Below are 144179 nucleotides of genomic sequence, written 5' to 3' on the forward strand. Positions count from 1 at the left end.
CAGGCTCTGAGAAGACTTTTCAAGGTACCATGGTACATTAGGACAAATGATATTCTTAGGGACCTCAAGGTTGGTCCGATCAAAAAATACATAAAGGATAGAGCCCTAAAATTATTTACGAAAACTGACAGACTTACCAACACCGCGTTATCGCATCTCAGAATGGTTAAAGGCTCCTCAGTTGAGGTCAGTTATTGCTTATTGCTTATTGCTGATGAAGTGATAAACAATAATGCAGTCAAGGCGTAAAGAGGGGTTTTGAAGATACCTCGCAGTTAATAGAGAGTAAAAGTGCTCAAGTGCAGTTCTTCAGTTAGAGAATGGATTGTAAGTGAGTCTTCGCCACTGTTATCTATTTATTAATTATTTTAGAAAGATAATGTACTATTAAATCGCATGGGACTAGGTAGAATTTATGCTTTTTGATCTAAAATTTTTAATAGTTTCTGACACAAAAATAATTTTAAACCAAAATAAATTTAAAAATGATTTAGATATTCGTGCCAGTCCCAATGTGCTTAGTTTGGTAACTAACTTTAGTTTGGATAAAATCTAATTAAAGACAAGTTAGGCAAACAAAATCGAATCCAAAATTTTCTAATTTCAAATGAGTGACAATGAGTTCGAAATTAGTTGAAAAAGAACAGAACTGAAGCAATTTCAAGTGAATTACTAGGACTGATTCTATGGTGATTTTGATTATGGTGACGTGCAAACTGCAACAATTTCACACTACGTGAAAGCCATTTAATAACGCGCCCGAATGATTGCTAACTTCCTACCTAGCACCTACCTCAAACGTTAAATCGATGAGCATAAGTGAATGGAAATTAATGGAAGTGCAAACATAGTAGCAAGTTGGGAGACAGATAGATGGCACTCAGACAGACAGCATGAGCAGACCTCACATACCGAAATTCCCGTGAATTTTCAACAGCCTAAAACTAATTAGCGCGCGTATCTGTCATCGCCACGTAAATGCAAAATGCATGTGGCGCTCGTTGGTGCACGTTCATCCATTCATTTTATGAGCCCGGCGATACAACGACTCAAGGCTCTCAGCACAAAATCAGTGCAGTGATTTCGATTGTGATTTAGACAATGCACGCGGCGTTTGAATGCGAGGATAAACAATCACAAAATGCCAAAATCACGCCAGAAATGAGTTTGAATGGTGCAAGCGCAGGTTCAATTTTAGATTTGCTTACTAAAAAGAAGCTTAAAGGGGTGTCACGTATGAGTTGAATTGATAATGAAGCGCTACGAGTACGCTTCAGATATGCCAAAACCGACTGCTAAAGAGGAAGAAGTTCCTGGTAAGAAATTTTTGGCGAAAAGAAAATGTATTATTTACACTTACATTTTGTGAAGTGTAAAACTTCAAATGAAATTATTATTATTATATTCATTATTTATTATACAGCTTGAAAATTAAACGCTAGACATAAAAATAATTTCAATAAAATTGTTTCAATTTAATTTATTTAAGTGCAACTTAATGTGATGTAATGCTTAAGCCAATAATTGATCACTGGCTGTACTTGATGCATTCAAATGGGTTAGAAATGCCCAAATCCCTGTTGCAGAAATCGCAAACTTTTCGGAAAGCCAAGCTGCCATTACATTCCTGGTATACACTATAGCCACATCTTTAATAATTCAAGAATGCTAGGTTTAAAGGGTTAAATGCGACATTTGGTCTAGCTAACCCTTAATGAATTAGCAAAGCGTGTCCGTGTCCAACTCACATAGATTTCTGACCCCAGAGATATCTCGAAAATACTCTACGATGGATGAGCTTGCCAACAGATTTCCTTCTTCCTGACATTCACTACTCAATTTTTGGCGTCCCGCTTACCAACAGTTAGACGAATCCTGCTGTGAGATCTTCAGATTAACCAGGTCTAAACTTAAACTAATACGTAAGCTGCACAGCACTACGGAATTGGCACTGAGGTTCACTGCTTAATAGGAGGACATGCTATGAAACTGGTTCTACATTATAACAACTTTTCTCCTCCGACTTTTTTGTGAGCTTGCAAACAGATACTCCACTCCCTGATGTTTACTACTCAGATACTGGCGTCACGCTTACCAACAATTAGACGAATTCTGCTGTAAGATCTTTAGATTAACCTGGTCTAAACTAGACAAAAAACGTACCAATCAGCTGCTTCAACTAAGACGTAAGCTGCACAACATTACAGTACTGGCACTGATGGGTCACTGCTTAATAGGAGGAGATGCTATGAAACTGGTTCTACAATATAACGACTTTTCTCCTGGTTGGGGCTCTGTGAATGAGGTGAATATTGTATGTCACCTCATGTTTCTGTATCCACAGATTTGTTATAATTTCATACTCTATAAATTATTGACAGAATAGTTGATATACATCATCACAATTTGGGATTAAGTTTATTTATAAACAACTTTATTTTTATTTTTATTTAATATTAATTTTTTTAATAAATTCCGCAATCACCAGCAAATTCACTCTCGAGCAATAAGTTCCATTTTAATGACCCACAGTGGATTTTAATAAGCTGTGACAATTTATTGAGCGACCGGTAAACCAAATAAAAAGTGTATTTACTTCCATGAATGCACAGATACTCGTACTCGTACCCGTACTCGAATATGAATAGTACATTATGTATGTAAATGTATATAATTGTAGTAATGCCAGAGTAGAGCAGAGGAATAATAAAAAATTAAACGCACCAAATACGGCGTTTCACAATTAGTGCGCAATCACCTGAGGCTCAACAAACAAGATTTCAATAAGCCACACCAGAGATTGAATGACCGGCCACAAAGTATCTGGAATGGAACAGAACGCTTTGGCCATATTTACGTTGCACAGATAGTGGCATAGACGGTCAGTAGTACATATAGTATGAATGTGTGCGTTTGTGTGTGTGTGTAAGTGAGTGCCCGCGGTGGATACAACATGCAGCCCCAAGAACACGCAGCTGATTTTAATCAAATTCACAGCATTGTTTACCTGTCAGGCAGAATAGCGATAATCGCAGGACATGAACACGCTTATTGCTGTCGACATTATTGCTATTGCTATTGCTCTTGCCTCTTGTTGGATTGTTGGAGTTGCTGGAGTTGCTGAAGTTGTTGGAGTTGTTGCAAATTCCAATCGCATTTCATAGCACTGCAACAACATATTTACTTGACTCGTAGAAATGTCTGTTGTGCCTTATGACCAAGCATGCCTTTTGAGCATGCATTTAAGAAATGCGTCTTTGCATAGCTGTATCCCATTTTACTGGAAGAAGTTAAAAAATTTCTCTTTTTGGGTTTTGTCGAAAAGGGGAGTATTGTGATTATATTGAAAAGTATCTCAGAAAAAAGGAAGAAAACCTAAAATTTGTCCAATGAAAATCAATTACTAATTATGAAATTAATTGGAGAAATCTATAATATCTACTTGGATAGACCATATGTCTATGTGATTCCCATCTTCAGTAGAGAAATTAAGTCTCTCGGTGTCCGAAAACAAAGCTATTTGGTGTGCCCATAAATATATTTTCTATATTTTTATCATACTCTAATATAAATAATATTAAAATAAATAATATAATACAAGTTTAGATAATATACAACCACATTCGACACCTACTATAACCGACTCAAAACCGTTTTAAGCTTCATATAATTTCAAGCAATTTACTGTTAAACCTCTGTTAGTTCCAATGTCTTATACAAGGTATCTACTGCATAAAAACGGCCTACTTTGAATTGTCGTCCAATTTTAGGAATATTCTGTAGAGAAATAATATATTCATATGCTTACAAACGGGTCTCACAGCAATGTTCTGCATTATTCTGGAAAATACCGCTCTATGAGTATCAAAAGTTTTGAACTTCCATTCAACCATATGAATTCGATAGCCGATCATATAAAAGGCTACTTTTAGACTATGATTGAATTGTATTTGGTGGATTTGTTTTTTTGTTCTGAGAATCAAAATATTTTGATTCTCATCTAATCGTAAGAGTTTAGTTACCGTTTATACAATGGGCTGCTTTTATTACATGGTTGCACTGCATTTAGTAGTCTTGACATTTTTCTTTTTCTTTGTCCTTTATTTGGCTTTCACTCACCGAGAATCCAAATCCTTCGATTTTCATCCAACCCTAAGAATTCGATGATCTGTTATATAATACTACACATTTTTTATTTTATATTATATTAATTAACTTTTCATTCCTTATATTTCTAACTTTTATTTTAATTTTAAGCATTTGAGAAGTTTGGATTAGTCCACTGAAACTCTAGAGTATAGTAGTTGAGTTAATTGGGTTCTCTTATATCTGCCGTCTTATTTTGCTTTTATTCTTATTTTTTATTTATATCTAAATTTATCTTTTTCTTCATTTTAATTTCATTTCTTCTTTTTTTGTTCTTTTTCTTTCAACACATTGCCCTACAATTTCTCTAACACTTCGTTCAATAATGTGTGTGACTGACACATAGATGGCGGCACTAATACTAAATAAATATTTTTTTTTCGAAAGTGGCAACCTTTTTAGGCTTACTGTCAAAATCTTATGTTAATCCGATCATTTGTTTACAAGTTACAGTGCTTTAGTTAAGTTTGACTTTAATTGGAATTGCTAAGTACCTTCTGATCTATGCCTGACATTTCACTAATCAATTGACGGTTTAATGAGTTACTGTCTTTAATTCCTAGTAGCACAATTTCTAGTGATTTTTGTTAAATATCAAATGTTTCTCTCACTATTCTCAACATCCGCAGCTTTAACTTGCCTCACAGTATGTACTCTGATCTATGCCTGATATTTTGCAAGTCAATGTCTTCATGTAAAATCATATTATTTCAATATTCCTTGTACATACTACTAACCTTTTTTTGATAAATATTAATTTCTTCGTTCAATATTTTCAGTATCCGCGTCTTCTTACTTCTGTGTTTATGGAAGCATTTTTTACCGAATTTAAAAGTCACTTAAAATAACTAATAACTTCCTTTCCGGTAGCCATTAAAACCTTAATGATTCTACGTATATTTCTTCATATTATAATATATAAATTTAATGATTCATTTTTTTCTGAATGCATTACATTGGGCAGAGCTATTTAAATGACTACGGCCTAGCATGGAAATTAATCATTATAATCCACTGCAACATTTAGTAGTTTCTGCAAGACGACTTTTTTATTCCAGCGAATTTAGGCAAAACAACTTTTACTTGTTGGAACACGCTACCGAGCCAATAGATAAGCCTTTATCCAGCAATTGATGATTTTATGTAAACCCATGCTCCTTCATTTTTTAACCAATTAATTTTCACATGCGTTCGTCAAAGTCCTATTAGCCACAACTGCCATAAAACTAACAAAAACAACAACAATTGCAACAATTACAACAACAGCAACAACTTCACTTACTGAATCACACATAAATATGCAAGCGATATGGAAAAGAACGTACCCATTCTAATGAAAACCCAGTTATAAAGTCAACGCCTCCAATACGTGCTGTGCATGCAGTACATTTGCAGTGAAGCCAGTGAAGGCAGTGAAGGCAAAGCCGAAAGGCAGCACAACTTAACTGCTGCTCCAGCTACTCCAGCTACAGAGCCTTAGAACACCGCGAATGGCCTGCACAGTGCGGAACGCGATTTAACGATTAAAACAATGGTGTGCTTGCATGACGCTCTATGCATTCAACCACTTCTTCTGTCCGTCGATCGCCCGTCCATCCTCATTTGCCGCGAATGTATCCCGCGAATGCATCTCATTGTGGGCTTGCAAACATATTGCAAGCATTTCAAAGGCAAAACTCCATTGCATGCAACCAACTATTCTGCAAGCAACTTTCTTGTTAACCTCGTTTAATCGACAACCCTTGCGACCGGTATTCACTGCGATAACTTCAACCACATTGCGCTGGTAGCGAACTACAACTTTTTGACAAGGACGTTGCACATTCGTCTTCATCGGGAAGTGCTCTGCTTTTTTGATGCGATGCGATGCGATGTTTTGCTGCATGTGTTGCTGTTGATGTGGCTTAATCGGGCTAATGTTAGTTATTAAAATATGAAACGTGATGCATTTGATGCTCGGCAATCAGAATAACAGGCAATGGCAATGGTGCATTATTCCCCAGCACTTTACAGCTTTAGGTTATGTGCAAACTCTCCGCTCCAATGGCAGTTGTAAGCATATGAATTCCTCTGAAACAAAATGTTTTGTTATTTTTAAATAATTTTTTTTTTTTGCTTCTTAATACAGCGATTTCTTGTGAAGAAAGGCGGGGAAAATTCTTGGCGATGTTAATCTTAATGCTCAAATAGCAGGTCACAAGTTTGCAGCTCGTTTGGCGGGAAATGCCCGCGTAAATTTGTTTTCGCTAATTTTTTTATAGAGATTTCGACGTTATCGTTTTTCACTTGCTTAAGCCTCAAGATGTGCCTACAGATTATACATAATAGGTATACAATATGCACACATGAAACTACATCGCCTTATTATGTTCACTTAACTCAAAATATTATTTACACAGCCTACTTTTATTCCTATATAAAAATAAAAATAATAATACTGAATCAGCTCTAAAAGACCTATCCTAAAATAAAACCTTTATAGTCAGAGATAATTTTATAAAAAATTGCTAGAAACCATTGTAGCAACTAAATCACTAAAGCGAAAATATAATAAATAAAGAAGAATTAAGCATGTGTAGTGTTATGCTATATCAAAAACGCTTTCTAGGTAATTTGAAGAGATATCCCCTTTCACTTTACATATTCTACAGATAATTTGGTGACTTTATTAACTTCTTGAGTGATAAGTTTAAATACCACACTGCTTCTGTCAAATATCATATCGTAACAGCGGACGAAACATGAAACCATCACAAGATACCAGAGATCAAAGAACACCCAAAGCAACAGACTTATCCAAATGAAAGTGCATCAAAGAATGTCAAAGTAGACCGGTCGTATAATAACTTCATGGCGATAGTTTTTCTCGATATCATTCAAACCGATTACCTTGAAAAGGGTAACATGTTCTACCGCAAATTTTATTCATAACTGTTGGAGAGATTCGGCATCATTTTGAAGAAAAAACGACCATATTTGGTGAGAAAGAAAATAACTCGATGGTAAAAGATTTGAATCAAGTCGAAAAGTCATCACTGACACAAATTCGTTTTTATTATTGTTAATGCTAAACGCTTCTTTGTATAAAAATATATTTTTAATTAGAAAAATCAGTGATGTATTAAAAAGCTCCCAAATAAGAACACCGGCTTCTCTTAAAGAAGACATCATGCTAACCGAATGGAAGACATTTACTTGATGTCAGATATTATGGCGTTTTTAAAGCAGCGAATTCAATACGTTAAATCTGAGTGAATTATTTCTAGAATAATTATTGTCATCTTCAATGAAACTCCAATGAAAAGTATTTATTATTCTTGCTAATATGATTCTATTAAGCAGTTACGTGTGATAATTGCTATAAAGATTAAATATATTAACTTATTGCATTGTAAGTAAAAGCATTGCAAGGATTTTTTACTCTAAGTCCAGCTAACCATAATTTTCTTTAATATTATCTTTGAGATATAAATGCCCATATCACCAATGAACCCATTGATAACAGCACAACAATTTTTATCTATAATATTTACAGATTGATGATGATATATCAAGAACCATTGAAAACTTAGTAAATGTTTAATAACTAAAAATAAATGCAAAATAATTCCGATTAGAGATGTTTAAGAATCATATATCTTACTCTTTATCAATAACTCTTTATCAATTGTACTAATCTACGCTTCCAATAATGTTACAGAAAGTTACGGACGCCAATACCAACCATGGACACATCACTTATGTGAAGAGCTTGCTCTTCAATAACTCTGATAATACAGATAAAACGTTCGTTAATATAAAAGTAAACTCAGTTAAAGCTTCAAAAGGACATATATAAAACTTGTTGTCATTATGTTAAATGATCTTTTATGGTACTTATCTTGAAATATTTGGAAGTCACAATCGTGTATCATAGTTAGTAACATCCAACCCGATTAGCTAGCCCTTTCAGTGTCTAACTGATAATTTTTAGTAGTACCGACGACATATATTCAAATTGTTTGTCACTCCGTCCTTCTAGCGAAGATGTGTATGTATTTTACTGCGTTTTCTAATAGGATTTATCAAATAAAACACCTCTCCACCTGAGAAATTTTCATACATACAGACGACATAAGCAAACCAACGAAGTTACTAAATTTTAATACTCTTAAATACTTCTAGTAAAAATATTCTGCTTTAATAACTTTATTGCACTTTAGTAATACTACAAAGAACTGTTTGTAAGACATTATATAGGTTATTACAGACAAGACATTAGAAGCTGACTATTATAGACTGAAATCCACTCACCTGATTCATTATCTAATACCAGACCTGTGTTAGTATAACAGTCGTCATACAGTTTAAAAGAAAGACGAAACAGATATTATATGAAAAATAAATATAAGAGATATTAAAGTATATTAACTAAGATGCAGATAGTATTATCTAAAACTATATTTTCTAGAGTTCAATTTAGCAATAAAACCACTTTTAAAATGAAAGCACAGACCTTAATATATGTATTTTCCGATTGTTTTCTAATATACCTTTAACTTCATTAGCATTAATCCAATAAATTTATATTTTAAAAAGAATAACAATTAAAAGTTTAATGGGTGTATGTACAGAAGGCTCACAGATATTTCCGGCTAGTCGATGTTCTGTTGCTATTTTTACGGCACTTAATAATATTAATATTATTAATATTAATATTTCATTTTGTTACTGTCGGAATTTGAAATAATCAATTCCTTTAATTAAAATAAATATCCTTACCCTTTTTTGAATAATATATACTGTATAAAATATTATGTACTTAAGACAAATACATAATGTAGCTCATATAATAGTTTCATTGAAGGCGGTTACTCTGCCACCTGTACATTTAAATTAAAATTTTTTCAAAAAGGTTTAACGCAGCATTGAAAAAAACCCTTTTATAATTTGGTGTGTGTATATGGTTAGCCAAATATATATTTATTTGTACATTACACACATTATTTGTACTGTACACATACTGTACAACATATTTTTCTGATATATTTATTTAAATTTCGTTTTTATCCCTCATTTTAAATATAATATGTAAATATAATATTAATTTCAAAAAAATTTAATTACGATATATTATAATATCACAATACTTAAAAAAGCTAAATCACTGAAATAATAATATAACATGATGGTTTAAAACGTTTATATCGCAAATACTGCTAAATAAGTAGTTTCGAAATTTTTCACATTTGCAATTAAATACATGCATATGCATGAAATTAGGTGTTCCAAAGATTTTTATTAAGCACAATATTTAAAACTTATGGTAAATCTTATTAATATTGTAATATGTACATAATATGTATATAACATTATTAATATGTACGAAGTTGAAATTGGCGTTATTTATATGGATAATAACTATAGGTGGTTTCGACAGTTTTTAAGGGTGGCAAAAAACAACAAGTTACTCGCTTAAAGTTGCTAAAATATACACAAAACAACAACTTTACTTTAGTTGTGAAGTGGCCAAACATTTCAGCAACTACAAAAAAAAAATGTTCCCAACTCAATAAGCGAACTATTGCGAAGCATAATTGGAAATTTCAACGAATATTCCAATAAAAGATTGTAAACAAAAACTTAAGTAAAATTAAAAAGTTTCACAAATTTAAATATATTGAAAAAAAAAAAATATTTTAAAAAAATGCGAATTGTGAATAATAAATATTTTAAATGTATATAAAAATTTTTAGGAGTACTTGAAAAAAGTATAATTATAAAGCGGTTTAAAATTTTTAACTTATTAGTTGCTAACAAATTTATACTTATCAAGGCATAAATATTCTAAACTATTATTAAAATTGTTGTAAAAAAAAATTTCAAAGTTTCCTACATTCTGAACATTGCTTTTAGTTCATTATTCATTTTAATTTTTAATTTTATCTTTATTTATTTTTATACAAAGTGTAACATGCTTGTATTAAGGCGCATTCACACCAAAGCTAACGCTTGCGAACGAACGAACTTTTGCACATACGATTACCTACGAATGTTTGTTCGTTCGCAAGCGTTCGCTTTGGTGTGGATGCACCTTTATTGTTAACAAAACTAGTAACATAAGTAACATCTAACTTCAGTTAAATTTATTTTGCTACCTCAATTTAATATGTTTAGTAATATTCATTTATATATATAATTTTATCATATCCTCTTCCATTTCTCTTTAGTGTATATGAATTCAATAATATTTACTTTAACATTTGAAAGTCATTGTATAGAAAGCGAAGTGTGTTTTGTTGTGGATATTCAACACAAATTAATTGTCAATTATATCAGCTGCTGCTTTGACAGTTTGTAATATAAAGATTTTTATTCAATGGTGCAATAGTAAAGAATTTTCGTCTATAAATGTATTTAAATTTTTTGTCTAAAATGGTAATATAAACAACTTTTGGCTGCGAAAAAAAGATAAAATGTAACAGATATTCAGACGAACAAAATTGATTCTTTAGTAAATAAGGCTTTAAAGCACCGAAAACAATTTTTTAGGCTGCTTAAAACAAAGTAAGTGATTGTTGAAGAGGGGGAGGCTGAAAATTGCGAATTTTTTTTATACATTTTTTTTTTTTGAAACGAAAATTCTCATAATAAGTTAATAATTGTGCTCAAAATACTTAAATAAGAAAATATTTTTCTACTAACAGTAATTTAGCATAAAATTGAAGCTTTTTTTCTTAATTTTTTTACAGTTGCTTAATTTTTTATTTTGGTTAACGTAAAAAAAGTGAAAGTATTTTCAACCCTAAGAAAACCCCTACCACTGTTGCCGTCGATCAACTAAACGACCGCACCCCACCACAACGTAGGGTTATAGATTAACACAATGAGTTCACTGCTCCAGCAGTTAAACATATTCGAGCTTCGTCCGCTGGTAACAAACTTTAACTGTAAATTATCAACAATCACCGATTACGATGCACGTAAACAAATGCTCTGCTTGGTGTCGGAGGAGAACGATGTTGTCTTGCGTTATACCAGCGAAGGAGGACAGGAGGTGCTGAAATTAATTTCTTGGTTCCGTCGCACAAATCGTGTTATACATGATGTTTGCTTTGATCCTTCCGGAACATGGCTACTGGTACTATGTAAGTAAATAATTGTTTTTTTTTCAGTACTTTTTTTTTGGTTTGTTTGTGCGTGCGGTGCACGTAGTGAGTGTAGTAAAATCGTAAATGGGGTGTTTGTTGTGATTAAGAGGGCGTGCGGCCTAAGGGCTACTTGCACTTAACGTACGTGTGAAAGTGCTTCTTCTTTTCATTTACTTGTTAATTTATTGATTTTGTTTCTTTTACTTTTACGTTTTTTGTTTGTACTTTTTTATTATCAGTTTATTTTGATCAATTGGTTTAAGGAAGTTAATAGTTGATGGGTTGAGGAAGTAGGGGTTGTGTGACATATGGTATGTGATACGTGCAAATCATAAATTTATTTTTTTCTACCTTTAATGAAGCAAAGTCTCTGAAGTGTTAGGTATCAATAAAAACGGCTTTGAGGCGGTGTGCGAATATTTTTGAAGTCAGATTTATATATATTTATATATGTGAATTCAAAAAAAATATCATTAGGATGGTTACAGTTAAAAACATATAGTGTAAAAAATAACTTCTCACAGTATCAATTATATCAATTGTCTAATCAATGCAAACTGCCTCAAAATAGAGACCTTAAGTAAAAGTTAATTTAGATTCAAGAAAAATTTATTTTTTTCTAAATCTCGCATATATGAATATGTAACTTTATAAAAAATCTCCAGAGTTCAGACAAGCTAATTTGACTCTATTGAAAATTATGAAAAACGCTATAGTAACCGGCAGCTGCCTTAGTGGTTCCGTGAACAGTTGGTTTCAAAATCTCTCCACTATAGGGACTGAAAAGAGGGTTCTAAGGTAAAACAACAACACTTGCCTTATATACCTAGAATCTTCACATCATTATATTCAAATCAGTATAATTTTTTTTTTTAGCTTATTTTTTAACAAAAGTATTTTCTTCCGATTGGAAAATTTGATTTAATAACTCAATTTGTGGTTTAATAAAACCATGTATATTGAATATTCCTCTTCATATAGTAGAACAAAATGAAATATAAGAAGTATTCAAACAACTAGAAAGCATGATGAAATATAAAAAATTATAAGGATTAAATGAAATATAAGAAGTATTCAAATAACTAGAAAACATATACTATACAACTATAAATCACAACCAATCTTCTTTGGACTGAAGTGGCCAAGTTTCTCCGTCCTGATTCTGGTTAACTTTAATTTAAATTCCATCATTCTCCTAACTTATTCTCACTCCTAAATTCTCACAATGCCAATAATTGCCTATTCACATCCTAACCCATGTATTCATCTCTCTAATACCTTTCATGTTATTTGATTTATAGATACTTACCGGTTGCAATGAAAACCAAATCTTTATTTAGTGATCCAGAATCTATTTTTTTTTGTGCTCCATTGCATGTATCCTACAGAATATAGAAAACTTTCTGGGTATAGATTTGAGCAGATATCATTATCAGATAGCTGAGATAGAATTACAACAGATCTTAGAAGCACATTTATATATGTAGTAAAGAGCAGGCGATTGTAGATGTTGGGTAGTGTATCCAAGCACAGAACTAATCACTCTTTGGAACAACTTACTACTCATTTGTCTATCGTTCATTACAGTACTTTTCTCTGTGAAAATCTTTGTAAGTTTCTTTCGAAACTTTTTTTTTGAGTTATTCTGTTATGTTGTATAGTCCTTGCTATAACCATAATCCAAATGAAAGAGGTGAGTGATACTTATCAGTCTGAAAAGACGATTGGTAATAAAATATTCATCGGTCGCTCCTGGAACGTTGTATGCAAGTAAATGTGTTTAACTTTGATTATAAATTGATATGTCATACTTTGAAACGAATTTTGATTGAACTGAATTAATTGAATTACTTTGCTTCAACTAATAATCCTACATATAATTTTAAAAAATCTATCCCTTCTTAAGGTTTTGACAATACATTACATATTGTGCCCGCCTTGGCAGTAGTTGATAAGACATATTTGGATGCTTCAAACTCTTACCAGCCGCAACCATATAGCCATACTCAGGTTACATCATATATAATACCATTTGTAGGGCCACACGAATGTCCAAATTCGAAGAAATGTCCAAATCGTACTAATATCATCAATACTGAAAATGTGAATAAACAACAAATTGTAGCTACAACATCACCTACAGAAGTCTTAAGTAATAAATCTCCAACACCTGATCAAGAAAATAAAGACACTTCGGAAGAAACAAAAGAATCAACGACGGCGGAGAATGAATATGAGATTGCATTAAAATCACTTGATGATTTTAATATAGTGACACTTCCAGCACCAGAAGAGCATAAATTAGAAGCTTTTAGTCATGATATGCCCACACATATGCTAGCATCGAATGCAACACCTTATCAAAATGAGGATACCACAGGCAATAGTCATGTAATGGCTACATCTTTCATGGCTTCGAAAACTTGCCCTTATCCTTTATCTGTAGTGTGGTGGCAAACAATTGATGGCATGAATCGTGCTATAATTGGTTACTCGGACGGTTCAATTTGTTTTGTTGGTCTTAGCCCTAATTGTCCATTTGTGGCAAGTACCACAATACAAACTGGTTCTGTGGTAAAATTACTGATATGTAAAGACATCACATTTGAAAGTGTCATGTTGTTGGTATGTTGGGTTGATAATATATTTTTTACAGTTAAGTTTTTAATTGGCATTAAATTATTTATAGATCACTTCATCACTAAAGCAACAGTTCAAGCTTTTATTGGAACAGAAAACTATTAAATACATATATCCCGGTGATTCCTCTCCATCAGCTAATCAATCTCGTGAGAATGATTGGCAAATTGTTATGCCTTTGAAAACTAACAGCAATTGTTCAGATCCAGCCTCAGATAGTAGTCAACTTGACGAAGATGTTTTTATAAAAAATGATGATCTACCAAATATGGCTACAGGTACTAGTGTAGTTTCAACAACGGTGCCGGCAAATACTACAGCTTTAAATTTGAGTAAAAATAATAATGCAGGTAGTAACATACATACCTATACAAGCAGCTCTCAGCTACCACCACCCCCACCATACTCAGTTGCTATTAATCGTCATGTTGAAAGTGCACCACTGGCAACAGGTGCAAGCATGTCATATTCCACGTCAACTACATCAAGTGGAGTACGCTTTCAGCAACAAATACAGCAGCTACCTGACTTGGATGACATAAACGGTCGTGCTGGCATTTTGCCAGCCGCCCGGGCGCGTTTGGCGTCACTCAAAAGTTTGGGATCCAAAAAATTAAATGCAATAAAAATGCGTCTATCTGATAATCGACAAAAGCTTGAAGAATGTAAGTTAGCTATGGCAATCATATATATCATATATGCTTATATATTGAATGGTGGTGTATGAGTTTTGGCAATCACATAAAGAGAAAAGGGGGATTGAATATCTCACGCTCTATGTAGAAAATTTACACACCGCTGTTCTTGTATTTAAAAATATTTATTTATGCAATTAATATTTGTAGCACATATATTCTATTTTTCTAAAATCTATTTATATATTTTTTTGCTTAAAAACCTTTTCCTTTTTTAATTTCTCAGTTATAAAAATTATTGTAATTTTATTATATAGATTGCGTGAGAAACGTGGTGAGTTTAGTTTTTAATTACTATTGCAGTTCTGCTTAAATTCACATTAGCAAATATAGTAAACAAAACATACTGCAGTTATTCTCACCATGATCTTCACATACCTATTTAGTTACTTTAGACTATTTAGACTTGTTTTATATTGGATTTACATTTTATTATTATCTTTTTTCAGATATACCTGAAAATACTATTGGTTCCTTTGCCATTATGGACTCGCCGTCTCTAAAGCCCGAAATATTAGGCAACTCTATTGGTTCCTTTTATACTATACAAAACTTGCGTAGTACTTACTTGCTTAGTGCTTTACATTGTCAATCGAATAGGCTATCAGTCCATAGCATTGATATAAATCTTAAACCTTTGTTTTTATATAAAATACCTAAGAATTGCTTTGATATATTGATAAGCTCAAACATATTATATTCGATACAGTATGTGGATATAAAAGGCGATGAACTACTAATGGCAAAGGATGATAATACGGAGAAAGAAAATCGGGATACTGAAATTGAGAAAGAGGAGAAATATGCAGATGAAAAACTTCAACATAATAATGAATCAAGTGATATCTGTGAGAAAGTTGCAGAAGAAAGTAGTAGTAAAGAAAGTGTAGATACAAGTGCAACTACTAGTGTGCCGTCCACATATGATTGTATGTCACCAAGCAATTCCATTAATTCTGTAGGTGTTATAAGTAGTGCAATGGCTTCGCTGCGTACTGGTGATGAAGACGTGAGTATTTAAATAATAATCTGTTTAAATTTACTTGATGTAATTTACTTGATGATGTGATGATATGATGATGTATTTGTTTTTATTCTCATTTCTATAGAAATATAACACAGCAGCTACATTGGCTATGTTTCGTTTCGAGCATGAAACTGTCTTAAACCTCTATCAAATGGCTACTTATCGTACTAACGAGTTGAATGAAATAATTTCCAAAGAAGAAAAAGCGAAAGCTTTCGATTATAAGGACATACGATCACCTATGGATTATGTAAATTTTTATGAAACGGCGGATATTATAGAGGAATACTCGTTGCGACAAATGGAGATCATGCAAACTGAATTTCCGAAAATCAATTACGATCCTTGTTACGTAGTGACAAACAAAAATGTTTATTATATACAATTAAAGTAAGATAAAGACTAAATACTAAATACTAAGATTAATACAAATACCGTAATACTTATTTATTTGTTTTTATAATATAGAAAAGAACCTTTTGCCATATTTTTGGACGCTGCCTTGGCTAACGAATGGATGCAATGTCGTGAATTTTGTAATACCTTTGATCTTACGTACGAAACATGCATAGAGTTCGCTGGTGATTATTTGCTACGTCGTAAACGCGTCACACAGGCATTAGTTACTTACAATAATGCACGCATCAAACCAATACGTACCGCACTAAAATTAGCTATGTTTGGACAAACTAACGCACTAATGCATTTATGCGCAATGGCACTTAAAGCAACATATTTGCTTAAGGGCACACATTTTTGTACTGCAGTTATTAAAGGCATATTGTCAGATATTACATATCGCCACTCTGAGGATGTGCGCAAAGTTTTGCCAACAGACGTTTCTAATAAAGCGGGAAGCAAAACAATTGTTAATGAGGGTGCACTATGCAGTAATTATGTTTATGGAGTTGACGAATCGATTAGTAATTTGCAGATGTCGCCTTCATCACAATTTCATTTAGCGAATTTACTATTGATTACCTTAGCGGAAAAAGCTGTGAATGACAAGAATTATTTACCACTTTGGTAAGTCAATAAATTGATTCTTTGTTGTATAAAATAAATAAGTGTAATGATAAATTATTTTTTAATTCGCAGGAACTTTATTGTCACGAATAATAAATATCACGCTAACATGACGAGCATTGTGCTGTGTCAAAGTGGGCTTTACTCTTCAGCTTTGCTATTGGCGAAAACCCGTGGTGTTTGTATAGATACATTTTTAGCTCTAACAAGTGTTGTTGGACAAGAGTTTGGTAATTACGTGCAATAAATTTTTAACATTTGAAACTATCTGTATATTTAACTTAGGTTGGTACACAGAGTTAAATGTGTGTCTCTACAATTTGAGTGAAGATATTTTTACTGAAACTATTACTTATATGCCGCAAATATCTGTTGACTACTTTCTATTTTTACAAGAGAAGTTAAAAAACATACGAACGAGTGTTTTAAAGGTAAGCTAAATTTATAAAAAAAAAACCTAATGTAAATGACTAAATAAATAAATAAATTTAATGTATTCTATATTTTTTAGCGTTTGCAACAGCAATTGAATCCTTTCTCGGCCATCTTGCGCCCAGTTGTGTCACATACCTCTACACACATGGGTCACATACTTAATGACAATAATACATATTTATTTGAATTTTGTAAAAATTTAATTGAAACATATATAGCTGTTCTTATACATATTGAATCTCAACGTTCTAAAACTGATCATATTACCAATGCGTTGTCAACGTTTCGCTTGAATTATGAAGACAATCAGGTAAGTTAAAGATGATTTTTAAAATAAAATGCATTTATATGACATTTTCGTATTAAATAGTTTGCCATCGAAAGCTCAAGATTTAAACCGATATCCGCCGGCTGTGCACATTGTGCATGCATTGTGGACGGTATTGCCTATTTCTGGGGTTCAAATGGTGTGCCTTGTAATTATAATGTTAACAAGTCTTCCGGTAATAAATTACTATAATTTCTCCTTTAATAATAGTAAAATGTCTTTTTTTATCATATATTATTCTAACAGACCCACCGGATCCACCACATGCAGTTAAGAGTTTAGATTTACTTTCGCAGTTGAACTTAGAAGTTCACGCCGTCAAATGTGGTAGACAACACACTTTAGTTTTAACAAATAATGGGGTAAATGATTGAGTAATTTTAATCATAATACATTATAAGCATTAATTTTTCATAGCTATATACATTTGGCAATAATAATTATTCACAATTGGGAATTGGCAATGGAATGCAAATGTCTTTGCAACCTATGTTAGTGAAAAAGTTCGATGGAAAGAATATAACTATATTAGAGGCTGGACAATATCATAATGCTGCTGTAGCCGATGGTCTTCTATATACATGGGGGTAAGTTTGTCAATAATAAAAAATAAATATTGCAAACACAAATGCTTAGTTATATTATTTTTAAAATACAAATGTTTAATTTTATATTTTATCGTAATAAGCAATAATAACAGTATTTTTAATATTATTTTTAAGGTGGGGTATTTATGGACAGCTTGGTCATGGGGACACCGAAAATATTGCCGTTCCAAAAATTGTTTCTTTTTTCAAATATAAGGTAAGACGAATTTACATTGTGTATTTTTTTTATAAAAACAATTAACAAATAATGTATTTTCTTGATAAATTTAACAGAAAGTTGTACAAGTTTCATTGGGACATGCACATACTTTGGTTTTATGTCAAGCTCAGCAACGAGAAATCGAAAATCAATGCAATGAACTGTACGTGTTCGGCTCAAACCATTTCGGTCAACTAGGGCTAGGCGCACAAATAGGTGATAATGCTAATCCAGCTGCCGATGATGATTTAAATTGTGCAACTCAAGTTAAAAGCTTAATTCCTATTAAGTTGGACATAAGCGATGCAAAAATAAGACTGATACACACCAAATTTTTTACAAATGTAATTTATCTGATATCTATATCTAATATTTTTAAAATGAAATAAGATAAATTAATAATATAATGTATTTACAGTTAGCTGTTGATGAAAATAACCGTATGTTTACATGGGGCTCATCTCCGCAAGCTTTACGTTTAGCAAATCAGATAAAGCGTCGTGCTAACGCTAAGCAAAAACTTGAAGAGAATCAAAGACGTGAGATTAGCAAACGTTTTGAAGCGACACTTAGTACTAACAGCGGTTGTATACTATTAACCAAACCTACGGAAACTGTTGTGCCTGTAACGGTACCAACGACAACAAATATTGATACAATAACAACAGTTTCAAAGAATACAGCTACAATAGACGCTGAAGACATAAGCAATAAAGAAGTTTGTATTAGTGATAAAGCAGAGAATACTGCTAGTAATACTACTACTACATCAACGATCCTTTCAACTGCTGTCAAGGCATTGGAAGAGGAATTCAGTGAAATTGTTCCAACAAGGGTTCATGATAATAATACGTTGAAAGAACATTGTGTTGCAGAATCTACACCGCATATTTCAGATGCTCCAGAAAGTGATGCAACCATTAGTATAGAAATTATAAGTGAAGATGTTGAGGAGTTTGAGCAAGCAACTACGTCACCACTTAAAGAACCATTCAATGTTACAGTTAAGGAGCAGGAAGAAGTGCCCGAGGATAGTAGAATAAATACGCCTCCACAAAAACAACAATCTACGGAAAATGATCCTTGTGAGCATATGTCACCACATCTTGTCGATACCTCAGAAGTTGCTGGCGAAATTTTACAGGTTGGGTCATCCAATTTATTTATATGTATGGTTTTTTGTGCTAATGTAATTTATTGTTTAGATTTCAAGTGGTCTATTTCACTTTGCATTGATCTCGTCTACATGTACATTATATACTTGGGGCAAAAACCTTGAACATCAGTTAGGTACAGAAGATAAGGAACGTCGCACTGTAATTAAACCGTTGCCGGTAGATAGCATAGAAAGTCCTATGTATGTCGATTGTGGTGCGGATTTTACTGTTGTTATGACCACAGAACATATAGTAAAAGCCTTTGGAGGCAACTCAAATGGACAGGTATTCAATAGTATTTGTTTAATTATGATTTCAAATTTAACGAATATATTTTGTATTTAGTGTGGCAGAGATCTAGGTACGGCTATTGATAGAGTGAAACAGCGTGTTGTTTGTTTACCTACTACAAAGCGTTTGATGCGTTTCGAAAGTCAGTGTGTAGAAGTACCAGTAGAAATAAACTTGCCACGACCGCGTATACGGCTTGATACAGAGCCCGTACGTTATTTAAAAAGTATACCAGATTTCCAACCGCATTTTGTTCAAGAAGCTGACATTAATATTGACGATGCCACTTTCGAACAACCATCACCTTCCGATCAATATAAATCCACCACGCAAGCAGACAGCAGCGAAAAAGTCGCTTCAGGGCAAGATTCAGAAGATTTGATCTCAAGTCTAGAAAACATAAGCAATAACGATGTTTCCTCAGCAAATTTTTCAAACAATGCTTCACCAGTAGCTGTAGTAGAGAACGAGCAAAGTGGTTCATATGACTTTACACCAGAAGAACAAAGTTATGCCCGTTTGGCTACAACAGAATATGCAGATCAGAGTATGGCTGCTGTGCAACAGTTAGAAAACGAAGTTGCAGCCAATGCAGCAACTGGTGTTCGTACAGCACAAGATTCTGTTGCAACGGAAACAGATGGCAGTGAATTACAATTGTTGAGGAATTATATACATTATTGTTTGTATGTTTTCCACGGTCTCTACAATCCAGATAAAGTACGAGACTTTGCAAAAGAGAGACGTGAATATCGTGTGCGGACTTGTATGCTTAACTTCAAATTTGTGGATGCTTTCGTTTTATGTCTACAAGATTGTGACACAGCAAATAAATCACTTAAAATCTTTGAGTACTTCACCAAGGATACCAGTTTTGTACCCATGCACCGCCAAGATCTAAAATATCTTGTGTATTATTTAATGTTGCACTTCTTGGAACGCAAATTTGATATGTTACAATGCGAACGTTTCTTCTTAGCTGATTTGGATTTTTATCTACTTGAGCTTGCTTATGTTCTATACTTCAATAATAACAATACTGTACTTGAACAAACGCTTAACCAAAAACTGAAATACTTAATAGCACAGGAGCAAAGCGATGCTAATAAAATGAAGAATCAAAACAATGAGCAAACCCACAAGCTGGAATACACCGATGCATTGTTCGATAGTTTATCAGTAAAGTTCAAAACAATAATTTGCCAGAGGCTCGTAAAGTACTGCGAAAGTAATATCTGTTAAATATTTCATGTTTTATGTTACTTAAAATACGTTAACTTATTTATAATTATTTAAGCATAAACATACAATAAACATACAATTTTAGTTCAAAATTATAGAATTTAAAAAATAAAATCCATTATCAAACATTTTAGTTTAATTCTTGTAAAATCTGCAATCGTTTTACATATATTTACAATTATTTATTTATTTTATGTTTTTCAATAATTTATAATTCATGTTCTTTCGTTTCTTAGTTATTTATATGTAATTTTTATTTAATATATTTTATTTAGTTTTTTACGTAAAAATATTATTAATTTTACATTAAGTTTAATTTATACGTTTTTTCACACTGTATCTGTATTTTCAAAATATTTAAACCAAAAAATTTTAAATTTTATAATATTTGCAGCAAATACTAAGTAAAAGGCAACAGGCAACAGAATATAAAGTGGCCTGAATAGTAGTGTGAAAAATGAAAATTATTTATGTATAGACTTGAAGAAAGCTCTTAAAATGTTCTTGACTTATTTATTAGTTAATGTAATTTAATTACTCAAATAAATTTTAAAATATGCTTAAATAGTATTTATGGGCGAAACAAATTTTTAAAAAATAATGTCTGTCGAGCCTCAAAGTTCAATTGATTTTATACTCATATTTTAATATATTTATATAAATTCACGATATAAACACTTGCATATACACACAAACATCAGAAAGCTTTATTTGAATAGCAATTTTTATAGATATAATTAAGTATGTTTTATTTAATTGTTATTGAAGTTTAAAATATATTTTAGAAACAACACGCTTTATTCTTTTTTAAATTGAAATCATTAGGAAATTTACATGCAATTATCGATATATGCTATAAAAAATAAATAACACATTTTATTTGCTAATCAAAGTTATATAAAAAGGGATATGACAAAATGCTTTAATTTTTAATTATATATACGGTTCGTTTAAAAAAAAGTCATATTCTTAGTTGTTTTTGTACATTTATAGCTTGTGATCTTATATTGGTTATTGAGACTACAAAAAATCTATACTTATATCAATAAATAATAAAAGAATGTATACAAAAAAAAGTTTTTCTATAAAGCAATTATATTAAATAAAGAATTGTTTCCAATTTGAAAATGTTAAAAAACTATTTGAAATTAGTTTTAAGTTTACTTAATATTTTACAATACCCTCTCTAGCTAACAGATCGTCTACCGATAATATTCCAACACTTGTTAAATAGTTAGATACGACACTATAGGTCAAATTTTAAGCAGAAAGGATATTTTTGATTTTATACAAGACTATTATTTTTTGATTCCTCTCAATATGAAAACAGACAGAACTTCCTTTTCGGGGTCCTCTCTTTGAGACGTCATTTTTAGTTCACAATTTTAGAACTAAATCGTAGGAAATTAAATCTCTAAGCCAGCAATATATATGATTGAACATTATCGATTGTTTGAATAAAAGTAGTAGTACTTTGTGAGTTTAGTGGACGGGCATTTGGTTGGACTCGGGGTGCAAGGGATCAGCATACATATATCGTAAATAAAAATGTTGGTAGCACATTAAAATAATTTCAATCTCTTTTCTAAAAACTATTTATAAAAGTTTTGTGACAAAAGTACTGTATAACCCAAAAAACTAATACTGTAATTATTGCATACTCTTTGGAAAAGTGCTCTGTAATAAAGCGTAATATAGCATTTATTATATATTTTCTGGCATTATATATATTTATGAGTCATCTTAACTCGATCAGTGCCTATCTGTCGCTAGTTACTAGTACCGGAAGCTTTCACATAAGTTTACCAACTGGTCGTTTCACCAAAGATTCGGACGTCCTTTACCGCGTTTTGCACTAGCGGGTACCAAATTAAACATTTCTCTATCCGAAGCATTATCTTTCATACCTACGACATGACCAAGCCAGCGTACCCGCTGAATTTTTATTTCCTTAACTATGTCAATGTCGCCGTATATTTTATATAGCTCATTGTTGCATTTCATTCCATAATCGTTAATAGCGCGTAAGGAAGCATAGATCGTTCGATGAATATATTTTTATGTGTATTTGTTGTGGTTGTTATTAAATCTTACATAATTATTATAAGTACAGTACAGTAAGTACAGTAAGAAACTTATATCGGAATATTTTTAAAAAAAGTTCATTCGACCTGGTTACTAGACATTTATTAATATTAAAAATGATCAATTATTTGCCTAGAATTTCACTTCAAAATTTTTTTTCTTTCATATTGAAATGCACAATGCACGAATTTAAAAACTAAAAATTTTTTTCCAATTCCATAATTATGTACATCAGACGCCTCGGATAGCTTTCTCATCTAATTTTTCTTACGGACAATTGGTGACTGCTGGCTTTTAAACTTAAATCTAGGATTGTCAGGGATAGGGCACAACCTATTCTGATTATCATAAAATTGGCCATTCAACGAAAATCTACGAGGTAGGGGATTTCTGCTCCTAAAAATAGTAATTATAATAAGTACACATGTTAACAAATTTTAATACTAACTTATTTAGGATCTCTCTGTACAGCTGAAAACGTGCAGTTGGTGGTGGTTTTGTACACAGGTATGCATTCCAATGTTCTGAGAGAAGTGCATTACGTCTTAAGGACAAACGCATATTTACAATATCATCGTTGAATGACATCAATGGAGTGATAGTATAAGGCGGTATAACATAGTTAGGATAGTCCCTCACATCCTTTTTTTTAGGCTGCGATTTTTCGTCAGAGACATCTGCAGTAGAAGGCAGAACAATTTCTTGTGCTGTTTCCATAACGGGCTCAATGTATCGTTTATACATTTTAAAAAGATTTAATTTTTTCTTTAGTTATAAATGTGAAACGAAATATAAAGTTTTATTTAACGTATGTTATTTGTTAAAGATTGATATATTTTTTGTTTTCAATTTAGAAAATCTGAAAACAAATCAATTTGCTTTGCTGTGTTTCAAAATATAAAACAAGTAAAGTTTAATGTAATGAGAAATTTTTGTATTTTTTGTTCTTATGCTACGCACATACTAAAAATATTTAAATACTTATACACTATTGTAATATTTACAAAAACTTCTTGATATATTTACTATATGAATTGACAGCCACTTATTAAAAAGATTAAAGTTTCAGTTTAATATTGTCAGTTGACCAGCGTTTAGTTTGTAAGCTTTTTATTGCCCTATCACAGTAAAATTGTTCCTCGCTACGTTCAGGTAATGAATCTTTTAATTGTGTAAGTTGGTTTATATCCTTTAACCCAATCATGGCATCAATAGCAGCTTTAGTACACTTAACACGTTGTGCTAATTCCAGCTTTTCCGTTGAGCTACTTATTTTTGATAAAAATAAATATAAAACACTCGAAGGTGCCTTCAATTCAAATAGACGTACAATTGCTGCATCCAGGGGAAAGCTTATGTGGAATTGTTTTTGTTTTATAGGATTCCATGTGGGTAGGCGTTCAAAAACACTTTCTAAATCACCATAAGCTTGTGATATTGCACGTTCGTTTAAAGCAGTCCACTCGAATTGTGATGCGGAAATTTGTTGTTCTGCGCTAATGCGAAAAGGCGACAGGACAGAAATTAAATCTTGTTCTTTCCAATTGTTATATTTTTGGCAACATGCGTATAACACTTCAACTGGTGTGGAGTCCATATGCACTAAATTGTCTAGAGAATTACGCTCTTTTTCTATTAGTTCAAGTAACTTCAACGTAGCATGGAATATTTGTTGAAATAAACTGTTGGAACCAGCACTGTTGTTCCGTGCTAACTGCTGTAAATATTGTTTCCGTACTTGCAGCTCATTGGATGTGTAAACGCTTTTGAATTTTAGTAATGTAGCTTCTTGTTGTTTGCCGAAAGTTTCTAACAAAGTAACTGCTTCTTTTGGATTACTTTGCTTAAGGTAGCTGATATATTGCTGCAACACTTTCGGTCGATGTTGCAGGATTGCATGAAAATGTTTCGTATTCAGCGTTTTCTTTAAAAATAAAACTACACCAATTACTGCATCACCACCACCGTTGCTTAACACATTATCTAATAACTCTTCTTTTTCATGCATAGACTTAAATACCTCCAGCGGCACTGTTTTACCCAAGAGCAGTCTAGAAGCTGTTGTTTCCGGTGATGGATTAAAAAGCGTTGTTTGAATTTGTCTATATGAAAAGCGTTTTGAACATCGAAACAATATTAATTATACACATTATTACTAACCTTCTCAATAATTTCAGTTCTTCATCTGGGCTCACACCTTTTGTTATGAGGCGATCATCTAAAGTTTGCTCCTGCAAAATTAATTCCAATGCATCGTCAGAAATAACTGATTTAATAGATAAATTTAGGCTTGTAGCGGCGGTACTATTATCGAAGCTTGCTTCGGAGATATCATCGCTCAGAATGTTGCTAGGGTTCCATTTGTTAGAACTCGTTGAGGTACCGTAAAACCCATTACTGGCATCATCGTCATCAAAGCTAAATGCTTTTCTGGTTGATACATTCCAGTAATTTTCACTATCTAGTTGACTCTCCATAAAAAATCTTGTTTCGCTTACGATAAACAAATATTTAGTGCAATTATTTTTATATACTTTTCCAAATTATTTTATTTTACATGCAAAATAACTATGTACGCATGCCAATTTTTAATCAAATAAACAGTTTCTGACTGCTTATTATATAAAAATGAACTGTTCAACGTATAAATCACACTACCATATTTATGTTATTTTATTTAAATGAAACACAATATTTTACAAATTTATTTTGTATAATTATAGCTTATGAATGGCTTTTGTTATGACACTTCAAAACTTGTTGCTCAGCTGTCAAACACTGATTGCATACTTCGCTTGCTGTGGATGTATTATTTGACTAATGTGAAACATAACGAATATTCAAATATTTTGTGTAACTTTGTTTATAGAGGAAATAACTGTTTGGTAACATCAACAGACTTTGCAAGTTTCAGCCTTGTGTGGGTAATTTTTTATTCTTCAAAATAAATCTTTATGAATTAATGCTGCCGCTTTATATTCGGCCGATGTATTTTGATAATAAGAAATAAAGTTGATTAAGTGAAAGTAAAAACTCTTTGCAATAACAATAAAATACAGGATTGTAACGAAACAATTATGAAACAAAAAGGTGTTTTGACATCTTTTGCTTCTCATATGGATGCAATTTTAGTATAGCATTCTTGTATTTCGTGCGCATTGCAAGACAGAGTGAATACCTTTAATGTTTTAGTTTAATAATAATGAAGGAAAGAATACGGTCTCAGAAGATATAATCACCTGAGTAGTTTTAGAAATGCAATCTTAGGTTGCGACATTGAACAATTTATGAAGATTCGGTTCTGTTTCTGTTCAAATTGGTTAATGCTAAATTACGACCAAATATATATCTCTTTTATTTATTTTTCCACTACAATTTTTTTCTTTATCCATACGATCAGAGTATGGAAATCGTTTTCATGTGCAACCAGAAACACAAGTAGAGTAGGAGCTTTCGACAAACTGCTGATTAATGAATAATCTTGACATCATCCGTTCTACTATTATTATAGTTTTTGTGACTTTATATGAAATGAAAGAGTTAACTCTTAAGAATATTTGTTTTTTTACAATATTTTTAAAATGTTCTATAGAAAATTCCTTTTCGCAAACCAATTGTTCATAATTATTGTGTCCTATAATACAAGTCTATGTTTTATATCTGCTTTTCATATGTTTAAATAATTTTTTAACGCTGTCAGAATGATGTTCTTAATTAAAACACCGTGTTCCAGAAATCTGTGAGAATTATATCGTTTGTGTAAACAATTATAAAACGTTTTTCAAATTATCATTTATAAAACGAAACTGTGATAATATCATAAGACGAAATGTTTACAAAAACTGTTTTAATTCTTATTAATTTAACTATGATTGTAAAGGCTAAAATGTATTGATAAATTTTTATTAAAATAAATAATGAAAGCATTTATGAAAGTGTATATAAAAAATACAAACAAAATATATATTTTTATGTTTAGCACCTCGAATTATATTGCACATCTTTATTTTTTTTTTGGACTCATCCTCGGAAACTTTTCTGTAATTTTGGGCAAATACGGAACAGGGCATGGTCTATTCATAGAATCGTAAAACTGTCCGTTCAAGGAATACTTACGAGGATTTGGTTTATTATCACTAAATAACAAAAGTAATAAATACAATATGCAAATAGTTATAAAGTTTTTAAAATTGATACTTACTCCCGTATTGTTTCTCTATATAATTGAAATTTTGCATCACCGTGCCGTACGGAACTCAAGTACGTATTATAATGTTCTCTTAGAGGGGGATTACGCCTTAGAGAAACAAGGTTATTTTCGCGTTCCTCATTGTAGGACATCAAAGGAGTTATGAAATAAGGTGGTACAATATAATTCGGTGTCTTCTTATGCTCTCTATTAGTTAATATTGTTATACCGGTTTTTTCGCTGTTTATATTATCAGAGGCGTGAGGAACATCTATTTCTTGTGGTTCTTCTATATTTGCTTCGACAAATTGTTTATCCATACTTATTTAGATAAGTATATAAGACACTCTAAATAAAATCTTATAAGTGGATATTTCGATGTTTGTTATAAACGCATTCAAAACATATACTTGCCGGTTTTTATATATAATAATTTTAAAATAAATATTATTAAATAAAATTTAATTTATTACCGAGTAACTAAACTTAGCTTACTCTGTTTCAGTTTTAAGATTTTCGAATATGAAATTTATGTATGTATATATGTATACATATAAAACTAGCAGTATTCTGTGTGCGTTGCTACTATTTACAGAAACCAAATAATTTTATTTGAAAATTTATAAAGTGGCTTATTTATCGATTTAGTAAATCCATAACCCGGGTTATTTTGTTGTATGCAAAAAGTTAAGTTTTTTGTTGTGTTGCAAACTAGGAATAACAAAATCACGGATTGACCGTGTGATATATTTTTGGTCATTGGGAATTGAAGACGCACAGGATACTGCAGTCGCTTCACAAAATGGCATGTGTTTGGGAGGTATTGGAAGAGATGGTATCAGAACAATATCTTGTTTCGGTTTTTCATTTAGAATTGTAGCTTTAATCACATTTGCCATCAATTTCCTGACACTTGTTTAGTTTCGTTGCACACTTATCCTTTGGGTTGATGAATGTTGCGCAGAAATATAATTGGCAATCAAACTTCTAGTGATGATATGGGAGGTAGAATTCTATTAGATAGAGCTGCTGAATGTATTTTATTATGGACAGGCATTTTTATTATTTTTATTTCGCATGTGTGTAGAAATTTTGCTAAACCAAAATCTTTTAAATTGTAATAGAATGGGACTTCGGTTAAATGTTTACCCAATGGCAATTTAACTGCGGAGTACGGTAACCGTCAATAAATGACACAATGTTTTCAGAAAAGTTTTTAGTTTATCACCTGGCATTTTCCTATTTAAATATTACTGAAAGACTCAGTTAAAAGTCGCCCGCTATAGAATAAGAGGTCCACCGAATGGAAAAATAATTGAACTCAGTATAACACAAGTTAAGTCGAACTTTTAGGTATTAATAAAATAAGAGAGAGATACTGAGGATTTTAAAACGACTAAAAAAATACTTTTCTCATATTCTAGGATATTCAAAGCAGTACGATCCAATTAAATTGATCATAGAAGATAGAATAGAAGTGAAGCGCGGTTCCGGGAGGATAATATCGTTTGGTAGAATCACCTATTAGCTAACGTTTGAAACGAACAAGGCACTAAGAAGAAGTAGATTAAAATTCTGGGTATAATTAATTATACTCTCATAAGTTTGAAAAATAATTTAAAAATGTATGATAAAAATCAGAATCTCCAATATATTTTACTAATTCAAAATAAAAAGCATAAAATAACTTTTGAGGTTATTTATTTATTTTAATATTAAATTCAAAAATATGTTGTTTAATTATTTAAGCTGTACTATAATAAAATAAACTAAAATAATATTCTTTATAAATATATTCATATGAGAGATTATAATTATAAACAAATTTATTAAAATATCATCCGCTAATTAATTCAAACAATTTACTATAATTTTGCTTATATTAAAAATTATAAGGAATTAATGAATATTTTTGTTTATAATTAATAATATTTAATTAAGTGATTTTAATAATTAATAACTTATTTAGAGTTTTTATATAAAAAATATAATGGTTTTTAGTAAAAATAGTAAATTTTTATACACGAATTTTTCTATATACATAAGACCCATAAACCGATAATTAACGTTATAAATTATTTTAATAATACAAAAATTTTTAATTTAAAATTATTTTACATATTATTATAATATAATACAAATTTGTTATAATTTCACAAAACGTTATTTATTTATGTTTAATTAACATCAAAGCTAAAATGTATATATTACATTACGTTATTTCAAGTTTTAAAATATATTATTATAGTTATATGTGTGCTAATATTTTAAATGTGTGTATGCATATATGTATAATAAAAATGCATACATAAAAATATAATATATATACAGTACTTTTTCTTAAAATGAACCTATTTAAAGCAAACTTTTCGCCAAACCGAAACAAGTTAAACAGGATGTTTTAAAATTTTATTTATTATTTATTATTAGTCACTTAATACGAACCGATTATTATTAAAAAGGGATCGTGCATAGCGACCTAGACGATCTATTGTGCCCCATAAAAACCGATAGTTTGACTAAAAGTGAATTAAATAAATAAAAATAGTAGCATATAAAAGTACAAACAATAAATAAATGTTTTATATATGTTTTATTGAAAACGAATTGTTTTTCCGATCCCTTGAAGTTTGGTTTATGAGAGAAGTACTGTATATATATATATATTTAATTTACAAAGATTTACATATACATATATGTAAACGTATTACATATAATTGATACGTATTTTAAATATATATATTAATTCATTTGTATTTTTATATATTCAATATATTTATTTTAAAATATACATATTGTCTAAAGTATGCTTAATTTTATTAATATTTTATAAAAGCAAAAATTTAAATTATAAAACTGTTTTCGTGTTATACAGCTTACATGTGTAATGAGTGTAAACTACTAAAATTTAGTATTTAGAAAATAATTTTAACATACTAAAACTACGAGTATCTAAGCTAATATTGCTGGAGAGGCAATTCTCTATATAAATATTTAAAACTATTATTTTGTAATTTTTCAATTCTTAAAAGCATGAATATAATTATAAATACTTCCGTTACATAAAATCTACATCATTATTGCCAATTTATGCCCTAATCAAAGCAGAAAAGGGGACTCCATACAAACAAACTTAAATAAAATATTGTGACCTCTATTTAATATATATAAAAAATACATGTATATATGAGCATTTTTTTTATAAATCTACTAAAGCACCAAGTAATTATTGTTTTTCTCTTTAATGTGCGTAAAATATTAATTGCTGTTTTTAAAAAAATGTTTTTTTTTTATTTCTTTTAGTATATAAAATATATAGTTTATTATAAAAATAGTTTTTATTCGGGGTTCGATTAGGAAGAGTTATTGCATACACTTAAGTGTAATGAAAAATATTAAATAACTACTTAAGTTTGTGTTTCATTGTCGTCTGTTAATTTTGCTATAGATCCTGTTGCAGTAGTTAAGGTCGTATTAGTTGCTGCATCTGTTAAATCTGCAACGGTGGCAATGTTAGTTAGGGTAGGAACAGATACCAGTGTTGGTACCATGGCAGGCGCTACTCCTGCAGGCATTGTTGTGTTTGAAATAGCAGCCGCAGGTATTATAGTTGCTGCAACAACTGTTGTACCTTCCACTCCTGGCGCCGTACTTATAGTACGCGCCAATTTTAATTTTTGCCTTTCGAGACGTTCTTTTTCACGTGCAGCTTTCAATTTTTCAAAATCATCACCCTCATCTTGTTCGACAGCCGACACTATATCATTAACAGATTTAACATCCATATCTCCAACTAAAATATAAAGAGGACTCTGGTTAGTTTTCTAGTTTTAAATTTAAAATTATGTGAGGTTATAAAAACAAGCATGCAAAATTGGAATAACTAATTAGACAATTAAAAATCCATTCAAACTTTACTGAGAATACAAAAAAATTCGGTACAAAATACTTGGGGAAAATATATATATAAAGAAGTTATATAAAATTTATTTAATCATTTAAAATTATTACAATACTACTAATATTGTTTCTACTAAAATATGAATTTCGATAATATATTATATCATCTTCACATTTACATTGATTTATATTAAGTATAATATGTCATTTATATCCATCTATTTACTATTTAATAAATATTAAAAAATGCCATATATAATAAAATCTATAACATTGAGACTTTACTGATTATAATGTCAAACTATTGTAATTCTATTATAAACAGCAATGGTTCACAAAATAAAGAAATTGATACACCCTTATTTGTTATCTAGATATTACATCAAAAATTATATATTTAATTATCCTTCTTGTGAAGAGATGGGTGCGACGTAGTTGACCTATTATTATATACAAATCATTATATAGAACTAAGATTTATGTGTAATGATAAGCATATACGAATTCATAATAAAAGTTAAGATCGTAGTTAATCTGTTCAGGGTAATGAGAAGTTTTTCATCCTTTTCATTTCGCACAATCTATACACTTTATTATAAACTACCTCAAAATGTACAGGCACCTATAAAACCTCTTGAATCGTAGAGCACTAGGTTAATCCAAAACCCTGCCATGAACCCATATATATTGGGAACTTTATTTCAATTATAATGAAACATTGAGACTTTCTCCAGAAATAGCAAGCATATTAGATCTCATAAAGACAGACAACTTAATAGTTATTGTCTCAAATAATCTAATTAATCTATCTACCTATTTTATGTACTCTGTATGAGGATCATTGTGTTATAAAAGCATATCTGTAATAGTGATAAATTAATAAACTCTTACTCTTACTTATCAGATCTCATAAGTCGCAGTGTACTATTGACCTCACGGCTCAAAACCAGAAATTTACTTCAAAGAGGGCTTATAAGTCTTAAAACTGCCTCATATATTTTTTTCGATAAAAGTTTAATCGTATTATATGAATTAACTGCAATGTAGAAAAGCACTTATAACAAACACAATCAGTTTGTTGTGGCATTTACATTTCGATTTTTTCATATATTCTATAACAGAAAATGATCTGTAAACACTAGCTGTTTTCATTACTAGAATAGTCAACCTACAAGAAATTATCTCTCATCACTAAAAATAAGCTTCATTACTGCGTCAACATGACTGCTGTTTTTATTGCCAACAACAGCATTTTATAACCAATGTACTTATGTACATATGAATTATCAGTTACATTCAGAGAGATTCACCCCCACAAGTCATGTCTGTATAGTTTGTAAGGTCAATTCAGCGGGGGCTTCAGTTCTGCAGATTCTATATTGTTTTGAGTGTAATTATTAATATAATTCAACTATTAACTTAATGACACAATTGTAAGACTCATATAAAGAAAATTTTAAAGAAATAAATTTTAATTTTAATTAATTAGTTTTTTATATATATACCGGGCTTAGGTCGTTTATTTAACACATAGGTTTATAAAAATGTTTTTTTAAAACAATTAAAAAATTTTTACACTTTTTTTTTTTTTCCAACTGTGTTAAATGTTTAAATTTATTTAATTTTTATACAAAAATTATATTAATACAAATATTTTCGGTCTACATCGTAATTTTTTTAAATTAAAAAAAAAAAAAAAAAAAAAAAAAAAAAAAAAAAAAAAAAAAAAATAAAAATTAGCCGATGTGACCGAATATTTGTATTAATATAATTTTTGTATAAAAATTAAATAAATTTAAACATTTAACACAGTTGGAAAAAAAAAAAAAAGTGTAAAAATTTTTTAATTGTTTTAAAAAAACATTTTTATAAACCTATGTGTTAAATAAACGACCTAAGCCCGGTATATATATAAAAAACTAATTAAATATCGGTCGTAATACCAATTTATTAATTTTAATTAATAATACTCCCTTCCCTTAATAATAAATTAACTATAAAACTATAACTATAAAACTATATCAATTATAACTATAAAAATCCTACAGAAGTATATATATATGATTACTTTTAAAAATTACATTAATCTACGTAAAATACTTCTACTATATTTAACATACACTTTTCCATAAATTACTTTATAAAAAATTAGCTTAAAATAATTTAAAATATTAAATGTTATTATATGATTTATAATAACAGTTGTCAGTAGCCAGAGCACTTAGATAAACCAATAACTAAGTTTTTATTTGTAGAAAGTTCTAGCAGTTAACTAGCTAGTAAGGTTTAGTATTTAACCTTTACACATATAAATAGCTAAAAAGTATTATATATACAATACATAATAATCCAAACTAAATATATATATATTTTATATATATATGGGACTCAAACTTTATAAGAGCGATAGCGATTACATTAGGAACACAACTCATGCCAATTCTAAAGTTAAAAACTTTGCAATTATAGAAAGTACATTTCATGAACTTTACCCGTGGTTATATACCATTTAAAAGTCTGTGGACCGTCGGTACGCTCTAGAGTTTTAAAAAAATTCACACATTTTTTAATAAGTAAAAATTATATATCATTAAAATAATGTATATGCATAGCATTATTTTTTGCAAAGAAATAAAATTAAATGCAATTTAAAGACAATTGATTAGTATATTACCTGTTTCACGACTACCACGATCCTTACTGGAACGGTTAAATAGCGACTTGGTACTCTCGCCAGTAGGTGAGTTAGGTTCAGTTTGTACTAAATGAGGACTTTCTCCTACAGGCGCTGAAGTACTTAACAAAGCGTCCACACCACCTGGTGGAAATAAAGTTGGTTCATATTGTGATTGCGTTCGCATGTAAGACGTTGGTCTTGGCTGTGGTATATCCATAGGCTCAGAACGTTGCTGACTGTGTGCTGAAGTCGAAGCTTGACCAAAAATATCACGTACATTGGGACGTATGGTGTCAGCATTTCGTTGTGAAGTAATTGTTGCTTGCTCATCAACTTCCTCAATAACTTGATCTGTTATACGTATGCTACCAGGAGGTTTATTAGCTTGAACCAAACTAGCAGAGCTTGCACTACCAGGAAATCGATATTTCTGTGTGTCATCAGTTGTTGGTGTTACAGCACCTGTACGATTTTCATCACGACTTAAGAAACGTTTGAGTGCTGAAGCGACCGTGTTAACTCGTGATAATGTGCCAGTTATACTGACCAAACTGGGCGATGAACCTGGTCGTACTTTACCGTTACCGGCAGTGAAATGTATACCACTAGCATCATCCGCCTATTAATCAAATGTATGTGTATATTATTAACATATTGTAAATATTGTAAAATATGTATGTAAGTCATATGTTAGTAGTGTTTGAAGCATATTGTCGTGCAAATTTAGAATATAGTTTTTCATTTTAAAGCATAGTAAGAAAATGCCAAAAGTATTGGTGCTCTTTAGTGCAATTAGACAGGGAACGCTAATGCATGGGTGCAGTGTAATTGTGATGTTATATACAAGCTCTCATCATTTTTATGAAAGTAGTAAAGTAGTTAGGTAATGAATTGAAAAGACTAACTAACTTAACAGAGAAAGCTAGAATAGTGCTCTACATGTAAATAGTATTCAAAGCAATTTAATTGTGAAGATAGAAGAAAACAACTGTTGGATAGGGATCGAAGATAATTTTAGAATCAAAAGTAAGAATATCTGATTTGTGTCTAAACTTTAGAAAACTTTCATAATACTTTTATTCTATTATTATATCTATTTCCTATATTTTTGTGATTTTTTTAAGCTTCGATTTTGGTATTATAAAAATCACTTTACATAGAACTTACTAAAGTTTAAACTTAGAAATATATATCAATATATTAATTAAATTGATAAAAAAATTTAATAGTTTATAGATCTTTAAAAGATATTGACTAAAATTGTCTGACATTAAAAGCACTATATTCGATTGAAAACTGAAATTAAGAATAGTAAAGTTAGGATACAAGCAGAAATATAGATTTAACTGATATCTCTGATACAAGTCTATTACACATAATTATAAAAACATATAGCTTAATATTACCGGACACCAAACTTATTGAAATTTTTACATAAATATATAATACGAATAACAGCCAAACAATTGCTTGAATTTAGCAGAGGATTTCCATAATATAGTGTGCCAACCAATCACCGTCTATTTTGCCAATTTTAAAAGTAATCCATTAAACATAAAAGAAGTTAAAAAGTTATTAGGATTATTAGTGAGAAGCTTTAATTTAATTTCTGTTTCAATTAATACAACGCAAAATTTTGAAATCATGCAGGATATTGTGATTCTAACCTCCTCTTCTTGAACATTTTCAGGGAATTTGTAATTAACAGTCTGCATTTGCGTTTGTGTATCTGTGATACCATCTTTGGGTACCTCTTTACCAACCATTTCATCAACTCGCACACTGGATAATACAGTGGGTAGTGCGCCATTCTTGGTTACTTCAATTTTAGCTGTAGATGGCTCCGGATGTTCTTCCCTAAAGCGTTCTGAGGCCACTGTATATGGTAGCTCATTTGGAAATACTTCATCCCAATACTGATCTTTTATAAGTTCTGGATGTTCATGATGCATTTCGTCTACAATCAGATATGAAACTTGTAAATTTCTATCTACCATCCAATTAACCTGTAAAGTAATTTAAAACATATTAATTATCTTCTATATTAATGTATAAATAGTTTGCATTTGTTTACTTCAAAATCATCATCATCCTCTCCGAATGGATTTATTAGAGATTCTGCTACTTTTAGCCAACCCATATAGAAGAAAAATTGCAATGTTGTAAATACCGGGAAATACAAATCAATTTTATTGATGAATTTACTAGAATCTGCTACTTTGCCCTCAATCCATTGCTGACCCATGACACAACAAAGGAAATATGAATATACTGCCAATGTTACGACTTGCGTATATACAAGTGGTACACTTATAGTGTCATACGAAATTAGTAAACCACACTGACCACGAAATTTATTCAGTTCATCAATTATAGTCTTTACAGCGAAATCATCACGTATACGACCTTCTTTCCGTGCTCTTGTTATAATACTGGCAGCCCATACAATTGGCAACCAATGTTTGGAGTGACGTGGAAATGCTTTATTCATTGATTCAATAATTTCTTTTTCATTTTCTACTAGCAGACCCGAGTCTACTAGATTACTTAATTTTGGGAAACGTTTCTTTACCCGAGGTGATATATTTATTAACACCATTGTTAAACAGAGACAAACGTACCGCATTATTGTACGTCGCATAACACGACCTCGTTCATCCTGGCCATGTATATTTGAGCTTACGAACACAGCTATTGGATCTGGCCAAGGTATGCTAGTGTATTGATTCCACCATCTAGTCATAACGATCGAGACATAGAAACCAAGCACAAAAGAAAGTGGTATCAGATCTGTATAATTATAGCAATACTGCACAACGGATTCGAAGAAACTGAAGAAAAGAGAAAAGAGTGAGTGGTATACTATTTATTTTTATTGTTAATATTTCTAACAATACTTACACTTTTTGAGAGTCATTAAGAAAAAATCTATAAGAAACGTTGAGTAAATAGTAAAGGAAAAGAAACGCTAAGAGATCTAACCAAACTAATTTGTATATGCTTCCACGCCACCTACAAAAGAAAATATATATTAATATTAATAATAAGATAAATCATGAAATAATATACAGAAATTAAGTATATATTTTGTTAAGATTCAAAATTATATATATAATAAAAGGATAGTGTTGGTAAATGACAGCGCAATTCTTATCGTCTTAAATTCAAGTTTTCGCACAGCCTCTATATGGCGCCCCTATGTTGTAAGCTAATAGTGCGAACAACGAGTCCTTTCCCCAGAACTTGAAATTATCACATACCCAAAATTTTTCGCAGAACTCACCTTAAAAATTTTATAATTTAAATATGAAATCTTAAGAGAAAAATAAATTGAGGTAACTAATAACGTTGTTTATGGATCATGATGTTTGCTTGTCAGCTATTATATTTAATTTCAAAATTAATATATATTTATATTTACAATATATCTATATTGTAATTAGAATACTGGTAGCAACTACTGGCGAGAAGAAATTATTATATTCTAGGCTTGAATATTTAATTGAGGTAGAATAAAAACGTAGACAAAAGGAGTCGTAGGGTTTTTAGAAATTACCACTTAAATTGAAATACCACCTAGATAGAAATTAAACTTAAAATATTATCTATATCAAAGTTAACCCTATTCTTAACCTAAGCAGAAACGATATTAAAATCTACACTGAACTTCTTACAGAACACTGTAGACTCAATAACATGATGAAGAATATAGTTGCGGTAGAAAGTGATTCCTATGCAACTGCCCAGTGGCGGCAGTTGCATACTTGTAGGTAGTAAACCAACTTGAAAGCGGGTTCTTAGTCCAAATAAAAAAAATTAGTCCAAAAATAGGTAAAATTAATCCCACAGCAATTACGAGATTTATAAATAGTTTAGAAATCTTTTAGTTAGGCCTTTAGGCGCACAATAAGTCTTTTAGGTCGGGCTGCATTTATAACCTATTATAAAATAATAATAATAAACTATTATCTATGAACATAATTGTATAGATCATCCTATACAAAATACATTTCAAAAAGTTTTTTTTACAGGTACATAAACAATATCACGCGACATTACTTTTGTGTTATATGAAAGTGAAATATGAAAGTGAAATCATTGAGATATACTGAATTATTTATATTGCAAGCTTATCTAAAATTAATCGTAGCTGGACTTTCATATAATTTGCGAATATATTTTCTGGTAAAATCAGGGTGAACATATTATCAATTCATTTAAATATAGAGAGTACAGTTTTTTTAAATTAAAAAATTATCTAAAAAAAATAGGAAATAATAGTCATAAACTATTTTTATTTAAAGCAATAAGAAACCTATCTGTCGCGAAGTGAACAAATTATTTTCACGCTAATGTCGACTATTCCACGATTATTTTGAGGCAGGTAATCACAGTCACTGATATCTGATAATTGAGTAGTATTTAATTAATACTCCAATAGTCTCATATCAGCAACGTAACACATTAAAAGATAATCTATAATATATAAATTTAAAAGAGTTACGTCAAATTTAATTGTATCCATTTTAATCATACGACGTTCTTACCGAAAATACTGATAAAACAATAATTGTTGTCATTAGTCGAGTGAATGTTACTTTTTTGTTATGACAGGTTTCAATAATAAATTGTGGACGAAAGTAGGTTAATATTGTAGATTATGTTATAGATGATAATTAATATATATATACAGTCAAACCTATCTATAACGAAGTCGTTGGTGCCTACGACTATAACTTCGTTATAAAGAGGAATTCGCTATAGAGAGTTTTGTTATAGAGAGGTTCGCTATAGAGAGGTTTGACTGTATTTATATAAAGAAATTTTACAGTACTTAGTATAATGACAACAAATAATTACAAATATAACTATTATGAAACATAAATAGATTTGGCAGTAAATGCTATGGAAACTAACTACAGCAATATTAGCGATAAGTCATAAGCCGCATATTTTTAGAAAAACTTTCATAAATAAAAATATTGGGTTTCGTATTAGAAATAATAGTAATCTAAATATTACAGCATTAATGTTATAAATAGAATATCTGTCATTACTAATTATACTTGGATAAACTAAATCGCTTGAAATTTTTTTTTTGATGACGCCGAATATTTAATTATATTATTTTAAAGCTAAATCATAAAAATATTGAGAACTTGTTGAACCTTTATCTATATCAAACGTTTATCTTTATTTAATTACTTGAAGAACTAAAAACAAAGATGATTAATACAATATTAGTCGTAAGTAAACAATGCATCATTTGGTCTATTTTAATTAATTAAAACTTAATTGTGATAATAGAGCTTATTTTCACTTTAAATCGTTTATTTAAACAGTCAAAAAAGTCATGCTCTTTAGATTAAATCTAATATCTCAAAAAGTATATGACCTGGTATATAATTAAAGTCACAAGTGCAATACAATTAACACATTTATGTATGACAATACCGAATCAAGATTTATTGCTTAACCCGTTTGTGGCTACACTAAGTTAAAGAGTGCCAAAAATACCGTCATACATAATGGTTTAAACCTATGAATAAAAAATAATATTAAACTACAGATAATTTATACATATATAGATGTCCAACACGTTACAAACAAATATCCACTAAAATATAAACTATACTATAAATCAAATAATAAAAAAATTTAGTATAAAGATAATTACAATTTATTTTTAATCTTCTTGAAGATTCTTTAAGATCTTATATGAAAAAGCCTTCCACACAAAAATTAAATGCATATAAAATAAGTAAATGAATATTCAAAGATTAGAGCTCAAAGTGGAAATCAGAAAAATTATGATTCGATATGTTAGCTTAACTTTAACTGAGAAGTTTTAAGATTTTTTAAGATTCTGTCTATGTGCAAGTAATTTATATTCCATTTTATAAACCGGGTGCACGTATATTATTTTTAGGATTTATAGATTCAAAGAATGCTTTTACTTTGCAATATTTTAATTTATAAACAAAATTTCTAACTCTAAGTACGCTGTACAAGACAATATTAAGACCGTTAGCTACATATGGCTCAGAAACATGGACAATGACGAAGGCGGACAAAGAAGCTTTAAGAATTTTCGAAAAAAAATAGTTCGCCAAATCTACAGGTCAATCCAAATTGATTCAAAAACTTTTCAAAGCTAAACAAACAATGAAATTGAAGAGCTACTAAAAAACGAAAATATAATGAGATACATTAAGTCACAAAGGCTACAATGGGCTGCCCATGTTTCAAGAATGGGACCGGAGAGAAAGCCGTGTAGCATATACAACACAAAGCAACCAATCACAGAGGTGGCCAATATTTAACAAGATGCGATGAGAATGTGTATGGAATGCAAGAACGATTGGAGTGCTGAGCTGGAAGAGAGTAGTGAAGATCGGGATAGATGTAGGCAGATCGTGAGGAAGGCCAAAGTTCACACTGGATAAAAAGAAAAAATAGAAGTACTCTGTTTGAAGCAATTAATAAAGTAGTTATATTTTTTTTTTTTTTTGTAAGATTGTAAAAACTTATTTATCTCCATTTGACACTTCTCTAAAGGCACACCAGTTATAGTCTCTTAATTTAGTTTACTTTACACACTGATAATAATCAGCTGAGGAATAATCTCCAAAGGTTTATGATGTAGCACCATTTAAACAAAATAAACTTATAATCAATTGTTTTTATTACACACTTTTGGAAAGTTTAAAATTCAAATTTAGATCGAGTGTACCCGTATTGCATAGTATCAAATTAAAAGTAGGTAATAGCCATTTTTAGTATATTTAATAATGTTCAAAATGAAACTTTAAAATTTAAAGTTGCTTATAAGTGTAATCAAGGAAATAAGAATATTATTTATCTATCTATTTTCTAACAAAAAGTCATATATATATATATAAGACATGTTGAACCTATTCAGCTGAATGGCAGTGTATGTATAGAAGTTTTATAGAATCATTGTTAATTTAGGACTTAAGTCTTCATTGTAATACTTACTATTGTTACAGGTCGAACTGGTGAGAAATGCATTCATTGTTTATTATATGATATGATAATATATACACTGATTAAATTAACAATTACATTTTATACAATTTAAAATTGTGATTTTTATTGAATTTATATATTTTTCATTTTCTCAAACAAATAGAAAATAAATTATTTATTTCTTTAATACATATTTAGCAGATAAATATATGTTATGTGATTAATAAAGGGTTAATAGTTGCTTGTCTACCGACAAAGCCTGTTATCAGTTTCCAAATAATAAGGGTTTAATGATCTAAAATTATCATGTTCCATCAAATTAAGTCTATTCAAAATTTGGTTATACACATAATTGACATATGCTAATATACTTTTCTTGATGGTGTATTTTATTGTGAAAAAACATTAGTATCAGTGTGATGTTTACTGTTTGCTGTTCACTGTTTGCTGTTGTTAACAACAAAATTGAGGACTGAACTTGATAAATTTGTTAGCAAATTCCCTGAAGTATTCGTGTGTACGTGTGTACTTGTGTACTTTGAGTATGAACAAACTAAATTATGTAACAAACATATTTCTTATCAAGTGAAAATGTACTTGACTTTGTTGGTTATCGCAGTTAATAATTGTAATTTTACTTTCTATTTGCTCTGTCTTGTTTGCATAGACAAGTTGACGACACAATTGAGAATTTGTTATTTCTGCTCTAGAAAGAAATAATTAAAAATTCAATTCTTACTTTGTCTAAATAACAAATAAAAATACTAATTGAAACGATTACAAATTCAATCTTACACGTGTAAATAGTTTTTTATATATTATTTTATTGATACAGAGTACACTTATATACACTGTTTCTAACACTCATTTCAGAACCCATCTTTATACGAGTACTTGATCTTATTATTAAAAATATAATATAATTTTGAATTATCACATTTTAAAATAATAAAGATAAAATTATCTACACAACAGTTGCTTGTAATAGAGATTTTTAATATTTAATATTTAATTCACTTACCTTAACAACAACTTTAAGAAACAGCCGAAACCGCGGCATGTGGCTACTTCCGCTGTGTATGTGACTGTCATTTTTGCCTCTAAATTCTGCTTTGTTCTTCTAACACTGCTATATGTGCTCTTTTTTAATTATTTAGATTATAGGTCTTCTAGCTTTTTCTAGTTTTCACTATGCTATTAAATATTTGCTACGGTTCGGTTTTGGTATCCACATTATTTCATATTTTCCGTAACTTTCTGGTACAAGACCTTATACTAAAGGTAGTTCTATTTGTTTGTAGTGATAACTTTTGAGCGAATATCATCTTTTTGGTACCATCTACCAGAAAAAATTAGAAAAGAAAAATATCAATAGAAAAAATAAATCAAGCTTTTTTATATAATATTTCATATTATTTAATCTATGTTTAAATTGAAATAAAGATATATAAACTCAAACAATCACACACTGCTCATATTGTTTGAAAGAAGTTTTCCATTAGTTCAAAAAATGAAATGAACAGATTAGAGTATTTGAAAATATTACTCTGTAATTGCTTTTCTAAATAGACTTCACATTAGTTATGAAGAAAACTCCTTCACTTTACCACACATACTCAAGCAGGCAGTGCTCATGACACTTAAAGAAGTGATTCATTTACTCCAAAAAATAGGATACCTACATTAAGACCGAAAAGTTTTCGGAAATTCTCATTTAAAATTCGCGCGCTGTATATTTTTCGATATTTTAAGTTTATGTAGTTTGGCAGCAATTAAGGACAATTACTATGCCAAAATGAGCGCGATCTGTCAGTTCGTTTACGGCAGCTGTTGAAACCAGTTCACCTCAGTAGTGCGTTGCGAAAAAAACAATGGAAAAAAATATTGGACAAAGAGTTTGCATCAAATTTTGTGTTTCGAACGAAATTTCTTGTGCAGAATCGTTGCGAATGCTACAAAAGGCTTATGGGGAATCAGTTTTATCGAAAACTCAAGTTTATGAGTGGTACAAAGCCTTTCAGGACTGTCGTACGACCGTCGAAGACATTTCGCAACGCACTACTGAGGTGAACTGGTTTCAACAGCTGCCGTAAACGAACTGTCTGACAGATCGCGCTCATTTTTGGCATAGTAATTAAGGACAGTGCTGCCAAACTACATGAACTTAAAATATCGAAAAATATACAGCGCGCGAATTTTAAATGAGAATTTCCGAAAACTTTTCAGTCTTAATGTATATTAAAATTTTGTTTTAATATAGTTATTAAAAAAATATAGAGTTTTGGGATCCGCTAGATATTATGTAGACTGCCAAACACAGAATTTAATAAAGTCAATACAAAATCAACAGTTAAAAATGCGGATGAATATGTAATAGGTAAGGGCGATATATTAAGATCAATAGTAGGAAAGATTCATTTCATTAATGATGCAGTGGTTCACTTCTAAATTTTAAATATTTTAAAGCAAAATGTTGAAATTTTGCTTAGAGAATAACTCAAAGAACAAATTGTTCTTCATTTGAAAGTATCACAGTTCTGTCAGGTTAGTTAGGTTATGGACTCTAAAGAAAACGGTATGCCTAGACACTATAAAACAATAGATAATATATGCTTTAGTATATATATCTATTCAGAGAAATAAAGTTGTCATAATTTTAAGTTGGCTTGAAAGTTAGAACTAATATGCTATATAATTAAATATTTTAAAAACATTAAAATACATGTAGATCACTGTTATCCCATATATTGATGGGAGACTATTTTGTCTTAATATGAGATTTAGACACTACTCATAGTGTCAACAATAATAACAAACTATCAATCTTACATGACTGATTATAAATACAATGTATACAACAATAAGACAGGCAATTTAAAACAAAATATTGCTGTATTTAAAATATAAGTAAATAAATAATACCACATATATAGGTACAAAATAATTAAAAGTTCAGGTTGAATAATTTTTAAAAAATTGCATGTAATTTTAAATAGAAAAGTATAATTAATATAAATGCTTTAATGAACTTGACTAACCAATTTTTCATATGAAAATATATTACTTAAATAAAAAACTTAACTATGTGGATTGTATGGGTGTAGCGAAGAGAGGAGTAGTTGACGATAGCTCTCACTCCCGAAAAATGTACTTAAAGTAATATTTTAGAAAATTTCAAAATGAAAAAAGGACCCATGGAGTAATAGTTCTTTTAAAAATGAAAGATCCATGGCGTAAGTATAGTCATAGTATTTTAAAACGATCATATATAATTATTAAAACTAGTTTCACATGGAATTTGACCCTTTGTTGACCCTTTCATCATTAATAATATTGTAGATATTGAGCGGAACTACATTGATTTTTTTTTTCGTTGGTTTAGTTTTTTATGAAGGAAAATTTCTCTAAATTTGTCCCCTCAATATATTTTCTGGAACACCTCTGTATATGTAGTTAATATATGCAAGTATTTAGCACAAAGTCATTAAGAATGAATATTCGCATCACGTGTTGATTGTACTTTTGTTTAAAAGTAGTAAAAAATTGTTAAATTAAAAATAAAACAAATATTTAAAGTTTTAACACGCGAAAAATATTATGAATTATAGTAGATAAAAAAATTCATTACCTCAGCTGTGCATTAATTTTAAATGTTTACAATATGAGGGCATAAATACCATCAAAACCGAAATCAAATCGATAAGTTAAATTAAATGTATCTATCTATCTATCTATCTATCTATTGTATAAATTGAACTTTTATATAAACATTAAATAGATATTGTTACTATATTTGCTTAGAATAATATTGGATAAGAGAGGAACCTTATAGAATAATGCATTATAACTGGCGCTGGAGTGTTGAAGAATAGCTCTTTATGTTTTTTGTAAATATAATAATTAAAAAATGAACTAATAATTATTTGAAGCATTGAGAATGAAATCTATTAAATTTGGATTGACTTAAAATTATTATTATTTATTTAAAAAGAGTAAAAAGCCATCAAACAAAGATATACTAGAGAGAGTGCAGAACAACGTAATTAACGTTTAGGAATCGAGAAAATTCGCTAGTAATAACAGAGCAAATACGACACCAGAACAACGTAGCGTGAATATTGCAGGTAGTCATTCGTGAGGTTTTGAATATTATTTGTGATGCATTTGTTTTAGAATTGTTTTATAATTTAAGATTTACATGTACATATATCTGGTAACACTTAAACTATGTCACACAAACTTAAAATACCAAATTCATTAGCTGATTTTATTGCCTCGTGCTAATCACAACCTTATTCAGTAACTGACAATGGAATATATACCGCGCAGGCTACAACCACATTTAGTAACTGAAGGTGGTTATTATCTGAGCGGAGCATATACAGTGTCATTGAATATATCACAAATTAACACTGGAACGAATATCAAAGTATGGTAGTTTATAGTGACTGTTGTATCATTTTATGTTATTTACTTTGGTGTAAGAATTTTGTAAGGGTTTAATATACACACATCATTTTATATTTATTAATATATATGTATATTATCTCTTAGTATTATTAGTGTTATTTATTAGTATAATTTTGTTTTTATAAATACATACTTATAAATTTATTTCTAATATATCAAACTTATTTAAGACTTCATCCCAGGTTTATAGTCTCACATCGGTTGATATGTTTATACTATATCACTATATTTAGGATAATTATTTGTTTACGCGAAAAGTGCAAAAGTTTGACATTAAAAAATATTACTAAATAATGTATAACAAAATATTTCACTATTTAAACTTTATCAAATTCTGTAGAAGTATTTTAAAATTCATATAATTATTTGGCTGTCATTATATTTACATCGATGATATGAGAAACTAAATGGGGATTTAATGTGAAATGTTGCATGTGTTATTGGTAATAACTCACCTAATAACGCATATTAGATTTGGAATGAAATTAAATCGAGTCGCGATTAAAATTTTATTCTAGCCTTTTTAGAATAAAGTAAAAGTATGACGACAGCAACTATAACTTATTTAGCGTGTAACATTTTTTTCTAAATACAGGTGAAATAATATGGCATTGGATTCCAAGTACTAGTATGACAATTAAATTGCAAATTTTTAATCACATCATGTTATTTTTTATAAATTTGGTATTGCAACTAGTTCTCTCAAATTAGATTATTTAGAAATTTTATTATGTTAAATATGTTAACAATACTTTACATTGTAAACAATCATATAAAGTTTACATTGATTATATCAATCAGCTTACTACTAGTACAGATCACATAAGCACTTTTTATAGCATTCTTGATTGATGAAATCTTATAGCTTCTGTGAGACATTTCTACAGTTGATATGATATGTTTTGAACTAATAAAAAATAGTAAGAGAATTTTATGCATATTTAATTCATGGAATAAAAAGTTCTACATCGCGAACTACAAAAACAATTATGCTATAATTGAAAAATATTTCTTATTTACCTTTGAAGCCTCAAAACTTAATTAAATCATGCTTATATCATCACTTTTGCTGATCTAATTCATACTCAAGTCAGTTTTGATACTTAAGTCACGACAGTGTTTCGGTCCTAAGACCATAGGGTATACTATAGTATATAGTCTATATATAGTCTATAGTCTTAATATAGTCTATAGTAGTCTATAGATTATAGACTAGAATTATTTACTGTAAATTAATTAATACTTAAGTCAATTTCAAGACTTGAGTTCTGTTAGTAAACTTAATCATAAGAGTATAGATTAATCTAACCGTAACATTGGTTTCATATCTTCAGATATTATTTAGTTTCCACAAAAGTTAACAGAAAAGTTAATTTACAGAACTTAAAAAATATATTATATTAATTATAATATAATATAATATAATAATTATAATAATATTACTTATATTAATTTGAAACCGAATAAAGTTAATAAATTAAAAATCAATTGTATTATTTATATATAATAAATTATATAAGTAGAGTCTAACATACTCCTTAATAGGGAGCGAGGCGGGAAGTTTTCGAATGAGAAATTGATGGAACAAAAAAAGGAGATATTAAAGCATATATTGAACATATATCTAAACGATGAACCCCTATTTGTTAAGTTATATTAATTAATGGCAAAAATAAAAAACCATTAAAGTTAACTATGTATGTATATATTTATAGCTGAATAAAATGATTAACAAAAAATAGTCGATTTATATTATTTAATGAACATTAATAACATTTTTAAACTTAGGTATGTCATCTATTACTATATTAATATCTCTTAATACAAAGAAGAAAATTCTTGTAGATGACAGGTATAAAAACAGATAATAAAGTAAAAAATAAAGTAAAAATTAAAGTTTCTTGATTAACCGATTATTACAGAAATATTAAGCAAATGTTAAGTTTCAATATGTATTAAACATTATTATTTACTTATTTAATATTAATAATTTATATCTTTTAGTACAAAATCTTAAACAAGCAAGAATATTAAATACAATTTTTATTTTTAAATAGAATCTTTGTCAGTTGTTAGAGAGAATATTTTACTACATGTTTAGAGATAAGATCTGAAAACATTGATATTGTGAGTTCGTCAAATAAAAAAAAATATTCAATACTAATACTAACATTACAGTTCATTGACTTGTTTACGTATAAATGGATTTACATTCATAGTCCGTAATATTCTTACAAGTGTAAAAGATATTATCTACAAAAAAAAAAATACAATAATATACATATTAGAACACCATAAATTATGGTTTTAGTATAAATATTTATTTAGAAATAAGTGTAGTGTACGTAAGCAATTTTGTTTCTAGATTGATTGATTTTGATTTACATTATTTTATGAACATTAAAAACATTTTTAACCTAGGTATGTCATCTATTAATATCTTAGTACCTTCTTGTTAATAACAATATTACTATGTCTTAATACAAATAAAGAAAAGGTTTTAATTATGTCGGAAGTCGATTATTGCTTACCCAAACTTATTAAAAATTATTAAACAAAAAGTTTTTATATCAAAACTTATATTAGGAACTACAGGTTTTTGATTTAATTGTTATAAGAGATAAATATAGTTAAATACAATGCAGTAATTTTTTTTTTAAATATATGTGTGAAAAATATTATCGTACGACAAGATAGAATTATTGAAAAATATATACTGCAGTGTAGATTCATTCTTCTAGATAAGTTGGTCTTATGCACGTCATTGAGCATTTAAGACTTTATAAATGTAGTATCTTATTTATTATATTGTATATTCTTGATTGTTTACATAAATTGCACTGTCATATCCACTTTTTTCACATCTACTCACACTTAACAAGAATAACCCAAAAAAATGATTATTAGAAATAGTTATACTCTATATTATCGTTACCTATATCTGACATTTATCCTACTTTAAATGGTTATCTTCAAGAAATATTATGAAACAATAGTTTTTAATATGTGTATTTATTTACTTATATAAAACAATCTTTGAAATATTATATTATATAAAAATATAAATATTTAACAAATAATTTTCGAATAAAATTTCTAATAAAATCCATTTCAAATTGCTAATTTTACTACTTAAGTATTTTCATTAAATTAAAAAAATATAAAAACAAAATTATTTTCCCAGTTCGGGTAATTATCTTAAACAGCTTTGATGAAATAATAAAAATCAGTTTTTTACGTATTTATATTTAATCAAATGTATATGCTTTTTTAGTATTTTATATAGTAATTTTAATTAGTTCAATGGCAGTTAACCCCTTGAGATCAAACAGTGTGGAATATATAATATATATTAAAAATAAAGTAAAGTATATTCTTTTGATATTCGTCACAAATGAATAGAAGAGAACAGCTTAATGAGTATTTAGTAAAAAAGATGATATTTAAGTTCGCTGACAGACACGAAGAAATTCAAACAATTGTTTATTTAGTAATTTTAATTTACACCTCCACAGGTCACCCACATCCCACCCATGGTTTAATCTTGCCCCACCTATGTCACTACTTTACAGCAACATATTAAAAAATTGACGTAAAACGAACATTAAATTTTTGAATAGCGACGATTGATGTACCCTTACAGCCTTCTTACAGGACAGTCTTCTATTAACTATGTATCAGATTTTCAAAAACGAACACTGATACGATACAATACTGTAAACTGTAGAGTGTCCCTAACAGCTCGTTTTCTGGAATTAATAGGTTACGAGCCCATTATCTCCATTTAGTTTTCATTTAAATTAATGATGTCTTGAGTGTCGAAATGAAAGATACTTTCAGGTATACCAATAGCCTGAATATGTCTATAAGCTGTTGTCCGACCAATCACTTAGGAAACTTTTTCTAGGAATACCCCAATAGTATTCATAGATCCTTATTCATCTAAACTAGCTATTTAGGTAATAAACTTAAGAACATGAAAGCAGACATTGAAAAGGCTATTAAGCCAGTTATATATGAGTTATTGAATTTCGTGGTAATAATATAGTTAGTATGTATATTCTATGTAATTGAAAAATTGTAAAAGTGTTTTATTTTAACCACAGATCAGATTCAATTTTTTATATTGATATTAGATAAATATAAACATAATTGTCAATGAAAATATATGTCTTGAAAGTTCTAATAATATTGCCACTGTAATAAAATTGCTTGTAGAATTGAGTAGAATATTGTACTTCCCATACCTATGACAAAGAAAATCTGTTAAAGTGAAAATGTCAATGAGAGAGAAACTCTAGTAAATCTAACTACAAACGATTATTTCTAAGTTTATACTATTGGAATACTAATTAAAGCAATCAATGACTAAGCAGAAATTTATTAGAGTAATTAATTTAATTAACTTTTCATATAAAGTTTCATAAAGGTTAAACCTTTAATAGCGAATGTTCTTTTTTTTGCTATTATTAAAAAAAGGGAGAAAAACCATTTAAAAAAGCAGTTTATATATTATAAAACTATAGTTAATAGTCCGCTAAATGCACATACGAGTATTGCATAATTTAATAAATGCAATTGCCTTGTTTATTTGGTGCACGTTATTTTAATTCATGGAACTTTAATTGCAACAATTAAATCCATTTAAAATCGATCGTAACATTATACAAATGCTTAAAAGTAAAAAAGTATCTAATATATCAAATGATTGTTTAACATTATACAAATGCTTAAAAGTAAAAAAGTATCTAATATATCAAATGATTGTCAAAGCGATTGCATGATGACACATAAGATACTTCGTAGAATAACAATGAAAATATTGTCGGAAGTGTGGAAAGAATAAAGAAAGCCATTCTCATTCTACAATATTTAATAAATTTGCAACAATTCAAATAAAAATATTTGATGCTACTAGACGAGATATGTGATTCGTATCTTTCAATCTATTTATAAGATACGTTAGAAACATCAGGCCATAACTGCAGCCTCTTGCGATAGAAGATATATATATTTAATGTATATGAATTCTTACTGAAGCGAAATAAGTTTGTCTTAAGTGCTAATTATTTTGTTGAGTGAATATATAATTAAATGCAATATACAAAAATCTGTTTCAGTTATGGGATATATTTTCAAAGAATAATGATTGATGTGTTTTAATTTGCTTTATAATAAAATAAGTAATAAAAACCATTTAAACGCAATAAAATAGTAAAATAAAAAAATAATTGAAAATTTAATATTAGAAAGAACTCAGAATCTTTAATAAACACAATAACAAATTATAAAATAAAAAAAATATATGTACATATATAAATAATCTATAGTCAAGTATAGTCTTCTATGATTTTAAATGACAGCCATTACGGCTAGATTTATAGACTGAATTATAAAATCTTAGGCGTTAATTATAGCAAAATGCATGGAAGAAGAATATAGGAAATTTGTTGGACAAATCTTCAGTGAGTTCCAGAAGTCGTTTAAGAACAATCTCTTGATTTAATTTTGGTTAATGCTCATGTTTTTGCAGTTAGTACCTAAAAGGAAGAGGTAAGTGAAGTTATAATATGGGTGCTTCTGCTGAGGTGTTGCCGATTTACATACTAATAAATAAAGATTTGAGAGAGAATTCTAAACTATAGTTTGAAATAATTTGATCGTAGGGAAATAGTATGAAGGTATTATACTATGATCAAAAAATAAAGAGTAATTATTTATAACTTTTAAAATTTTTAATATAATCAAATTCAAATTTAATCAAATTCATAGCTTTCAATGCACTCTCTTCCCGATACAATGCAGTTACACCAATAATGCTAGAGAGAATTGTTATTATGGATTTTCGGAATGACATTCACAGCGCACAGTGATTTGCTTAACTTCTTATTCATGTCGAAACGTTGTTCTAGAATGAGTTTCTTAAGTTTAGAAATAAACGGTAAACCAAGCGAAAACGATGGCTATGGAATGATATGACTTGAATTTTAAGCATAGTCTTGAAGAACTAATGCAGTGTAAGATGGTGCATTACAATAAGGCAAAAACGAGGAATTGTCTAGCTATTATTCTGGCTTATTTTTGCGAATAACTTTAGATAAAAGTTCAGATAATATTACTTATTAACAGTTTGGGCCGAATTCATAAAACATCTCTCACAAAGAAAACTGTTAACATTTCACTCATTTTTTCTACAGAAATCGCTTGATTTATCGGTTGTTTCTGTATCGTATGCATAGAACAAAGTAATCTTCAATTATAATCTAATTAATCCTATCCTTATAGTCAGAAAGCATTGTAGGACATACTTCAACGCGAAGCTGCTATTTCAAAAAGTGAGTGTTTTTGGACCAAAACAAACTTTCATTAATTTTAGTCCCTAAATATCTTATGAAATGGCTTGGATTGATCTACATGAAATATTTGTAGTGTCAACGAGGTTTTTAATTGTTGATCAAGTATTTTTGATCACCAAAGTTTTGATTTCATTGAAGTATTGTCCATCAGTTGATAATGATGATCCTGCAGTGCCTTCTTTGAATTGTTTATATATAATTATAAACATTTTTTTGTGACCAGACTTTGGTCACCGAAGACCTTTTACAAAATTCTCAACGTTGCTTTAGATGAAATTAAATTATATAAACAAAATTTAATGCATTTTCTTTTCTTAACAAACTCAAATATTGTTGGCGAATCGCCTAAATTAACTTAAATTTGGTCGTCATTAAATATATGCGTAACTAGTTAATTAAGTATTAATTCCACATAACCTATTTGTGCCACCTATTTGTGAAGGTGGCTATATATTTGCATAGCCACCTTCTAATTATATAATCACCATGGCTTATATGACCATTGGTAATGAATTTATTTCCTGTTTTTATAAAATGAACTAGTTCACTGAGCCTGCTTTTTCTCTTCTCTCTCTTATATTTTTTTTTTTAAAGATGCTTATCTCATGAAAACTGTGTTCTGTTTTCATAGAGAAAGTTTTTAGTAAAATCTTTTCACAAAATATTTTATTTAATTTGTTTTTTTAGTGCTTTAAAGTTATATAAGTTTTATTACAGTGTACAGAACTTTTGCCTATTTTCAGTTCGAAAATGCTGAATTCGTAATAAACTTAAGATTTTATGTTCTCTTGAAATAAATAAGGTCTAAAGGGTCTTATCTGTACTATAAAAAAATAAAAAGTCAAGTCAAATTTATATTAATAAGGGTATAAAGTGGTATATATACTACAAATTATATAAAAAAGTAATTGTAACACCAATAAGAATTATTATTCATAAACCTACGTACCATAAACCCATGATATACATAGTTACCTACATCATCCTAAAATCATATGTAAATAGTAGTCATATGCTATACATCTAATAAAATGTTACATTATTAAAGCATTGGTTATATATAAATTATTTAATCTATAAATTATTTTATTTATACTATAGATTATATAAAAAAGAAATTGTAAAACTAATAAGAATTATTATCCATAAACCTACATACCATAAACCCATGATATACATACCTACATCATCCTAAAATCATATGTAAATAGTAGTCATATGCCATACATCTAATAAAATGTTACATTCATTGAATCATTATTAAAGCGTTGGTTATAGATAAATTATTTTATATATTCCTAACAATGAGTAAAAATTCTTAATAATTGACTAATTTTAATTCAGACTCATTTAACAAAAAATAGTGAACAGAAAACTTCAAAGATACAAGTCGGAGAGTACGTCAATTATCTTTTTCTTGACTTATAATAATAATTATTTCTTCAGAAATTAATTCGCATAATACATCAACACTTCAACATTGTTGAAAAAAATACAGACAGACACAGATACAGATAATTTAAAGAGAACTAACCAGAGCAAGTTAATGACTTGGAAAAGTAAAAAAAATATTTACGGAGGCAATATCGATGACCTCATTGGTAGTTCTGTGTAAAATTGTAAAGAAACGTTTTGGTTGAGCTTTGAATTTAAGTGTTTTACACTTTTTATATAAGTAGTTATATACATACCTATAAATAAATTGTATAGACATACAAAATTGTCAGTCGATAATTGGTAGAACCAAGTATAGAGATACGTTTAAATGACGATGCAAAGTGAATGATTAATTTTTACACATGAAATTGAGCTCAAAAACAAATTATTTTACAAAAACGAAAAATAGACAAAATTTTTATGTTTTTATTTGCCGGTAAAAAATTTTAAACAATTAACTGAACTTTAAAACCCGGCTTCGACCCTGCTCAGTCACCATTGAGTACCGAACGCATGACATCATCCGGCTGTTTTGGAAATTTTTGTGAGTCTTTATATTTGCAGAGATGTTGTTTGTTCTTATGTGACTTATTAACAAAACACGCAGTAAAAGTATTTGCAAAAAAAAACAGTTAAATATTCTCAATCTTATTTTTAAAACAAAGAAGATTGCAGAACTTGCTTGTGATTCTTAAAATCGGTTGCAGAAAATTAGCACAGTTCGGACATGGAAGATGCACGAATAACAAAGATATGGTTTAAGAAGGCAATAATTTAATTTAGGTAAAAAAAATAAATTTACGAATTTTTTATCATTCCTAGAATAATATGAAATAATTTCATACTAAACTTAAACTCCCTATTCAATTTCATTTCACTCCTTTAAAAACCTCCCATTATTTGAGCTCAAGTGAGCTTTGGGCGCAAATTCGCCACTTTAACTAAATTTAACCTAACCTAACACTACTAAAACCCAGTATAATTTTAGTAAGCAGTTTGGTTGTAGAATTATTAGCATGCTGCGATAGGATATAATAAAGAGGTTTTGAAGATACCTGAAAATAGTCCTGAAAATATTTACGAAAACTGACAGACTTACCAACACCGAGTTATCGCATCTCAGAATGGTTACAGGCTCCTCGGGTGGTATGCATATTTGAGGTCAATTATTGCTTAGTCTGATGAAGTGATAAACAATAATCCAGTCAAGGCGTAAAGAGGGGTTTTGAAGATACCTCGCAGTCAATAGAGAGTCAAAGTGCTCAAGTGCATTGGCTCAACTAGCTTCAACATAATATGACCTAGATTTACATTTATTTAAGTTTTAAAATCTAGCCCATATGATATGCAAATAACAATCTATAAATATCGGTCTTATAAATCGCATTAGACGATAAAGTGGTCATACATCACGTTAGTAGGTTCTTTAACTTACAGCTGAGATTTGTACTCGAGTTTCCAAGATCTAAGAAAGAAGTCCAAGATAATTATAGAAACACAGCAAATTGAGAGGAAAAGAAAACATTGCAGCTAAGTGAAATCATTGTACATTGTGACTATATGTATAATATATACCATCTGAAATCTCTCTAAATATTTTAATGTTAGGAACATTAACTTCATAATTTGATTGTCACTGATTTGTTTTAACTATTTAATATATCTATTTATTTTTAAAATATAGCTCAAATATTGTATAAGAAATATACCTTACGTATAAAATGAGATAAAAATCCATATATATACATAAAACATGAGTGTAGGAGTTAACAATAGTATATATACATATATATATTAAAATAAATAGTGTTAGAAAATATAATTTCTGTGTGTAGTTTATGCTATTCAACTCAATATTTTACTTCCTTAATTAATTCTTTTTAATACTAAGAAATGAATAAACGAGGCAACTATTGAGAAATTATTTAAAAATTAATTTTGTTACTTTCTAATTTATTTCAATAACAAAAAAAAATCACAAGTAGAAATTCAGTATTTTTAGAAAAATGAGTAATTAACTAAACTAAATTAACTAACTAATTAACTAAATAAAATCTTAAACAAATATAGTTTTAAATCCTCTAATTTAATACTAAGTAAATATCTTGAATTCCACACTCTCTCCCTCTTGAAAACTGAAATCGTTACATATAGAATATATAAGAATAATTAATTAAGGACAAAGAGATTTAATTTTATTTTAGAATATAAAGTTGAATAAATAAAAAATAAATGTGAAATTGTTTATTTATAAGAATATTTTTGAATTAAAAGCAAAACAAAAACAATTAATCAACAAATTTTATCAGTAGACTTAAAAATTATTACGAATACTTAAAAAGATAAAAAATTCCACACCATTAAATTATGGAATAATTTAAATAATTATAAACGAAATCCACTGGAATCAGTCTTTATATTTTGATAATTCTTAATAGAATTTTATATGAATTGACATTTATTTGAAAACATTTTCCTGACTGCAAGGTTATTGTCACAAAAATAGTTACGTTTTTGTTTGTGATTATCTTAGAGTGACGTCACTTTTAGGTCACCAACAATTAGACAGGAGCGGTTTATATGTAAAATAAATATTTACAATATTTATATAACATAAATATATCATCATAATTTTTATATTTATAGCTCATATACATTACTACTGGTTTTTTTGTTTCTGTCAAGTACCTTTTCCAGAAAACTTAACAAATCCACCTAACTAACTTTATATAAAAAATACACTACTGTATCTCAAATATAATCTGCGGATTTATAAGGCATTTTATGTGTTTAAATTGCAATTTTTTGTACTTGAAATATTTTAATCGTCATTTTTAAGACGATAAAATTGCATTTAACAAGTGTTAAGTAATATCCCAATTTTTTAAATGATTTGTTTATATTCAAAAGCGGAAATATAAAAAATTAATATTAATTAAAAAAAATATGTATACATCAAATATGAATAGGAATTTAATAGAAAAGTGATAAGAAAACATATGTAGATATGTTGCAAAACATCGATATAATAAAGAGTTTTTAATGAGAATTGTGTAGATAAAGATACGAGTATCTGCAAATGCAGTAAAATACTTAATTGTTTTGAATTGAATACAGTTCCATTATAGAGAAGTGTAGTTTTATGGTGGGTATTGTTACATTTTTATGGTCACAATAATAATAAGTGTTATTCATTTATGATGTTTACTAATTGAATAAAGGGTTTTGTGGGAAGTGTTTGTTTATTAATCTTCAGTATGCTACACTTCAGTATACCACTATAAAGTGGTTGTTCAAAAGTCTACGGTAACCTAAATAACATGTTTGACCTATTGAAACGTAATTCTTCAAAAGACAAGTAACACAGATCGCTGTCATTGATTAATCAAAATAATTTGTTACTATACAAGGATCGTTTTAATTTCCTCAATCCATTATATAGCAAACTTTAGATCTATGGCTGATGCAAATAATTATAAATTTTACATTTATTAGGATTTTTTCTTAAGTTTAATTTGACATCGAGCAGTTGACTTAATAATCTCTACTGGTAACGTTCTCTAGAACATAACAAAGCAACAGATTAAAATCCGTTTCGAATATTTAAAACTAAAAAGCGTATAATTTATATATAAGCTTATAATTTTATTTTGTACATTCTATATACAACTAATTAATTTCATGCACGAAATGCACAAACAAATTTTTATATTTAATAATTTTACTGAATTTATATAATGTTATGTATAAAATTTTAGTACCATCTAATTATTTTATATATAATACACCTAGTATTATAAGTTGTCTATAACACTAATTACATTAGGGGAATTCAGAATCTTCAGTAATATACTAACAACGCATTAAAACCATCCTTTAGGAATAAATGGAGAAAATTTCCACCGGAGGGCATTGCGAAAACTTTATTCCACTACTTAGGGGAGAGAGCTGAGATCAAGAGGATTAGTACCTACAAATTTAGGTTTATCTAAGACAGTAATTTTAGTGAAAAGCTGCAATAATAAAGAACATTTCGAGTAAATATATCGAGAGCGTGAAAAACCCTATTCATTTCGTCCTAAACTTCATTTATTCATTTTAAAAATAAATTTAAATTAAATGGAATTATTAAATAAATGTTATTGAATGTTTATTTATTATAAAATATGATATTTTCTATCAAGTTTTTAACTTTAGCTTGAACATCTTATAAGAGTGAAGGATAACATTTCAGAAATGCACTCGCAACTAGTTTTTTACTATTAAAATATATGTATCTACTTTGCTTTGACTAAAGTATATGACTTGATAGGCTTGCTTTGTTAAAAATAATTAATAAACATTCGCATTCGATAATTGTTTGAGGGAACATTAAAAAAAACCAGATATTATTTTGATTGAACCTAAACCAGAATGGAGGGATATAGCTGATACTAAAGATATTAGAATTAAGTATAAACACGAGTTTGCACAAACATTTGTTTGTTAGAAAGGTGTTTTAGAAATAGTTACCGCACTTGGTCTAATAAATAAATATAATAAATATTATTGTTTTTATGCAGTGTATCAGAAGGCATAAAATGTGAATCCATTAATATATTCCAGAAACAATTAGTTGAGCTAATAGTATAGTAAGTGGTTAAAACCAGCCAAACCAACAAAAATATGTGAATGTCAGCTAATAAGGTTTTGATCTCCAAAATGGTGGAATATCTATTGTATTGTATTAAAGGATAATCTAACGAAAATATGAAAAATGAACATTATATATATTGGTGTGTTTCAATGTGATTTATGCCTACAAAAAACTAGTTTTTCACACCAAATCCAATGGAAAAATTGCATAAATTGCATTATGAATGGTTTTCTACCAAGTATATATTCCTGTTCTGGATTCTACTAACTGTGGGCAGACATAAAATAAATGTCCAAGAAAAGAAATTTGGATTTTATAATTAAGTAATTGTTGAAACTGAAAATTATTTTGAAGTCAATGACAAGTCGTTCAATAGAAAAGAGATTGATCAATTAGACGAATGTTGGAAAGAAAGTATTAGTCTTGAAGAAGACTATATTGCGAAGGAATGTCAAATTTTTAGAAAACTGAAGAATATTTTGAAGCCAATTTAAATCGTTTTACAAAAAGGGTGCAAAAGTTAGAGATACATTGAATTGAATCTATCAATCTCAAAGAAAACTATATCCCATATATAATCCTTATTTAGGCTGAGTGAGAGTGAGAGAGAGAGAGAAAGAGAGCAAGCTATATGTTATAAAACTATAAAACACATTTAATTATGTATAAATTAATTATTTAAAATAAATCTATACATTTATATAGACATTTAGTTAATATTATATCAATTATATTTTTTTAAGTTTTTGCTATAGTCCCTCATAAGTGGTTGGAACGCTACTGGCAACATTAAAATTCGCAAGCAAACGTCATCAATGAGCGGAAAAACATTGTAAAATGCGCAAATCCAATAAGAACTTAATTGACCGCACATTTACTGATAAGTAGGGTGTATCTTTGCATTCAATTCTAAATTCCACGAATTAATTTAAATATATAATTTACAGAACTAAAAACTAAGTGGAAAAATACGCGGGAAAGTGAACTCAATTTTTATTGGGGACAATTTGCAGTTTGAGGAGGAGCTGTGGCGGTCGTCGACGTTTATTGACTTATGCAGCAATTTTAAAAATATATTTGCAACAGAGTGGCTGTCGCCACTAGAGAGGAGTCGAGTAACCAAAAAGTGACAAAAAAGTTCCAATTACGTGGTGGATAACACTTTTCAAAAGGTTTTGTATATATGCAAAAGGTTCTGGTAAATGAAATTGAATACTTAATATAATACTTATTCTACATTTGTTATATAAATTTAATTGATTTCAAAAAAAAATCACAATTTATAGCCAATTAAAATTAATGTTTATTTAAATCAAATAAAAAAATATATTGTGATTTAACAACTTTGGAATTAATTTTATTCTTCAAAATCGATTTAATTCCCTCACATGAACCAAAAAAAAAAAATAAAATAAACAACACGAATGGAGGAAGTTTTGAATCATATTCCAAACAATAACAACTCATAAAGCTCCCACCAATAACAAAAAAAAACGTGTTTTTTGTTTTTGTTTACAACTACAATAACAACAGCAATGTTTTGAAAGTAAGAAGCAGTGCAAACGTATTACGTATTTACCAACTTGATTAACCACTGTGTTTCTAATTACAATAAAAACAATAATTCTATGCATGCAAGCAAAAAAAAAAACAAAAACAAATACAAACAAAACACAAAACCAAAAACGAAAAAGAAAAAACTGAATCAGCAAATGCAGAATTTCTGCAGTTGCACAAAGTTGTAACTACCTTCAGCTGCTGCTCTTAAAAGAATAATAACAACAACAACACTTTTAATTTATTTTAATTATTCAAAAATACACTTTGTTTCACTTCCAATAAATAAATTTTTCCATACATAAACATAATATAAACACATTAAGCTCATGAACTTATTTTTTTTATATTTTTATTACCGGCATAATTTATATATTTTTTTTTTATTATTATTTTCAAGTAAATTTTAGTTCTTCACCATAATTTTTTCAAAACAAAGGCACACACACACACTCAATGCGTCTAACGAAATCAAACGCAAAACCGACAGCAACCACACTCAATCGGCAACAGAACCAAACTATTCAGGAGAATAGAAATTTGCAAATATAAAGAAGAGCAGCACAACACAATTTTGGTTGTGGTCTGAATCATAACACAGCAATTACACAAAATAATATTAAGTGTACTCACCATAGAGAGTTAAGGTTAATTCTACTGCTTGTAATTTAAACAAAATTAATGCGTTTGCTTTAATGTTTATATTATAAATATATCATAACTTAAAATGTAAACTTAATTTGAATATTGTTTTTGTATTTTTGTGATTTGTGTTGACTTGGTAACTCATTAGAAACAAACATTGATGAGAAGATTCAAACAAAGAGTTCCTGGCTTGTAAAATTTAACTGAGCGTGACCCAGTAGTAAATGAAAAAATCCATTTAATGCAAAAAAGTTGTAACCACCACAAGTAACTACATATTACCACTACAATAATATATGTGTAGTGCAATATGTAATCCTGTAATATGAGTAGGAGTATTTTAGCAAAAAAATTTATATTATGGGAGAGGGAAAATATCAAATTTAGCAAAAAAAAATAAGTCTGTTCCACGAGTTACTTGTAGTAAAGCGCAAGTAAAGTACAAACTGAGAGCGTAAGACAAATAAAGTGACAAATTTTACTCTTTACACAGATTTCCATGGAACAGCTTTGCGTAAATATGGTAAGAACACCAGTGCCGGGCAAATAAACAATACAAAAATTTTAATTCAAAGCAAAACCGCTGATTCATACATCAACACAAATTTTACTTAAAATAAAAGATATGCGTAAAGTTTGTGTAGCATTTTCAAATTTCGGCAGGGATGTTATGCTCTCTCAGATGCTCTCTCAGATGTTGAAAACTATTGGCATATATTCATTCCAACTTCAGTAATTTTTAAATTGATATAAAAATTTTAAAAACTTTTAGCGCTACGTTTGTAAGAACCTTATGAGCTAATACATCTACCGTATTTTTAGTACATTGTGGTACTTGTAAATACTAAGTAGAGACAAAACTCCAAGCAAATAGTGTAGCAAATACAACAACCAAATTTAATAATCGGTAAAACAGTAGTTTTGAACGTATAAAGTTGTATGATGAAACCGAATAAAATAAAAATTACTAATTTAATTTCTTAGTTAACTACTAATTTCCTCACTTAATTTATAAAGAAGACTTTATGCCGCATAAATAATTTTCTGAATACATTGGTTCTAATTGAAAATCAATATAAATTATTTCCTGTGTTAATCTATATTTTACTACATGAATTTAAAAACCGGTAAAATTGGTTTAAAATAAAAAATCTATTCGAGACACAAACCTCTAAAAACAATGAAGCAGTTTATATAAAAAGTATTGTTCTAAGTCGATTAAGCAGTAGAATAGCTACTTTGTTTTTCCATAAAATTTTGATTGCGAAGGAACAGTGGGCTATCTGTGGAACTCAGTGTGAGTTAATTTTATCTACAACAATTTTAGCAATTACAACAATTTAATTATAATCTCTACAACTTAGCACATTTTTAAGATCCGATTAGCCAAGAGTGATGAACATATTCAGTTATTTCAACTAAATCTCCTTTTATGTATTCAATATACTTAAAATAGGGCGTTTGGAACGTTCTACGTCAACTGTACGACCACAGTTGACGGATGATGGATTTCTCAATATATTTATTAACTTGTTTTTAATTTCTGTGATGGTTTTTGTACATAAAAAAAATTATTTTCATTAAAATTGAAAGATTCGAATTTCACTCACTTTAAAGGATGATGCTTTTCTTAAAACTTAACAATTTTCTACAGTCAGTTCGCAGTTAACACAATCGATATAGCATTCTGAGCAAGATTGGTAAGAAAGATCAAAAGTCACTGACTCCTTGACACACTTCAGTATTATTTTCTCAGAGGATGTTTTTAGATTGATAAATTTTAAAAAAAATTATGCATTTAAGCAGTGGTTGGAAGTTCATAAAAAAAGTAAAAAAAGTAAAAAAAAATATAATCGAATCTCACTAAGTTGATAACAGAGTTACTTTATCATCTTGTGCTTAATCTCGTCCTTATTTGCTGCATTCCACCCTATTTTATTTAGCACAATTCCTACTCAACTTTCCAAGATATGACTTAGTGAATATGAAATCGATAGCTTTCTGTGTATTGTATTCTCTTATTGGCATGAACAGACGAAGGGCTACAGCAGCTGTAACAACAACAATTCCATGGCACTTTGTCTTTACTATGTCGGGAAGTATCTGGTACCCGAATTTGAAGTATTAAAATTTCAATTATGAAATACAGCTTTATATATTATTAAAAGTTGATTGAGTTACGTTTCTACTTATTATATTTACTGTTATATAACAATTCTGATACATTAGCAATTAATCTTTGCAGATTTTATATGCTAAATTACACCACGATTGTAGTCCTTATGCGATTATCTTAATCCCTTAAATGTATATATCATAAAATGTATGTTCTTTAATGTATAAATCATGATTTGAAGTCGTTTAAAGTGATCAGTAAAATATCTAGTAATATTCTCTAAATGCCATCCCTGCGTCATAGCCTTACTTTAGAGTCCACCTCCTCATTCCCCTCCTACATTCCTTCGTTAATGTAAAACAATTTGCACATTAATTGAATTATTTAAAACGCTTTAATGTGCCTTTTTAAAAATTTCCTGTAATTATTCCATTTTACACTTATGCATTTATGGTCTCATTTCCTTTTGGGGAAACACAAAAAGAAAACAATCCTGTTTCTCTTTTGCATTTGATCCTTGAACTTGAGTCTTAAATATTTCATATCTTTTGTTCTGCCCTGTTTTTACAGTTTACAGTTTTCATTAAATACAAATTTTCAGCATTTTATTTGTTTATTTTTTTATTTTTTTCATTTCTTTCGTGTTTATTTTATTAAATTTTTCAGCTTTTTAATAGGCTTTCGGTTGTAATTACAGCGCCATGCACGGCAATTATTACTCCTTAAAATGCAGAAGAAAATAATAAGAGAAGAAAAACGTTTTCATTGAAAAAAGAAAGGTCGTCGTTTCCCTTCAATTATGCCTCGGCTCACAAAAAAGCGATGAAGTACAAAAAGGAGCATTAAAAATAGAAAGAAAATTTTCGTAGATTGTCATAAAAAATGTTATGATAAATGAAACAAAAACGGAAACGGAAACGAGAATTAAAGACACCTGCTGTGAATTACTTTTATTATAATTTCCTGCAGATATTTCCTTGCCTTTCTTGGCTTTCTTGCCCAACACTTCTTCATTTCTTTTATTACTTTTAATTTATGCCTTTAAGTACAATGGGTGAAAATTTTTGGACCTGTTGGGCTTATGTCTCCGAAAACCACTTCATTTAAAAAAATAATGAGAACCTTTAGGAAGGACACTCAGTTAATGGCCTAACTTGAATAATTGAAATAAATTGAGATAAAAAGGAGAATACGTTTGTGAGTTCATGAGTTATGAGTCAATAAAGAGATGTTCTGGAATATAAGGAAAACCACAACATTTATATTTAAAATATAAAAAATAATATTAAAAAAAAATTTCCATTTAAAATATGTTATTTACAAAAAAAAAAAAAGTTAAAAATATTTCATTAGAACTTTTAAGAGAGTGAGTTTAATCCTTTGTAATTATGAGTACACATCTAACGCTGTAGGGGAGTGTGTAATATCGTCGTCAGTTTTCCGAGAAAATTTACAAGAGTGTGCTTTAAGTCGTTGTCCATTTCATAAAAATGGCAGACATCAATTTCCGAGAGTCCACACTTTCTTAAGCGATACCTCAGTTCCTTATATGTAACCAGATTAAACCTTTTTGTGGACTTGTAAAAAAACCACTCAAATAAAGTCATCAAGAAAAGGAAAGCCTGGTAACATTCTACAATGTCAAGTAAAATGATTTCTCATCACAGTAAACGGAATATCAAGTAAGATACTTTCGCTTAACAGGGTAGACTTAAAGACTTTTCTAGTTGGATATACATAGAGTGTGTATGGAATTTAATGGGACCCTTTAATAAAAGTAAAAAATTCGAAGGTGTAGGAGAAGTTAATCACTACCTACCTATATTTACTTAGTTTGATACCGTCCAACTTTCACTTTTTGGAAAAAATGCATCTGGAAGAAGAAGAAATTTAGTTAATAGTGTATTACACGTCAAAGAAAACGATTTCTTATCGGAGAAAATGGAATCTCAGGTAAGTTAATTTTGGTAAGTGGGTAAGACTTAAAGAATCTAACTGGTTGGATATAGATAAAGTACGTTCGGAATTTATTGGTACTCTTAAAAAAATATTTAAAAATTCTTGTTCGCAGAAAATGGATTATCAATTAAGATACTTTTACTAAACAGGTTAGACTTTAAGAGTCTTTCTGGTTGAACATATATAGAGTGCGTTTGGAATTTATTGGGACTTTTAAAAAATATTTAAAAATTCTTATTCGCGGAAAATGGATTATCAATTAAGATTCTTTTACTAAACAGATCAGACTTTAAGAATCTATCTGGTAGATTACAGATTAGATGCGTTCAGAATTTATTGAGACTCGCTTAACTTTTAGCGTAGAAAGAAATAAGATTTTCACTTCAGACGCAATAATTTCATTTTCATTTATCTAGTCATAAAACTGTCAATAGATGGCCTCACTAAAAATATCTATTTTTAAAAAGTCTTTTTTTCTTTACTTTATTCTTCTTCTTTAAATAATAAATGTAGTCAATTAGTGTTTTTCAAAATTTTATTAACTTTTTCAACATTATTTTCACAGTTTTATTTAATCTTACTTTTATTTACTATCAAAGCAATAAAAACTTTTTCATTCATAAAATTCTAACCTAAATATGACGCATTTTAAATACTCTTAAAGGTTATACCACTTATACATATGAATGAATATTCTATAATTAGTGACTTCCCCAAACATATAATTATAGATTTAATCGTAGACATGAACTTACTTTCACACTAACAACGCCATTCAAACATTTATTGCGTTTAAGTTTCGCTCACAAGGAACCATAGAAGATTACTACTTAGTACTTCAACCCTTTGACTGCATATAAGGACACATACTGCAAGGCAAATATTAATGAACATGGAAACCGCCCATTGTGTCCCAAATATTAGCACCAACTTGTACTTGTCGTCACCATTCGTAAACAGTATCAGAGACAGGACTACTGCTCACTGCTGCCAATCAATCGTTCGCATTAGTGCACTACAGCACGGAGGAATACACACCTGTGCTGAAGTATCCATCACGTCTGTTATCCTTAAGCACACAGTTATCTTCGTAAATCATACATGTCGTCGTTAAAATTTCGCGCAACAGTAGTTGATATTAAATCAACATCCAACGCTGTCTGGTGGATTAAGAATCCCACAGAAACATGGATGCGAGGCATTCGGCACAAGCAACAGAGTCAACGTAAGCAATCTGAACATGCATCCTTGTGTCATGATTTGGCAGATTTATTTCGCAACATATCCTTGCACGGCTATGCAAATTTGATAATAACACAGCACAGCGTTTGGGAGAAGTAAGTTTGTGAATTGCATTTGTGCCCATCGGTGAATGTGCATTTTTATATCAAATAAGTGCGGAAAAAATAATGTGAATCCTTTCGTTTTTACACATTTTTTCATTTGGGTTTGTTTTTTTATGCAACTCCTGTGTGTGGAGTTGCACACATCAGCTGCAACATCAAGCAACATCTTGTCAATTTAATCTGAACTGCATTTATGCCATTTTTTCTGTTTTTCTGTTTTCTGTTTTTCTGTTTTTCCCCTGTTTGCTTATTTTAACCTTTTTTTTCATCATCTTTCCTTATTGTATTTGCAGATTAATTTGGCTGGCGGTGCATGCGACAACCTTGTTTGCTTTGCTGACAGTGCTTCTGCTTACCTGGGAGCAATTCGTAGCTCAATACTTCGCTATCAATTTACACGATCCACTTTATGCAGTCGAAAATGTGCCATTTCCGGCTGTCTCCATTTGCTCCAACAATAGAATTTCCCAACAAGAGGCTATGACATATGCAAATCAATTGTGAGTATGATTCGAGTATCCTTGTTTCTATCTATGCACTTATTTGCTGCTCCTTGTTTAAGTTGATGTTCATACCGTGTGCTTTGGAGCTGTTCTTCATTTAAAATTTATATTCACATTTGTGCGTTGAAGGATACAGTTTGATTGATGATATTTGTATATATATTGGCATACGATATATAAATATATATCATATATATTTATAGATAAGTACATAGGTATATATATTAAAATGGGTTTTTATATGAACATCTTGTGATGAGATTTTAAACATTCAGCGAATTTTTTCAATGCATGAGATTATTCTATTTATAAATATGGTACATAATGTCGTTCAGATAACTGATAGATTCAATTTTACTAAACAGTTTGGTTTGGTTTGGAATGCAACTGTTCATGTAGCTACAATGATATAAATAAATTATATACATTGTTTATAAAAAGTATACGGAATTTAGGTTAGGGCAGGTTATACCGGCGTTCCACTTAGACCTATTGGTCCATGGTGCTACTGTATAATGGCTCCGGAATTTGAAATCTGATTCAACCAATTTTTTTCTTTAGGTTCCTTGGGGTGGTACGTGCAGATTGGTACTGTGTTACCATACAAAAATTTGCGGGAGAATTGTTACCCAATATTCCTACATCAACTCTTTTGTCAATTATATTTGCGAGTGTATTCTGTGACACAAAAACATTGTTATTTTGACTCTGACTTTTTAGTAAAAAATTCAATAATGTGAATGACCTAGCATTCTATATAACTATAGCAGCCCATGTGACTTTTTTCTGCTCCAGAAGTTTATAGATTTTTGTAGCTAGTACCTTTTTTCTAGAATGTGAAATAGGCTGCAATTAGCTCAACGAAAGTCCGACAGTTTTTTATTTTATTTGGAACCCATTATCTATATAATAAGTCAGTAGCGAAACTTGATCCCTGCAGCTATAGGTTCATCTAAATCTTTGGAGTTTGTGAGGTTTCATTGAATTGAAACTTCGATTCAGTGAAGTATCAAATGCTAAAGTAATTTAATACATACTGCTAGGTAGCTGATCACAAAATCAGCAGATTGGTTGCGTTTAAGTAGATCAAATCCGCTAATCCTCTTTAATGACCCTCTTTAGCTCACTTTGTGTAAGTAGATGTAAACCCGCTGACGCTCATTGGCCCTCAGTTATGGTCCAAAGCGGCTAAGTATCGATAATTTCTCATGATGTCAGACAGAAATTTTGATTATGATGTCTTTGAGCGTAGGTCGGTGTTCTTGAGAATTTCTGCATAAATGCAATTAACAATAGCAGAGATACTTACCATACTTCATTTTAGACAACTTTTTTCTCATATCATGAAAAGCATAGAATACCTATAAATTGGGTTTTCAATTACTCTCATGTTTTCGAAGTCTTTTTCGAAGTTTTTAGGTCAGCTGAAGCGTTTGGCGTGGTTTGTTTCAAAAATGTTTATAGTGTACAGTAGAGTACAGATGTATGAATAGTTTGGTTACATTTGGTTGACTAGTAGCTCGCAGCTTTTCGAAAATACTCCAGATTTTAAGTCTGGAATAGTATTATCCATGTTATACATCGTTTCAGACCGTATTTTGTTTTCTACTTTAGTAAAGGGACTATCTTAACTTATACGTTGTTTGTAGGTTACCGGACACTTAATAAAATATTGAGACCACTTTAAAAAAATTAAAAAAAGTTGCTTATGGGTTTGTAGGTTGAATTTTAAGTTTTGGAGCACAAAACTTTTTTTAAACTGAAAGTAATTCTTTACATTTTTTTTAGACATAAAAGTGATCCATCGAATCGTTCTGTAGTTTATTTTTTGGAAAGTATTCAACTATTAAACAATCTCTACGTTAAACATGGAGAAACAATTAACACTGAAGCTTTAACCAACTTTCAAGCTTTCTTGGATACTCATGATGCATGGAATAATGATGCTTTTTATGATACCCGAAGATTTATGAGAATGGTAAGATTCTTAAAAATTACATAAAATAATATAGTCATTAATTTAGGTTTACCTTCATTTCAGTTAGCACCAGCCTGTAAAAATTTCATATTGGAATGCAAATTGGCGGAGAAAAATATTGAATGTTTCAGTAAAGTTGCCTTTGAAGAGAGTTTAACCATGTTCGGACCGTGTTGCACATTCAATCTAAATGACTCGTAAGTTTTTACTATAAACAATATACATATAGATATTGATATACATACAGCCATCTATATGTTTATAATTCAATTAAAACTGTATAGTTTTTTTTAAATCTCACAGTTATAAGCAACGAAATTATACAACTCGATTTGCTAGTCCTGATACTGGCTTGACTGTTGTTCTCAACAATACCGTCGATAGGGAAACGTTCGGTGCAATACTAGATATTGATGGCTATATTGTAATGCTGCATAGACCAAATGACTATGCGGATATATCGTCTGGAAGTACTCAATTAGTATTCCCAACACATAATAGTGAATCTTTTTTATCAATTAATGCACGACTTTTTGATGCCGATGACGCCTTACGTTCTTATAGTCCTAAAACTGTAAGTCTTAATATTTAAAGAAGTTATAGTTACTATAATGGATTAAGAAAGAATTTATTATTTTTTTAGAGGAAATGTGCATTCAACGATGAAGCAACCAATTCGGAAATAATCTTGAGAGATGCTTACAGTTTTGCAAATTGTATATCCCGTTGTCGTATAAATAGTATTATAGCTCTCTGCCGCTGTCTACCATTTTATATGCCTTTGGACTTAGTGGATCGTATAGATGGTGTGGTCTATTGCAATTTGATACATGTTTCCTGCTTGCGACGTTATAATTGTAAGTTTCTTAAATAGAGAAAGTGTGTTAGTGATGTATGAATTTACACTAGTAAAAATATATTCTAGTTTAATAGAATAAATATAGCAATATTAAGTTATCAAAGTTCTGTTAGGTTACGTTATATATCCGATTTATAGAATCCACTTATTTGTTACCATGCAAAACTCCAGGGGCTTAATCGTCTGAATTAATTGAAAATACTTTAAAATGCTCTTTAAGGAGAGGTTCTGTAGCTATTAAGGATCCTTTAAAAAATAGGTGCCTAGCATGTTCAATCTCAATATTTTAAATGACAAAAGAACAAAAAATATCTAGTAGACTACATTTTGCTGAAAACAAACACTGGAGTATCATAAAATATTTTTAATGGCAAAAATTTATAAAAAAAGTAGAATAAAGAGGGGGCTGATATAAGAAGAGGGTGGGAAAAACAGAAACCCATATTATACTTGCTTTTCAAAAATTCATTAAATATCAGTTTTGATATTTAAATAAAAAAATAAAACTATTTTATTTTTAGTTAAGTGGCGTAACGTATTGACAAAACGTGAAACAATACCAGGACTTGAACGTGAAGCAGAAGAAGCACTCTACTGTCCGCAATGTGAACCATCCTGTTATGATGTACAATACCAAGTTTCGTTGATGTCTCTACCAATTGAAAGATATCAAGTGGAACTAGAGTAAAATATTTTTTTGTCCAAGTTTTAATATTATATGACATACTTTATATTTTCAGGCAAGCTAATATAAGTAATTTAAATGATACTAAAAATATATCTGTATTAAATGTTTATTTTGAAAAACCCTATGCAAAATATTATAGACGAGTTATTGGTAATACTTGGTATGAGAATTTTAGTAAGTTTGTTTTAATAATAAAATTTGAATATATCTAACTTTGTTTCTTTATAGGCACAGTTGGAAATATTTTATCAATTTTTTTAGGTTTTTCAGTGATAGCTATTTTTGAAACATTCTTCTTTATTGGAAAATATTTAATTATGGGCTTAAAAAATTTTTTTCAAGATCAACGTGTACCTAAAAACGATGCGGACAATTTGGATCCAACAAAATTATATATATGTCCATAAATGTTTCATATATTTAAAAGTATATTCTTCCATTATCAACAGTTTTCTTAAATTTAATAAAAATTAATATAAATAGTATATATTTTGGTTTCAACTATTCAGTCGGAGCATCAATGAAGTATAAAAAAAGGTTTCTACAATAAATTAGTTTATTGATATATAATCAATAATTATTTAAAATTATTTGAGCATCTCTCAGATATTTAAAGGCAAGGTGTAAGTTAATTTTAATAGAATAAAGATATTTTCTTCAAACATCCAACTGCATTAATTAAAATAAATATAATTTGATATTTACAGTCAATTCTGATGAAAGAAACCATGTTTCTCAATAGGAAAAATTATTTTAATAGAAGAATATTTTAAAAAGTAATGAAATAAAACAACGAAATTTTGTTATTTATTAATAATAAATCATGCAACAAATAATGTCTCTACAAACAGAATAGTATTAAAATTTTACAATTAAAAATAAAAATATAATTAATTAATTCAATTATTCTACAGTTGGTTTATGATTTCGTTCTAATATAAAGCGTTGTCTCTAAGCTTCAAATTTGGCAGGGCACAGCTGTTTCGAGTATTGTCAAATACTTATCATACTCTTTTTGGTTATATTTTGCTTATTAAATTATTAATAAATAGTATTGAAGTATTGAAACTCTTTCAAATAAATAGATATCCATTCTAATACAACATTTTTCCTACTAAGAGTGCGACCAAATTAAACAGCTGTGGTACTTTGTACTATAACAAATGAATCAATTACTGACATAAACATTGTAGTCATATGTAATGTTAAATGTAGTGTTATGTAGTGTTAAATATAAAAATATGAGATATTACCAAGAACGTTCCACGTAGTCCCGATAACACCCTGTCTGCTTCGCTGCTTTCCTGTTTGTGGCCACTGTCTACACCGCATCATCACTTTTCTTTATTTCTTTTTTTTTTTTGTACGTGTATATATATATATATATATATATATATATTTTTAATAAAAATTACTTTATTTTTATTAATTGGTAGGTCCACCAATAAAATTGAGTTAAGAGCCTTTTTGTACCTAGACCAACTACATGTGTTTCAAAAAATGGTATAGTCAGAAAATTTTCTATCTTATAAAGCTGCAGACCTGTCATAAGTTTTCTCTTCTTCTAATAGCTATCGGATATATCTTATGAAACATCATATTCGGTACAAAACGACCAGTGAGTTCCCGATTCAATATATAGGTGACCCTATTGATAAATGTCTTAAAGTTAATTCTCTTAAATTAAATTTTTCAAATTTAAATTTGAAATTGATTTAAATTCTTTTAAATGGTATCATTATAAGTCCACTTTTTAGGTCCCATAAGGCCATGTCTATTGTGTTATTTTTTTTTTTTTTTTTGGTATACTGCTATATATCAGTTAAGGTTCTTGGATTCAGTTTATTTTGAGTGTTGATTAATGCGCTTAGTCACCGCATAACTGCGTTTCAAGCAATTTCATTTCAATTGTTAGTAATTAACTTGAATCGTCTGCGGATTTATTATTTTCAATTTGTCTAGAGAAATCGTATGGCAGCTTAAATGTGGCAATAAAAAGTACATGCACAGTAATTAGCCAAACACAATCACCAACAATTTAGCTGCAATAAAAATAAATTCAAGTTTAGTGTTGTTTCCCATATGCGGTGTACTTGCTTGTATCCTCATGTATCCTTATGTATCCTCATGTATCCTTAATAAAACCGCCCACATTTGATTGATTGAGTTTGGTATAAAAAGCCAAAAAACAGTTTTTGCTGCAACAGTTGAAATTTATTGCTCTGCTTCTTGCCTCTGGTTTGTTTGACAAATATGCCAGCATTTCCTGCAACGCACAAAGCGATGCAGCATGCAACAAATACTGGCACAGGAATGGCAGCTAGAACAGCGGATGTCGCACTGGCTGTGGGACGATCGTCATGGTGGCTTCCGGTGTCGTTGCAAAATAAAAGGCAAAAAATTAGTTTTGCCGAAGCTTTTAAAGATTTTTTGCAAAATCTTTCATTTCATTGTTATGGAAAATTAGTTGAACGAGGTCGGAGCAGTCAAGAAAAGTAAGTTACAGTTTTGTTGCTTAACTGCAAATAAATTTACTATTAATTGTTTTGAAAAAAAAATTTTTTTCGTTCTAAATAATATTTGCCTAAAGGCTTCTCTGGTTCGTTTTTCATTTTACTGCTCTAATATTTTTACTGATATTCTTGTGGAACGTACAATTTAATACCGAACGTTTACTGAGTACAACAGTGGAAAATGAACGCTACCCCATACGTAAGGTTGCCTTTCCAGCCTTAGCTATTTGTCCTTTAAATCGCATTTCGAATACTTCCGCCATGCGTTATGCTGTTGAATTGTAAGTAGAAATTATTTTAAATTCTTAAATTTAAACATTTTTAATCAAAAATTAAAGGCATAATACTATTGTACATAGGGGTATTCACGATCTCAATAGTCGAGTGATAGGGTAACATTATAAAGTGTACAGTACACTTAACATACATGTGCTTAAAATGGTCTTTGTTATTGTCATATTATAATTTTACTATGTTACCGAGCTCGTTACTCATAATAGTGAACACCCCTTATATGAAAATAAATGGATAATCAAAAAATTTAATATATTTTGTTTTTGTTTTTATTTGTTTTAATATTATTCCTAATTATTTTTTTAGAAATGAAAAGGATCCCGAAATGCGTGGTATCAAATTCTTTTATGATTTCATACAATTACTTATGTATAATTCCTTTTATGTGAATTATTTTTTCGAACGTGATTCGTTAATGACGTTCCAAAATTATTTGGATTTATTCGATACTGACGAGTATGAAATATTTTTCAACACAAAAAAACGTATGAGAATGGTAAGTATGTACAACTGAATATGAGAGTCCCCCTTGGAAAATACGTATTCATATCGATAACTATGAATCTTTTCCTAACTACGATTTCTTTAATCATTTTTATAAATCAAAAATATAAGTTTTATTAAATTTTATAAATTTTGTTGATATAATTTTTAATAATGTTTATATATCAGCTTGCTCCCTCATGTGAAAGTATTTTGCTGGAATGTCGCTTAGGTGGTAAAGTTATAAATTGTTCTAGTGAATTTGTAGAAACATTAACACCTCGAGGATTTTGCTGTGGATTCAATACCTATGGCAAGTGCGTGTTATTATTATTTATTTTTAAATACATATTTTTTAAATACATAAATTTATTTTATTATAACTTTTAAATTTAAAAAGATATTCTGTGGAGCGCGATTATTCGACTCGCCTATTTGGAGTGATGAATGGTTTAACAGTGGTCTTAAATGCATCCACTTCAGATTTTTATCAGATATCAAAACCAGGATTTTTGGTAAGTAATATTTTTGGGCACGATTTTAATTTCCTGAATTGGAAGTATTCATAACGGATTTTAGTAAATATATCTATTTTTTTCACTTCGCTATAGCTTAGTTTTTTAGAATATTGTTTTTCATAGTTCGAAATTTTTATAATACGTAGAGGCATACGTGATTCATATTATCAATGTAAAGCCTGCATACACAGGTTAGCTCCAGAAAGTGTCTATAGTTTTTGTCAGTGATGATACTGTAAAAATTTTACACAATCTCATTATCTCCGGAAGTAAGGTATATGGACCTATAGCTTAAAGGAAGATGTTGTCCAAAATACCTAACTCTGCTATAATCTATTGTCAATTTGGAATGCCTGTTAAATCGGAATCACACTAAATTTAAGTGTACAAATGCATATTAAATACGCACATAGAGTACATATAGGACACACCCATGTGTACTTTTTTTATTTCGAAATATATCTTCAAACACACTTTCAGGAGGAGAAGCACCATAGGTCCTTAAAAAAATGTAGTACTAATCAATAATCATTTTCAAAGATGATTTAAAGCGGGTTCTTTAAATTTTAATTGATTCTGATTACTTGATTTTGAGAAGCAAAACAGAATATTTTAGATTTCCTTCTAAATTATTTGATCTATTCGAAAATGGTCTTTCGAACATGACTAGATTTGTACACAAACATGTCGAACTGTTTTTGATCTATTGATTTAAATATTAACTTTAATTTTTATAATAGGTTTCAATATACTCTGCACGTAATTATCCTGATGCTTCATCTGGTGGTGTCAGAGAGCAGTTAATACTACCAGGTGTTAATTCATTTATACAAATATATCCACATGTTTTATCAACTGTGGATGAAGCTCGAATTTTAAGTCCAAGTGCAGTGAGTTTGTAAATAAAATTATTAAATATTAATTCTTAACATTTAAATAAAAAAAAAACATTCAAAATACTTAAGCGCAATTGCCTCTTTGCGGATGAGTTGCCACACATGTTCGGTAGAGGTTACACCTTCAACAAATGTATGACTAAGTGCCGTGTAAGGAGTATTTTGATTTTATGCAAGTGCTTACTCTATAGTATACCGGAAAGGTTTCTTGATGTAAGGGCCAGCACAGTTTATTGCACATTACAACATCAACCATGCTTGAAACGATACGATTGTAAGTTAAGAAAAAAAATATATATTGAAAATTCGTAAGATTATATATTATATTAATTAAGTTATTCATTGAAAATTTTATATTCTATATGAATTGCACTACTAAATTAAATTTATGTTAATTATAAAACAAACCGCTTCACTTCATCCACACAGAATATGATAAATAGTGAATGTGAACTAAAGTTAAAGCGCCAGCTAAAAGCACTAAAAAATCAAAGAAGTGAATTAAAAATATTAAAAAATAAAAAATATAGTAATAAATAATAATAATAGTAATAATAATAATTATGTGTATCCAAATAAAGTACAAGAACAGAAGAGCATAAAATAATAAAAGTCTAAATATTTTTAATTTCAAAAGTATTTAAAGTGAATTAATTAATAATTTATGGTTTAAGTTAAATGGCTCAATGCAATTACCATGCGGAAGATTGTGCCTGGTCTGGAACGGGAAATGGAAGATGGATTATATTGTTCTAATTGCTTGCCCTCATGTACTGAAACAACGTATAAAATACGTTTATCTGATTTACCCATAACGCATTACCAAACTACAATTTTAAAGTAAGTTCCATTGAATCCATTAAATTTATCTATTTTTTTTTTCAATTGATCAGTTGTAAGTACTTCACAACTTCAAACTATTTGTTTTGCTTCAATTGAAAATGTTTCTAGGTCAAATGTGAGTGTTAGTACAAAGGACTTGGCCACACTAAATGTCTACTTTGCTGTTTCACATATTCCATACTATAATCGGATACTTAAGGACTCTTGGTATGAAGTACTGAGTAAGTGAACAAAAAAGTAGTAAGTGGTACTTAGGTCGATATCTGCACATGTATGCAATTTATAAATTTTATATTTATTTTTAAGTACTTTTTTTTTGGAAGATTAAATAAAATAAAATTTTATACGCACAATTTTCTTATGTACGAGTACAAGATTCCCATATTATCAGCATTATTCTTAATATCACATTTTGTTATATAAATTTTGCAGGTGTAGTCGGTAACATCTGTGGCATTATGACGGGTTTCTCCATAATTGGCATGTGTGAAGTGCTCTTCTTTTTTGGCAAACAACTGTACATCGCCTTCAAAAACGAAATAATATTTGAACGAAAACGGAGAATCAAACCAAAGGAGCCACCATTGATTATTTTGCCATAAAAGTAAAACAAGGATGATTACATTGAAATACATTTATTAATTGAATTACGTATATTTGCAAATAATTGAAATTGTTTAATTTAAAAATTAATATTTCACGAAAATTGTTTATCTTAAGCACAAATATCAGCATTTTGCACAAATGATTTTATTTAATTATGCATTTAATAAAATGTTTATTAGATTTCAGCAAAAAACTAGAATATAAATTAATTGAAGAGTAATACAATGAACTACATACCAAGAAATTAATTATTTAATTATAGAATCGAAAATTTTCACAAACCAATTAATAAAATATTTTATTATTTCATTGAAAATATCATATTGCATATTAAATGCTCAAATAGATTGAATTCATATCAATAACGAAGTATATTTCTTTACTTCACATGCATACAGTTAACACATCCCAAATAGACAAACATCAATTTAAACACAAGACAAAGTTCTAGCTAACAGCACCAAATAAATGAAATACAGAAATAACTTGAAAGAGAAAAAAAAAATAGTGTTAATTTTAATTAAGTGAAGTGGTAGGTACTTTTTACTTAATTAACTTAAGCGTTTGTTAATAGTTGGTAAGAAGGTGGGCCCTTCTTTTTTGAGCATCTTTGCGAACTTCGAGACCTTTCTTTAAATAGCATCATAAGCTTTGTCAAAGGTTCTACATGGTTTTAGCCCTTGGGTTTTTAATAATACGGCAGCACAATGGGCCTATGGGCTTAAGTGGATCCCCTTGGTATCGCCGGTATAACCTTACCTAACATATTATATATATCATATATAAAATATATGATAAATATATCAAATATCAGAATGGTTACAGGCTCCTCGGGGAAGTATGCAGATCTGCGGTCAATTATTGCTTAGTCTGATGAAGTGATAAACAATAATCTAGTCAAGGCGTAAAGAGGGGTTTAGAAAATACCTCGAGTTAAAACAGAGTAAAAGTGCTGAAGTGCAAATAGCTTCAACATAATTATAGATTTTTTAAATCAAAGCAAAACTAATAACTTCATCAAGTTCAAGTTCGACTACTAGTAGAAAGGTGGTGTATTTTCGTAGTTGTCAAAAATTTCAACTAAATTGGCACCATCAAAAACAACAACAACGATGTTCTAGAAATCAGACATAGAATGATTGCTATCATGGGCTCATTAGGCAAAAGAGCTCTATCTCTCTATCGACTGATCAAATTTACGCTATATACCATATATCATTCATACTATTTGTACTTCTGTATGACAGAAGTCACATCTGTATGATGTGTTTGAGACAAAATATTCTTTGAAAGATCTTTCGTTCTCCATGAGTTCGTGACGACTGCAGGCGCCAAATAAATAATCATCTGTAGGAGTTTTGAACACACTTTACCATATTAGCACCCAGTGAGTGGTCGGCCTGTGAGGATGATAGACAATGCTCTAAGGAAAAATTTGTTTAAAGATATTTATTAAAGAAAGAAGACGTAGCAGAAAACTATGATCGGTGTTATGATCAAGTTGGGAAAATATTAAACGTAGTATTAAATTGAATTTGGTAAGTGTAAAAGGTGTAGTAATCTCGGAATCCCGATAACTCGTTATTAAAGCTAATCATTTAAAAATTTTTTTTATTTTTTATATAAGCAAACAAAGAAGATCTATGTTATCTAAAGAATTCATAATAAAACCATGGTAATTTATTAATAAGTAAATTAATTTTTTTTGGGGAATACTGAATTGTGACTTATCCATTAACAACTAACAAACTTCAAAGGATAACGAATTTTCTTTACTCTTAACTTAAGTTGAACCTTCAGCAGCAAATTATGAAGTTTATGGCATTTTTATGCGTAAAGCCCACTAGACAAAAGTAAAGCATTTTGTGATTGATGTATCTAGAAGATACAAAAGTATGAAATTTTATAAATAAGTCCAAGGTGGAGAAAATTGTTATGAAATATAGCAGAAAGGTGCTTTGACTCTGGAAAAGCATACTGTTTTTAAATTTATCTTTCCATTGTAGCCTCAGAGTGCAGAAAAGTAATGCATAATTAAATTTTGAAAATTGACCATTAAAAATTTTTAAATTTACTTTGCGTATCTTTAGTGCTTTTGTTGTATGCAAATTCCAAAAATATTAAATTAAATTTTAAATACAAAAGAGATGCATCAAAAATAGCACAATATTTATTTCTATACTAGGTAAAAGTATCTGTGTAAGATTGTTGCTTCGTTCGTTAAAGTTCTATATTTCATGTTCTTTGGGCTTAGGTTGGTAAAAAGTGAGGTAAGGAGAAACATTTATTTATTTACAAATTTCTATGATGAATTATTATGAACTTAATTATGCGCAAGCAACGTTATTAACTTGTAATGGGGCGCGTGGGTGAGCTGTATCTCAAAGATACTTTCAGCATATTTGCTCCAAAAGTCGTAAAAGTGTAAATGGGCTTAAGTGAGTTACAAGCAACTTTTAAATGATAAATTTCAAAGTTAACTGAATGTTAAATTGTGTAATTTATGTAGAACTCGGCTGCTTTTATGGTGCAATTTACAGTATTAAGTAAATAATCTTGCTTTGTACTTTAACAAAGTATTGTTATTTACTTTAACGTTTGACTGTATACCGGAATTAATAAAAGAATTGTGTAGAAAATATTTAAATGTTTAGTAATTAAATTTCATGTATTTATGTTGTTTTATAATTTATATATCATTTCTCGTACGAGATGTTGGCTCTAAATATAATTACTTATCTGCAGTAGAAATGTTTCCATAACTTCTGGCTTCAGATTTACTACCTAATAATAGTGTTGAACTTAATTTTGAATAGCCTGAATACTTAAAATTTATTAGATTTTTGGTATAAAATTCAAGTTAATTGATATAATAACACTTTGAATAGGTCAATGACTTGGATCGAAATTGTTTATTATAAAAATTTTATGAAAAACACTTTTTCAGCCCACCCAGTCTTGAACTGATTACGTAGAGTTACGTTGTTTCCACTTAACTTTTTTTTATTGAAATGTATCTCAATACTTAAGATACTCGGCAATTGCGTTTTTGGTGCAGAAATCCACCTTAAGCTGATAATTTTGTTGTTAAGTGTAATTATTTGTTTTTATCACTTTTAAATTGATACCATAATAATTACGAGTATTTGCAGTTGTTCGTTCATCTTCAAATTACTGTGGCTCTCAAGCAGAACGCAGAACGCAGACTTTTGCAGTTTACAAAGGCACATAGAACCTGTTGTTGTATCTGTTGGATACGCCGAGCTAAATAACATAATTTATTGCTGCAGTAGTCAAAATGTAACAGATAATAATTTTTGTGTTAAATTCAATATTGAATGATTTATAAGTCGCTACTCAACGGCATGAAATACGGTTATGCTCGCAGATAATGTATAGGAGGATGCCAAAATAAAAATACTATAAAAATGTATAAGAGATGAGTTCAATTTATAACGAACCGCAAAAGTCAACAACAAAATTGCTGCTATTAATATGTTGTTCGTCAATGAGTTGTAATTATGTTCTAAAATAATAATAAATTATTATTTTATAGAAATGGAAATACTAATAGAAGGATTTAATTTCATATGGAAGCAATCAAATTATCAAATCATCATATAACAGAAAAAGGTGGAATTTATAAATCTCTGAATAATTTCTATAATCATATAGATCGTATTATATAAAAACAATTATCAATTATCTAGCTTATTATAGCTTTTTTTCATACAGATCGCATTAAATAAAAATAGTTATCACAGTAGTTTTTTTTTCATATATACTCAAAATTTTGATATACATATCAGATTATATAGGACTGATACTATAGGTATATTTGATAAATATACATTCATCACCTATTCTGAAACCTTCAAAATTTACGAATAAAGGAATATGAAATAAAAAATGATAATTTGGAAATACTCTAAACATATTTAAGATTAAGTTTTAACGTTAGTGATAACACAGTTAAGGAAATTAAGCTGAAATAATTGAAAAGCGTTATCTGTTAAATGTACGTAACACTTCCCTAACAAAGTTTTGAAGCATTCTGACACACATAAAATTATATACTCGTATATATATAACTACATACGAGCCTTTTCTTATGTTGAGGGTTTACCGAGCACTTTTACTCTTTCCTAGCTGGGGGTTTCTACAGAGTTTCTCCCTTCTCTTTGACTAATTTGACTAATTCTCTTTGACCTAGATGATAATTCGATGACTGACCTAAGATCTGCATACCGCCCCTGAAAATTTATAGTGCTATGTGGGGGAGCCTAGTTACTCATAACAATTCTTTCTTAGACAATTAAAATATGTACACTGTTCTTCGTCAGAAATAAACTAAAAATCTTTTGAGAGATGTGTTCTCACAAACATACGAGTCCAATAATTAAAAACGGTAAAAGTGGTTTATGAAATAAGAACAAAATCTGGTATATAGTAAAGCTGATATCGCAACAGATAAAGTCAGAGCCAAGCTGTGACAGCTTAACACGACTGTGTTCTTAACACATTATTGGTATAATGCGCCAATAGATGTCCCATTGTAATTTTAAGGAATTCCGCCAGTACCAATTGAAACTTTTCGTTTGTATATAGTTTTCTCCTTGATCTAACACCTCTGCTGTTCTTTTGGTTACAGCACTTGGTCAAATAAACATCGAATAAATAATCGAATCGAATATTAAAAATAAGTGAATACAGTTATTTTTCCAGATTTACACCCTTGGGCATGTACTGGAAGTGGAACTTCGAGTTTGATATTCCAAAAAATATTTTTACAACAAGCATTTCTTATTTTAGGAATGTTCTAATCCTTATCTCGAAGGGGGGAATTTTAACAAATTGCTCTCAATGAAAGTGGACGCAATATAGGTATATGAAATATAAAATAAAAATATATTTAATGATTAATATATTTGAATGTCAATGCTGAGTAACTAGAATAATAGAATGAAGAGGAGATTCCTTGATATTGAATATAAAAAAAATATTGGGAACAAGATAATGTTTCAAAAACTAACGAATAAACCAATTTACAGGTCTTTACAATACAATCTTTACAATAATAAATTGTTAGGATCAATAAGATCTGATAATTCGCGGTTCACATGGTTAGATAACTTTTTTTAGTGGAATTTTGTAAATTCTTGGATTGAAACTCCAATTGATTTAATTGCAAGACTGCGGATATACATTTCTTAACTGTGTTCTGGAGTATTTAAATTTTTATAGTCTTGCTAGAACTGAAGAACTCTATAAATAAAGTCTATAAAGTAAATACTGAAATAATTTTTAATGCATCCTTTTCGTCATATTGAGTCTGTTTAAACTACTTTTTCCATTAATAATAAATAATGAAGTACTGAAACTGTAGCTAATGATAGAAAATCTATCTAATTAGATATTAGTAACACTAATACTATTGAATATCACTTAAAGTACTGCATCAGATAATAATGTGTTATTAAAAATAAAATTTATTTGCAAAATTTAATCATTATCATTGTCGGATAAATCACTCGTACTGACAATGATAGTCGTACTGGGTGGAATCAACTAACTTCGCTCAAAAAGTATACGGATTTTGTTGTTTGTTAACTATTGCTTAAGTAATAGATTTTTTTCAAAAAATCCTTTCTTGACATATGGTACAAATTTGAGCGCCATCTGTCAATTAGTTTGTTTACAGCAGCTTTCAATGTGAGACTAGCGCAAGTACATTTAGCGAATTTTACTATGGAAAATTCTTGTTGTACGCTATTTTTTTAACCAAACACGGCACCACCGTCATCGCTCAGGCACCATATTCGCCAGATCTGGCACCGTGCGTTTTTTTCCTGTTCCCAAAACTCAAATTGCCCCTTCGTGGTAAGCGTTTTGAGTCGATTGAATTGGTAAAAGAGAATTCGCTGAAGGAACTAAAAACCATACCTGCACGGGCTTACAAAAAGTGTATGGAAGATTGGGTTAAGCGTTGGCATATGTGTATCGCTTTAGAAGGAGCATATTTTGAAGGAGATAAAATAAATTTGGTATAAAATTTAAATTTGTGTGTTTTATTTACAAATTCCGGGTACTTTTTGAGCTGAAGGTATACTAAGAATAAGTGCTAGAAATTTTACATATTGTATCTTCAATTTACTACAATTATTGTAACTGCGTTTTTGGAAGAACAAGTGTCTGTTTCTTTCGTATTGAAATACTAATGTATTTCACATTTTAGTGTAAATCTAATATATTATCTTTACACTTGTATCTCGTTTACTTAACGCTATCTTGCCATTTATTGTCCTTGACCATATAGTTTCTAATAAATTTTTTGTTAATTAAAATTATCATTTTATATAAATAAATCCCTTAAAGATTAGTACTAATTAATATTCAAATGGATTTTAACATATTTACTATTCAATACTTTTTTAAGTAATTTAATTAGTCTATTATAAGTCCATTACAAATTTTATTTGATATACATTTTCCTTTTAATTTTCGGTTTTTATTGATTTCCTTTGCCAAACTTACAAGCAAATTTCTAATCAAATTTATTTAAATGTTTATTTAAATACCAAATTTCTGCTTGAAATATTATAAATCTCAGATAATTGTAATTGATGTACTCATACTCGTACTGTCTATTTGAAGTTGTATTTCATGTTCGGTTTCTGTGTTTCTATGGCTCAATGCAATGCCTGAATAGACAGCTTACTTTCCTAATAGAAAGTACATAATTCAATTGGCTTTAATATAGAATATTTAATAGAATTCAATAATTCAAATATCATTTAAAATTTATTTTATTACTAGTAATTTTCTTTATTGAATCAAATAAAGTTATGTCAAATTTTATACTCTTTATTAACTTTTAATTGCAACAGAAAAAATATTTATAATATAAATTTTTTTTTTAAATTTTTTATTTTGTTGTTTTACTACAATTAAAATATATTTTAATTGATTTAGGATATATCTTTTGAAAAAAAATATTTTTTAACAATATATATATGCTTTATCATTTGTTATATAAAAAAATATTAATATAGATATATTTTAATGGCCTTTGGATATATGTAACTGCATGCATACATAGGTCATATGTATCTGCGTGCATATATAGGTTCTATGTATCTGTATGCAAACATAGGTTATATGTAGCTGCATGCATACATAGGTTATATGTATCTACATGCATATATCCCTTTTTGTTAGTTAGTTTTGTTGACATATTTTACTTAAACAATTTCATTTTAAATTTATTCAAATATTGTGTTTAAAAATTATTTAACAATTTTAATAAAACACAAATTATTACTTTTGCAAATATTTTTCTTACTAAATATATGTAAATATTTAAGGACATGAATAGTACTTGTATTTTAAGTCACTTAAGTAACTAAAATGACTTCACTTTTTTAATATATAAATATGTTGAGTGACTCTTATTATTTCAATAAAGATAAAGATGTTCTACACTGAAATGAATTAATTAATATTATTACAAGATACTCCATTCTCCGTTATATTAGAATTAAAAAAAATACACATTTCCATTAAATTTTTGTTTTATCATTGAACTAAGGACATTACGATTTATCAGCTGTTTGGAATTTTGTATCCATAAATCTTCCACTGAATGGTGAATGGTGAATGGTATGGTGAAGTGTAAAATTCTTTGGTTGAGATTCGATTTGTTGACATTGCGGATGCGATGCTGCTATTAAAATGGAAAATTGCAATTTTTCATAGAATTACATGAAGTGAAAAAGAAAAAAAAAAAACCTACTTATATATGTGTATACTGCGACCGTGATGCTCTAGAGCGCCATGGCCTGAGGTGGTACAAACCCATTACAAATAATAGTGAGTGAAAAAAATATTGATTGGTTGACCAGAACCGCCTGCTATAGGACAGTTGAAAATAGTATTTACAGTGCAGTCCAATGCAGTACAAAGCTTTCTTTCGCTTTCATATCCACCAAAGAGCATGACATTCTGTTTTCATTATTCTTTCATTATTTTTTATATCTTTTGTTTTTAATTTTATTTTTTTATCATTTGTTATGTGTTTTCTGTGAAACGACTATTTGATGTTTATCTGCTATCTAATTTCTTGTACATTGCTGCCATTAGTATAATGCTTGAATGCTGTTCTGGCCACTTGACTAACCCATTTGGTGTACGAATGTCGCCTAAGGTACTACTTTTTTTCCTCATCTTCATTGCATTAGAAAAGCAATTTAGGAAGCAACAAAAATATGCACCTCATGTGGCAATTGTTAAACTTGTTGCATTTAAAACAAAAAACTGCCAAAGGCTATATCGGTTACAATGTTGTTATTGTTGTTACTGTTGTTGTTGTTGTCAGTTGTATTGTAATTATAGTCACAACTAAAATAAAGATCAGAGGAGTGCTTGTTATCTTGCAACAACATCCTCATCAACAAGCCGCTGATAGGCTTTGGAGTATAAATCAAGTAGCGCAATTGCTAACCGTTGTCGTGCTTAATTAAAACCAAATTCAATAAGTTGTTCTACTGTTTGTTTAGCGTAGCAATATTTAAAGGGAATGAATTGTGCCCTAAGGATAATAAAATTTACTAGTTTTTACTAAAGCAAAATATCTGGAATGTTCAAGGTAGCAACTTATTCTAGTGCGACTAGTGTTAAATTCAACTACCGTACCCATAGATACTCTCAAGTACAAGTATTTCATGCTTTAATTTCTATTGCATCCTACATACTGTTTTTTATATATATTTTTTAAATATATTTTTTATTATATACATTTTATATATATTTGTTATGTACATACCATATAAATTCACAAGTCAGAATATTTCAATTAACATTTTCAACAATTTTTAGGCTTCACTTTTTATGTTTAGCATCAAGTATCTACATAGCAAGTAGCAAATATCTGAATGACAACTCTTGATGAGCTTATCAAAAATAAGAAAACAAAAAGAGAAAAATAAAATAAAAGTATCTCAACCAGTGTGTGATACGAAATATTTGCCTTTTTTCATTGTTGCTGTACCAACGCAAATTCTGTGTTAATTAAATTTGATATGCCGCCGTAATGAGACACGTACATAAAACATGTTAATTGGAGCAAAAATATGCGAAATATTCGAATGATTATTAATGCGAGCGGAAAAAGTTCAAGTGGTGCCAGGACACATCATTTTTTTCAATTTGAACAACTCAAATACTATTTAAACTCATAGAAAGTTTAAATAAATAGATTTAATACTAGATATATGAGTATGTATACACATACGACTTTGAAAGTAAATGTATGGAAATAACACATACGGTTTGTTTAATATATTTAATTAATTAAAATATACGATAACATTACATTATTATAGAGACACGGAGAGGTCAAAATTGTTAATGTAAAAACTAGCAATGTAAGTATAGTGCAGTCACATATAACAAATTTTTGACAGCGTTTTAGGAATATGGAAATTATAAGTCATTTAGTAGAAAGGTGTATAGAAAAACTCATATGAGGGAGAATTTTTAAAAACTTATTTAAAGCTCATTAGAAAATATTTAATTAAAAAATAGATTAATATGTATATATACTATATTAAGAGTGAAATAGTCAGAAATACTTTAGGAGGTTAGGCACTTGAACCTTAAAATCCCATACCCTATTGTATACGATACTTTAACAATACATATACTCTATCTAGAGTAATATAGTCAGAAATATTTTACGAGGCTAGACACTTGAAGACCTTAAAGTCTCCCATCCCATTGTATACGATATTTTAGCAATACATATATACTATATCTAGAGTAAAATAGTCCGAAATATTTTTTAAGAGACTAGGTACTTGAACCTTAAAGTCCCTCAACACATTGTATACGATATTTTAGCAATACATATATACTATATCTAGAGAAATATTTTATAGAAATATTTTTAGGAGACTAGCTACTTGAATCTCAAAGTTCCTCATCACATTGTTTACGGTACTTTAACAATGTTATTTGTTAATTCTTTAATGAGTAATTAATTCATCTTTAATATACACATTTTTTTTCTTATTATTTCAAAAAATACGATAAAAATCAGTTAGAAGTTAAGTTAAAAATGTTGTTGAAAAAGTACTTCGAATTTAAAACTAATGATATTTACTCAAAATTATATTTAACAAACTTTTTTGAATTTAAAAGGGTAAATAGTATAAATGTAACCAGGGAAGAGAAGCTGAAAATTTCTAAATTTCTCCACAAAATTAATCGCAGTACCACAATCATAGATTTTTAAAATAATATTTATTTTTAATATACCATGACTGTAATAAATTTAATAATTCACATTAACAATTGAACTTAATTTCAATTTAGCGTTTAAAAATTTTTATTCAATCATTAGAACTAGCTGAGAGGTACTCCAAAGTAAATTTTTGGCAACAGATCTGGTGAGTAGCTCTTTTGTTTCAAATTTGGAAAGATACAAGCTAAAGTCTTGGTACATATAGTCTAAAAAAATTGAATCCAAAAAATATTTTTTAAATTTTTTTTCTTTTATAGTTAAGTATGCAAAAGAGACTAACTGCTTAATAGAAACCATTTTGAATAGTAATAAATTAAAAACAACAAAAATTTTTATGTTTAGTTAATTTATTTATTGGCCAACTATACAACTGTTTAGAGTATTGATATATATCTGTGACACTGTTCAACATTGGCTAGGAAAAGATTTAAAATCTTTGTGGCCCCTTTTCTTACCGACATGAGAGAGTTGTCATTCTGCAAGATTATGGACTTGGTCAATTTTATCGACTTGCCAGGTTAGTTCCCCTTTACTTAAATGAGGAGTCGTGCCTTACATAGTTATTTGACACTAATCACTGCGGTCCTTTCGGAAATCCTTCAAGTCTGCATATAAGCCAACGGCCTTGGCTACAAAGCCGCAACTCAAATTTATACAATCAAATGAAAGTAATTTTTTAGTGTAAAATTATGATCATTTTATGAATACTAAAAATAAAATAAAAGTTAAATTTTAATATAATCGAATCAATAATAAACATTTATTATATTTTCATTAATTAAATTTGTATAATAGAATTATATGATTAATTTTTTAATAATATAGTATTATTATTTTGTATTCATAGCAATTCAATTTTTTTGTGATTAAATTTCTTTGTGACATCATAACATGAAATAATCAAATTTGATTGAATTTTCCGCTTGCAAAAGTATCTTACACAAAAATGTTATTCAACACAAAAGAAATCAATTTAATTATACGTTGTATATGAAAATCTACAATAACAATCTATGAGATGAAATAGACAATTATTTCTTTCTTATTTGACAAAGCATTTTTGGTAATAAGAAGCCTGTGGTATAAAATATATTGTAGATATATTTATATAATAGAATAGAGAAACAATTGTTTAAATGCTATGAATAAATATGTTTCAGTATGAAATGTAATAGGGATTAAATTGATTTTGTAATAAGAACCTAGACAAATGAAAATATATCCATTATTAATTTATGCATAAAAAACACACAAATAAATAAATGTATTATTATTGGAGGGTATTTGTGGAAGCAGGCTTTTAATTAACCTGGTCGTAACTGAAGGCAATTAATAGTCGTAATAGTCAACCTCAAGTACATGGTTGGAAGGATTAGATCCTGGCGAAATACAGAACTATTCGGTTACCAGAGAACTGTAGGTAATGTATGTTGAAGTTTTTAATTTTAGAAACACATCCAGTATCTCATCCATCCAGTGATTCCGTACCACTGAAGTCCTGTGGAATTATGTCATATGTAATGTCATGTGTTTACGTTTTATGGAAATTTTGGTTACTATGGTATATACTCGTATTAATGTTTTGTGAGATCCTTTTTTTTTGCTATCGAACCTGGAGGAAAAATCTTCTAAAGATACAAATGGCCTGTACCATTTGCATGCATTCTGATCTCAAAATCCTGGAAATCCCTGCAGTACGACAAGTTAAGGTATTCCTTCACAAAGCAGGATAGTAGAGCACTTAGCGTGCTTTCACTCCGATTGTGTACTAAATATTTCGTCCGCTCTGACAATATTTATTGTTCTAGAGATTATGTACTTCTATAGGCTCCACACCTCAATGCTTGCCAACATCCGCATTACCATAGTAGAAGGGCTAGCTTCACCAATTAGTATCTCTAGATTTTTTCTAGTATCTACAAATCTTATACAGTCTCTAATAATATAGTCGGGACTCTCAATTTTATATGGACAAAACTGGCAGTACGGGTTACTTGCCAGTCTCGAACCGGTATAAGTATTCACGGAAGTAGCCATGCCCCGTAAGAAACTCAGTTAATTGAAATCCCCAGTCTCCAAATCCTCGATTAATCCAAACTTTTATATTTGAAATTAACGAATACGTCCATCTTGATTTTTGGGAATGGTCCCACTTATGTTGCCATTCATTAAGGTATTTGTCTCTTATTTCTAGATAAGAATCTGACAACGATTGCTCAGTTTCAGTCGTTCGTATACGAGAACGCAGAAAAAAACTGTCTCTGGCCAAGAGCGTTTCAAGGTCTATTGGCATACGTTCAACCATGTTAGGTCTGAAACTATTCAATTGTACGGAGACATTTAAATACAATATTTGTAAAAAGCCTAGGAATGTACTATATTCTTATCTTATATTTATCACTTTGTTTTTATTGTGATTATATTTATATTATTTTATAACAAAAACAATGAATCCAAAATAATGAAATAACCATTCTAATAACCAATTTCTTCATACCCATTTTCTATATATTTTACGTAAATTGAAAACATTCTTTCGCAATTTTTATCTAAGCTGGAAAAAAATTCCTTGAAAGCTTAAATCTGTTTATTTTAGCATATGTAAAACCTCAAGAAGTTGTTGTTTCCGATGCTTAGAACTGTCGACGCGTATTTGACAGATTTATTTCGTATCAACTCAATTGAAAAGTAAATTTCATTCTCAATTCAAATAAAGCGGATAACCTGACGACGTCTTTGCTGTTGTACATCATTTGAGATTGATTTGGTTTGCATTGTGCCCGCACAGAATGACTTGTGGGTGTAGGAGCATTGAGCAAGGTTTGGTTGCTTGTTTGGATGCGGATATGTGCAAGTGACAGATTTATTTGCTTTGCTGTCAGCACATTGCACGTTCCTTTGGCAATGATTTCGCCAGCTGTATTTGTCAGCTTTTCATATTGAACAATATTCGAGGATTGCGTAAAATGCACTGAATTGGAAAAGTATTAAGAAAGTTTTATAATTGTGGAATTGAAGTATATGTATATTTCTAAGATTTACTTTTGTTTTACAATGGAATTGAATAGAGTCGAATAAATGGTATCTTTATATAAGATAAGAATAATGAGAGGCAAAATTGTGATATAAAATTTGTGTTATACAATTCGTCATGGAAAATTTTCCAAATAATCATTTTTAGAATTCGAATTTAGAAATCTCAAAATTACAATACATTTCTAAAAAAATTTCATATTAATTAACAAACATATGTATGTTTTCTTTAAGTAAACTGACTACATCACAGAGAGAAGAAAGTTTTATTAGAAAAAAATAAATATAGTTTTTTTTTTTGAAATATTAAAGAAATATTAATTATTTTAAATGGTCAATGAGTGATTATCGTTAACAGCAATAACCAATTGGAATTTTTATAGTTTTATTTCAAGGTGACGATATTATGCATATATTATGTTTCTTAGTAGATAAGTCAGAGAGAATACTTATATGGTTTATTGATTCATAGCAGTGACAGGACAGCAGATAACCTTCCATTGGCCTCAATTAACAATTTTTCACTTTGTTACGACACTCCTCACAAGACTCTTAAGACGCAGATTAAATTCATTCTGTCAGATTTAGATTATTTCATGTCTTTCGTCTTTACGGTTGAACAGTCTGATAAGCTGTCAAAAAAGTACTTCCCTTAAAAGCTATTTCTTCTGGATGCCAAAGCCGGACATTCACAGAAAAATATTTAATGTTTTCTTTTTATTGCCGGTTTTCACATCTTCTGCAGTGAGAATTATAGGGAATGCGCAGTTTTTCTGAGGTTTCGAGTAATAATGAATTGCAACAACAAAAATTTTTATTTATTTTTAATTGATTAAATTTTTGGCTGACCATACAGCTGTTTCGAATGCTAGCAAATACACATTATCAGTGGTCTGCACTACTACTATAATCATATAATCGTTTTTCTCTATTAACAAAATTAAGTATTTGGAATATTTTTCATGCTGACAATTTTTTTATTTATTTATAAATTTCTTCTTTATTTAATTTCTAACAGAAACAGCTTAGTATATAAATATAATTACTATCATTATTATTTTCTCGTTAGTATTAAACAAAAACTAAACTTCTAGATGAATATTGAAAATAATCCTTTTTCGTTTGCATTTAACTAGGACGATATTCTTAAGTGACTTATAAAAATATTCCTTTTTCATGAGTATTTAACTTAAACCAAATTTCTAGGCGAATCATAAAAATAATCTTCTTTCATGCTCATAAAATTCGAAACTGCAGTACTTACTTACGAAGATAAGTGTTCTAACTTAAAATTTAAGTTTCTTCTTATCATTCTCTAAACCATATCTTGCAGTATCTTTATCAAAACTCAAATATCTGTTCTTTGTAAACACAATTTCACTAAATGATTTTGAAACATACTTATGTAATTATTCCCATTCTGTTTAATTAATGAATATTTCTTCTTCATTCTTCCTTTAAACGTCTTCAATTGAACAGAACCAAAACGTACAAATGAAGTTAGCAATATGCGGCATTCATTAGGGAAATCGATAGTCGAGCAATTAAAAAATACATTGTTGCAGAGCAGGAAACTGCAGATAATAAAGTGAGAAAAGGAAAGGAAACGAAAGTGTGAAAATGGCTAAGAATAAATGCAACATTGTTTTTGAAAACAGTTGTGCCTTGTGCAAGGATATGTTTACTTGACTGGAACATGAAACTGTGTTTAACTGGAACTGCAACATACAATAGTATGGCAATAAGGAAATACAAAATTCTTTTAAAATACTGCATATATGTAGTATCTTCTGTTAATTAAGGAAAACTCTTTAGTCAGAAGTATAATTTGCAAATTTGTACACGAATTGACACAGAAATTAAAAGGACACCATTTACAGATGTTAAGTCAATCTGTTGGCAATTATTACTATTTTTATAAATAGTGTAGCAGTTTGTAATGCAAGATTAATAAATAAAATTCAATGTATAAATAATATATTTTTAATCAAGTATATATAAATAACATTTTCTTCCACATTTTAAAGAAAAAACCATATCAGGTTAGTTTAGGTAAAATTGGCTTTGTACACAACTACCAGTGGAGTTCAATTAATAACCCGTTCTGATACCAGGGCTAAACATTATCTTCTAATTTCGCCCAGACTAAAGGCTAGCGTACCACAAAACCCAAAAAACGACCAATCCATTGGGTTCATTTTCATTTGAGTGTGAAGGTTGTGATTTTCGGTGTTACTCGTACGCTGATTTCTAGTCTACATACTAACTAGATTACAACGAGTCATTATTTTAGCTCAAGTGAGCTTGACAAGTTAATAAACCAACTACCTAATTTCACAGCATCATAGCTCTGTCAGCACGGTAAGAAAATGGAACCTACAGATTTTGAATATTCTCATACCCAATGTTCAACACTAACACTTGGGGTGAAGTACAGTTTCCTCCTTATCTGCATAGTCACAACTAAGACAAAAATCATCATACGGTAGAGCCAGTCTCATAGCATATCTTTCTAGTATGCAGATACATATCATAATGCTGCGCAGATTTTGCCTTAATTAATTCAGTTGATTGATACGTTGCTTTTCCAGGTTTGACCAGTACGACCTTGAGATCTGATAGAAGGGTTCATCTCCTTCATTTTGATTAGCTATACTGAGATATTTTTGTTTTAATGTCAGCTTGGCCGGTGTAAGTGGGTTTTTTAAATAACTTAGAAATTAATGTGCCTACCTAAGAAATGGAGCAGAGTGTCTGTCTTAGCAAATTCTTCTGTGCTGCAGTAAGCTGGAGACTGACATACCCGTGAAGAGAAGTCTAGCGAAGCCTTCTCGAATTGTTAAGGATGTGGTTTGATTTGAGATTTGATGGCAACTTGGGTGTCCAAGAGGATTACAATATTTACATCGGGGATCTTGTTGTCTAGAACCCATTTTGTTGTGTAGACAAATGCCGTTACTTGTGCCTCAAACACACTGCAATGGTGCAGTAGTCGAAAAAAGAAGAATTGAATATGCTTACAATATGGATAATAAATTAAATCAAATAACGAAGAGTAAATTCAAATGTAACTACCGCTGCCTTTATTGGATTAATGATCAGGGCATCTGTATACAAATCTGTGTATATATAATTATTGATATTTTGTTTTTAATTTATTTGGATTTCTTTTTCATTTAATATGTGTACATATTCCCTTACATGATTGAATGCGAGCTCTGTATGATGCATTAAACATGAACTTACTTGTTGAAAATAGGTTAACATGCCGCAAATTACAGAGAGTTTTTTTCGTTATTTTTGAGAACAAAGGCAAATGAAAGGAAAAAACATGGAGAATCATGTTTAACAAGAAGATATTTATAAAGCACAAAAAGCAAAAAAATCGAAAAAATAACTACCATAAAAGTTGTTGCAAATTACTCGGTGCGTATGAGTGTTAAATAATTAAAGAAAACTACATTTGCACTGATACACATGAACACGCACACAGTGGCATACACACTCAGTCCGTCCGACTGGATAGACTGTAAAACAATAAAAAGTTTTCATTTGGCTTGCAACGATGGCAGCACTGATAACTGAAGCAGCAGCAGCAGCAGTAATAGCAGCAGTAGTAGTAGTAGTAGTAGTAGTAGTAGTAGTAGTAGTCGTCGTAGTCGTCATCGTTGTCGTCGTCGTAGCATAGACAGTGCATACACACAGCTTCGGTATCAGCATTAACATCAACACAAGCGTCAATTTCAACTCCTTTGATTCCCTTTACTACTTTTGCTTCTATTGTGCCTTGTGGTAAGTCTGTATTTGCATATTGGCATGCGTCTATGTGCGTCTGTGTGCGTCTGTGTGCGTCAGTGTGCGTGTATGCAAAGTGCATTGTGGAATCGGCTTTCAATAAAGAAAAACCATTTTTGTATATTTACAACAAAAACAAAAACAAAAACAATCACAAAAGCAAAAGCAAAGAGGAGCAGAAGCAAAACTTTTAATGACTCCGATTTTGTTGGCACTTTTAGTAGCAAATTTATTTTAATATGCAACTCCGTAAATGCACTGGGAAAAAACGAAATGGACGAGCACAAAAGTACGCACGCACTGATTTCATACTGATTTATGCTCTTCGTCTGTTCTTTTCACAAAAAACCGAAAATTTTTTGAATGGTCATACGAGTAATCCCAGAAAAAAATCATTTTATTAATAAAATATTTATTTTTATGCAACCTTACTTTGTCAAACATTGTGAAAAAATACTTGAAAAGCAAAAATATTTTGAAGTTTCTTAATTGAAAATAAATAAAATATGCCAATTTAACAACAACAAAGAGAAACGGCCAAAAATGATGACGTCCGGAAAAATTAATTTATTTATTAAAAAAGAGTTTTGTTTGTCTTGTGTATTATGAACGTTTATTTCTTTTTTGCAAATAAAGTTAAAAATAGAGTTTAAAATACGAAAATTTTCTTCTTTCAATTCTCCTTAAAAACGGTAGTAGATGAGATCAACTCAATATATTTTAAAAGTTATAAGATAACTTCTTTAGATAGCTTGAAACTCACGTCACTGTTTAAGGCAATAATTTCAAAGTTGTAAAAAACTAGCCAGTAACCAGTAACCAGTAACAAGTAACCAGTACAAAGACCTAAAAAAAACATAACCCTAAAGATTTGATGAAATGAAATAGAAATGTTTCTACTAGCAAAACAGACTTTATTTCCCAATTGTTTACTTAGCACGAAGAAGCATATATTACTTAACCCGAAGTAGCATCTCTTACTTAGCCCTAAGTAGCGTTTAAAGAGAAAATAATACCCATCCATACAGCTGAATTTGGTATCGATGAAATACCTTAGAATTTCAATGGGAGCGTTTATTGTCACGTTATACTGACACGCTTGTTAAACCTTCACGGCTGATAATCACTTTAGACTCTATACATTTTGGCAGAGTATTAAATAAGATATAATGGTCAGCTGTGTTAGCTGTATAAGCTATAATCCGAAATTGACATAGACATCATATTGATCCTATCTGAAATCAGTGTAAAGTATCTAGATTTTTTTGTGAATCTTTGTCGGAAGGACAGTAAATTACTGATTTGTGGGACCACTGATCTTATCACATGGCGTCAAATATCTCCTTCGTTTTAGTCTTGTTAATAACAGTTTATGTCCACATTGTTTTGAGAACGATGATATTTTCCATGCTTTTTTCTCGCTATCTGAAATTTCATAATTAGATTTGTTAAATCATATTTTGTAAGCAGCTCAAGTATCAGCTCCTTATCTCTTCCAAACGTTCTACTCTTTCTCAAAATGAACTGGAAATTCGTGTGATATAATGTGATATAAAATTTACTCTACAATAGATAAATATAGTCTGAGTGTCATGTATCTTTCCAGATATCATTTTCGAAAGATTGTTTTAGTAGGTTAAAATCTACAAAAACTTATTAAATATTAAATTACAGGATATTAATTTGTCTTAAAATTGATATACGAATTAAAGTATCTGAATTAGTCGTTTTTGTAATTATTAGAATATATATATAAATATATATAATATATATAAATTGGGTGGACCCAACACCATTTTTTTTGTTCCCATTTGTGGACTTTGTTAGAAAACACTTTGTATGTAAAATATTAGGAACATTAAATTTAAACTTCCGTTTAAACTGCCTTCTCAGGAAAGAATCTACAAGAATTGTTTTAATTTCTCTCATCATTGCATCTTTCGCATTACGAAACACATAAGATATAATATATATTATATTAATTTACATATAAATAATGAGATCCCACGAAAACTGTTTTAACTTATCGTGAAATTATGTTTCATGGTTTCTTTTTCCGCATTTGTGGAACTTTGTTAAAATATGCATAGTAAAATATATAAAATATTAGAAATATTAATGTTTTTAAATAAGTAGGGTGTCCCTTACTACTGATCCCCTTAAATATTACTAGACAAGTAATTGACCTATTGTGATAGATTTCACTGAATTTAAGTATTATTGTAAGGTGGACACAACGGAGCAAGAAAGAAAGAAATATTAGAAGGCAATATACATACATCGGTAATATAATCAAAACTGTTCCAAGCAATATTAAAGGACTTAAGCACCGGTGGATGTGAAAGACCTATGAAGAATAGCCAAAGAAATTAAACCAGATTCAATAGTTAAAAAATAACAGATCAACTATTTAATTATACGTTTAATAAAACATAAGAAGCTCTTAAATGGAAGTCCCACAATTGACTTGGATGTGAATTAGTATATATTGTATGTCACTAACAGTTTTAATTTGTTGGACAATGACAATGAAAAGTAGAGGTGAAGGCCTTTTTTTACGAGTCATTGAAGTGAATATTTAATCTAATAAAACAATATTTAATCTGAACAAAAATTTTTGTCAATAAAAATTAATTCGTTAATCGCGAACGTATTTCTTTATCTGTCAAATTTAATAAATATCTTAGATATAAAAATAGTTTCGCTTTTAAGTCTGCAATATTGCAAAAATTCAGGCAAGAGCGAAAATTTGCATGAAAATGGAAGGAAATATTTTCATTTGGGTGGTGCAACTCAATTAGCTTCGGGTTAAATTTTACCCAGAACAAACAATAAATTTCAAAGCAGCGAGCGGCACAATACTAAGAATAACGCAAGTAAGGTAAGCTCCATAAATCCTACACTGGACTGGACTGGGCTAGAATATACTCGTATGATCAAAGCATTTTGAACTTAGATTGAAAAAAGAAGGAAGAACAAAAAAAAGGAATTAATAGTACAAATAAATGAAGTTGAGTAAATGTTCAGTAAGTCCAGTTGAGTTGATAAAAATCCAATGATAAAATTACTTGCATATGCTCCGCCGCTGCAGAAAGACATCTTCAATGCAATTTCAATGTTACCGGCGAGTGGCCATAAATGTGCTTCAAATATTTTTATTATTGGAATTTAGGTTAAATTAGGGAAAATAAATTTTTAAAATTGCTTTGAATTTGTCTGTTGAAGGTGTAAGACATGAAATTTGTGGCTCACTTTATGCATCGATTTCGCGGTCGATGGTGGGCCTTGCCATGACGCATGTGGCATGTAAATTGCATTCAGTTTTTTCTGCAAATTCGCTTGTGGCTAAATTGATGCCGATTCCACGATTCCAAGCAGACTTTGTCTACTTGCATGTTTGAAGATTATTTGCAAATATCGTTGAATTGAGGCGCATCGAGAGGCTTCGAGGCGCTTATCGACCACAAATGATCATCAACAAACAGAGAGTGCATCAAAAATAGTTTCGTAATAGTTTTATTGTTGGCGGACCAACGCGTGCCAATGTGAATCTTCGCATCGTAATTATAATTTCTTTTCATACTTTAAAACTAGTTTTTTTTCTATTATTTGTTTTTTTTTTAATTTTTAAACCTAATTTTTACTCGGTGTTTTCGTATTTTTTATATAAAATCTTTATTAAATAAATATTTTGAATCAAGAAATTTAATACACTTATCTATAATATCATTATCTAAAGATAAAACTTATTTATAAATCAGTATATGGTTGTTATTATGATTATTGAATCTATACTCCTACACTGAAGTTTAAAGTTGTGATGCATGCCATCAACCTAAGATGAACCATATCTTGGATTGAAAGAAGGCATGATGTTACAAACAGCAACACTCTTACTTGAAGGAATCATCACCAATAGTGGAGTTCTAAGCGTGGCGAGTTTTTAACCACTGTGTCTGATAAAACTCCATTTCTTATGTTTCTTAACACAAGAAGCTATAATTGTTCCCAATACAGTTTCTTATGTCACTGCTTTCAATACTGCTTTTTTCAATTACTGCTTTTTTCAGATAAACTGAGAAAGTCCATAAACTGAGAGCCCCATAATCGTTCATATAAGAAGCTTAATTCGTATATAGTTTTTTGTATACAGTTTTTAATTCATTTGGTTTTTTAGATAAACTAAAGAAGAGCTGTGAGGTTTAAATTAATTATCTCTACCTATCTCTACCAGCGACGAAACGGCACCCCAAACATTGGAGTCGAGTAGTCAAAAATCTTGGCCAAAGACATAGAAAGTAATCAATAGATTTCTCGTCGTCTATATCATTGCAACTTCCTCACAGTCGGCTAATCAGTACGCGCCACAACAGACAATAGCACAGTGCCCCATAAGTAATCCAATACACGAATTGTAAATGTACTGAAACGCAACAGATCTTCCGCTCTTCTCTTATCTAATGTATGTCCTAAGAACCTTGCTCTTACAATCAACTATGCGACCTTTTAGTCATCAATACAAACTCGTGAACTATTGTCTTTCTCGTTACGTCGCATAGTATCTTGAGAATTCCATATCAATACTGTAATACTGTCATATCAATACTTCTATGTTCTTTTAATAATTTCGCATTATAATTTAATTTAAATTATTTTATTTTAATTAATAATAAATAAATACCACAACAAAACAATTTAAATATATTACTCTTAAATACAATTGTACTGTTTGCAACATGTTGCTAGTCAATTTTTGTTTGCTACATGTTGCAAGTTGTACTCTCCATAGCACTGTGGATATTGTTTGAACACAATGTTCCCCTTTCTGTTCCTTGAGTTGTTCACAACATTTAGAACATATTCCTCAAACAAGTTCCACATGTTAATAACTATCTCAAATGATTTTTAATAAATGAACTTTTGGTTTTAAATAATTTACAAATTTAGGAACAAATATTTATGTTAAGCTTAAGATTTAAAAAAAAAAATATCAACAAAAAGACAACTACATGAATTTCATTTAAATTTTTTTATTGAAATTTTTATTATTTTACTCAGTAGATTCTATCAGTTCCGAGAAGACCGGCAAGCAAAGAGCACGCATAGAATACTGACATAAGTCAATGTGAAGTTAATAAGAATGAATGGTATGTATCTGGAGAGAATAAGAATAAGACAATAAGGATGTACTTAGTAGTCGAATGGAGATTAAATTTAATTAAAAAAGTAAGGCACGGAGAACTTTCCATTTCAATAAAAAATGGGCCTATAAATCAGTTGCGTTTGTATAAACAGTTTCAGAAATAATAGACGTTAGAAGTTAGAGTTAAAGAGTTGTAATGTGGGTACATATCAAAATTGATGACTTGTTATGTGAGAAATAAGTGCGTAGTCATATGCTGGCCGAAGTTAAATCAGAACAGTTCTTTTTGCTCTAAGTGATCGTTATTGCTTCCAACAGAAAATTGACGAATGCTTATTGATAATCTGACTACTATAAATTTAAGTATCGAATCGGATACTACATTACTGTGTAGAACCTAAAGCTATGATCAGTAATCATGCATCAGAAATAGTTATGTTGTTGAAATAGGTTTTAACTTATTGAAAGATCTATTGAGAAGGTTATGACTCTAAAGTTATTAAAGAGAATAATGCCTCAATATGTAGAACTAAAAGCCTTCGACTGTACAAACATGACGAAAATAGTTGGAATAAATGTTGTTTTATTGAAAGACCTATTACAGACCTAATGAGTCTAAAGTTATAGATAGAAACTGAAAATTGACGACAGAAATAGTTGTTCTACAGCAAGAAGTATCGATTTGTTAAAAGTCCTTTTGAGAACTTAAATTTATTAAGTTAAGTTATAGAAGAGAATACTGTATTAGTAGTAATCGACGTCAGAAAAAAGTCTTCTGTTAGAAAATGTGTCAATTTATTGAATGGCCTACTGAGAATCTGATATCTATAAAGTTAAATTATCGAATAGGATACTGCATCATAACATAGATTTGACCTCGTCAGCAAATGACATCATATCAAACCATAATTTTAAAATAGTTGTTAGTTTATTGATTATAAAGAGAAACAAATCGACATATGTATAAGACTTAATGAAGGATGGCGCTCAAATTCTGCTTATCTAAAGTATGGTAAAATGTTATAAACCACGTCACGATACCTGATCGAAATTTTTTTGATAATCTTGATAATCTTATTTATACAATTATATTTAGTATATTTTTATCTATACTGTTTCCTAATTATATCACTAATTGTTATTTAATATTCTGATTTGCTAATTAAAATAATAATTTGATTTTTTCTTTAAAACTTTCTATTCTTAAAATTACATTTTACATCTCCATCTTCTTCTGCATTCAAGTGCTAATTACTATAAATATATTTTCTAAGACACTTTGGTAAATTATATAGGAAGACTGAGATTTTATGATGTGCGCGTAAGTATAAATATTTTTAATGTCGTTTATATATATGCGACGCAGCATGAGAATCAGATTCTCTTTAATGGATGAATAAATGACTCTAATAGTTTTAATAGTTCCTCGTTAAATTCATTGACGTCATTTGAAGTTGATTGTCAGTACTCGTAGAAATTATGAAAATGTTAAGATAATTGCTGGAATGAAAAAATTTCAATGTAATGATGTAAACAATAAAAAATAATAAATAATGTAAAAATAATGTAAAAAATATTAAAATAGGTACGATGGTTTTATTTTCTTAATTAATTTTTCAAAATACATATATATATATATGTATAATAATTTTTCTGAAAAATGACAATTATTTCTATTTATTTTTATTTATTTATTTTATTTCTTTAATTTATTTATTTATGTTTCATAACAAATTAATTATTTAACTACTAAACTTTATGTTATTGTAATAATTTAAATATTTAATATTTTCTTAAGAACTTATCAGCTTAACAACTTAACAGCTGTTACGAATATCGCTAAATATCAGTAATTTTTAGCTTAAGCCCAATTGCTAAATAATCTGACAGATCATTGCGTTACAATACAATGCCATACACATATATAACTTCTTCTTATTTTCCATTAAGTGAAAACATCAAACGCCACAGTATGAGACTTGAATCTACTAAAACTTTCTCTTCGGAATGACGTGATAGTAGATCCATCGGTCCCAAAGAACCGAAACGTCCTTGCTGAAACGTTCTTGCAGTAATCAGAATATGAGGAAAATTGAGAGGCTTAAGGTTAACTCACCTATGTGAACATTTATCTACAACTAAAATAATGTATATAAGATATATGAAGAGGTATATATATACGGAAAAAGAAATGGAAGTTTTGCTTATAAGTAGTTTCTGCGGAGGTGATTCCTAAGTTCGTTATTGTACAGCGTAATGGTGAATGGATCTCGCGATATTTAGTTGTAATTCCAATTAATTTAGATTCAGTTCCATATACTACTGCGGCTTATGTCTAAGTCCTTGGAATAGTCCAACAAGTATTTCCTCAGTTTGAAGCATATAAGGGCATAGATAAGAGAATACGAGTGGATTACGTTTGAGCAAGTAAGAGAAGGATTTAATTCGGTGTCTATAGTTCGTATATAATAGTTATTAAAGACTCCCTATATGCATAAATATCTTAAATATTAATTCTTAAAGTAGTCGCGGTTTTTTGTCACTAGATGGTATTATTAGCCATGTAATTCACAACAGATATTCTTTGAAAAGCAAAAGATACAGATATTTGTATTTGAAAAGCGACATTTCAGGCTACACTTTGTTGTGAAGGCAGTTGTGTAATTTATCACTCGTGTAAAAAATTATATTGATTTAAAAATGTGTGAAACATCTGAAGAAATACGCTATATGGTACTTGATATTTTTTCATTTTACATATTATGTGAATAATATATATCATTTTATAGAATTATGATTACAATAAGAAAGAAACTGCCGTCTGAATGCACAACGGGTCACTCATGTGTCTATTATGATCAGTTTCCTGTAGGAGGAACATGAGAAAAGGAGACACATACCAGTAAAAATAAAAGAAGTATATAACCAATTCAGAAGAGTAAAGCTCAACTAATCCATTTCAGATGCTGTGATATACTTGAATGGAATGTGCCGTTCAATGCCTGCATGTGTTGCCACTTTTCAGGACTATTGAATGAAAGCATCTTGTGTCTGAGCCGCACATGCTGTGCACTTGACTTTTGCTTTAATTAAAACTAGTTACCGTTCCTTTCTATTTTTTTTGATACAATTTTGCAACATTCAAACTTAAAAAACTTAGAATAAAAAAAACAAATTAAAGAAAGATACAAAAAAAAAAATAATGAACAAAACGAAAACATTCTAAATGTTAGTGAAAAGCAGGGGAACCACTGCAGTGGCGTATTTAGCTGAGCAGTTGAACTCGAGTGTGTTTCCAAAGCGTATCACGTGCAATTTTAATTGTATTCGTTGAATGGATAATATGGGATTTATACACAGTTACTTCTTTTTGCAGCTCTTCAAAGATTTATTGAAAAGTTTGTCTGAAGAGCCCAACGGTACTCTTCTATTATGCCAGCCTGCCTGCCTTCCTGCCTTCTTGCCTGACTGCCTGCCTTCCTGGTTGCCTGCCTACACCGAAATGTTTTTATTTTCAGATATTCGGGTTTTAAGTTTTAGTGACTTTTTTGCATAATTTTTTTAGGATTTTTTTTAAATCTTAGTCAGACGCAAATCGAACGTGGGTTAACAAAATCAACGTACTTGTGATTAGGATTTTTCCCTAAATTAATTCCATTTTGAAGAACTTCTTCCTACAGAGGAGCTCCATTGTCCAGTTACTTTATTTTCAATTTTTTTTTGTTTTTGTTCTGCTTAAAGGCATTTCTTCTGTTTGTGCTTTTTGTATACAATAGGAAGAGTGGAAACGAGGGCCGTTTAGTAATACTTTTATTATTGTCTTTCTAAGTTATAGATGAAGGTATTATATTTTGTTAATAGTTTTCAGTTCATTAAATTCGTTACACTAAGCTTTATATTTCAGAGAATTAGATATTTTTACAGATAACTGATGATAGATATTTGACGGTTTCCAAACCGTATCTGTATATGTACCGTATATATAGTTAGCTTAACAATTCATTTGATTAAAATCAAATTTTCGGATTTGAATATTTCTTTACTATCATCCTCTTTTCTATTTAAAGTAGAAAATCACTGATCAGCCTAAGAATGCTTTTGATTAAAAATATATCAATACTTATTATACCACATTTTCTATACCAAATAGAATTCTTGTCACAGTATATAGAATTTTTAAATAAATTCTACAAATAAGTCGCTAATCTGCTTGTCATCGACGGTCGAGTACCGCTGACAATTTCGTTCGGAACAAATGTAAGTTTTTTCAGCAAAGAAACTATTCGCGCTACAAAAATATTATAAATAATATTTCTTATAATTTTCACAACAATTTCTCATTATTCAAAAAAGTTTCTCCATTCATTCATAGTCCTAGGCAAATTGTGGATTAAACACAACACCATGAAAAGAAATAAAGTTGGGCGTAAGAAGCATAATTAGTAATTGTTTTGCAAAAGAAGTTAAGACAATTTAATTGGGAATCCATGGATTCTGTTTAAATACAAATTACAAATTCGATTACTTTTTGAAGATGTATCTAACTACTGCAGTTGATAGGTTTGTTCAGTTTACTTGTAAACATTGTTATTGCGATGATAACTGTAAGTGGCCATTGATCCTCGTTGGTAAGTGGTACTACTAAAAGATCAAACAACTATATATAAACAAAAAATTCTTGAATAGATTCTTGAATGATTTCAAGCAAATGTGGTGTACACTATACGGAAAGTGTTACCAGAATTTTAAAACAAGCTAATTTAATAGATTTATCGTAATTACTGTAGGGATGGTATACTAATGAGAGAATACAATATAAAATCAAATAACGTTCCATTTAAAATTTCTGTACTTGCCACTAACTGTAGACACTTTAATTAACAACTGCATTTCCAGTTATTAATATATTTGGTTGTCAACGCACACCAAAATTGTTCTACAAGTAACCAACATTCAGTACAGATGTTGACGACTTTACTAAAAGTAGTTCATTAATTTATTAAAAAAATAATACACTCTAAACTCAAAATTTTAATGTATTTTTTAAAGGTATTTATTGTATATTTATTCTACCCTATGTTTAGTGCTGTTACCTGGCATTTTTTATTAAATTATTCCTTTGCTTTCTTAGTGCTATTTGCTATCACTTTTTATTATATATTGTTCTATAGTCTAGTTCTGCAGCTGCTCTTTATTACTTTATATATATTTAAGCTAAAACGACCATCGAATCTACATATAAGCGAGCGAAGTGAAGAAGTTTTTTCATAATTAATTTTTATAAAGTGTGTTTCTCAGAAAAAAACAAAAATTTTTATAAATAAATCTGTTTTGTAATGAGAACATTGTCCGTATCTGAATGAATCACTTAGTAATCCTCAAAGTATGCAGTGACGTGGTGACAAGTTCCGGACCCGTCTTAAAATAAAATCTAATCTAATCTAGTAAACGATATTTGAATGCAAAACAAGAAGCTATCTCTGCAATTCCCGAATGTTGTACACTATAGTTAAAAGTGAAGTTTCTTTATACTACCCTCGTATCAACAAAATGCATCGGTTGATAAACAAACTATTGAAAACACCTTAGTCGCACAAAGACAATGCACATATGTAAATTTTACTGCTGCAAAAAAAAAAGAAAAAAGTAGAAAAACACATGAAACTAAAGATAAAATTATTTGGTCTTAGCTTGTTAGCAGGGTTTTAAAGTACTTTTCTTCGTATGAATGTAATTTTTTTTAAAGCATTTTTCATTAAGTTCTCTTGCCAACCCACAGGAAAATTTAAAATTTTTTAATTTTTGTTTGCAATTTTACCACAACTCATAAAAGATTCAATAAAAAATTTAATTAGTTTTACCAGTAAAGAGTAAACATCAAATGCTGCACAAAAGCAACAATAGCACCTCTCGACGACAATGCCCAAACAATACCCAAAATATTCGACAAAATAGGTTATAAACTTGGCTCAAAGGCTGTGTAAATTATGCTTTTAACGGTACAAATATTGTCAACACTTGTCATACATCAAACATTAGCAACACTTTTGTTGTGCACCAAGAAAGGCACTTTACGAAGTCGTTAATCTTCTGATGGGTGTTAAAAAATTATGTACCACTCTCTTCCGCCAATCATAAAATTCTTCAGTTCTCATTCTTTCTTTAGAATGGAAGAAATTTGGAGGTGCCAAGAACATCAACATCAGCATCAGCATCAACATCAGGAAGCAAAAGCAGGGAAGACGATAAAATGCTATTTAAACCCTTTTTCGCTTGTGAAATTTATTGTCACTTCGTGAATTTCACTTTTTGATGGAATGTCATTAAGACGTACACAACAAATTTGTCATTAAATTTGTTAAAATGTATTTTCTCCCAAACACTGCAGCCAATCTCAAAAGAATTCAACGAAAGAACAACGCAGACAATTTGTTGCTCGCTTCTCGTTATTCGTCACTCGTCACTCGTCAACACAATGCTCGCTACTTTTTATTAATGGAGAAACTTAATAACAACCCAACAAATTGCAACTAATTAAACTGTAATGAGTTTGTCGAAGTTAACGTTTGGTGACATGTTGGCAAGATTTTGGTTTTAAACATAAATTTTATAGATACAAATATTAAAACGTGACTGCTACATTTCTGCAAATTTAAACAAAAAATATGTGAAATGGTAACTTTTACAGATTTCACTAATTGAAATGAGAATTGCAGGAGAAGGTAGAGTTCTTTATATTCGATTTATAATTAAATAGTTTATTTTGTTGTTGTAACAGGACAATTCTTGTCACTTTATTATAATTTTATCTGTAATGTTTTTAAGAGAAATTTGTGTTTTTGATCCATAATCGACAAAAATCGAGCATATCTCTTGCAACCGTAAAGTTTTGGTTTCCAGAATAAGAAGACTTTTATGGAAATTTTTTATTTACAGTTTATTAGACTTTTATTGGTGAGGACACTAAAGATCCGCAAACGAATGTATCAACAAATTTAACACGATAAATATAACATAAAACTCTTTGGGTTTCTAACAAGAAATGTGGTAAAAAACAGTGAATGATCAATAATTTTAAAAAGTGAATTTAACCATCATAGCTATCAATATCTTATTTTATTATTTAACGAAGACGAAGTATTGAGAGGTTTGAAGCGCATGACTTACACGAGTTCGGGAAGGGTGCTGAAAGTTAAGACGTCGGGGGAAGGTTATGCAGATGAGAAGTATACCGACGGCCGAATGTAAGAAAGTACTCGGTAAGCGAGCGATCTAAAATTTGTCGTAAAGAACGGTATCGAGGAAATTCATGCCTTCAAGTTAAGGTTGGTGCAATCGCGTATGGTTGTCAAATGGTTATGCCTTCGAAAGTCATTTTGCAGTTGTGTATGCCTAAATCAGGCGTTACGGATGGCATAGTCAATGTGTGGGATGAAGTTATGCCGAGGAGATAGCACAACTCCAAGATACTTTAGCTTGCTCACAAGCTGAAATTTGCTTGGCGTGGCCAGGAGAATAGGTATGTCTATCATAAACAAATTGAAGAGGAGTGAGCCTAATACCGAGTCCTAAAGAACGCTGAGCAAGACCGACTCGAACTTAAAAAGACGGATTGGAAAGGAATTTATGGACAATACTGCAGAATATTGAGGAAAAGTAAAACTGGCAAATGCTGCAAACCAAACACTCAAACAACAAAGTATCAAGGGTTTGATGCAGATCATGCACCGTGGAAGTTTGGCTTCTGAAGCCAAAGTGGCAAGGTGGGAGATTTTTGTTTTCCAAAGAGAAGGACTTCATTTTGTTGACTATAACTGTTTCATAGAACTTGTTGACAGAGTTGAAGAGAAAGATGTGACGATAGCTGAGGGCTTCAACTTTGGGCGTGCTACTTTTAGCAATGGGACAGAATATGGCCCTTTTCCATGGTTGGGAGAAGCAACCAGAATTGTACACATGATTAAGACGCATTTTGCACTTTTTGAAGAAGAGGAGTGAGAATCAGAGGTATTGAGCAATCAGTACCAGTTGATTTTTTGGGCGTTTTAAGCCAAATTATGCCGAAGATGTCAGCAGGGGGTGAGAAACCCATGGGTCTGCTCAACATTGAAATATTCAAGAGCCCATGTACTAAATGTTTGTGGTAGACATGAAGTTAAAGTCGCTAAAGCTAATGCAATGGTTTTTTGGAAAGATTTCGCTAAAGACGTTAGCTTTGTCTGAGTTGTCGTACACTATGCCATTACCATAGCCAGAGATAGACTAATTGGATCTGCAGATTTGCATGATCGTATTAAAGACATTAGAACGTTACCCTGTGCCGTTCCCTTAGTTTTGCATTAGGGGAATTGAACCTGGCCTGGTGGACCCATTGGGTAATAATGGACATCAGGTTTCTAAGGCTGGTGTCAATTTGTGAGCTTGTGTAGAGCCTGCCTGCCTAAGACGATAGGTTCTGCGGTAAAGGAATTTTATCAGTTTAATGAGATAAAGGCTGGGAGTATCAAGAGAAACTTAACAGGCTTTGTGAACACGCATCTTGTGAACATGCTCTTCAATGGTATAGGTAAAAATGGCTTTGAGAGCGAAAGCGACGGAATCGATCGCCAATGGAGTCATGTTTCCGTGTTCTGGGATATCTATCTGGAGGAAATATTAGTCAAAACTGAGATTGAACTCTGACCAGTTGTTTTTCAGCCGCGAGGTTGGTATTGGTATAACCACACTGGCATCACTGACTATTTGAGTAAAGCAAATTGTAAACTGAAACAAATCAAAATTGGCTGTTTAATTTCAAAAGATTAAAACTTTTTAGATCGTTTTATTTACATTGTGATAAATTGACATATGTATGTAAGAGTTTTATGTTATTACAATAATTATTTTTAAATATGTGTAAAAAATTAAATCTTTAATAAAAGTCCTTCTAACTTATCTAGAACATCAACAGAATCGACCAGGGTCTAATTGTCAGCGACATTCATATACATTGTGACTGAAAAGTTTTCGGAAATTCTCATTTAAAATTCGCGCGCTGTATATTTTTCGATATTTTAAGTTTATGTAGTTTGGCAGCACTGTCCTTAATTTCTATGCCAAAAATGAGCGCGATCTGTCAGACAGTTCGTTTACGGCAGCTGTTGAAACCAGTTCACCTCAGTAGTGCGTTGCGAAAAAACAATGGAAAAAAATATTGAACAAAGAGTTTGCATCAAATTTTGTTTTTCGAACGAAATTTCGTGTGCAGAATCGTTGCGAATGCTACAAAAGGCTTATGGGGAATCAGTTTTATCGAAAACTCAAGTTTATGAGTGGTACAAAGCCTTTCAGGACTGTCGTACGACCGTCGAAGACATGCCGCGTTCTGGACGACCTTCGACCTCTACCACCGACGAAAACATTGAAAAGGCAAAGGAAATCGTGTTCAAAAATCCTCATGTGAGTGTTAGAGAGATAGCACGAGAGCTAGGCATCGGTCGTGAGATGGCTCGTTTGATTTTGGTGGACAATTTGTGTATGCGACGTGTCAACGCCCGGCTTGTTCCGATTCACCTCAATTTGTTCAACATTATCAACGATTTTAAGGCCAAACATTCAATAAATACCATCGAACAGCCACCGTATTCACCTGATCTTGCACCGTGTGACTTTTTCCTGTTTCCCAACCTCAAATTACCACTCAGAGGAACGCGTTTTGAATCCATAGAAGACGTAAAACAGAATTCGCAGAGGGAACTCAAAGCCATACCGGAAAGCGCCTATAAAAAATGTTTTGATGATTGGAAGAAACGTTGGCATTTGTGTATCGCTTTTAATGGAGCATATTTTGAAGGAGATAAATAAATATTGATGAAGATTAAGAATTTTGCGTTTTATTTATTTATTTCCGGAAACTTTTCGGTCACAATGTATTATGACAAAGTGATGTTCACTGTTTCTATTGGAATTTCGCCGTTTATAAAGAAAGGGAACCCAGTTAATTGCTCTAGTGACAATTTGCGAAATGACACTGGTATTTAATTATGAAACTTAAAAAATTACTTACTTATTTTCAAAAAAAATATATTTGACGGAATTCTTACTCATAAAGCAGAAAAGCAGACTTATAAAAACAATTGTAAAATAAAATTTAACTAATTTGTAAAAATTTCTATACCACATTATATATAAATTAAATTGCAGTTAAAACAAAATTAATCGATTTTGTCAATTACGTTATTTTCTACTTGCCCAACTAAATTTAAGGTAATTAAACTTTACCTACTTCAAATGATTGGTCGTCAGATAAATATCTTCATTGGCAGATATTCAAAAGCCATCGATTTCCATTAGGAGCATTTTAATGAATCATCAGAGTCGTTTAGTGCAATAACTGCAAATTGGCAAAACTAGTAAATGGCAAGTCCCAAGCAATTCAATTTAATTTACCTCACTGAGGATTTTATAAATGTGCTGCATAATTAAAATTACACACATCGTTGGAGTAGACAATCTGGTTGAGATTGTCACAGCAAACTGCAAATTCGTAATCAGTTTGTGCAGTACACCTGGCTAGAGTTTCTTATATTTGTAATAAAAGAGTTAAAGTAAAATGAAGTCAATAACTTATTTGAAACATGAATTTTAACATTGGCATTAAAAAATATATAAAATGGTCCGAATCAAAATAAGGGACTCCATTGGAATGTAAAAATATTGGCAATTAAAGAGATACATTTTACAGCATTATTGTAGTTGAACCACTTTCTTTTAAAGGTTTCCATTAACTTTATAAAGCAAAAGTGATGAGATTTCCTCCAAGATAAACGTTATTTAATTTCCCTTTTTATATTAAACTATCACAGAAGAAGAAATAACTCTTCCCCATTTTGATTAAAGCTTGAAGAAGTAAGTATTTACTTACTTTCTGAGTGAAAGTTTTTTTTGTTCATTTCATAAACATTATTTGGGATTTACTTATAAAATGCAGACACCACAAAGTCTTTAGTGTCTTTTCCTTCAGCTCTATTATTAAATTTTCCTAGAACTCATCAATGTGCCTCATATGCTGGCAGCGCGCAATATTTTGTCTTAATATGTTATCCGTACGGTACTAGCTCAGTGTGGGTAAGAAGTAGCAATACGGCGAGAGTATGATAAACTATCTGCAGTCCTGTTAAGCAGCCTCATTAATCTTATTCAATGGTTATTGTACCATTCCAGTAAAACTAAGCAAGCAAGTAAGTTAGCAAGCATTACCAGTGCCGGTTGCTCATCGCTGCTTCGCCATTAAGCCTGTCAAGCCTCGTGTCATTTAGTTGTTTTATGACCCGTTGTTGATTTTGTAGCTTGGAGCAAGCAGCATGCCGGAGTGTAACACCTTGATGAAAAGTGTAGTCAGCATTAGTCAGCAGCATGGAGTCATTTATGTCACTTACGTGTTCTCTGTGGTTTACTGTGCAGTAATTTTAGTTACCTCTGCTTTAAAAATCAAAAACAAAAAAAAAAAAGAATAGAAGCTTGGCTTAGTATGAAAACACATATGTGCGGCGTTGATTAGTTCTTTTATATGCAGAGTACACAAGTTATTATTATTGCATATTTATGTTTCTACCCCTTTTAATAGAGTTTCTAGTTAACCTAGATTTTATATAATTATGAGAAAATTATTTTTAATTTACAATATTACAGTTACCACTTAAAATATATTACAATATTATGCATTATTAGTTATTTTGGTCTTCCAGTTGTAGCTTTCGTTGATGTTGCATAAATACAAAGCTGAGCAAAATTGAATTATTGCCTAGAGAGCTGGTGGTCGTCTGCTAAGTGACAAGATTTTAAGTCCAAACAGTCAGTTTCGCCAACTCGATGAGATTCACATTGAATTTTTGCAATATAGCACGGACCTAAGGTGGCAAAAAACTTGACTTGGACGACCAAATAGTGTGAATCATCTGAAAATATAATCTTTTGGTCCTGCGACTCTGTGTTTCGTTGATGTTGCAGTAGTGAAAGGATAAAACAAATTGCGATATAACATATATGGGAGAACGTCACATTATTATTTAAAACTAGTCTTTACGGGTCTTATATAGTTTGCAGATTCAGAGAAAATTTTAGTCTTAATAGGCAGACGTACTACAAGAAGAAGTATTACATTCAATGGCTACTATAAAATCTGTTCCGACAGGTGAAAGATAAAACCTTCATTTATCTTTTATTCTTTTGGCGCGGAAAGCGAAAGAAATGACTATACAGATAACATGATATTGATCTGGAAGATATCAGTTTATATGTAATATATCGTATGTGGTCAACGTTGCTTTAATAATGAAACTATAATTCGTGACGTCAATTGCTGCTATTGTTCTTGTTGTTGTTAAATATGTATGCGTGCATTACCAATAATTATTGTAAGTAAATATTAAGAAGTTATCTAATATTTTAATAAATATTTTTTTAATAAATATAAAAAATAAAATATTTCAAATAAAAAATGTTGATTTAAAACCATGGAAACGATTATTTTAAGTCAGCATTACACTCACACGTCAAATTCAGTGCCATTTAAATACATTTGTTTAAGGAGTATTTCCAGGAATTGGTAAGTAGTTACTTTGTTCATATATTTTACATCCTCAGCACTTAATTGACATACAAACAAATTGTGTTTCCCTACAAACAAACCACATTTTCGAGTACGTAACTAACTTTAATTTAAAAAAAAAAAACATAGAACACATATACTTCATGCCATTCTATAGACTATATGGTTTAATTTGTTTTGTTTGTGTGTATATATAGTATGTGTTGTGGGCGTTTGTTTCAAATGTACCTGGTGTTATAATGTATCTGACCGCAGACTTAATTCACAGACACGCCGGTTTAAAGCCCGACACTGATGTTAGTATTATAGAGGTTGGATAAGCGCCATAAGTTGCATATGGCAACATTAAAGAAACACCTAAACGTACTCTAATTTGTAACGTGTCAATCAACAATTTTTTCCGACCTTTTATACTTTTTTTTGTGTAACCGTAGTAACAGTAGGGAAAATGTTTTTTTGTATAAAAATTACTATAGAACTCCAAGGAACACAATACGAGTAGAACAACCGCCAGAAGCAGCATCGTCACCAACATTTACTTAACGATAAACTACAGAGTTGCAAACGACAACGACATTGTTACATATATGTTCGGAGTTATACGGTGTTAACCCCTTCTTGTACGACGGGACTATTATATGTCTCAAGAGTGCATTTGCGGTTGAAATTTGAGCATGCCTTTAACATTTTGAATTAAAGAAAAATGTTTTAAAGCTAGAAAATCAGTTTATATCTGCTAGACTTAATATTTTACTGTGACGACAGCAGTGCTGCGTTAAATGTAGTTTTAGTTATTAACTCTAATGTGCAACCAAAGTTGCATTCTTTTCCGCTTAAGTCAACTCAGTTATAGAGTTTTGTGTATTCTATACATTCTAGAACATTATGGCATAATTTTATTTTAATTTAAATCACATATAAAACAAATTTTTGTTTATATATTCTTTACATTTTTATATATAACGTTACACCAACGTTAAAGTTCATTTTGGGTTCATTTTTTGGAGTAGTGTGCTAGTAAGTCTTAACGAAATTTATTATGTGCAGACTACTGCCTGCATTTGTTGCAATCACATGATTGTCAACATCAACAACAACATAATGAGCTTCAACACCATCAATTGCAATAGCAGTTCCAAGTGGGTTTGTAGTTAGATATACAAAAACCAGTGCATAGACACTTATTTGTCATTAACCCCAGCATTAACAACATACGCAAGGTTTAATTTTATTTTTGCAGCTTTTCTGGGAAATTAAAATATATTAATTAATTTTTAAATTTTCTGAAAATAACTCTTTTATAAATAAAAATAGATTTTATAGTCCACTACGATTATATGGTTGAACGAACTTAATGAATTAGTATTGTTTAAAGAGTATGTATTGTTTTCGATCATTGTTTCATATTAGTGGTTGGTTCCTATAACAGGTACTTCAAATCTCAGTTAAGACTGAATTAGTTGTGCCGTAAGAAAACAGCTGAAATAAAAAAAAAGAAGAGTGTGAATCAATTAAATTTTTGTTTCTTGACGTATACATAGGATAAATTTGATATCAGCTGATGATAGAAACAATCAGCAATTGCATTGTATTTCTTGACGTGCTAAATGTATCGAACTTATGTTATTTGTGATTTTATGGTGTCTTGCTTTTTTAGAACTACATGACTATACACTTTTACTCAAAATTCAAAATTTCTAGCATTCTTAACATTGCTTTTTATTCATTCTTCATTTTCATGTTAATTTCCAATTCTATATTAATTATATATTTTTATGGAATTCTATCCTTTCCAAAAACATGAAATTTGACAGATTGTGCCAATATGCCAACAGTGCTGCCAATCTTTCACTTAGTGATTTTAGTGTGCAACTTGTAGCTCTTTTGTCACTTTTCGGTGTTGCCGAATGCACTTAATATAAATGCATAAAAAATTAAACGACGTCGCAGAAAATGTAAAAACGCTTCTTACAACCGAGACGAAGTTTAATACATAACAGCTCGATTAAAGTTATGATTAGTTATTATAAAAAATTAATTCTTTTTTTTTTACTTTTTATTCATATTTGAAGTTATTTTATTTTGAAATAACTAATTCACAAAACCTTAGAAGTTAAATAAATAATTAAAGTATGGAGTTTTACACCAACGCTACTCCTTCCATTTTTTGGCAAATTATTGCACACACTATCATTTAGTTACTATTAAATTGGATGCTAGAAATTTCCGTTTGATGTCATTAGCATGGAAGCAAAGAACAGATAAAATTAAATCAAATTTGGGTTCATTTAACATATATTAGGGAATAGTAAGGAATATATTTAACAAGTTCTAGAACAAACTGTAAAAATAATACATATTTGCTGGTAATAATCGAAACCTGCTAAAAGAAACTACCAACGTAGTATCAGTGCTGTATCCCTTTATTACTAACGGATCTATATACTATATTATATATATAAGCTGAATAAAGAACACAATCTCTTTAAAACACAAACAGCATTGACTATATTTTTTAAAATTTTATCAATATGGCAACTTTTAATTTTGGTGCGTTTATTTTCATTGTAGAATATTAATATCAATGTTATTTTGTTTGGAGAAATGTGAATATCTTTTATTATATTGGAAATAATGTAAGTGATTTTTGTTATAAAACTTTTAACTATTTAAATATATTTAGTTCTTAAAGCATATTTTTTTACACTATACAACAAAAAAGTTATTTCCTTACATAAACGAAAAACTTGGAAGACAATAAAACTGACCAAAAAATGATTTTATGTTAGAAATGTTATAAGATGATAATATAATAAGTAACGATTAAATATAATTAAATTTTCTGGTGTTAAAAAAATCATTAGATATGAAATACTAGATTTTATATCCGCTAAAGAACTGTAATGACTAGCCGCTTAAGGTCAACAAGGATTGTTGACTTTGGGCCTTAGTTGAGAAGTAATGGAATACTGTGATAAGCTTAAATAAGCAACTAATATATACGCTGATAGTGAAGATTTGTAGTAAGGACTATAGAAAGTATATCAACTTTACCAGCAACACTTCTAACGAAGATTTTTGAAGGATTTCTGTTGTAGGATAAAATATATCAAGGAATTTTTTTGATACTATGCATTATTATTCTTAGCGCTACAAATAGCAAGTCCAAATAGCAAGAGTGTTGTTTTTATATTATTTCTGCAGTTATAATTACATAAAATAAATCCTATATATTTAATTAATTTCTTTCATTTTGAAGGGATTTCTGTGATATCAACACCGTTTGTAAGTACCATCCAGATGATGGTGTTATGGAGGACTACAGCACAGGTGATGCAATATGTTTAACATGTGGCCTCATTGTTGGTGACTGTTTCGGTGAAGAAAACAATGCGAATGAAGTTAATGCTTTGGGTACAGGCTATATTAAAGATTTGACAAGTGCAGGAAACAATGAAGTGCCCAAAAAGAAATCAAAAAAAACTGTGAAGATAGAAAATACACTGAATAATTCATCTAATATGAAAAATGAGATTGATATTCTCACAGGTACGAAAATTATTGCACAGGTAGGTCTTCGTATGCACACATCTGGTAAAATTATAACATCGGCAAATGTGCTATTTAAAAAGGTAAAAATTGGCATTTTATGCAAATTTTATTGGAAAAAGATTTTTTAATCCCTTTCTTAGTTACTCAACAATTTTGAAATCAAAGAGTATTGCGTTAAGTATCAAGCTGTCTGTTGTTATTTTATAAGTTGTTGTCGAAGAAATATACCAGTGACATTTAAAGATATATGTTTCGTGAGCAAAATTCGAGCAAAAGAACTTAATAATTGTTATGAGGCTGTTGCAAAATTTTTGGACAAAACTATTAAATGGCCCAATTATTTAACACGTTTTTGTGCATTAGCCAGTAAGTAAGCTATTCATTAATTAAATATTAACTTAAAATTTTATTATTGGCTTTACTTAGATGTAAGCGATGAGGTAGAAAACAAAGCAGCTGAGATTATTTTAACCGCAACGAAAGTAAAGGATCGCTTGGGTTACGAGCTTGAGTCTGCAATTGCCGCTGGAGCGTTATTTGCTGCTGCTAAGGTTAGCATAATTGTTCGGAAGCAAATTTAGCTTCTTTAACTAGATGTACACTAGCGCCAATAAAAGCTTGGCGGCGCCACTTTGCTGATTGAACAGTTATGATATACTTTAATACATATTAGTGATGGAATGTATTTAATCTAATATTGATCTGTTCATTTTCACCGCTTAAGCAACATTGTGGTGACACTAAGCGTTTTTTTTTTGTCAATGTGCACTGGCAGATCTACAAATTTATAACCACTAAATTCTTTATTTGCAGATACTGAAAAGAAGAGTGGCACTTAAACCATTGTTAGCAGGTTTTCAGTTAAGATATGGTATAATAACTTATATATGCAATGAGTTCTGCAAATCTAAAGAATTACTGCAGTCGACTAGAAAACTTAGGAAATAATTTATATCAAAAATATTTTTGGTGTTTCTTTCAATTATTATTATTAAATTAATATTTTCAACAAAAAAGAGGAATAAAATAAAAACAAAACAACCTTTAAACATATAAAAAAATTTTTTTGAAAAATAAATAAGTTATAATTTATGAATAATTATAAAATAAATAAGCATGATATATACTTAAATGTAAATAAAATACTTTAGACTCTATAAATACCTTTCTTAAATCGTAAAATTTTAAAATACCGGATTAAAATGAATTATGTCTAATTGCTAACTACACTCATGAGCTATTAAAGTTTTATGATTCTTAAATAAACTGCAGATTTGTTGTTGGTTTATTGTATTTCATATGCTGTATAGGTCAGTAAGCATAAAAAGTTGTTGAAATCCTTTAGTTGAATGACCGCCTCCCACATGTGAACTCCCACATGTAATTATGAAAATATGATTTCTCATTTGCTCACCTGAGTCTACTTAACATTTTAGAAAATAAAATTTCAACCGCATAAAAAGTTCTGTCTACTAGCGTTTAATTACAATAAAAAGTTTAGAATTGTTTTAAAGTTGTAATAAAAATATTATGATACGAAAAAATTATACAAATCATAATATTACTTATATACATTACTTTTACTCTAAATGAATAGTACAGTAATCATAATAATATTTACAACTTTACATTTATGAGTTCGCTGTTCTTGATAAGGAAGAAGTAAGGATTAGAGGGGTAGACATTTGTATAGGAACTAACATTAACTATAAAAGAGACGTTGTATGAAATTTAAAATAAAATTTTAAAAAAAAATATTGAAAAAAATAAATACTGTATCCAAAATAAACGGAATTAACGCGTTCAAAAAAAAAAAGCAAAAAGTTATATATATACATATATAAAAAAAAAGTTACATATATATATATATTAATTATTATATATACATTATTATTTATTCAGGCTTTATAATTTGACAAATGCACATGAAAACTACTATATTTTACACGAATTATTCTCACAGAAGAAATCATAGGAATATGATCGAACATGTCCCCGTGTCACAGAAAAACTGTTCCCGAAGCGATAATTACTACTTCGGGAAAGACAATTTAGGTTAATAAAGTATATGAAAGAAGATGCGGTGAAGGTGTTGATAACCATATCTTAAAATGAAAAATTTATAGATGTTTGGATTAAGCACCCACAAGGTGTATTCTACTAAATTAGTGATTCTTCAAAACCAGCAAAATTATTGATTGATAATTTTTTGTTTTTATTTTAATAATAGTATATACTCTGTCCATTGCATGTATAAATAAATAATATGGTATATAAACATTTGAAATAAATTAAATTATATATAATAATTTGAGTATATCAGTAGAAAAGCTTACTAACTCACTTAATCTAATAGGTAGAACTTTATGTGAACTACATTTGAAATTGTGCAAGCAAATGATTAATTTCCGAGGTAAAGCGGAATACAGAGGCAACCCTTTAGTCCTATGGGTTTTGTATGACGCATAGTCACCAAAATAACACTAATATTCTTGTCTACAACATAATAGTTTACCTTTGGCTCCATGTGCCATACACTAAAACCGTGCTAACTTACACGTTACACTTGTTTTAAAGTAACTCCTTAGAACGCTTTAACATATAAGGGGTCTAGGGTTTGAAGTGCGTTCATGTTGGAAAGGTGTTGTAGGGATGACAGTAAGGGGTCAGTTTTAATGACCAAGGTTTAGATATAAAAAATTTATTTGCAACTAACTAACATTACATGGAGTACTGTGTTTTTTGTATCGTAGCTATATTGTAGCTATAATCATCGCAGTATTTGTCATATAAAAAACGCTTTTGATCCAAACGGGCACTCGTAATAGAGTTAATACCCCATTTAAGCACAGTTAATTTATAAGAATACCAAACGCATACTAAACAAAGAATAATACAATTACTTTATTAAAACAGTAAGTATTTTATATATTAATATAATATAATATAGAAATATAGTATTACTAAAGTAATAAATAAAGTTTAGTAACATAACTAGAAGCGCTATGTTCCTTAATGAGTCAAAGAAACAAATAAGCGATTAATTACTATATTGGTCGGCAATATAAATATATAAATGACTTCTCGCAACGAATATTAATAAAGAAATGAGGAACACTTTATAATGATATAATGTTCGATTTATTGACTAGTATAATCCGAGTGTCAAACTTGGATGTTAACCAGTACAATTTTTGTTTTGTATAAACATAATTACTACAACTATAAGACTTTTAATCATAATAAGATATATGGTTTTTTACTACATAATGTGACTAATTCTTTTCAGTTACACTCTTGCATAAATCTAAAACAATCAAAGTCTTATACTTTTTTTAGAGTTTTCAACAAATACTTATTACGTATTTATTAATAACTTTAAGATCCAGTACTACAATGTACACTTAGGTTGACTAGTCCTTAAGTGTTTACTGTAACCATAAGTAAATTTAGCGTCAAATCCATTTAAGTGTGCATTGCAAAATTGACCCTTATTTTAACTGCTTATACTTTCATATTTTTTATTAATATTTTACAAGCCTATTTAATGTCAAATAAAATTAATTTTAAAATAACTTTATTATTTAAAATTAAATTCCATTATTTATCATATGTAAGCAATTTATAAATTACAAAAAAGTTAATATATTAAAAAAAAAAATAAATATCGTTTATTTTTTTAATCCCATACGAATATTTAAACTTAATATATAATTATTCATAAAAAAATGATAAAATAAAATTATTTTTTGCATACATTTTTCACTCTTTTTATAAATTTTATTTATTACTTTTCAATCACTTAATCGTTTTTGCGCCCGTCACTGTAAATAATTATTATTTACAATGGAAAAAAGTGCAAAAAGTCTGCTGAACACGTCAATAAATATTATTAATTTTAATATAAATATAACCATAAATTCATAATATTTAAATAAGCCCATAAAAATTGTATGTACTCTTTTTTTTATGTGACTCTTATTTACAGTTGGAAATAATTTAATAAAATACTTTAAAATACTTTTTCGTGCATTCCTGAACTAAGATACTTTGGCAGTAATAAAGCGAAAATCTGAACTGATTGCCTTTTTGGCTCCAGAAATCTATATAAATGAAGAGTGTCCTTTTTCATGCATTATCTTTTTGCAATGTTATTACTTAGAATTTACTTTTGAAAATCCTTAAATCAAGTATGTACTAGCAAATATCAAAATATATCTGCTTCATTGTAGTTACTTTTTGGCTAATGCAAGAGTAGCTCAACAGTTCAACATTGATTAGTAGCAGAAACATCAACATTTCATCATCATAAATTAAATTTCAAATTAAAATCGCAGTGGCAGGGCTTGACGCGGTTGGGTTAATAATCGTAAAATATCGATTACAGTGCTTAGGGATTCACACGGGACGCTGTTATGGAAGGCTGCTTTTAACGGACATAAAAGCTGCACAACTTTAATGTTCCCTCTGGCATTTGAGTGATTGTAATGCATTTTAGCATGTGATTATGGCTGTATTTTGTGCGGAAAACTCGAAATATAGCAGACAGGAGCAAACCACTTCGACTCGTGTATTTCCCGGAGCGAACAATTTATTAAAATTTATGTTGAGGTTAAGAGGTTAATTTGTGTTAATTTACATTAAGTGGATTGATATTTCGAATTCAAAATTTTTTATATGTCCCTCAAATATTTAATATTTTAATCATTGACTACGACTTCAACTATAAACAATGTACTTGACTAATACAAAATTAATAAATATGTATGCTTACTTATACGAAAGATGAACAATTTCTTATAGTTTGATTGTGTAGGACAAAATTTAATTTAATTCTTCTATAAAATTCTACTAAAGCTCTTAAGATTTTATAAGCGGAGTACAGTACGCAGTACTAAAAGTCTACTAAGACTTTTAAAATTTAATAAGCAAGGCAGGATACAGAGTAAACGCCGCAATGTCTGCCGCATCTGAAAGTGAAATTTTCAGCCTTTATCCTTTGATTTTCGTTTATTACGCCTGAATGGAATTTAATAAAAACAAAGCCGAACTGTTAAAGGACAAGGCCAAGAATGACAAGCACACATATTAAACTCACTAAATATATGGTATATGAATAGTAACTACAAGATACAAACCAAGCCTACACAACATTTTTATCTTTAAGGAATACCAACTAAATTGAATCAAATGTTTTTCTATCAACCAACCAACATCAAACAGGAAAGTTTTTTTATGATTTTCATTCTTTCTCTGGAAAATATGCTACTTTTGCCTCCGACAAAAATGGAGACAATTTAGTTGAAATAACAGAAGATGAAGATGCAGTCACTTGGAAAATGATTCCAGCAGTTTTGGAGGAATTAAATTTAAATTAAATAAAAAAAGATTTCAAGGGCAACAAGGAGAATACTATTTGACAAATGTTATGAGATGACAAATATATACAGTAAAGTTATCTCAATAAGTAACCGCAATTATTATAAAATACAACCACATTATATACTTCTAATAAATTAATTATAACATTCACATTACCTTAAACTAATGAATTAAGGACATTACTAATATTGTCTTGTCATAGCCTAATATTGTCTTGTCATAGCCTTTAAATTAATAAATATAATAAATTAAAAATGTACTTAAAATTATTCTCTCTGCTGAAATATTTCTGATATTCTTCATAGTAAAGTTTATTGTTACTAAATTATAAACATTAATAATTATTAAATAATTAATCGAGTTCCCCTTGCAGGTCAACCAGACTCTCTTAAGTGCTGTACCCACAGTTTAGAGTAAAAAGCAACATCGTATTTTTATTGGACCGTCATTAAGCTTCGATATCGCATTTTTTCAACTCCGCCTTCAATGATCAATTTAAATAGACCGTATTTATGTGTGTGCCTAAAGTGTGACCAAACTATTTCGGTTTTTTCGTGTCACTGTTTCTGAAACTCGTCTTAAAATAACTACCGAATTGATATGATTTTTGACATATTTTGCTGACACTATATTTCCAAGACTTCAACTTTAATCATAGACGCAATAGTCGATGCAGTAATGAATTAAAACTGTAGCATTTCAGCATACGTATTCTAAATTATGAAGACATCTTTCAGGAACATAAAAATATTTTTATTTTTATCTTTATAAAAGTGGTCATTGCCTTTTTAAATCCTAATGGAGGTGGATTCAAATTATGTATTAATCAGTAAAATTTGCTTAACCCCGTCGCATCAATCCATTTATATCTTGTGACGTGAACGCATTAAAAATTATTTCAAAAAGATTATTATTTGTGTGTCAACACGCTTGGAGAGGTTTCAGTTTAAAAAACCTTTACTTTACACAATCTAGACTAACAGGAACTATACTAGTACAACTCATGACTAATTTATTGATACATGCCTTATAATGTAATCAATATATTAAATTGTTCCACATACTTGTAAATTTAATTTAATTATTTTGATTTAAACAATAATTAATTTTTGGTAAATTAATTAATTAATTTAGTAAAGCAGCTATATATCGATAATAAGTAAATTATCAGCCAGTAAAAACAGAAGTATCAATTCTCATATATATATATATATATATGTAGCTGTTCATATTCTAAATAATCACAGTAAACTGGATTATTATTTAAGTATATTGACAACATTAAAACTTGTAAAATAAAGGAAAGAAAATTTGATTCTAAGAAGAAGTTTCGGTTTTCTGATAAAGAAAATTAAGTAGACTCAATAAATAATTTTGAAATTTAAATATAGTCTCTGTATTTCAATTACGTTAACGTACAGAAACCCGCTATATATTGGTGACCCCGGCGTGATTTGAAAACGCAACACAAGCATGCCGGTGACACATTCGGATGAGGAATCTGGATCCAGGTCATCACAATAAATTTTTCTGTGACTTAAGCACCACAACTTACACCCACTTTGATACGGCGCGGCCGCCAACGAGGCATGAGGCCAGCCTACAGATCAAAGTTACTTTCTCAAGCTGACGACTTCATCAAATCTCATCAACGCTCTCCACTCTCAATCACTTTGACACGGCGCGGCCGCCAACGAGGCACACGGCCAGCCTGCACGTCAAAGTTTTTTAAATCCTGCCAGCAAACGACTGATGAAGAAGTTAAAAAGTTTCTCAACGTAGACTCCAGCTTGCAAATCAAGTCCTTTACCTTACCAAACTCTGATGATATATATATGCAGCAGTTCTTGATACGACGTTCCATATTAACCGAGAACAAAACATTATAGTAATATAGTTGTAATTAAATTTATAAATAAATATATAACTGAATGGTGTATGTTATGGCCCTATGCTCCACTAGTCCTCCTCAATTAGCTAAAAAAGCCGTTTTGAAACATACAGGACGAGAATACTGTGTGACCCATTTCCAGACGCCTCCCTCGTGGAGGGTTCACTAGAAGGATTTTTGTCGTCCTAATTTAATATAAGAACCATTCAAGCGAGTCAAAATTATTTATCTTCCGATGTACACGATGATTATGCTGCATATACGATTGTTATATCTTCAAATATCTATAAGAATAAAAATTAATTATTAGAGTGTGAATTTGTTAAAATGCAATAAATAAACAAAATTTTATATTTAATAACTTTTAAGTTAAAAACTTTAATATTTGCAGTGAAACTCCTTGCAGTTTCCTTTTATTTGTATAATATTTATGATTTCCTTATTTAAATAGTAAAAAATTAAACAGAATTCATAAAGTTACTCGTGCATAAGAAGTTAAGCGAAATACGAGTACTCCAAACTTAGCTCAGATGAAGTTTGGCTGCATAAGCAGAATATTTAAAACTTGTCAAATAAATTTGTTAAGTTGCGCTTGAGTGATTTACAAACGGAAGGAAAAAATCCATAAAGTATTGATGCTGGCACAAATGCAATGTGTGGATTGCGGAGTTGGGCCGGGTGGCTGCTGTCAACATAAACATGACTTACCGACGACAGTAACTTCAATGCTACAGAGTAGTTGCAGTTGTGGGCTCGGAAAGAAAGTTACGTGCTGCAACTTTATTTGCATGCTTAGAATGCATCAACACAAGACATTCCTTTGTCGTTAAAGGAATAACAGCACAACAATGAGCCATAAAGTGTCTGAATGAGTTGACAACTTGACTTTTAGCTATAAAGAAGCTGCGGAGCATAACATATTTCATCTGTTATCTGCTATGTGAAAAGCTTAACAAAAGCTTAGCACAATTTTGATGGGTATCAATAAAGATATTATTCTTTATGGGCGGATAAAAAAGTTATTTTCATATTCAAATTTTTTCCATAATCTATATTAACATTTATAGTATAATTAGAAACATTTTATCTGAAGGGTTTATGACTTTTTTTTATCGCTTCAGTCTTATAATGGTTGATATCGTTTCACAGCCAATTCTTTAGGATTCATTAATTATTATTGATTCAGAAATCATTTATATGCTATTTTCTATGGTCTCAAAACGCGTTCCTCGCAATGGCAATTTGAGTCGGGGGAAGAGGAAAAAGTCACACGGGACCATATCTGGAGATTACGGTGGTTGGGAGATGATATTGGTATAGTTTTTGGCCAAAAACTGCGGCTTTTTTTGAATGAAATTCAGTTTTTTTGCCACTAGCCGAGAAGCGACGCGTTTCAAACCCAAAACATCACTTAAAATGTGGTCGGGCGATCCATATGAGATGCCCAACAACACTGCAATTTCTCTAATCGGTTCACAACAATTTTCCAACACGATCTGCTTCGCCGATTCAATGTTTTCTTCAGTAACAGAAGTTGTTGGGCGGCCAGGGATCTCATCATGGTCCAAGCTTGTAGGACCGTCATATATATAAAAATCGCCACATAAAAATTTTTCGACTTTTTGTATAGACGCCAAACAAAAACCAATCGTACGATATGCGTTAAACTTTGACAGAATGTGTAAAATAGTGTTGCCAGCGTGAAAATAAAAAAATTTACCGATTGGATAAGCGCGGGAGTTCAAAAATAGGCCTGTCGTTCTGTTTTGATCAGAAGGTATGTGCACTCTTTTTCACATACAAAACATTTTTTTATGTAATGAAAAATAAATATCTAATAAATATTTAAGTAAGAAGTAATAACAAAGTAAGCCATGTAAAATTTAAAAAATTTATAAAACATATAACTACAAATTTTTTTCTGTGTGAATTTGATAATCAAAAAAAATTTGAAAATTATATTTCGTATTAAATTTTAAATTGTTTGTAAAATTATTGAACATATTTTTATGTAATGAAAAATAAATATCTAATAAATATTTAAGTAAGAAGTAATAACAAAGTAAGCCATGTAAAATTTAAAAAATTTATAAAACATATAACTACAAATTTTTTTCTGTGTGAATTTGATAATCAAAAAAAATTTGAAAATTATATTTCGTATTAAATTTTAAATTGTTTGTAAAATTATTGAACTATTTATTTTAATTTTTGTGTATTTATCTATTTTGTTAGTATGAGTATTATATAATTACAATAGGAGTCTCTAAACTTCAATAACAATGTTTCTAAATAATGGGCGCAAGGTTTTCAAACATTTAACTTGGAATGAAGCTAACATAGAAGCAACATCCAGTTTGTACAGATCACAACGACCCTCTCTTGATATATCTGGTGTTTCTGGTGAAGCTAATATAGAAGCAACATCCAGTTTGTACAGATCACAACGACCTTCCTTTGATATATCTGGTGTTTCACGTACATTAGAAGTGGCTGCACATCCATTGAACTCAACTTTCATTTCAAATGTAACTACCGAGCCAAGTACAATTGCAGCAGGGTCTACCACCCTTTACGATGTCGAAGGATTAGAGAATAGTAACCGTGTACCAGATATTGTAGCTCAAGATGATGCTGCTAAGGAAGCATTTTATATGAAACGTAAAAATCATGAAAAAGCTGAGTTTACTATTGCTAAACAACAAACGGTGTTCCAACAACTATTCTCGGTCTTGCCATTTGATGTATGTCCAGATAATGTACCTGTAGACGAAAAGGATTAAAACGGAAAACAACAATGGGATTAATAGGTCTTATAAGTCAGTCGTCACTACGTAAGTTTAAATATAATAAAAAACTTTATTTAAGTAATTAATTTTTTTTTATTAGGCCAAGCAAAGCCCTTGCATTCTACAAATTTTGAAATATTAAAAATTGTAAACCGTGCTAATAAATTTTAATATTAAAGTAAAACATGTTTTTTACTTATGTTTTTTTAATAGCTAAAACAGCATAAAACAATTAGAATATACTAACATATATACAATAATACAAGGTTAGGTGATTGAAGTGTTACCTATTCAAGCGACTATATCTTTTTTGTGTGAAATTATTTTTTATTGATTTAAATTACAAAAATTTTTTGGAAATAATCAAAATTTCACAGTCCATTCATTTTAGCTTTAAACGGTTAAAATAATGAGTTGTATACTTCACGAATGTGATCTTCCGGTATTTCGGTCCATTCCTGAATAATGACTTTCTTCAGCGCATCCATACTGGCATATTTTTTTTAGTCCTCATCTTGCTCTCCAAAATGGCCTAGATGGAATTTATCCATTGGATTTGCATCCAGAGAATTCGAAAGCCGGTGTATTAACAAAATTAAATGTGGAACATAATTTTTTATATATTCTTGATTCACACGAGCTGTATGAGATGGTGCCGAGTCTTGTTGGAACGTTCCATGGAATACAAACGAAATGCAACTTCCAAAACATTTTCGCTATAATAAGTTGCATTGACTTTGACACCAGTGGGCACAACTTTTCATACGATTATTTGAGATGAAAAATTACTTCGGATAGCCGTTTGTAGTCTCAAATTTTCGACATTGCATCAACTTAATAAAAACACGATCATTTTGAGAGTTTATAAGCTGCTCAATAGAGAAATTTTTCTCATCAGAGAAGAAAATATTTGGAAATTCGACACGTTTCGAGTCTAATTCTTTGTTGCTTTTTTGTAAGATCTGCTTTTTGGAATTTGTGTTTACCTTGAACTCATTATGGAATATACTTCGGATGCTTCCCTAGGATATTTTCAGGTTTTTGGTCATTTGATCAACACTACGACTTGGATTTCGTTTATATCGAGGCTTTACATTACGAACCATTTCAGGTTATGTTTTTTTCGTCCACGCTGCCTATACTATTATAACAATTTATGGTATGATATATTACAAATAATATATACTTTCTATATACTTAATATATACTACTATATTATTTTACTGGTCACAAAAAATAATCAAAAAGATCTAGTGACATTTTATTATGTTACATTTCTTTTTTTTTTTCAAATTATTTTAAATCAGAAAAATACTTGGTTTAATAATTTTGGGGAAAAATGTTTCACGTTTATTTGTTGCTGTAAGTTATTAAGAAACAAAACATTTTGCTTAATTTCATATATATATATATGTTATATATTTATATATAGATAAAATTTTAAAGATACGATAGATAGAATGTCCGACTCTACTTTAAATAAAACTGATGAAATTTTTGATGTCGAGATGACAACTTCTGAGAGCACAACTTCTAGTGAACCGTTTGATATTGCAGCAACCAATACCAAAATTTTGGTTATACAAGATAGTGCTATTCCGAAGAACAAGAACTTAGCGGAAATAGAGACCAAAAATCGTCACAATGAGCTTACAGACGTCCAAACTTTTGGTGAATCATATTCATTTTCTCTAACTAACGGTCCAGAGAATGGTAAGTCATTACCTTCTGTTATCGAAAATGACCGAGAGCTTAGTTTCTTTATGAAGAGAAAAATGTTTGATAAGGATGAATACACACTTGCAAAAGTTCTGCTTCAATATTCGCTTCGTGAAATAGATAACGAGTCTGATACGGATGCTATGGAGTATATAGGAGAGTAATAAGTAATAATGTTCGTCTTTTTTTTTTTTTAAAAATTAATAGTTTTAAAATTTTTATATGTATGCACTTTCTACGTTTTTAATTTTCAATTGCTAATTTGAATAAAAAAATTTAATAAATTTTAAGCCGTTTTAATTGAAATCGAAACTTTATTTAGCAGGATTTAAAATGTAAGCTTTCAATTTTTGTCAAATTAACGATAATCTCTTCACATATCACATATATCGAATATGTTGACAACAATACAAAAATCTGAAAATTTGATCAAAACATTGATGAAGGGTGCTTTCATACATATTTCAAATATTTCATTTTAAGTGCAGTTAAAACTAATCTGTACCCCAAACTATTGAGTTACTACCAAAAACTAAATACACAAAAGCCAAAAAGAAAATGTTTTATTAAATTTATTAGCAAAAATTTTGCTAGACAAATATGTACGCACAGTACTGGTAACATATTGTAACTCCCCCGGTATGCGAAACGAGTACTTATAGGATTTACAAATTCATTTGCTAAAGTGCATAGGAGTGCAGTTTTGCATTTAGCGTGAACATCAAACAATATGTGGACGCGGCATTATTAAGTTTTTGAGTCAATATTTGTACAGAAACGTATAATGTCCACTGAATTGGATGCGAATGTTTGTATATATATATATGTGTGTGAGTGTGAGTGTGTTCGAAAAGCCGTTTTAAAATATACAATTTAGTTGAGTTTTGAATTGGTCTCCAATCATTCTAACCATCTGTCCAGCTTTCTGTCTTTCTGTTGACTCTCTATTTTGCTGTATTTATTTGTTATTTTAGGTGTTCATAGTATCCTACGGTCAATGCCTCGTACTATTTGATTGGGTTTTAGTCGAAGCGAATATAGTTACAAACGGACTTACGGGCGGACGACGGACAGTGAGTCGTACACTTATTGGAAAATACAATATTTGTTTGACAGTTGATATGTTTCATAGTTTGTTGTTTAATATTGACATAATAATATTTTGAGTGGAAAATGGTTATGAATTTCAAAGGATTTGTGCAAATACATTTTAAGTGAGCGTAAATAGATATTTTTCGTGTATATTAAATTATGATACGCAGCCTTAATGTAGGCTTAACGCGGGATTTGTGCAATAAACAGAGTTTTAGAAGTTCATATTAACATAAATAAATTTTGTGTATGTTTTGTTATGCAAAAAAAAAAGAAGATGAGCAACAATTTTAATCTTTTAAATGAAAATTGATTTAAAATTAATTATTTACTTACAGCGAACAAAATTTATCACTTGAAAATGTTATTCGAAAGTTAAATGACCTGTACAATGAGCCAATAGGCCTAAGTGGATCCACTAGGGATCGCCGGTATAACCTAATCTAACCTTAATGAGCGATGATGTATTAATTACTGAGAATATATTTGACTGTTGTTATCAATATTTAAAAATCTGTTTTGCTTTTTAAAGGATAAAAATTATGGAAATAAAAGCTTGCAAAGGGTCTTCTATTACAACCAAAAATTTATATGCTTAATAGATAAAAAATATTCAAATAACGAATTATTCAATATATACTAAAACAAGTCCATGTATGTCATCATAAAGTTATAAAAAACTACTAATAACTTCAATAAAAGAGTCCCAGGAGCAGCTGGATTAAAATCGAAGACCACGTACTACACTTATTATTAACTTTTAAGCGGGTAATAAAAACAACAACTTAGAAATATTGGATATACATGTATTCTTCAACAATTTTTTCGGGTGTAAAATTTATATTTTAATTGAAATTTATATCCTTGGATTACTTCTACAAATAGAGTCAATCAATATGAAAAATATACTTTTAATGTTTGACTATAATAAGAGGGTTTCTCAACAGGGTAAGAATAAGTCTTATAAAACAACATATATTCAATACTAAAATATTCTTAATGACTATAAATATTTATATTAATTTTTTAATAATATTAGTTGTTATTTATTTAAATTTAATTTATAGATATAAAAAATGAGGCCTAAAATTTTTTAGCACTCATAATTTGATATAAAGTAGTATTGCTGAAAACTATTGTATTTTTTTTAAAAGGTATGATAATAATGATGGGATTACAAAAAATGAAGAACTGCATTCAATGAAGCACTGAGATTTTACTCGACTTCACTTAACGCAAAAACCTTTGGAAACTGCTCTTCAAAATTTTACTGATTATATAGTTGAATATGTCTTTGACCAAAATGATTTAAGTCGTTATAGTTACAATCAGTGATATTGAGAGAGCTTGCTGCCGAGTGTACAATTAAGCAATAACGATTCGATGTAGTCACCGAATATTAATTTATCGTGTGTTGGACGTTATTCATTGAGACCTTTCTACGAATCTTAGCTGCAAAGATTTCAAACGAATGCATTAAAATCACGGTGATAAAAAATATCTTTCAAATATTATCAAAACTTTAGCAATAATAATAATTACTGGTATTTTATTTATATGAAATTTTTTTATGGTTGTTATTAGTGTATTTCTCAGGTTGTCGACTGTTATCTTATACAAGATCGGTGCCAGAATCTTTTCCTAGCCTCGAAAGGGATAAGATATTTTATTACATTAGCATTTAATAAATAACTGGGATGTGCGTTTCTAAAAGTGTTCGATATTAGATATTCTAGCTTTCATTTAAAAGGATGGGATCTTCTGTTTAGCTAGAGCTCTCGTTATAGCACTACTCGCAATGGTCAAAGAGTCATAGAGAGAATCATATTCTCTATTAATATTGTATTTAATGTTCTCCTTATACTTAATTATTGTTTTTATTTATTCTGAACGTTATATATCGCCAACACTTTTTTTTTCACTTTCTGTTTTTTGAAAATAATACAAAATTAAATTTTTCTTAATATTTATAAATTTAATTCCCTTTTCTGAGTACATATTTTTAAGATTTCAGCAGCAGTACTCTACTATACATTATAAATTATTTGCAAACTTAATTTGCACATATGTATACAGTCAAAGGCATAATGCATATCATTAAAAATAATAAGAGAAAAATCTTTTCTTTCATAAATACATATACGAATGTATAGTATGTATAGGTATACTAAAGTATATACCAGACATGTGTGAACATATGGGCTTATTCATAATGTAACTAATTGCAAAGTACATTCAAATCTATGCATGAAGTGCTTCAAATCATATTGTGTAAGCTTAAATATAAATTTTCCATAAGCCACAAAATCATCATCATTAAGAATATTGCATGAAAACTGTAAACTTATTTCAGATTGCAACACTCTATTATAAGTTAGATACACGTTTCACTTGCCATTGCCACATATTGATGCACAACCAACCAACTATGATTAGAGGCAAGATACTCGCATGTGTGCTAAGCTAAACAAGGATATGCAAAATCGTTAAAAGTGCAGAGAGTAACAAAATTAAAAATAATGAAAATATTTTTCGGAACCGTAACTAATGACTTTAACACTGGCACAGAAATACTTACAGTGCAGTGCCTTACCTTGGCTGCTGCCAAGCATAGCAAAATCCACATAATAAACCATGAAATGGCACGGTCAATTCCTTCAACTCGTTCTAGAGATTCGGACTATATGCTGTTGCGAATTGTGGCATGCTCACCCAATTTGTGCATGTTAAGTTATATGAGTTTTTTGTGGCGATTTTTATAGCTCTAGTTAAGTTAAGTAAAGCTAACTTAATGAAGCACCACAGGCCACAACTGCCACAAACTACCATAACTGCTGCAGATACACCGAGCGTTACTTAAGACGCAAGGATTCCGCTGCATATTTTATGACCATAACCGACATTGTTTGATGAATTCTTTTTTCATGTTGATTTCCTAGTTTAGCTTTAGACTAGACTAAAGTTGCACGTTGTAGGCGTTTATTGGCATAGTGTAGTTAGAAATATTTTCTGTTGCTGCAACAAAATTTGTTGCCAAGAACGGATTGTGTCTTAGTTAATGGGTTGCAGTAAAAAACTTTATGACATTTTGCACATTTTATTGTGGCTTTTCAATATTTTTACTTCATTTTTTTCGTTGACTTTTAATTAGTTTTGTTTAATGTTTTAATTGTAAAGCTGTCAGAAGTTTCTTATTATCCACATTGGTTAAGGTTTTCGTCGTTAGGAACAAGCATTTCAGTAAGAAATTAATTTTAATTCGAGAAGTTTGTTTGGAAAACTATTAAATTTTGCCTTTCCATATATCGTACATAAACCGTGCAAGTAACTCGTAAATGAGTTCAGTTGTTTGGCGCCACATGATATAAGACCGGTGAATGACAAATATTTTAAATTATATTGCAAAAAGTATGAGCACAAATATATAATTTTGATATTTTAAAAATTTAAGAAAGATCTCAAAGTTATAGTACATTCTGTAACTCATATAATCTGTTGACAGTACTCATATATTAAACGAAAATGTATTTTGGCGATAATTATGCAGTTCTGTATACTAGGTGGATTGATAAGTACCCACCTAGTACTCTACATATAAGGCTTTTGTCCAATCACGGGTCTAGAAGAATCAAATGTCAAGATTTATAATAGTGAAACGACATAGGTTACAATAACATATACCAGTTGCTTTAAAAAATTTAAATTAATTATAAATCAATTTTAATTATACTTCTCAAATAAAATTAAATATAATAAACATAATTTTTATTAATTAATACGGTTATATCTTACATGTTTATGTTATAATGCAATAAAGAATAAATAATGTATATATCGTATTAAACCTCTTTAAATTATTTTTGTATAATCTAGCCAATAGTCTCTAGATGTCATTTTGACTAACTCTTGACAAACTTCGACAAACTATGATTATGTGCATCTCTTGGTGCAAAGATACTCCTAAATAAATTTGGTAAAATGCCTTTTCCTGTACGCATATTAATCAGTACTTTATACAGAATGCAGTACCAGGGTAACTGAAGTAAAATAAGAAAAATACGGGCATGATTATATAATCTATTTGGTTTTTTTTAAATTACTATCAATGTTATTATGTCTGAAGTAATTAGCGAAAAACAAGTTTTAACAGTCGGCATATACCGCAAATTCTTAGGATTTAAAATCCTAAAAAATATATCGAGCTACGTCCATAATACGTCGACCTGCAGCACATTATCGTTAAAATAAAGTCAATAGCTCACACTTATCAAACTCTTAACTAAGGCGTTAAGGTATTCCTAGAGACGATAGCTGCAGACTTTGTTGCGAAGAATCAAAGTCAGCAGAACACATTCTGTGTCACTGTGTTAGTCTTCGGTACTTATCTGCTGCCTATCTACTTATAACGGAATTAGGCAACATCTCAGATATGTATGTATATAATCTCTCCCACTCAATCTCTTTCTCTTAGTGTAGAATTAAGATAGACGTAAGAACACTATTCTGTATAAACGTAAATATAATAAATTGAGTCTGTTCAAACCAAAGAACAAGAACGGTCTTTTATGTTTATCAAATACAAAAAAATATATCACTCTCTTCAAAGGACTTAATTCGTTCTCAATTCATCTATAGAACTAACGTGGGTATGTCACAATAATCCTCAGAGGATGCAGTGACGTTGTGACAAGTTCCCAACCCGTTTTAAAATCTAATCTAAGCTAAGGCGTTAAGGTATTAAAGATGTGCTAAATATTGATTATTACATCAATATACTATATATATAGTATGGTCGCTATATCTCATATAACGGCAGTAATCAGTGCAACATTAAACAAAACATTTTACAAATAATTATTAATTAAGCTGGATAATGTTAGTTATATGTAGTATATATATTTATTTAATATTATAGTAATTATATTATAATTCATATAACAATGTATATCAAAATTTATATATGTATAAGCATATCTTTCATTTTGCAATTGTGTCGTGTGTAATAAATGTTATATTATTAAGCTCATTAAAAACTTATTTATTATGAAAACAAAATATACAGCACAAGGAAAACTTTAAAACTAATTTATTTTAATTTCCATATATATGCACTTCAAAAGCCCCGTACCCGAAAAACCGCCCACAACTCAAACATTTTACGATCAACTTGGGAAGCAACTACTATTATTGAAAAATGTGCAACATTGCGAAACACAACAACAATTTTAGTTTTTTCTTTTTTATATATTAAATGTGTATAAAAATTATGATAAAAATACGCCAAGAGCATCCGTAAGCAAGCTGGAGTATCATCCAATGGCCACAAGTAAAAATTGTCCTGTTTTGGCCAATTTAAAAACTTGGCCACAACTACTTTGGCAATTACCCAAAATAACTTTTTTGCATCATTTATTGTAATGTATACTATCTTAACATGTCCTTTGAGTCTAGTTTTATCCTTTGTATGCTCTGAGCTCCAGTTATTTGTGTTATTTTGGCATTGTACATATAACAGTTTCCACTTTGATTATTGGTCTCTAATGAAAAGTTTTGATTTTCTTTGGCATTACAGATAATTTAACTGTTTAAATGCTTGGTCCTAGTTAGGTTAAATGAAGCCATGTCTATGATTTAAAGACAGCTATATGTATGATAATAATTTAAGAAGAGAAAATAAATTAACTTAAATACATTTTGCATACATCATATATTAGCAAATATACAATTTTATAAAAATATTTTATAAATTTTTCGACTGTATTTGAAGTTGAAATACTTGACATTTTACAAAGTCTTTAAACTATTTAATAAAATTCATTTTAAACACTTATTCCTAATATAACCAATGCCACAATTTTACGAGTATTATTGTATTTGAATTCGTTTGTTGTGGCATGAAATCACTATCAAATTTCAATTTGGTTTTGAGGGTAAATTGTGAATCTGTCATCAGATTCTGTCTCAACAAAGCAAAATTGCAAATAAATGTGGTTTTGAGCATTTATATGGGTGTCAAGATATTTGTTACTATGACCAGAATTTTATAGTGGGCGTGCAGTCACCGACACACAGAAGTGCACAAATAAATCGTACCATTTTGACACTTTACTGCAGCTATAAAACTCCAACCGTAGAAGTCAAGTAAAGCACAATAATTTGTGAACAAAATAAATATTTACTTATTGAAATACTATGAATTTAAAAAAAGAATACTATAACAGAATTTATTAAATTCTTTCGCTAAACGGAGTAGATTTGAGGACTCTGTCTGTTACTTACAGGTCGCTCCCATCTGTGGTATCATTAAATAAGTTGGGACTCTCCCGCATTGTTGGCTCTGGATTGTTTATAATATACACATCGCATGCTGTAAGCATATTCTTTGTGAACGCCCAGTTCTCAACATGCAAAATCTTTACCAAGCGGTTCAAACAATCGTAATATTTACAGAAAGTCTATATATACACGGTTAAGGATCAAGGCTATGTACATTAGATCCATTCAGATCACAGTGCTTTTGGGTTTTTTATTATAATAACAATAATATACAATACCCATATGCACAACTGTAGAAATTGAGATTTGGAAATGATGACAATGAAGCTTGTCAAGATTCAACAATAATATACAATACCCATATACACAACTGTAGAAATTGAGATTTGAAAATGTTGACAAGCTTCATAAAGAAGATTCATACATTGTGAAAATACTTTTTAAATGGAATGATCAGAATGTCATAGAATTGGCCACACTCAAATACCTTGTTGAGGCTAGTTGAGTTGAGTCAGTGCACCTGAGCACTTTTACTCTCTAATAACTGCGAGGTTTCTACAAAACCCCTCCTTGCGCCTTGACTGGATTTTTGTTTATCACTTTATTAGACTAAGCAATAATTGACCTCAGATCTGCATATCTCCCCGAGGAGCCTGTAACCATTCAGAGATTTGATAACGCGGTGTTAGTAAGTCTGTCAGATTTCGCAAATAATTTCAGGGCTCTATCCTTGTGAGTATGATACTTGAAATGCCTAAGAATCTCTTCGCTTCCCTCTTGGATTGAGATCTATTCATATAGAACGTTTACAGTTTGGATTATGGTGTGAGGTTTGGTATAAGACAGTAGAGCGCACATAAAGGAGAAAGTTTGTTTCCGCCTTAAACTCTTATCAAGTGCGCTTTAACTAAATGATATATATAATAAAGCCTTTACAAATAAATTATTTTTATTAAAATTGATTAAATTGTAAAATTATTATATATGATAATAAATTGTTTAATACTACACAGTTTGCAATAGTTAAATGTTTGGTCAGTAAAAGAAATTTAAAAGTTCCAAAATAAAACTGATAAAGCAATGTCATAATTTGGTACAATACAATATGTTGGATAAATGAAAACTTTTATAAAATTACTTTTAAGTAAGAGGAGAACTTGTCAACAAAACTGTAAAATATGTATTTTTTTTTTATTTTCAACAATATCCTTTGTGTATATTAGCTTGACTAAACCAACTTAAAAATCACACAATATTGGCATTGAAATTAAAGGCTCCATTTTGGTGTCGAAGCTCATAAAATATTTATCAAAATATGACTTTATCAATGTGTAAAATTTTATAGCATTTTTTTTATCTGCGTATTTATTTTGATGTGACACAAAACCAAAATACATCTTAAAAATTTATAAGAATTTTTTTTTTCAAAATTTATGTGTAATTTTATGTATGTTCACATAAGTGCACGCATCCTAAGCCTTTATACGAAAGCATAAACTTGGAATTCAATTTGACTAAAATATAAACAAACATCTTAAAGAATCTAATCCTATACATAAATTTAAAATATTTTGCTCTTTTTATTGCACTAAAAGAAGGAATTCAAAGTATTAAGATATATGAGGGTACATGTGAGATAAGTAGCTATATATATATATATACAACATTGGCTCAAGGATTATTTTATTCTACCAAAATACATAAATAAACTTTCTGGAAGAGAACTTAGTATAGAATTTCTACATAAATTCCTACAAATATAAATGAAATATAATTTAAAATCATTATACTATATAATAAATAAAAATATTAAACTCAATTGTCTTAGTAACGTTCCTAAAAAAATTCAAATATATATTATCTACAATAAATCCTTTGATGGTATTTGAACTGCACTATCTTCGATTATCTACTTTCATTAAATAATAACTTTCATCAATGTTTTGCATTGTTTATGCTCTACTTTACAAAATTGTAATATATTTAAAGTACCTAATGATAGATTTTTATAGGTTAAAAGTACTGAAGTGTACTTGTGTTCACTTTTAATAGCTACATGATTTTTATTGAAGGTAGCAGATTTTCATATATGGCAGGAATTATGTGCGATTACTGATTTAATTGCATACTTAACGTTTTTATTGCAGCAAAACAATTAAAGGAACATCACAAAACAACAAATGCATCCATATAATTTAAAGGACTGAAAATGTTACTGTTCTTATAGTATAATCCTTTGACTCACTCATATATATAATTCATAATAACGTACACTAAATTACTAATTATCAAATAGATAAAAACTAATAAATTGTCCTTAATAAGTTTTAGATAGTTAAATTAGTTAATCCTACGTTATACGCTCATATGTATGATATATAATCTACCTCACGCAAGAATTTCCTTTAACTGCTAGTTGACGTCGGAGACTATAATCCAGTTTCTCCTGCAGAAAGTTGATAAAATTTGATAGAACTATATTTTATCCGACCTTTTGTATTTAGGTGGCAAGACTTTTATCATAGTATATTAGGAATAAGCATGTTCTACAAGTATTATAGTCATAAAATCATGTATCCTGTTTTTACTGAGGCTTCATTACTTCTATGTTGGTATGGTTAATATGGAGTACAATTTATTGTACAAGTCTCTAATTACTAATATTCTTAAGCAAAAACAGGGTGCAATACGAGAAGCATTATCATTAACATCAAAGTCGGGCACGCTATACATTTACACTCAGTTTCCATATTGAAAACATAAGCACAAGAACAAAAAGCATTATACTTAAAGCTACTAGTAAGGTTTTAAATCTAGGTACCATCATAAATTCATGAAGTTCTGCGTTCTATTACTTAAAAGAGTGTTTTAAAACAGGAGATAATATGTATGATTTATTCGAATTCCTTACATTCTTATAAGAGAGTATAAGCATCGACAAAAACAATTATATTTAAAACTATTAAATAGGATTCATATCTCAGTAGCACTACTACTTGAGGAAGCTCTGTGCATTTTTTTTTGTTGAGTCACATTACAACAAAATCATGTCATTATAGTCACAATTCTACCCGAACCGAACTACATTTTAACTTTTCTTCCATTAAATCAGCTGTAAAAGGCATCTGCTGAGGATGTCCTATTACTTTAACTTAAGACATAAGCCTTTTAAGTGTACGCTTCTTAGACGCTTCTTACAGACCAACAAACCATTGAACTTAAATAATGAATACCAATATGACATATATTGACATATACCGCAACATAAAGTATAATTATTTAGACCCTTCTTACAGACCATTAGACCATTGAACTTGAATGATGAATACAATTATGATAAAGTATAATTATTTCGACGCGTCTTACAGACCATTAGACCATTGAACTTGAATGATGAATAACTATGATACATATTGACATATAATGCGATATACAATGTAATTATTATGATATCTACCACTGTTTGTATAGTCTACTTGTCAAGCTTATCTACGGATTCTGGTAAAATTTAGTAATTCAAAAAAAGGAGATAAGTGATTTTAAGTCCCAAAAACTTAGTGAGTGTTCAAAGTCTTTCCTTGTCGCTAGGAAAATAATGTGGTGTAGCTCGTTATTCCTAAAGAAGTCAGATCTTGTAGCATTAATATAACTCGATATTTTTAATATCAAGGGCAGAACTTAACTCTAATTTTTCACTCTAGGGAGTGGCAAATGTTATGATATTTTGTTTAACACGAAATATTCCATGAAAACGTTTATTATCTCATCTCTATTGGATTGAACTTTGCACTCTAAAAGATAAAAGTTCAAAGATTTCATTTTGGCACGGAAACTTAAATAATTTCATGAAACAAAAGAAATTTGAATAAAATAAAAATTTAACCGCTTTTAACACATTAACAACGAGGAACAAACATTCGAAATCCGGAAAAAAATCAGCACAAAAAAAGCAAAAATACAATGAAAATGGTGAAAATCAAAACACAAAAGAGAAATTATAGTGAAAGCATAGGAAACATAAAATTTTAATCTAAAATAGCAAAAACAAATCCTATAACAGAAAATTTAACTAATTCGCAGCCCAACAATTTAGCACGGAATTTATGTACCCAAAAGTGGATTAACATAAAGAATGCGAACGAAAATCCAAACCAGAAACCTGGGAAAAGTTCAATGGTATGGAAAACACAAAAGTTTTATCCTTGAATAAAATTGAATCAAATGCAAATTGGATTCAAGTTCAACATTGAATATTCCCACAACAACAAACGTAAAATGAAATGTTTGAATGTTAATATACTTTATCAGTGGATGGCGGATATGGGTGTGGAATGGGAATGGGAATGGGTAGGGAATGGAGTGGAGTGGAGAGGAATAGAGTGGCGTGAACTGATAATGTTGCAAACAAGTCAAATGCCAAAATAACAAAATATGCTATAATTTTATTATTTTTTTATAAATTTTTCTAAGCGCTTTAAGTTAAGTGAAATACATTTAATAAACAAATTTTTTTAAATATTTTGCAAGTATCTTTTAATGAAGTTTATAAACGAAGAGATTTACTTGCATGCATACAAACCTACATACTACATACAAAAGTGGATAAAAACTTTAAAATATTGTTATGGCACATTTAATTGAATCAAAATTTAATATAACCCAAAAAAAAATAATTTAATAAAATACGCATATTTAACTTAAAGTTCTAAACAAAATTTACATCTTTACTTATTTACTTGAGCCCGTCTAACAAGAGGAAAACAGGAATAAATTTATTAGAAACTGTGACCAGAACCAGAAGAAGTCTTAAAATACATAAAATTCAAAGTAAAACTTTTGAAAAGAAAATACATTTAAAATAATATCTTTATTGGGTAAGTAATTGCTTGTAAGTTCATTTCAAATAAATTTTTATTGAGTTTTTTAAGACATTTATTATAATTGAATTAAGCCTCCGACAAGGTATTAAATTAAATCCGCTTAATTAAACATATTACAGTAACATTACATTATGGTATTCTCATGTAAATCTTTATGGGATTATAGTTAATAATCCCATTAAACATTTTAAATTCTAAGATATTAATTTAAAAGTAATTTACAGTTGTAATCCGATTAGTTGTTATGCATTTATAGGACATAAGTACTATGGAAAGGTAGAGTCTTGTGTGAATAAATTTTATTTCCTATATTTGAAAGCTACACCACAAAATAATTTAATAGCAATAATACAATTTTATATATACAATAATATATATAAACATTATATATTACATACATATAATAATATACTCAAATCCAGTTACCAAACACTGCTGATAACGTTAGCATTTTAAATGAGTTCTACTTAATAAAATTATCCATTAATGTATCTTATGAGTTCCAATTCTTGATATTAATAATCTCTTTCAGGATGAAGGAGCACAAAGCAGGGAAGAGAAATAATTTGCTATCATATATATAAAAGGAATGATGAATCTTTTTCGGTGATCACTTCCACAACTTACAAAAATCTCTTCCCTTTGTTTACTTTTTTAAATGTTACGTCGCATTTTTATAATGGAAGTTTATTCGCCCATTTAATACCTCTTAAACCTCAAAAAAAGATAAGAGCAATAATAATAAATATAAATATTGATAGTTACTCTATTATTTTTAAAATACTTCATGAATATCTTGTGCAACCCAGAACCCAAACAGAGTCCCAAAAGTTGATTGCTGTTTCTGTTCCTGTTGTTATACTCATGTCATTCCTTCGACAGTAGGAATGATATTTGGAGGACTTAGATAGGATTTAATTGGATTTCTGCAATTTTTATGTACTTAACTAAATTACAGTTAGTATACGAAATATAATGCTGAAATCAAGCGCAGAGCCGTGAGTGATCTTAAGGGGCTGAACAAGGTATACTCTAAATATCCATATGTATGCATATGAATATTCATTATTAGCTTTTTGAGTAGCTTGCTCAAAATTAAAAAATCGCCAACTGGTAGATTACAGCTGACGTCAGCACTATTGCATTTGGAGTAACTTCACGAGAAATTTAAAAAGTCACTGACTTATCAAACTGTCTCGTATTAAAATTTGTTGACAAATTAACCATTTAAATAAAATAAACATGAAAATAAAAATAATTCTTGATTTACGTACAAACTGGCTTACATGCCTTTTCATGCTCGATCATGCAATGCCCTTTGAATTTTGATACGCTTTTAGAAGTTTTTATTTTTATTTTTGTTTTTTTTTGTTTTTGTATCTCAACTTCATACATTTTTTTCTCAGATACTTGTATGTGAGAATGCAAACGCCTATTTTCTTTGATATCACAATTTCCAATTAAGGATACGCGTACATGCAAAACGAATGCAAATACCAACTTCTTTGCATGCAGAAAAATGTATAAAAATTAACGAAGCTGTTAACTGGGTTAACACGCTGAAGTCTATCTATCTAACGTATTCGGAGTTCTTTCACAAAATAGAACAACTAAGAAATGAGGGGAAAAAAACTATATATTCGTGTATGTGGAATATTCGTACTTCATGAAAACTTCCTACATTTTACCTATACAAAAATATTTTCCAGAGCTTCAAATACACAAGCTGAAGATTTAATTAAAACACTTCGCCTAACTTCAACTATTGCAGCAGTGAAAGTTTTGAATTTTAATTAAATGTGTCAGCAGAAAGAAATTGAATAAAAGTAGAGCAATTAATTGCACAAATGGAACAAAAGTAATGAATGCAGGTTTCAATCCAAAAGCCTAATAAGATTATAAAAAATTATGAAAATGATCTGCTGATGTAGGAGTAATTAAAGGAGAGAAAAAAAAATTAACTGCGAAAGTGTTTTCTGTTGTCAAATCAGAAATCATTGATTTCTTTGATATGACAGATTGCATCAGTCAATTGAAATTCAATTCAATTGATTACGTCAAAATTAAATTAAATTATATCTATTGAAACTATTACATCAATTGAACTGTCTTTCGAGACACAATTTCATATAAACATAACATTTCAACACTATTTAATTTGTATTGAAATTCGAGATACGAAAGCTACCAAGACACGACGAGACAAGCACTCATAAATTTCACTGAAAGCCAACAGGATTTCCTGCTTGCAATTCAATTAGCGCTGGCTTAACTATTAAACATAAAACATTCAATAAAGAAACACATACAAATTGAATGCAAAAAATTGTTTTTTGAAATAAATTGCACAGAGCTTTAAAGCAACAACTGCAATTGCAACTGCAACTGCAACTGCAATAAAAATCAGTTGCTCGCAATATCTGCATTTGCTGCATATTCAGCAATGCAAACACCTTTCAAGTGCCAATCTGTTGACACTTTTTGCTGCTGCCACATGCATACTTTTTGTATTTTTCGTTCATTTTTATTCAGATGAATTCTTCAATTGTTTATAAAAAACAGAGGAAAAAATAAAACATTTTAGATTCAACATTTTTGTTTTTATTTTGAACACAGATTTTAGTTTAACTGCTGCATTAAGCCTAGTTTGGTGATACAAAAGTGAGTGGAGGACAATAAAAAAAAACACGCTTCTACTTAAAGTGAAACAAAACAAAAACAATGAAATAAACCGAGACAATATTTCCTGCTCGAAACCAGTAAAATATCTGAACAAAGCCCCACTGGCATCAGGAAGAACAGAGGAACAGTGTACCACTCACGTAACCGTTACGTACTAGTTAAAGTAGTTAAGAGTTTTTTTTGTTTCGATTCTTTCTAAAAATGGCAACTGGATTGCGTTTTGGCCAACTCATGCAATCTTCGACTCTAATTCTACTTTTTCTTGGAATTTTCTGTTCCTTTCCAATTGCCTTTTATAGCTCAGCGCTTATGTGATATCTTTGAATTACTTTGAAAAGAACTACTGCAGAGTTTATTACACATTTTAAAATGTACGCATGAAATCCAAAAAATTCCTTTTAAAATTGTTGACAGTTTTACTGTTTTTTGCAGGTGCATTTGAAATAAAAATTTCTTTGAGAAACTTTATTGCCAATTAAAGACATTGGTCTTAAGAATACGTTTCAAATGTTCAAATTGAACGATGAAATAACTATATAGGTAATGTTTATATTGAAAAAGCTTCAACACTAGCAATAACCACCATTATATAATCTATCAATGTATGATAAGCCAAGCAATAACACCTATAAAATCCGTAAAAGAACAATAGGTTTTAAATAATATATTAGCATCACACAATATACGCATATGATAGAAAGAAATAAATAGCCTGAGTTTTTAATTTAAACCTTATCACTCACCCGATTATGATGTTCTAAATTTCGAAACCCATGAAAAGTGTAAAAACCTGTATGGCTGAACACTATCAGTGCTGATGATTGGTTGATATTAGCAGAGACTGGGTTTTTAATTTAAACCCTATCACTCATATTAGGGTTTGATGTTCTAAATTTCAAAACCCGTTAAAACTTCAGTGCGGTTTAAACAACACAACAACTTAGCGCGAAGAACAGAAAGCTGATCTATAGCCAGATAATTACACCAGCACTACTTTATGGGTGTGTCGCGTATAGCAAAGCTGCCGACTCTACTATCCAAAAACTACAAGTTGCTCAAAGTCAGTCTCTCTGAAAGCTCTTCAAAGTGCCATGGTACATCTGCACGAATGACATGCTAAGAGACCTTAGAATAGATCCGGTCAAAAAATACATAAAGGACAGAGTTCCGAAGCTATATGCGAAAACCAACAGGCAGTCCTAATTAACACTATCTAATCTCAGAGTAATCACTATCTGCGGTACGCAGACCTTAGATCAATCATTGAATAATAACGAAGATTATGAGGAATACTCAAATTAATCAGTGAGGTGGATGGGACTCTGCAGAGATCCCCCAGCCATCATAGAGTAAAAGTGCCCAAATGCACTAACTCGCAAAAGGCTAAACAAAAGTAAGTTTAAACAATACATCATGATGTACCATATAATGAAACAAAAGCTCGCATGGAGCTGTAGAACTGTTTGATATAGGAGCATATTTTTGTTAGATCTTTGTAAGGGATATTCTTCAGACTCACTCGTTCTGAGACTTTCCTAGTAAAATGTCTTAATTTTATATAGTAACTGTTCAATTTTTTTTTTACAGTCACGTTCTGTGTGTCTGCTCAGCATTGATCTGGGCCAGAAGGAGATCACTGGGTAGAGAACTACTCTCCCCTTCTGACATTAGGAAGTCCTCAACGGCCGACATTCTGGTTTTCATTCGGAAGGCGGAATGTATTTTGTTCGTTTACAGTCTGTTGCAGCATAAAAGATCAAACATCACACTGCTCCGCTCCGCTGGGAGCTAGTATCCCGTTTTTCATATTCCTTTCTATTCCTAAATTTGTTTAATGTTTAAAGACTTCTACACATTTCTAATTTAAATAGAAAAATATTTTCAGTGTTTATATTGTCGATAACGAATACATAAACTCTATTTCTTTTTAATTTTGCCAACGAAATGCAAACTCTATAAATTGGAAAATAGCTAATATTGTATATCTTAAAGAGATAATTTACAAAATGTTAAAAGCTGAATAAATTCTCACAAAATATATAAATATTAACTATCAAAATAATTTGAGGAAGATTTTCTATTAATTTATTTTATTAATATTTTATTATTTATAACCAATCTTTTTTTGTTTCATGAAAAATACCAAATCCTAGCAATTTCGTTAGGACACTTCCGCTCAATATGCTCTTACACTACTCAGTTCTCATATTGTAAGCAAAATAAAATTTTCCTTTGCATTCATTGAAAGCATTATCCCAAAGAACTGCAAAATGCAAACAATTAAGTATCTCAACTGTGCAATTTGCATAAAAAATGTACTGCACAAGACTGTAGATACTCTGCTCCTATTACACTTATTGTTGCATTTATACTGAATCAGCATTTGTGTGTCATTACTAAAAGTGGGCAATCAACTTTAATATTTTATGACAATAGTCGTTACCCCAGTTTCTGCAATACTTCGTAGCAAATAAAGTCCTGAGTGTAGTTTGTTATTTGAAGGATTTTATAGTAAAAGTAAAATGCATTTTATTTAAAATGAAAATACATAAACGTCATGGAAAAAGTTATTGATCAGCATTTATTCGTATTTAAATTTTATAAAAGTTATTTTTGATAAAACAAAACTATAATAAGATTATTATTAAGATTTTTTTTTAGTTTACATCTTCACAACAATAACAAATTATCAAGTTTTAATGAAACAATAAATAACTTAATAATAACATTTGATAGACGAAAGCATAAACTCTCAATAAATATCTGCGCGATCATATATTTGCTATTTTAAGAGAGTGAAATTATCATTAATGCTCTTTAAATTTGCTATTTTAACAACAATATTTTGTTAATTAAAAATTTGAATGCTAGTAATACTATCTCTTTTTAAACGAAACACAATAAAAATTGAAACAAATCACTATTAATCACAGTTTAATTTTATAATCCCAAAAATTGTTATAAGCGCTAGTTTCTCTTTTCCAATAATAACTAGGCTGAAAAATAATCAGAGTGTTTTTAGAATAATCAATTTAGCATTCTTAATGATCATTTATTATTATAGTCTGTTAACAGCATTATTCACCACTAGCGATACCAGATAGAGCAAGTCTCTCTATGTACACTTGAGCATTATTCAATAATGTTGATTATTTTTGCAAATTTAAGGAGTCTATAAAGTTCCACTTCCGAAATGTTATCCAACTTCTTATTTTATAACTCACAATGATCTTCTGCCCGCAAAAGCAATTAATAGTTCACCTACTATTTGTATATCAACTCTCTTTAAAGTGCAATACTTATAGTTTGTAAAATATAAACAATTGTGCCATAGTAGTGCTTGCAGCTAAATAACGGGTAATTCCGAACTATAGGATATGTTGTTAAGTTCACATATATATAACAATATATCAAAACCTTAAATGTAATCTCTTGATATAAATAATTCAGTTATGTTATCTAATAATTAAATACATGTTATACCAGATATTATTACTCATCATACTATCGTACTCGTACTCACCGTACTAATATAATTGAAAGATGCTATCTTTAATACAAGTTTTTTTGATATTAACTTATAACCTC

The 144179-nt window shown here is 29.7% G+C and overlaps 9 protein-coding genes across 14 annotated transcripts; 5 read left to right on the top strand and 4 right to left on the bottom strand.

Annotated features, from left to right (window-relative positions):
- The first annotated feature begins 10480 nt into the window (after window positions 1-10480).
- LOC119685097 lies at window positions 10481-21004 on the top strand. 2 transcript variants are annotated; one of them, XM_038099295.1, is made up of 18 exons: window positions 10481-10692; window positions 10878-11273; window positions 13183-13901; window positions 13966-14581; window positions 15061-15620; window positions 15721-16028; window positions 16107-16664; window positions 16737-16894; window positions 16950-17095; window positions 17176-17409; window positions 17470-17602; window positions 17674-17789; window positions 17845-18014; window positions 18150-18231; window positions 18309-18578; window positions 18653-19378; window positions 19440-19676; window positions 19737-21004. In XM_038099295.1, exons 2-18 carry the CDS (start codon window positions 11012-11014, stop codon window positions 20922-20924), a joined length of 6483 nt encoding a protein of 2160 aa, XP_037955223.1. In that variant the 5' UTR covers window positions 10481-10692; window positions 10878-11011; the 3' UTR covers window positions 20925-21004. The 2 variants fall into 2 exon arrangements, with proteins under 2 accessions (XP_037955223.1, XP_037955224.1); XM_038099296.1 differs by having other exon boundaries at window positions 16962-17095.
- Window positions 21005-23240: 2236 nt separating this feature from the next.
- On the bottom strand, window positions 23241-23774 carry LOC119683162. The gene is made up of 2 exons (XM_038096776.1): window positions 23458-23774; window positions 23241-23405 (listed from the first exon to the last, which is right to left on the bottom strand). Exons 1-2 carry the CDS (start codon window positions 23751-23753, stop codon window positions 23267-23269), a joined length of 435 nt encoding a protein of 144 aa, XP_037952704.1. The 5' UTR covers window positions 23754-23774; the 3' UTR covers window positions 23241-23266.
- Window positions 23775-24001: 227 nt separating this feature from the next.
- On the bottom strand, window positions 24002-25545 carry LOC119684914 (vacuolar protein sorting-associated protein 16B). Its single transcript, XM_038099052.1, has 2 exons — window positions 25170-25545; window positions 24002-25111 (listed from the first exon to the last, which is right to left on the bottom strand). Exons 1-2 carry the CDS (start codon window positions 25484-25486, stop codon window positions 24067-24069), a joined length of 1362 nt encoding a protein of 453 aa, XP_037954980.1. The 5' UTR covers window positions 25487-25545; the 3' UTR covers window positions 24002-24066.
- A 1447-nt stretch (window positions 25546-26992) lies between these two features.
- Window positions 26993-27603, bottom strand: LOC119685903. Its single transcript, XM_038100310.1, has 2 exons — window positions 27211-27603; window positions 26993-27145 (listed from the first exon to the last, which is right to left on the bottom strand). The coding sequence occupies exons 1-2, from the start codon at window positions 27516-27518 to the stop codon at window positions 27013-27015; spliced, it is 441 nt and encodes a 146-aa protein (XP_037956238.1). The 5' UTR covers window positions 27519-27603; the 3' UTR covers window positions 26993-27012.
- A 2892-nt stretch (window positions 27604-30495) lies between these two features.
- On the bottom strand, window positions 30496-59451 carry LOC119680116 (bestrophin-2-like). Of its 4 annotated transcripts, none has more exons than XM_038092791.1 (8): window positions 59414-59451; window positions 41787-42104; window positions 36677-36787; window positions 35850-36606; window positions 35539-35781; window positions 33773-34394; window positions 33591-33635; window positions 30496-30991 (listed from the first exon to the last, which is right to left on the bottom strand). In XM_038092791.1, the coding sequence occupies exons 2-8, from the start codon at window positions 41855-41857 to the stop codon at window positions 30606-30608; spliced, it is 2235 nt and encodes a 744-aa protein (XP_037948719.1). In that variant the 5' UTR covers window positions 41858-42104; window positions 59414-59451; the 3' UTR covers window positions 30496-30605. The 4 variants fall into 4 exon arrangements, with proteins under 4 accessions (XP_037948719.1, XP_037948716.1, XP_037948720.1 ...); XM_038092788.1 differs by having other exon boundaries at window positions 35443-35781; XM_038092792.1 differs by lacking the exon at window positions 33591-33635.
- A 5591-nt stretch (window positions 59452-65042) lies between these two features.
- Window positions 65043-69315, top strand: LOC119676680 (sodium channel protein Nach-like). The gene is made up of 7 exons (XM_038087935.1): window positions 65043-65278; window positions 65581-65787; window positions 67579-67768; window positions 67832-67965; window positions 68072-68342; window positions 68412-68625; window positions 69149-69315. The coding sequence occupies exons 1-7, from the start codon at window positions 65043-65045 to the stop codon at window positions 69313-69315; spliced, it is 1419 nt and encodes a 472-aa protein (XP_037943863.1).
- A 2253-nt stretch (window positions 69316-71568) lies between these two features.
- LOC119676681 (pickpocket protein 28) lies at window positions 71569-75464 on the top strand. The gene is given in 11 exon segments (XM_038087936.1): window positions 71569-71810; window positions 71906-72109; window positions 72167-72220; window positions 72429-72618; window positions 72795-72922; window positions 73006-73120; window positions 73864-74013; window positions 74089-74293; window positions 74694-74962; window positions 74996-75083; window positions 75295-75464. Coding segments are annotated over 11 exon segments (1815 nt in total).
- Window positions 75465-112883: 37419 nt separating this feature from the next.
- Window positions 112884-114868, top strand: LOC119682954 (transcription initiation factor IIB-like). 2 transcript variants are annotated; one of them, XM_038096532.1, is made up of 5 exons: window positions 112884-112964; window positions 113588-113897; window positions 114021-114246; window positions 114307-114431; window positions 114694-114868. In XM_038096532.1, coding segments are annotated over exons 1-5 (798 nt in total). In that variant the 5' UTR covers window positions 112884-112962; the 3' UTR covers window positions 114829-114868. The 2 variants fall into 2 exon arrangements, with proteins under 2 accessions (XP_037952460.1, XP_037952459.1); XM_038096531.1 differs by having other exon boundaries at window positions 113588-113960; window positions 114694-114867.
- Window positions 114869-125239: 10371 nt separating this feature from the next.
- On the top strand, window positions 125240-125885 carry LOC119684791. Its single transcript, XM_038098915.1, has 2 exons — window positions 125240-125304; window positions 125375-125885. Exon 2 carries the CDS (start codon window positions 125403-125405, stop codon window positions 125823-125825), a length of 423 nt encoding a protein of 140 aa, XP_037954843.1. The 5' UTR covers window positions 125240-125304; window positions 125375-125402; the 3' UTR covers window positions 125826-125885.
- Window positions 125886-144179: the final 18294 nt, after the last annotated feature.

The sequence above is a fragment of the Teleopsis dalmanni genome, chromosome 2 (assembly GCF_002237135.1).
Source record: "Teleopsis dalmanni isolate 2A chromosome 2, ASM223713v2, whole genome shotgun sequence".
Taxonomy (NCBI): domain Eukaryota; kingdom Metazoa; phylum Arthropoda; class Insecta; order Diptera; family Diopsidae; genus Teleopsis; species Teleopsis dalmanni.

What these genes read in the sequence shown, in the direction of transcription:
- LOC119680116 (XM_038092788.1), bottom strand. Translation starts at nt 41,857, where the DNA reads ATGACAGTCACATACACAGCGGAAGTAGCCACATGCCGCGGTTTCGGC. An exon ending in CTTAATGACTCTCAAAAAGT is followed by an intron (nt 36,607 to 36,676) that starts GTAAGTATTGTT and finishes TCTTTTCTTCAG; the next exon opens with TTTCTTCGAATCCGTTGTGC. An exon ending in TCGTGGTAGTCGTGAAACAG is followed by an intron (nt 33,636 to 33,772) that starts GTAATATACTAA and finishes TTAAAACTCTAG; the next exon opens with AGCGTACCGACGGTCCACAG.
- LOC119683162 (XM_038096776.1), bottom strand. Translation starts at nt 23,753, where the DNA reads ATGTATAAACGATACATTGAGCCCGTTATGGAAACAGCACAAGAAATT. An exon ending in TACAGAGAGATCCTAAATAA is followed by an intron (nt 23,406 to 23,457) that starts GTTAGTATTAAA and finishes TACTATTTTTAG; the next exon opens with GAGCAGAAATCCCCTACCTC.
- LOC119676680 (XM_038087935.1), top strand. Translation starts at nt 65,043, where the DNA reads ATGTCGTCGTTAAAATTTCGCGCAACAGTAGTTGATATTAAATCAACA. An exon ending in CAGCACAGCGTTTGGGAGAA is followed by an intron (nt 65,279 to 65,580) that starts GTAAGTTTGTGA and finishes TTGTATTTGCAG; the next exon opens with ATTAATTTGGCTGGCGGTGC. An exon ending in CCCGAAGATTTATGAGAATG is followed by an intron (nt 67,769 to 67,831) that starts GTAAGATTCTTA and finishes CCTTCATTTCAG; the next exon opens with TTAGCACCAGCCTGTAAAAA.
- LOC119685097 (XM_038099295.1), top strand. Translation starts at nt 11,012, where the DNA reads ATGAGTTCACTGCTCCAGCAGTTAAACATATTCGAGCTTCGTCCGCTG. An exon ending in AACATGGCTACTGGTACTAT is followed by an intron (nt 11,274 to 13,182) that starts GTAAGTAAATAA and finishes TCCCTTCTTAAG; the next exon opens with GTTTTGACAATACATTACAT. An exon ending in TGAATTATGAAGACAATCAG is followed by an intron (nt 17,410 to 17,469) that starts GTAAGTTAAAGA and finishes CGTATTAAATAG; the next exon opens with TTTGCCATCGAAAGCTCAAG.
- LOC119684914 (XM_038099052.1), bottom strand. Translation starts at nt 25,486, where the DNA reads ATGGAGAGTCAACTAGATAGTGAAAATTACTGGAATGTATCAACCAGA. An exon ending in GAACTGAAATTATTGAGAAG is followed by an intron (nt 25,112 to 25,169) that starts GTTAGTAATAAT and finishes CTTTTCATATAG; the next exon opens with ACAAATTCAAACAACGCTTT.
- LOC119685903 (XM_038100310.1), bottom strand. Translation starts at nt 27,518, where the DNA reads ATGGATAAACAATTTGTCGAAGCAAATATAGAAGAACCACAAGAAATA. An exon ending in TATAGAGAAACAATACGGGA is followed by an intron (nt 27,146 to 27,210) that starts GTAAGTATCAAT and finishes TTTGTTATTTAG; the next exon opens with TGATAATAAACCAAATCCTC.
- LOC119684791 (XM_038098915.1), top strand. Translation starts at nt 125,403, where the DNA reads ATGTCCGACTCTACTTTAAATAAAACTGATGAAATTTTTGATGTCGAG.
- LOC119682954 (XM_038096531.1), top strand. An exon ending in ACGTTTTTGTGCATTAGCCA is followed by an intron (nt 114,247 to 114,306) that starts GTAAGTAAGCTA and finishes GGCTTTACTTAG; the next exon opens with ATGTAAGCGATGAGGTAGAA. An exon ending in CGTTATTTGCTGCTGCTAAG is followed by an intron (nt 114,432 to 114,693) that starts GTTAGCATAATT and finishes CTTTATTTGCAG; the next exon opens with ATACTGAAAAGAAGAGTGGC.